This window comes from Mytilus californianus, unplaced genomic scaffold (genome assembly GCF_021869535.1).
Source record: "Mytilus californianus isolate M0D057914Y unplaced genomic scaffold, xbMytCali1.0.p SCAF_6, whole genome shotgun sequence".
NCBI classification, from domain to species: Eukaryota; Metazoa; Mollusca; class Bivalvia; order Mytilida; family Mytilidae; genus Mytilus; species Mytilus californianus.
Genome location: NW_026262712.1, coordinates 110,530,643 through 110,668,904, shown reverse-complemented (window position 1 = coordinate 110,668,904; position 138,262 = coordinate 110,530,643). Strand labels below are relative to the sequence as shown.

General features: G+C 32.7%; 3 protein-coding genes and 2 long non-coding RNA genes across 17 annotated transcripts; 1 reads left to right on the top strand and 4 right to left on the bottom strand.

Moving 5' to 3' along the window:
* Positions 1-39,128: 39,128 nt before the first annotated feature.
* Positions 39,129-57,012, top strand: LOC127704639 (17-beta-hydroxysteroid dehydrogenase 14-like). Its single transcript, XM_052208777.1, has 9 exons — positions 39,129-39,272; positions 45,020-45,058; positions 45,654-45,751; positions 47,071-47,137; positions 48,357-48,448; positions 49,525-49,629; positions 55,708-55,775; positions 56,190-56,286; positions 56,666-57,012. The coding sequence occupies exons 1-9, from the start codon at positions 39,185-39,187 to the stop codon at positions 56,828-56,830; spliced, it is 819 nt and encodes a 272-aa protein (XP_052064737.1). The 5' UTR covers positions 39,129-39,184; the 3' UTR covers positions 56,831-57,012.
* A 7,213-nt stretch (positions 57,013-64,225) lies between these two features.
* On the bottom strand, positions 64,226-68,773 carry LOC127704645 (MIF-like protein mif-2). Its single transcript, XM_052208786.1, has 3 exons — positions 67,913-68,773; positions 64,819-64,991; positions 64,226-64,482 (listed from the first exon to the last, which is right to left on the bottom strand). The coding sequence occupies exons 1-3, from the start codon at positions 68,018-68,020 to the stop codon at positions 64,389-64,391; spliced, it is 375 nt and encodes a 124-aa protein (XP_052064746.1). The 5' UTR covers positions 68,021-68,773; the 3' UTR covers positions 64,226-64,388.
* Positions 68,774-75,191: 6,418 nt separating this feature from the next.
* LOC127704643 (synapse differentiation-inducing gene protein 1-like) lies at positions 75,192-127,633 on the bottom strand. Of its 13 annotated transcripts, none has more exons than XR_007983435.1 (4): positions 110,275-110,384; positions 88,855-88,958; positions 80,443-80,535; positions 75,192-77,588 (listed from the first exon to the last, which is right to left on the bottom strand). XR_007983435.1 is itself a non-coding variant. In XM_052208784.1 (4 exons), exons 1-4 carry the CDS (start codon positions 127,558-127,560, stop codon positions 77,445-77,447), a joined length of 345 nt encoding a protein of 114 aa, XP_052064744.1. In that variant the 5' UTR covers positions 127,561-127,633; the 3' UTR covers positions 75,192-77,444. The 13 variants fall into 13 exon arrangements, 6 of the variants coding, with proteins under 6 accessions (XP_052064744.1, XP_052064742.1, XP_052064743.1 ...); XR_007983437.1 differs by lacking the exon at positions 110,275-110,384 and adding an exon at positions 96,392-99,743 and having other exon boundaries at positions 80,443-80,501; XR_007983433.1 differs by lacking the exon at positions 110,275-110,384 and adding an exon at positions 96,392-99,741.
* LOC127704646 (uncharacterized) lies at positions 103,135-111,163 on the bottom strand. Its single transcript, XR_007983438.1, has 3 exons — positions 110,670-111,163; positions 105,493-105,585; positions 103,135-103,599 (listed from the first exon to the last, which is right to left on the bottom strand). It is a non-coding gene; the product is annotated as an uncharacterized LOC127704646 (long non-coding RNA).
* On the bottom strand, positions 112,910-118,215 carry LOC127704647 (uncharacterized). Its single transcript, XR_007983440.1, has 4 exons — positions 118,029-118,215; positions 116,270-116,382; positions 113,904-114,008; positions 112,910-113,339 (listed from the first exon to the last, which is right to left on the bottom strand). It is a non-coding gene; the product is annotated as an uncharacterized LOC127704647 (long non-coding RNA).
* Positions 127,634-138,262: the final 10,629 nt, after the last annotated feature.

Below are 138,262 nucleotides of genomic sequence, written 5' to 3'. Positions count from 1 at the left end.
GAACATGTATGATCATAATAGAATGATACTCTCTTATCCGCTTCTTCAAAATAATTTTCATGAAAAACTCAAAATTACAACTTTTGTATGTTTCAAGTCACCTTTAAGTCATAAAAACTGTGTAATTGCATTAACCAAGATTGCAACTCGATCAGGCAAAGTTGATCTTTGATGAACAAGATTTGAATGATTAGCCCATACAAACTCCTTATTTTTATACCTCTAAACTTTTGAAATCAAGCTTACCTGCTGACATTGTTCCAGGTGCGTGTGGCGCGGAAGAATCGGTTTCCTTTGTTGTTTACTTCATATGAGTTATGAATACTCTCCAAGAGAAAAAAGAGTGCAGTTTAATGGAATATGACGACAGATGAATAATCTTTAGAGTAGTTCCTTCAAGTATTTATAACTACATGTCTTTGGTTTTATCAATTTATTGGCTAGGTTGGTCAATTTTCTTAAGAGTAGAAGTACTCATAAAATAACAAAAAGAGAGGCGAAAGATACTAAAGGGACATTCAAACTCATAAGTCGAAAATAAACTGACAACGTCATGGCTAAAAAAGAAAAGGACAAACAAACAAACAAACAAACAACAGTACACAAAACACAATATAGAAAACTAAAGACTGAGCAACCCGAATCCCGTCAAAAACTGGGGATGAACTCAGGTGCTGGAAGGGTAATTAGATCCTGCTACACATGTGGCACCCGTCGTGTTGTTCATTATCTAACATGATTATGATGATTAAGCAGACACTTTATTGTGCAGCTCAATTCACCACTCAGTTCACAATTTGTGTCCTCAATTTATTTATATCTTTATCTTTATATATATAATAAATAGATATATAAATGATATTTTAAATACTTTACCTATTACATTTGATCTACGCTACATACAATTATTTTGTAAATTGTGTCTGAAAGATGAATGATTAAAGAATAATTATATTATAGGATATATCTATTTTGTTCTTAAAAAGAACAAACAAAATATAAAATTTGTATAAATAACTATATTCAAGTGGGTACTATATTTTACTTGTAAAATCAGTGCAATTACCATCTATAATCCACAATGATTTAGGATACAATTATCAATGGTTGTCTTGGCACAATAAGTAACATTTTAAACTCTAAAACCTTAGCAAACTAAAATAAAATATATGTGTTCATTCTCAATTAAAAATATAAGGTATTTGTATATTTGAATATAGGAAGTGTATATTTTCTGCAAGGAGGAATGAACCCCCGTTTTTATAAAATAAGTAACTTGGTTTTTTGTCGTTAGAAAAGGTACTTTTTCAAAGCCTCTTTCTGGAAATTGGGAAATTATAAATTCAATTAGTACATCACACTATCTTTTGAAAATCCTCTTTCCACCACTTTCAAATTATCAATGAAAAATGTTATTGCAAAAAACAGTTCAGATTCTTTAATTGAAATATAAAAAGAATTCGCCTCGAACTGAAAAGTTCTCAATCTTTTGACAATAGAATAACACATTTATAGTAAGAATAAGGAAATGAAAATTACCTTATGCCATCCAACAACTATTCATATTCAGTATCATATAATTGTTTTCAAAATCAATAAGTACCCCCTTAAAAGAGTTAAATAGTATGCCCATGTTTAAACGTAAAAAATGTCCCCAAAACAACCGTGTGAGATAAAGATTTTAGTTTAATTACCTCTATCTATTGGTAAAAGGGCGGTTGATAAACTTTATTACAATAATATTTATTTGTTATTTTCTTCTATTTAAAAAAAATGTATATTTAATACTTGAAACTGTAAACATTATTGAGATAAAATATGAAATTGCTATTTTAAAGAAATTATACGAATGAAGGGACTCGCTGTTATTGCCTAACCATTACCTCTTTTTATCCCGGATTGAAAAATGCTTATCTTTCTAGAATTGCAGTAAACGCGTCTGTATGCAATAAAGATATATCGATGTTTTTTTTTTTGTCCACACCATACCTAAAAATTATTTTAAACTATTAAACTACTCTTTCCATATAAAGTTTTTGTTCTATTGTTGATATTTAAACATCTTTGAATGTTAAAATACATTTTTTTTAAATTAATACAAACATGTACATACAAATACTGACAGTGCACATTCCCATTTTTTTTTCTCCCCCTCTTTTTTATTATTCAATTTTATTTATAATTTCAATAGATTAAAATGAATTTGTGGTACTAGCATTGCATAGTTCGCATTATTGCGAATTTTAGTTTAAACAATATTTTATTCGGATAAATCAATACATAGTATGCAATTCTGATACATGAAATAAATAGGATTCAGAAACAAGCAAAAATTGCTTTTATTAATCTGTCTCCTAGTAAGCAAATAAATTTCTTATATGGTCATAATAATGTAAGTATGCATGGCATGTTCTGAAATAGTTTGTAAGAAAACAAATGTAAGATATTGAAGTTTCATACTGAATAAACGTGGTAAATAGTATGGAGTGTTGTGTGCAGAATGAAATGCTTAGGTTTTATAAATGATCGAGCATTTGCATCAAGGATTGAATCGTTTGGTTTTTATTATATATTTCTGTACTAGAATAAATAAAAGGCTGTTTTGCTCGTCCGAGAGTACGGTTGAACCAAATAGCAAGATATTAATGTCAAATTGAACTAGGAATCTGAAATTGAAGACAGAAGTTCCTGGCTTAAATTGGTATATAGTGGACAGGATAATAGGAAATGAGAATTTGTTTCCAAGTCACCACAACAACAGTTTGGAGAGTCTACTAAATTCCGAAGAAATAGATGAGAATTTAATGAACTCGCGTTCATCCTTAAGCGAGCTTGAAGAACTTGTCCAAATCGATTTCCTACATAATAATAAGGAGGGACTTTACTATTTTGAGTACTAATTTGTTTCTTAAAAACTGAAAGAAATTCACATTTTCTAACGTTTAAATGTAGTTTATTCCATAACTTGGTTGTAGCTGGGAAAAAATACTCTGAGTTTAAACGGGTCCATGTATTATATTGGATAACATTATTACATTGTCTTGTATAATGGTTATATCTACTTCCCACTGAATCGGGCATAGCGCCTCTAACATAATCTGGTGTTTTGTTATTCAAAATTTTATGAAAAAAGACTAATAAAATAAAATTGAGAATGGAAATGGGGAATGTGTCAAAGAGACAACAACCCGACCATAGAACAGACAACATGAGAAGGTCACCAACAGGTCTTCAATGCAGCGAGAAATTCCCGCACCCGGAGGCGTCCTTCAGCTGGCCCCTAAACAAATATATATACTAGTTCAGTGATAATGAACGCTTTCATCTTCTTTCGGACATTTTTTCCCATTATAATTATGAATTTCTTTATGTATGAAATATGAGTTTTGTCCCTCTTAAATCTAGGAACCAAGATGACTTCACAGTTTTGTCAGTCATTAGGATTAAATGAATGGTTATTTGAAAGATAAGTGTAGATAAAATTAATCCTTTAACGAGTTAAACTATAATATATTAGTTGTGTGGTCAACAGATACATACCGTCCTGATGTCAATTAATTTCTAATCCTTGACAGAGCAGAAACAAAGTTGTATATGTTATCAAATCTCAAACTAATTTACTTAAGAGTGAAATCCTCATAAGACAGTTCATTCCTTGGTTGAGCTCTATCTTCTTTTTGTTCTTACGAAAATTAACAGTTTCTAAATCTTTTCCTTAAGATATATGATGTTTACATTTAATACGGAACCTGGATCCCGTGTTATTTTTAAATATTAGAATTTTAGAAAAGCTTGACTCCGCCCCGATTTTCTGGAATTTGCGTATTATTTTACACATACTCCACGACATTGTTTTTAGCCGCTACTTTATGGTTGTAGTAGATTTTATTATCGGTAGATGTTGCTATGCGATGTTACATGTACCTGACACCAAGGCTGGGATTATGAATATGAAATTAAATTTATGAACTGTGAGAATAGATTCAGGGCTGTCATATATGACAAATTATCTACCCGACATTTAGTAGTATAATTTGAAATTTACAATGAATTGCATTATTACATTGTGTCTCCCTAAAACAAAGGTTACTTTCGGTTAGTTTATCAACTCAATAAATGTTTATAGAATATGTTGTTTACAATAAATAAAAATTTACGGTTATAGAAAAAAGTCGATAAATGGGAAAATTTATCTTACATAGAAGTGTTATCATGTCAATGTCACATCTGCAAAAAGTTCAGGTTTTTGCAATTAAACTGGAAAAAGTGTAGTTAGTACAGATATTCATATTGTCATACAAAAGCAGTAATAAGGTATCAATTTGATGACAAAAAAAAAAATAGAAGCAATTAAGATTTCATTCCAAATCGATAACTATGAAACATCTTCTGGAAGTGTTATTGCATCTGGAAATTTTGAGATAATGACACTATTTCTGTTTAACCCAAACTAATTTCACTTTTAAGAACAAGAGAAAAGATAAAATAAATATCTATTACTTCTTTGTAAATCAGATGTAGTCGTCTCATCGCTATCGCCCCTCAGATATGAAAAGCCTACATCTAAAACTTTGCATATGCAAATATTTCTAAACTGTTGTTATCGATATCCTCGTGTGTATTAAGTTCTTGTCGTGCCTGATATCCTAGTGTAAGTTCTTGTCGTGCCTGATATCCTAGTGTAAGTTCTTGTTGTTCCTGTGAGCATGCGTTGACTCAAACTACTCCTGATTGAGTTTACCGGGTTTGTGTTTTTGCTCTATGATTAATGAATGATTAAGTGTTTTTTCTGAAAAGCCTGATTTTCATTTTTTATAATTTCATTGTGACTTAGGTTGTTCTGCTAGAGAATTTTCTATGTTGGTCATTTAGTCTTGACTTTTAATAATAGGTTTACAATGAAAAAAATTATGATTTTTAACGTTAACTTATATAACAGAGGTGAGTTTTATTTTAAGTTTGTTTCTTATGGGTTCTAAGGCATGCAACTAAACAATTGCCACTATATGCTGCTGCAGTACGCTTAACACAAAAAATTAATTTGTAGAATATCTAGAACGTAAAATTAAAAATAAAGGTTTGGCAGTCCGCCTACTTAACCTCAATTCGCACGACATAATTATTCTTTAAAAAAACACAGCAATCTATAATTAATTTGTGCATTTCTACAGTTCAGACGTGGCCTTATTCTGTGATATTAGGTCCTGATACGATGAGTACTGGTGATTTTTGACAAGACGTTAATCTTCTTGGAATCAAACGAATTGGCATATAATTTTATTCAATATGGGGCCTGTTTATCGAAGCTGACAGTGTCCTAAGATATATCGTAGCACATAATTATGACAATGTTGGGACCGACTTATGGCATGTCTGAGCATCCACATTGAAGCTATCTTAGAATTATCTTAGCTGTGATGTCCTAACCGCTGTCCTAAGTTTTGGCGTAAAAGAAAGAAAAATTAAAATTAGATGATTTATATCATAAATATACATCACATTTAATAATAATAATAATAATAATAATAATAATTTTAGAATTAGAATTATTGTATAGCAAATTAATTACCTAAACACTAGAAGAGTTATTACATGAATATTGATGAATATTATTTCTCGAAGGGTATATGTTGCACTCGTGCATTATAACTATAGATCCGAGACAATATTCACCAATATGCATATAATAACTCTATGTTATTAGAAGAATTCTGATAAAGTTAATCAAAATGATTTATATAACAATAATACATTTAAAATTTATCAAATGAGTTAAATTGGAAATGTCACAGTTTCATACTTTAAAGAGTTCAAAGGCAAAACTCGTGCAACTATTTTATTACGCCAATAAGATGTACGAGTGCATTTGAGCGAAAGGAGGTTATTCAATTCTAACTTTACGGATGCCGAATTACAGACTCCTTTGGATGAAGTTGAAAACCATAAATTACTTTTAAGTAATCTTACTTATGGTGTTACTGAAGTTGGTTCTTAGCAGTCTACAGTGAGATGAAATTATGTATGATTTGTTTGCCAGTCATCCGATTTTGAGATAATTCGAGTTAACTGTACTCTATTACTTTGATATTAAATATTATCTCTGGGGCAAAGTAGAGCAAATATCTATTTCTGTATATAATTATGCAAAGGGATATAAGCCAGTTTTGCTTAGATTTTTATATAGTATCCGCCAATTTCTTTGCAAAATAAAAATGCAATATTTTCCCGCATTACGTCCTTACTATACAGGCTTCACAGCTGAAGGAATGGACGACGTATCATCAATCTATGATGCTGACATATTTGGTTCTATATCATAAAATGGTTATTGCAATAATATTGGCAATCTTGTTCAATATGAAATACTTCTCGGGACAATATTCCTCAATATCAGTGAAATAACCCTATAGTTTTTTTTTATATATAGAAGTGTTATTGTATTACATTGTACGGTATATTGTCGGTATTATATTGACATATGACAGAATAAGTTTTCAGGAAAAAAGGAAACAGAAATTATGGTTGAATCGGATAATTGAAAAAAAAACAACAAATAAATACTTTCAAAACCACGTTTTGTCTTCATTAAGGTGATTATTGCGACAAACAGTGACGTATCTCTATGCAGACATTACGGAACGTTGCACAGACAAAAGGCATTTATAACCACACAAATATATTAGTTTCACAAATCTTAAGACTTTTAAATACAAATATATATATAAAAATTATATATTATTATGTTGAAATGAATATTAAATTTTGTTTTTATTTTGTTTTTCGGCTGGTTTGTCTTTTGATTTTTTTGTTTTTTTTTCCTCATTTTATATATATGTTTTTGTATTCTAAAAGGCGAGCCGGGAAGATGAATGATTATCATATTACGCTTCATTCATGATAGATCAGGGAAAAGAATTATCTTTAATATCTTTAATTGTAGGATTGTGCAGCTCCAAATAATTACGAAATAGTTTTTTAGGATGTATAAATACACATCCACGTTCATTTTCTATATAGAGATTACTCTATCTATATATTACATTATACATATTTATTAACAGATTAACTCCTAACTATCCTACTGCCTGTCGATACTTTTATTTTGGCATTGCACAAGTCATGTCTTCTTTGACTGTCCATGACGTTTAAACACTAAATCCCTGGGATGTGTTTTAGTTGATTTTAGTCTCTGATGCATGATTTTTTATTATTAATTGTTTTTGGCTTTTAACTAGCTTTCAGTAAAAGAGGGACGAAAGATATCAGAGGGATAGTCAAACTCATAGATCGAAAACAAACTGACAACGCCATGGCCAAAAATAAAAAGACAAACAGACAAATAATAGTACAGATGACACAAGATAGAAAACTAAAGACTAAGCAACACGAACCCCACCAAAAACTGGGGGTGATCTCAGGTGCTCCGGAAGGGTAAGCAGATCCTGCCCCACATGTGGCACCCGTCGTGTTGCTTATGTTGCAGTAACTGCGAGTACTCTCAAATCGTACTTTTGTGTTAATTTGACCTGTTGATACAATTTGTAATGTATTTTTGTTATTTAATGTTTACTTATTCAGTGTTATATCTAGTCTCACTATTTTCAATATATATCACCTTTGATAAGTGTTTAGTACTAGGAACAACAAAATTATTTATTTTGTAAAAATTATTTCCGTACTCCATGTATACCTTACAACAAAATTATTTTTATTTACCTGTGTACGTTATTTTATTTGGCGGCATTTTGTCCTAGGTTATGGTTGTCTTTCTGATATTGTTTTACATCTAACCCCCTTGTTTTATTAATTTTGCATTTACATTGTGTCATAGATCAAATTTATTCGTTCAGTGTATGTTCACTTGTTTTTGTTAATAACTTTGTCTTTTGATTGAGTTAAGCAATTTCAATTGATATTTTATAGTGTGTCTTTCTCTGTTGTGATGTTACACTATTGTTTCAGGTAGGGTGAAGGTTTGCGCCTATTTAAACGTTCAAACCCGCTGCATTTGTTTGCACCTGTCCTAAGTCAGGAACCTGATGTTCAGTGGTTGTCGTTTGTTGATGTGGTTCATAAGTGTTTCTCGTTTCTCGTTTTTTTTATAGATTAGACCGTTGGTTTTCCTGTTTGAATGGTTTTACACTAGTCATTTTGGGAGCCCTTTATAGCTTGCTGTTCGGTGTAAGCCAAGGCTCCGTGTTGAAGGCCGTACTTTGACCTATAATGGTTTACTTTTACAAATTGTGACTTGGATGGAGAGTTGTCTCATAGGCACTCATACCACATCTTCTATTTATAAACATTTTGCACCGCAACAATAGAACGATGTATTAGATCGAAGGACAGTATATTTTGAAGTGTACACCACTATTGATCCAGGAACTGTTTACCTTTCCGACGGAGCACTTGAGTTCACTCACAGGGTTTTTTTTGTTGTTGTTGTGTCGGTGTTGCTCAGCTTTTATTTACTGTTTTGTATTTTATAAGTGTTACCATTGAATTGTCTGTCTTTCGTCAAAATATAGTTTGAACTTTTAATCTATTGGAGGTGTAATGTTTGGTATTTTAGTCTTGTAAAAAGGGTCTATATATAAGTTTAAATTGAACTTCGAACTAGCTTTTAATAATTGAGACAACCCTTTAAGATGATACTTTTTTGTCTTTTGTCAACCTCACTTTCTACTAATATTTTGCAGATGTTTTCTAATTGTTTAATAATTGCCAGATGTTGGATAGGGAGTGGTGAGATCATTTAACCTGCCACATTCTGTGTGTGCCAATCCAAAGCCTGTATACATATAGTCTCGTTATTGCCGTTTGTTGCTGTCTGTCACGATGTTTAACGAGACGTTTTAATTGAGGCAACTAACCATCAAAGACCAAATGACAACTACAGGTCATCCTACGGCCTTCATATATAATGCAACATAGATGTATGTTGTGATTGTTGCGTTGCTGTACATTATCGTATATCTTGCATCTCCTTTTGTGTATATCATTATTTGTGTTTGTCTTATTTTTTTGTCCGCCTAAAACAATATTTTGTAAATCTTAGATACTGGATGTTAAACTGCATAATTTTATTTTAGTTTGTGAAAAATATGCCACTATAAGAAATATGTAAATTAAAATTTATGATTGCAACAGACCATACGGTTTCAAATTTGTACAACTATTTTCTGTCCATAATGTAAAAGAATTGAATGATTTAGGAAATTATATATATCTTGCTGGAAAAATCCGTAAGTGTTGACTGTATTTATATATTCTCTGTCGTTGTGATGTCATATTGTTTGTACATTAATTACTATCTGGACACTGATGCTGTGAATATTTGTTTAAAAAAAACAATACACATTATAAATGTCATGCGTCCGAAGCGCTTTTCTGGATTAACCTTCATCAGGAACGCTCAAAGTCGAATATTTGAAAGCCAAGGATGTATAAGAACCAAAACAGTTGAAGAACTATATAACCAAAAAGGACATAAAATAGCCAAATTCATCTACGGTCAACTTTGCCTGAGGGAGTTGAAACCTTAGTTTCTTTATAATTTAAAAATTTATAAACGGACAATTTAAGAAAGGTTTGTTGTAAATCATGCCAGCATCGAAGTACTGACTACTGAGCTGATGATACCCTCGGGGACTGATAGTCCACCAGCAGAGGTATCGACCCAGTGATGTAAAAGATGAAAATAACACGTTATAAATTTCGTGCATCCAAGGCGAATTTCTGGATTTACAAAATGTATATATTCTATGAGCTGTATTGTTTACGAATAAAGTTATCATAACTATTTAATTAATTATCTCATTTTCACAACTGCTTTCAAGTTGTAAAATCCCTTTTTTCAAAGCTAGAACTTGCTATTGTTTTTATTCACAACAATTTTCTAGGGGAAGCTGTTTTCTGCTGAATGTTTTTTGTTCATATTGTGCTGCTTTTCCTATTTACTAAAGGGACATTCACACTCATAAGTCGAAAATAAACTGACAACACCATGGCTAAAAAGAAAAAAAGACCAAAATACAAACAACAGTATACAAAACACACCATAAAAAAACTAAAGACTGAGCACCACGAACCCCACCAAAAAATAGGGGTGATATCATGTTCTCCAGAAGGGTACGCAGATCCTACTCCAAATGTAGCACCCGTCGTATTCCTCATGCAATTGCAAACCCGATGATGAGTCTAACTCGGTAGGTCACATTGGAGGAAAAGAGGACGGGATTGTGGTGACGACAATTGGATGATTTCAACTTCAAAACTTGGAACTCTTGGTATAACTTCTTCCTTGTGAGCAGCAACCTCTATCAAAGAAATTATGATAGGAACTGCAAGCTTTGGAATATGGTATCAACCGGGAGATACCAGTATATACTCCATATGCAGGTGCTGCTGGTAGGTTGGTACATCGAAATGGAAAGTTTAGAGCATGTTTTACCACACATTGCGATTTCTATATTTATTTCTTTAAAAAGCATAGTTTACCATGTAAAATGTAAGTTTTGGGAAAAGTCCATGGCCTTGTAACTCCAAAGCATTTTCAGAGAGGACAATATAATTACGAAGTAATCTTGTTGATTTCAACAAATATAAAATATGTGTATATAAAACTAGCATATCAATCTAATATTTTCATATTTTGGAAATATCGCTGCTTCATCGATATGTGCCATTTCAAGTATTAAAATTTGATTTGATATGAGCAATTTTGAAACTGAAATAATGTCCTTCATCCGGGACGAAGTTTGGCAATTGGGAAACATCACTATAGTAGATTTTGCCCGATCTGTCGAACATTTGAGCAAGACATCGGTCTAGCGGATCAGAATCTTTTGGCAGCCAAACACAGTTTTCACTAGTGACGATCTAGCGGATAAGGATAAAGTTTAACCCCTACGTAAATAAACTCATCATAGATACCAGGTAACAATTGTGTACACCAGACGCGCGTGTTTCGTCTACAAAAGACTCGTCAGTGACGCTTGAATAAAAAAAATTAAAAAGACCCAATAAAGTACGAAGTTGAAGAGCATTTAGGACCCAAAATTCTGAAAGGTTTCACCAAATACAGCTAAGGTAATCTATACCTGGAGTAGAAAATCCTTAGCATTTCGAAAAATTCAAAGTTTAAAATGTGTACTGTATTATACAATACTTTTATAATTTCTAAGATATAAAGCATTAATAAGAAACAAAAATTCAACTGCATGCAAATTTTAGTGGTGTATTTGTTTTAATTGGGTTTTTTCAGTACTAACAATCCTTGTGTCTGTCAAAATTAAAATTGACTGCAGAACAAGAATAATAGTTAACGTCAATTACACCGAGAGAAAGAGTTCGCAGATTAAGAGTCTTAAGTATTGTTCGACCCGGAATTGTAATCGACATTTTTCTTGTCTTCAGGCAGACGAGAGTTTATCGTGTTATTCAAGTATTCAGATTTTTACTTATGGCCAGATACCGCTTTTATCATTTACATCTATAGTAAATGTTCTAAAGTAAGTACGTCCAACAGTTATAACTGTAATACGTTGATTTCAATTCGTTCCGTTGGTTAATAAAATCTCACATTTGATTTTGTCAGTTTTTATGGACTTCCCTCTTTTTGAATTGACCATGGAGTTTATTTTTGTTATACCTTTTTTTATAAGATTGATATATTACTTTGCAGAACAACTCTAGAGATAGTTTCACGACTTACAAAAAAAAACGGTATTTGCAGGAGAAGCTTATCCTGTCGAATCATGCGAATACCTCTTGTTTGTATTTTGATTTGTATACCGATAGTTAATTTAAGAGTGATGAACATCGGTAAAGTACTGTGGCCTGTTATTTGTCAAATGACGATTCTGTTGCACCACGATTATTGTTAACATATAATGAATGAAATGCTTCATCTCATGTCATGATTTACGATCAGAAGGGCATCTAGAACAAATAAAATCTTGGCAAGATTAAGGCTAACAGTTTTATTGGTAGAGAATGACAATGTATTGTAAACTCTATGTTTCAACATGTCAGATATGCAATAGATACAAAAAACCTCTGAAGAGAGCCAAACCGGAATTGGGTAGGTACCACTCTGGTGTTCCTTTTGAACGCATTAATATGGATATACATGGACCGTTGCCCGTCACTAAACAAAATAATAAGTATGTCCTAGTTATAATAGATCAGTTTACCAAGTAGTTGGAATGTTGTCCCTTGCCGAATCAGAATGCTGAAATAGCAGCCAAAGCTTTAATGGATAGCACTATTTCCAGATTTGGTTGTCCAATGGAATTGCATACGGATCAAGTGAAAAAATGTAGATGGAAAGGTCATTAGACAACTGTGTGATCTACTTGAAGTTTCCAAAACAAGAACATCGGCATATCATCCTGCCTTCAAAGGTCAAGTAGAGAGATACAATAGAGTTATCACTCAAATAATCCGTTGCTTCCTGAAGAAAACTCAAAACAAATGTGATATACATCTACAACAGTTAGCATGTGCTATCAGAGCAACAGAGAATCGACAAACTGGTTTTACACCAAATGGCATGGTTTTTGGACGAGAGGTCAATCAACCTATATGTTTTAGGGCAGATAAAATAATGTTTCCCGGATCAAGATATTTGTGAGTATGTCCTGAGGATGCCAGGGATAATCTTAAATCTGCACAGAAACGCCAAAAACAAGATTATTATTTAAATCTAAACTTCATAAAATATTGTGTGGGGGACATTGCATTAAAATCGGATACATCCAGGAAAGTTGGGATATCTCCGAAGTTATCTCCAAGTGGTGAAGTTGAAATCAACCCTACGTAAATTTTACGGACGCCATCACGAGTTGGTTGACCGTTATGGAATATCCGTTTCACAGATGACAGCGGATATGTACCAATTGTCGTAACTACAATCCCGTCCCCTTTCCCCGAATGTGACCTACCGAATTATACTTATTACCAGGTTTGTACTAACATGAGCAACACGACGGGTGCCACATGTAGAGCAGGATCTGCTTGCCCTTCCGGAGCACCTGAGATCACCCCCAGTTTTTGATGGGGTTCGTGCTGCTCAGTCTTTAGTTCTCTATGTTGTGTTTTGTGTACTGTTGTTTGTCTGTTTGTCTTTTTCTTTTTTTAGCCATGGCGTTGTCAGTTCATTTTCTACTTATGAGTTTGAATGTCCCTTTGGTATCATTCGTCTCTCTTTTAAAAGCTCCATGGAAGGTCCGTATGTAGTTGTTCAAGTTAAGCCTCCTGTGCTGCTAAAGATTAAAGACAGGAAAAGAGAGGAAGTTGTACATTGTAATAGACTCCAACTGTGCATTGACAAAGAAATGCCTTTATGGTTACAGAGACTTAGAAAAAGGAAAGGTCGAGAATAAAATGGAACAAAACATCAACATGGATCTTGAAGATTTATATCTTGATATCTTACTTAATCATGAAAATAAAAATGATTTAGACTCTTCATTAGAACCTCTGACTATCGGTTTTCATGATTAAAATTCCTTCTTTTTGTCAGATTATCTAACAACCCATTAAAACAACGAACTTATTCTTAAAGATCTTCATTAGTTGATGTCCTTCAGAATTTAGACACAACATTTATATATGACTTGAGTCCAAATTTCTGATACACTAGATAATAGGTCCAGTCGGGGACAAACTGGTCGGAAAAAAAAGCAAATGCTGTCCTATCTTATAAGATTGTGTACAGTAGATTTCTGATATATTGTATACAGGATTATCATGTACATATTTGCATGTTTTATTGATTTATCTTAAGTATGGAAGATGAACTTGATTATGGTCCATGTGATGGTGATATTCCAGATAGATTAGAGGAAGATACCAAGATCAAAGGTAAAAGAAGGATGTCCGGTTTGTGCATGTAGGTTTACTAACGTAAGAAGTCATGCATATCACAAACATTTGTCCTGGTACACTAATGCACTAACTGCATGTTGGACTTGTCATAAACAATTTGTTCACAGAAAACTGTTGGAAAACCATTGCCTTGAACTTCATAATTGTAATATTTTTGTACATTTCACGATGAACAACAGTCTGTATGGACAGAACTTATGAATGATCTTCTTTTGGAACTCTGTCAACGCTATGACAAAAATTTACTAGACCATCTTGTAGACTATGTACGTACAGAAGATGCCTTTAAACAGTGCCATTCATATTTCTTCCACTGGACAGACATACCTTTACTAAAATTCTACAACAGCAAAACAGATTTGATGTAGATGTCATTCATGCTTTTTTTCCTCCATCCGCGGTATATTCTTTGATACATTGAAAAATATTGGCCTTATTAATAAAAAGGACTGAAGATGTAGCAAATCTCATTTCCTATTAAAATAAAGTCTCCTTATATCAATGTATCATTCAAAGTGTTGGTATGGTTACTGACGCTCATCTCTATTTAGACAAACTGAAACAAAAAGCCATATTTTCTGGCTAATGATCTATAAGCGGAATGATGGTGAGTCAATCTATCCAATACGACATTTAGAAGCAAACTATGCATTTCCAAGCCGTTGGCCAGTAGAAAAAGAGACGGAAGAAATCAGGAAGGATAGAATAATAAGTACCACTGCTGGAATACACCCACGTATAGTGAAAGGAGAAGAAAATGCGTACTATTAGCTCATGGATTGCAGATCTAGAAATGATGAATTGCGTAGATAAAATGGTGGCAGCTGAGGAATGTGGGTTAGAATCAAACATCAAAGAATTGAAGAAGCAGGTATATGTTTTTGAATAAGAACTGAAGATAGCAAAGAGGCAAAATCTACCTGTAGTCATACACTGCAGAGGAGATAAGATGCTGAACGGTATTCCTTATCTATATAAATAAGATGATGTGGTATGAGTGCCAATGAGAAAACTATCCATCCAAGTCACAATGTGTAAAAAGTAAACAACTATAGGTCAAAGTACGGCCTTCAACACGGAGCCTTGGCTCACACTAAACAGCAAGTTATAAAGGGCCCCAAAAAAGACTAGTGTAAAACAATTCAAACAAGAAAACCAACGGTCTATAGATATAAAAAGATGTGGTATGAGTGTCAATGAGAGAACTCTCCATCGCAGTCACAATTTGTCAAAGTAAACCATTATAGGTCAAAGTACGGCATTCAACACGGAGCCTTGGCTCACACCGAACAACAAGCTACAAAGGGCTAGTGTAAGTGTAAAACCATTCAAACAGGAAAAGCAACAGTCTAATATATATAAAAAACGAGAAACAAGAAACACTTATGAACCCAATAACAATCGACAACCACTGAACATCAGGTTCATGACTAAGGACAGGTGCAAACAAACGCAGCGGCTTTAAACGTTTTAATAGGCGCCAACCTTTACCCTGCCTGAAACAATAGTGTAACATCACAACATAGAAAGACACACTATAAAATATCAATTAAAATGGCTTAACCCAATCAAAAGACATATTAACAAAAACAAGTGAACATACACTGAACGAATACATTTGATCTATGACACAATGTAAATACAAAATTAAAAAAAACAAGGGGGTTAGATGTAAAACAATATCAGATTGACAACCATAATCTATATAAAAAAACGAGAAACGTGAAACACCTATGAACCACGTTTAAACGTTTTAACAGGCGCCAACCTTCACCCTAACCTGAAACAGTGGTATAACATTACAACATAAAAAGACACACAATAAAATATCAATTGAAATGGCTTAACCTGATCAAAAAGACAATACACAAAAACAAGTATATATACACTGAACGAATAATTTTGATCAATGACACAATATAGATAAAAAAGATGTTTCAATGTCAAAAAGACAACTTTAACCTAGGACAAAATGGCGTTAAATAAAGTAACGTACACAGGTAAATTTAAATATAATAATTTTGTTGTTAGAAATACAGAAACATTTTTTTTACAAAATAAATTTGTTATTCACAGTACGAGTACAGAAGTGACATTGTTTTCGTCATACTAAATACTTATCAAAGGTGGTACATATTAAAAATAGTAAGACGAGATATAACACAAAATAAGTAAACATTGAACAACAGAAATGCATTACAAATTGTGTCAACTAATCTTCTAGAGGAGGCACTTTCAATTCATTTGCATTGCTTTAATGGGGACATCGAAGTATATAGGCAATGCATAACCATGTTCCCAAAATGGAAATTCGGCATTTCCCGATTCTTGCTTATGGATAACAAATATCCATCCTACAGAGTAACTTTTTGTAAATTGGACTTCGAGGATTTAGTTCCGGAGACTGATTCGTCGTATCTCCATCCTCAAGGATACTCTGAGGCATTTCCAGAAACTGTTAAAGGATATAATGTGGAAGCTTGCATTTATGTTTGACATTCCATCTGAAGACATAGATAGGGTAAGAACTAGAAGTGCAGCACTGGCTCGAGTAAAGCCTACAAGTGGAGATTTGAATAAATGTTTTAACTTAATTTCTGATTACTTCTTCGATATAAACTTTATGTATTTCTTTTCAGTGATGTTTGGTGACGGATTTTATTATCATATTGTTATAATTATTTGCATGGATGGTTGACATTTTCACAAGACAGGGAGGAATGTAGTAAATGTCCGGAAAGATAATACCATTACCAGATTTGATACCGGAACTTAAGCAATTACCTGTTCAGTGTTGCGCAACTTTGCATATTACTTCTTGAGCTCAGCTGATCCTGCTGTTTTGGATTCCAGTCCTGAGATGATCTGAGATTCCTGCTATTCCCTTGTATTATATACGAAAATTGTAACAGCTATATAGAAAGGTATATCTAATTATTGCACCAATACAACAGTAATATAAATCATTTTAGATTGTATCGAAAAAATATATTCTAAAACAAACTTAGATATTGCTTTCCTGAAAAGTATTAATAAAATCAAAATTGTTTTAGCTTTTTCTTCTTGTTCTTGTTTTGTTTTTGTTCTTGTTCTTCATCTGGAATAATTTCCGGAATGAGGAGTTTTAAAAGTTTATGTCGCACACATAACAGTTTCTACTATAGATATGTATATACACTGAAATCCCCTGTCCACGGATTAAAATCTAAAAAAGAACTTAGGCTTGATACAATAAAATGCGGGACACCTCTGCTCCTACCTTATCACATATGTACAAAACAGTTCATATCACAATGTTCTGTATACGTATTCGTTTTATTTGCAGTTAATATGACGAACTTATGCTTTCTGTAAAAAACAAGTTCTCTTGGTATGCAGCTTATAGCATATATCATTAGACATTTTTTGAATTTTACAATAGAGAATGGAAATGGAGAATGTGTCAAAGAGACAACAAACTGACCAAAGAGCAGAAAACAGCCGAAGGCCACCAATATGTCTTCAACACAGCGAGAAAATCCCGCACCCGGAGGCGGGCTTCAGCTGGCCCCTAAACCAAAAATATGTACTAGTTCAATGAAAATGGACGTCACACTAAACTCCACTAAATATATAAATGAACTAAAATTAAAAAAAACATACAAGACTAACAAAGGCGAGAGGCTCCTGACTTGGGACAGGCGCAAAAAATGCGGCGGGGTTAAACATGTTTTGTGAGATCTCAACCCTCCTCCTATACCTCTAGCCAATGTAGAATAAACAAACACACAGCAATACGCACAGTAAAAATCAGTTTTAAAAGAAGTCCGAGTCCAATGTCAGAATAGGTAACAAAAGAAACTAAGCAAAATGACAATGATACATGAATTAACAAAGGACTACTAGCAAATACTGACATGCCAGCTCTAGACTTCAATTAAAGATTATGTCTTCATCATACGAAAATCAAGCACAATCCCTAGCTCCCGTTAGGGGTTTAGTATCATACCATCATAAAATATATCAGAAGAACATTACATGTATCATGCCAAAATGTGTTTATTTCCGATGCAAAGACCCTAGATTGTCTAGATCCCTTTGATTTTGAAACTCGGTCAGTAAAAACGTACTGTCAATAATCAATTTCACTATATCTGACTGTTTAGTAAAATTTGCTGTCAATCCTGAAAAACCTTTACTCTAAGTATAAGAATAAATAAGTTAGTAAAGTTGTTAAGGTGTATATGATAGAGGTAAACTACGAGCAAGTCTTAGGATTTTAATGTGCATCCTTCGATTAGTCATAAGTATGATAAAGGAGGGACGAAAGATACCAGAGGGACAGTCAAACTAATAGATCGAAAACAAACTGACAACGCCATGGCCAAAAATAAAAAGACAAACAGACAAATAATAGTACAGATGACACAACATAGAAAACTAAAGACTAAGCAACACGAACCCCACCAAAAACTGGGGGTGATCTCAGGTGCTCCGGAAGGGTAAAGGAGAAACAGACATTTGCTGAGTCGAGCAAGTTTAATGTTCAATGTGTATTCTGGGTATATTCTATTGATGAAGAAAGAGTCACAAGTGAGACAAAGGACAAAATGACAGTTGCTGAATCTATCAAGTTTTAGATTTTAAATATGACTGTATATACCGCACGAGGATAAAAGCTTATGTGAAGGGTTACTGCCAGTCACCCAACGTCAAATCGTTGCACTACGAAAAGTGTATACGCAAGTTAATGTAGTCCCAACAAAAATGATAGATCTAAATATCTAAAAGGAAAACTATTTGAGCATATATGTGCGGTAAAATAAAAAAGTGCTATGTTTTTTTTATTATCCTCTTTGTAATACGTTGAAAATTACTGTTTATTGGAAATATTTAAATACCATTTACAGTCGTAGCAGACAAAATGATAGGTGACTGTAGGTCACATTTACATAGCACTAATTGCAACTTTTAAAATGTTGTAGATCTGTTCACGTAGGGTATCATGAATTTGCAATTATTTATATGAGGGACACGGAGGAAATTGAAAAACAAGCCATGAAGCATGGTTTTCAAAAGTATCTTATGATTAAGACATGTCTTACAATGGTTTAAGGACATATCATAAGATATGTATTTGAAGGCGTCTCAAGTCATGATATTCATAACTTTGATCGTACACTTAAGACACCTCGGGACATTACTTATGATGGTCTTATGATTGTCATAAATGTTACGACATCACACATTTTCTTATTTGCTCATGCAACATGCAGAATGAGATCTAGGATTGTGAAAAAGGGGGCCCGAACTAGGCATCGTTTGGAGTGATATATGCTAAAAGTCTATACATAAACTATATGTGTAGCTTCATAGGGGGCGAGGCCCTGACCTCTCTTTTAACATCCGTTTCTGCATGCAGCCTCTCTTGCTCTCTTTTTGGCACTGTTTATTCTGTCGCTTAATCTACTAAATAGTAAAAATTTATTTCTTCTTCACTTCGTCATTTAAAATTTGAATGTCCTGCAACGTACAATTTGGAATCCTTTTCTTTGTAATGATTATTTTTAATAAATATTTATGATATTTTTTCTTTGTATAGTAGTTCATTGACGTATTTGCACAGGCATTCTATGTATACCAATTATTAAAAGCATTCTTAATTAGATAACACTTCATTATAATAATACATGAACACGAAGTTCTAACCATTAAATTTAAACAAATTATCAACTCAGATTTTAACTCCTATTCATATATAATTTTTATGTTCATCGCGTTCATTATACTGGAAAAAATATGAAATATTCGTATAAGATAAGAATAGTATTAGTTATAATTTTCATAGTAACATATTTTCACTTTTGACTATCATTAAAGCATCATAGGTATGACTATCTTTTGACAGCTATGATTTACATTCTATGACATATCATATGATAGTCATAAGATGGTCATAAAATTTACCTCAAGACAAATCGAAATCAAGCTCGTGGACTGTTAAAAAAAATCAACAAAATCAAATGTGTGTACTTATTTATTTCGGGACAATAGGTATTTGTTTACTGTACAGCAACCGAATTTGGAATCCAGAAAAAATCTACAGTGGCATATTTTTAAGTTAACTAAATCAACAGGTGAACTGAGTTCAAAGGTTTTTTTTAGTTTCCTTTTCCTTCATTGAAAGTTGCAGTGTTTTTTACCTTTTTTTAGGGTAATCCATGATGTAAAAGAGTGGCGTCGTGTAAAAGGACTTTTAAATTGAATTCGATATAACTTCTGACCGTTTTACTCCACATTACAGATCTTTTTCTAACCCGTAGTAGTTTCATTGAAAAGGGGGACACGTATGTTTTCAGGTGTGAAAGTCATTGGTGGCGTCATTATTCTTTCACATGTTTCAGGTAGATAATTATTCATGACAAGAAGTTTCTTTCGTTGCAATTTTGAAAACATCCCATGGAGCAAATTACACAGATGCTACTCAGACTTTGTTAAAAGTCACCAGTGTGTGAGCAGAAAGTTGATGAACGCACTGGGGGTATGTCAAAGAAAGTCTCGTCCTTTTTCTAAAAATGTTCATCGGAAGATACCAAGACATTGTTAATAAATATTCCGTATCAACCACAAATAATACACGATGGTTTTGAAATATAGATTCTAGGTACTGGCGTTGTTTATCATCTTATTAATAATAACGTGTAATAGTATTCTTTTATTTGTCTTTGTAAATTAGTACTTTTACATTTTAATCTATTTTTGGTAATATCCATTTGACGTGACTCGGTACTTATACATCCCGTCATTGTGTTATTGTGCTATGGTAACTTTTTGTATTCTTGTCTTCCGTTTTTGCTTATGTGCTTTGTCAATATGCCTTTTTGTTTTTCTTTGTTGACATATAAATTATGTTTGAAATTTGATTAAGGTTATAACACAATGTTGACTGCTGTACTCCTATTTGTGACATTTGTAACTATTTTGTCTGTTTGTTTTGTTCATACATCGTTTTCAATATAATACAATTTTATGCGAATGTCATACACGTGAGAGGTTTAGCTAGCTATAGAACCAGGTTTAATCCACCGTTTTCTATATAAGAAATGCCTGTATCAAGTCTGACAGGAATATGATAGTTGTTTTTTGTTCGTTTGATGTGTTCGAACTTTTGATTTTGACATCTGCTAAGGGCCTTCCTTTTAGAATTTTTCCCGGACTTTTGCTATTTTACTTTTTCGTACATGGCAGGGGTCTTAGCGACACGCACATGCAAGTCATACATTAATTTGTTGAATATCTAACTACTAATGGGTGTCATAGGAGGTCCACGAAGGTTTTGATTGAACTGATGATGATGATGATGATGATGATGATGATGATGATGATGATGATGATGGAAGTTTTAAACTACCTTGACTGGCTATACAGCTCTCCCACGGTCGGAAGATTGAACTGTTCGTGTCATGACTAGTATGGTTAGGTGTCAGATCTTTTATATTTTTAATTAATAATTATAATTAGGTTTTATTTTTCTGCCAATCTAATTTTCTATAATTTTACATCAATATGTTTTAACTACATTTGCATTTGTATAATTATATTATATCAAAGCTCTTGTATAGCCCGATTCAAACAACTGTTCTGTTCTGAGCTGTATAATGGTAAACATGTCGGGTTAACATGTACCACCGGAATTACTTCCAGGCACATTGATGAAGCAACCAGATAACAGCATCACAGTACCAACATCTTCATAAATGTGGAACATGTTTACTTTTGTAACATCGGTCCAGGTATAATGCAGTTGACACTAAATACTATAAAACTTTCTTCATTGTATAAAATGCAGATGTCTTTCTGCTCGTCAAATGACAGTTTACTGATTATAGTTCTGTACCATTTCTGAAGGGCCTGTAGGTCACCTTGCTATTGATATGTACCATAATTCTGAGGTGCATGTAGGTAGCCCTGTTATAGATCTGTACCATGATTATCTGCGGTGCCTGTAGGTCACCCTGTTATTGATCTGTAACATAATTATCTGCGGTGACTGTAGGTCACCCTGCTATTGATCTGTACCATTATAATCTGCGGTGCCTGTAGGTCACCCTGCTATTGATCTGTACCATTATAATCTGCGGTGCCTGTAGGTCACCCTGCTATTGATATGTACCATTATAATCTGCGGTGCATGTAGGTAACCCTGCTATTGATCTGTCCCATAATCATCTGCGGTGCCTGTAGGACACTCTGCTATTGATCTGTATCATAATCATCTGCGGTGCCTGTAGGTCACCCTGCTATTGATCAGTATTATAATTATGTGAGGTGCATGTAGTTCACCCTGTTGTTGATCTGTACCATAATCATCTGCGGTGCCTGTAGGCCATCCTAGTATTGATCTGTACCATATCATTTCAAATGTGCCCATAGGTGGCCCTTGTATTGATCTGTACTATATCATATAAAAAGTGCAAGAGGTCACATTGATATTGATCTGTATCATACCCTTTCAAAAGTGCATATAGGTTTCCTTATTTTTGATCGATACCATTTCCTATCAAAAGTGTTGTCCTTTGTAACATCGGTCTAGGTATAATGCAGTTGGCACTAAATACTATATAAAAGAGGAGCGAAAGATACCAGAGAGACAGTCAAACTCATAAATCGAAAATAAACTGACAACGCCATGGCTAAAAAAAAAAGACAAACAGACAAATAATAGTACAGAAAACACAACATAGAAAACTAAAGACTAAGCAACACGAACCCAACCAAAAACTGGGGATGATTTCATGTGCTTCGAAAGGGTAAGCAGATCCTGCTCCACATGTGGCACCCCTCGTGTTGCTCATTTTATTACAAACTCGGTTTATAGTCTTATTCGGTAGGTCACAATCGTGATAAGGGAACGGGATTGTAGTTACGACATAAGGAACATATCCGATATCATCTGTGAAACAGATATTCCATAAATGTCAACCAACTCGTAATGGCGTCCGTAAAATTTACGAAGGGATGACTTCAACTTCACCATTTGGAACTCTTGGTTTAATAGCTTCCTTTAATAGCTTCCTTTGTCCATTGCATAAAATACATTAAAATGCAGATGTCTTTCAGCTCGTCAAATGACAGTTTACTGATTATCGTTATGTACCATAATTTTCTGAAGGGCCTGTAGGTCACCTTGCTATTGATCTGAGTACCATAATTTTCTGAAGTGCATGTAGGTCACCCTGTACTTGATATGTACCATAATTATTCGAGGTGCGTTTAGGGCACGCTGCTTACAGCTATTGATCTGTACCATAGTTATCTGAGGTGCCTGTAGGACACCCTGCTATTGATCTGTACCATAATTATCTGCAGTACCTGTAGGTTTCCCTGTAATTGATATGAACTATAATCATCTGCGGTGCCTGTGAGTCACCCTGCTATTGATCTGTCCCATAATCATCTGAGGTGCCTGTAGGTCGCCCTACTATTGATCTGTACCATTATAATCTGCGGTGTCTGTAGGTCACCATGCTATTGATCCGTACTATAATCATCTGCTGTGCCTGAAGTTACCCTGCTATTGATCTGTACTATAATTATATGAGGTGCATGTAGTTCACCCTGTTGTTGATCTGTACCAAAATCATCTGCGGTGCCTGTAGGTCACCCTGATATTGATATGTACCATATTATTTCAAATGTGCCCATAGGTGGCCCTTGTATTGATCTGTACCATATCATATGAAAAGTGCAAGAGGTCACATTGCTATTGATCTGTATCATACCCTTTCAAAAGCGCATGTAGGTCACCTTGTTTTTGATCTGTACCATTTCCAAAGAAAAGTGCTTGTATGTAATCTTATTTTAGTCTCTCCCATATCATATCAAAGTTACTGAAGATTATATGTCTGTTCATTTTTACCATATTCTATTTAATTATCAAAATTGCATGTAGGTCACCCTGTAATTGATATGTACCATAATTATTCGAGGTGCGTGTAGGGCACGCTGCTATTGATCTGTACCATAGTTATCTTAGGTGCCTGTAGGTCACCCTGCTATTGATCTGTACCATAATCATCTGCGGTGTTTGTAGGTCACCCTGATATTGATCTGTACCATATTATTTCAAATGTGCCTATTGGTCAGCTTGCTATTGATCTGTACCATATCATATCAAAGGTGCAAGAGGTCACATTGCTATTGGTCTGTATCATATCCTTTCAAAAGCGCATGTAGGTCACCTTGTTTTTGATCTGTACCATTTCCAATGAAAAGTGCTTGTAGATAATCTTATTTTAGTCTCTCTCATATCCTATCAAAGTTGCTGAAGATTATATGTCTGTTAAATTTTACCATACTAATAGTATCCTATTTAATTATCAAAATTGCCTGTAGGCCACCCTGTTATTGATCTGTACCATATTATATCCTAGGTGCCTGTATATCACACTGCTTTTGATCTTTGCCAATAATTTCAACGGTACTTGTACCTCACCCTGTTGTTTACCGTGTCATATTATAAATGCATGTATGTCCCCTCGTTATTTCCATATCACATTATATGTGCCTGTAGGTCACCCTGTTAATTACAAAATCTTATCACAGGTGCCTGTAGGTCACCATGTTATTTACAAAATGTCATCACAGGTGCCTGTAGGTCACGCTGTTATTTATATTATCTTATCACATGTGTCTGTATGTCACCCTGTTATTTTACATATCCTATCATAGGTGCCTATAGGTCACCATGTCATTTCAATATCATATTATAGTTCTGTTATTTTCTTTTTCCTATCATAGGTGCATGTAAGACACCATGGTATTTATCCATATTGTATTATAGGATTCAACCTTCATGCACCTATGATACAGATCTATATTGGGATTGGATCTGAAGGCTCCTGTAATATGCAAAAGTGTAGATAAATATCAGTGTAACCTGCAGTCACATATGATAGGCTATGTTAGAGATAAAAGTTGTGTGACCTGCAGACACCGAGTATAGGCTATGTAACATTTACATAGCAATCATGTGACCTGCAGGCTCCTATGATGGGCCCTGGTAAGGATCTATGAGAATAAGACCTGCATGCACCTATGATACAGATCTATGTGACGTGACCTGCAGTCTCATATGATGTGCTCTGGTACAGATACATATCAGTGTGACCTGCAGGTAGTTACAAAAGGCTAATGTTACATAGGAATAAAAGTATGACCTGAAGGCAATGATGGTACAGATAATTTTTAGTTTAACCTGCAAGCACCTATGCTAGGATATGGAACATAAAAAAGCGGTGAAATCTACATGCACCTATAATAAACCTGCAAGCACTATAAAAGGATACAGTACACAAATCAGTGGTGTGACTTACATGCACCCAAGATTGGATATAGTACATACAAAAGACTGTGTGACCTACAGGGACTTATGATATATGGCAGTCATCTATGGTGGAATATGATAAAAAAAGCTTAATGACCTACAGGAACCTATGATAGGCTATAGTGCAGATAAAAAGTCGTGTGACCTACAAGAACCTATGATAGGCTATAGTGCAGATAAAAAGTCGTGTGACCTACAGGAACCTATGATAACTGGCAGTCATCTATGATGGAATATGATAGAAAAAGCTGTGTGACCTACATGCACCTATGATAGGTTATGGTATAAATAAATAGCAGTGTGACCTGCAGGCTACTATGAAAGGCTTAGGTACACATATATGGTGATGTAACCTGTAGGCACTTATGATTGGCTATGCATGGTGCAGATCTATAGTGAAGTGACCTACAAGCACCTATTATAGACCCATGATTGGCTATGGTGCAGATCTGTGGTTATGTGACCTAAAGGCACATATGTTAGGCTACCGTATAGCGGGTTATTTTCGTGTTTAAAATTTCGCGATTTTCAATGAATAAGGTATATGAAATATTTTCGCGGGTATTATTTTGGCGGATTCAAAACTTTTATCAATACAATTGCATGTACACTTTTAAATAGGCGGAATTTATTTTGGCGATTTTGTTCTATCCGCGAAAACAAGTGAAAATTTACACCCCGTGAAAATAACCCGCTATACGGTATGGTACAGATAAAATGTATGGCCTGCAGGCACCTATGAATGGCTATATGCAGTCTATGGTGGTTTGACCTGCATGCAACTATGATAGACTATGGTACAGATCTAAAGAAATGTGACCTGCAGGCACCTAAGAAAGACTATAAACAGATAGATATCAGTATGAACTGCAGGCATCTATGATAGTCTATGGTACACATAAAAAGTTGTATGACCTGCAGTCACCTATAGACTATGGTACAGATGAAACGCTATGGGATCTGCCAACACCTATGATAGCATTTGGTGCAGATATATGTGATGTGACCAGCAGGCACCTATGATAGGATACGATACAGTTAAATAGCAGTGTGACCTACAGGAACATATGATAGGCTATAGTGCAGATAAAATGTCGTGTGACCTACAGGAACCTATGATAGACTATAGGGCAGATAAAAAGTCGTGTGACCTACAGGAACCCATGATAGGCTATAGTGCAGATAAAAAGTCGTGTGACCTACAGGAACCTATGATAGGCTATAGTGCAGATAAAAAATCGTGTGACCTACAGGAACCTATGATAGGCTTAAGTGCAAATAAAAAGTCGTGTGACCTACAGGAACCTTTGATAGGCTATGGTGCAAATAAAAAGTCGTATGACCTACTGGAAACTATGATAGGCAATAGTGCAGATAAAAAGTCGTGTGACTTACAGGAACCTATGATAGGCTATAGTGCAGATAAAAAGTTGTATGACCCACAGGAACCTATGATAGGCTAAAGTGCAGATAAAATGTCGTGTGACCTACAGGAACCTATGATAGGCTATAGTGCAGATGAACAGTCGTATGACCTACAGGAACCTGTGATAGGTTATAGTGCAGATAAACAATCGTATGACCTACAGGAACCTATAATAGGCTATAGTGCAGATAAAAAGTCTTGTGACATACAGGAACCTATGATAGGCTATAGTGCAGATAAAAAGTCGTGTGACCTACAGGAACCTATGATAGGCTATAGTGCAGATAAAAAGTCGTGTGACCTACAGGAACCTATGATAGCCTATAGTGCAGATAAAAAGTCGTGTGACCTATAGGAACCTATGATAGGCAATAGTGCAAATAAAAAGTCGTGTGACATACAGGAACCTATGATAGGCTTTAGTGCAAATAAAAAGTCGTATGACCTACAGGAACCTATGATAGGCTATAGTGCAGATGAACAGTCGTATGACCTACAGGAACCTATGATAGGCTATAGTGCAGATCTGTAGTGAAGAGACCGACAGGCACCTATTATAGACTATGGTGCAGATCTAGGGTGATGTGACCTGCATGTACCTATTATAGTCTTTGGTACAGATAAATAAGCAACGTGACATGCAGTCACCCATGCTAGACTATAGTGAAGATGTATGGTGATGTGACCTTCAGGCACCTCTGATCGGCTAAGGTACAGTTAAAAAGCTGTAAAACCTGCAGACACCCATTATAGGCTTTGATCTATGGTGATGTGACCTGCATGCATTTATGGTACTAATGCATAGCAGTTTGACCCTCAGGCTCCTGTGATAGGCGAGTACTCTCAGATCTGTACTTAGTGTATTTTTGTTATTCGCATGAACAAGTAACCATCAACGTCCACTTTGTGTTTTGTAAGATGTTTTTCTATTTCTATTTATTTGATGTGACCTGCCTTTTTCAACTGTTTTTATAGTTTGTTATTATGTTTACTGTTACACCACGATACCATGTTATGAGAGGGTTGGCGCCTTCAAGTAGTTTAACCCCGCCACATTCTGTAAGTGCCTGTCCCAATTCAGGAACCGGTAATTCAGTGGTTGTCATTTGTCAGTTGCAAGAAGGAAAGGTAACTTCTAATTTACATTCTGCAGAGGATATGCCTAAAGAAGTATAGACTATATTATTTTCATACTTTGAACGACAATATTATTTTATATCTCTACCTGTGTGACGTTTACTTTCTGACGTCAAACGCGCGATTCTACGTTAGAGTCAGTGTTAATCTGGCCATTCGCTCCTAGTACTTAAGATCTTTCAATCGTTAATTGGTGGATTTGACATACTTAAATAAAATTCAAATACAAGGGAGCAATGAACGAGGTTGTTAAATTTGATGTGTGCCTTTTTGTGCTTCTTTGTTAAATGTTTGTTTGTTTTATTGTGATTAAGATACTTGTGGTACTTGTACATTCTGTCATTATTGTTTATTACAATTATTCTCGTATTATTATCTTTCATTTTTGCTAATGTGCTTTGTCTATATATGCCTTTTTATGTTTCTTTGTTACATATATGACGTAGCTCTGTACTTATACATCCCGTCATCGTGTTATTGTACTATGGTAAATTTGTGTATTCTTGTCTTTAATTTATGCTAATGTGATCGGTCTATATGCCATTTTGTGCTTCTTTGTTACATATTTTTAGTGATTAAGATTTTAACACAATGTTGACTGCTGTATTTTTGACATTTTTACCTATTTTGTCTGTTTGTTTTGTTTACGCATCGTTGGCAACATAATGGAATTATATGCGACTGTCATACAAGTGAGAGGTTTAGCTAGCTATAAAACCAGGTTCAATCCACCATTTTCTACGTAAGAAAATGTCTGTACCAAGTCAGGAATATGACAGTTGTTATCCATTCGTTTGATATGTTTGAGCATTTGATTTTGCAATTTGATTAGGGACTTTCCGTTTTTGGAATTTTCCTCGGAGTTCAGTATTTTTGTGATTTTACTTTTTGTTGCTGTGTATCATATTTGTTTTTCGTTTATTATTTTGTACTTAAATTAGGCCGTCTATTGTGGAGAGTTGTCTCATTGGCAATCATACCACATCTTCCTTTTATATATATGGTGCAAATCTAAAGTGATGTGCCCTGCAGGCACCTACCATACAGATATATAAATCAAAGTGTGACATGCGGGCATATATAATAGGCTATGGTACAGATAATAAGCAGTCTGACCTGCAGACTCAAATGATAAGCTATGTTACAGATCTTAAGTGATGTGATCTGCAGGCACCTATTGTCCAGATACATTTTTGGTGAGAACTGCAGGCACATTTGATACATATAAAATATGGTGTGAACTGCAGGCACCTATAAAATTGTGTATGATCATACGCGTAGATATATGCAGCACTACTTTATTTATAAGTGGTGACTGGCAGTAACCGTTCTCATAAGCTTTTATCCTCGTGCATACCTCCCGGAATTAGACGAAAAGAACCAATTAGGTCCAACCTACCAAAAGATTAGTGGTATTTCTTTTAGGGCAGCGTTCATGAGATATATAGCATAATTTGGATAGTGTTGTCATTCGACATTTCGAACTTCACAAAGCAATCAACATGTCAGGTCGTGGTAAAGGAGGAAAAGGTCTAGGAAAAGGAGGCGCCAAGCGTCACAGGAAAGTGTTGCGTGATAATATCCAAGGTATCACCAAACCAGCAATCCATCGTCTGGCAAGAAGAGGTGGTGTCAAACGTATCTCTGGTCTTATCTACGAGGAAACACGTGGTGTCTTGAAAGTCTTTTTGGAAAATGTCATCCGTGATGATGTCACATACACTGAGCACGCAAAGAGGAAGACTGTCATCGCCATGGATGTTGTCTACGCCCTGAAACGTCAAGGACGTACCCTTTACGGATTCGGAGGTTAAACAGCCAGCTGAAAAATACAAATACAACGGCCCTTTTAAGGGCCACCAACATCTTTCAAAAAGAATCTGACTTTGTTGTACAATTAGTTGAATGAAGAATAAAACCATAAAACTAGCTCACCCCCTCATTTCTCTGTCTTTTATTTTTTATTTTTCTGTTGTTTTTCATTTTTTTGTAAACAGTTTACAGATGTCTACTTTTTTTTATTATATATAACAATAGTTGATGTCAAAAATTCATGCATAGATAAAAAAAAAAACAGTACACGTTGTTTCTCTTGGTAACATAGCCCTCGACGGGGCTATGTGATTCCCGTATGTACATTGAGTCGACGGGATTGAATCTTAGATGCAACTTTTCCCTTCTCTCTTTTTTGTAACGCTGTAAGATAAAAGGGGGATGGTTGATAATTAAAAAAAACAACTTAAGGTTAACCCTGTAACATTTCATTTTCCTAAACTTGAGTGTGTCTCACATCAGTGAGGAACGTTGTCGTTAGTTATCGTATGTCACATCGTAATGTCCCCCTCCCTTATTTAGAGAATTGTTCGTTAATAGCAGATCTTTGATTGTTTCTGTTGAATCTATATATATCTTTCATGAAATCGAGACAATTAAGAGCGAGACATATTGTGTATGGGTGGCACCTGTCTATTTGTCGAAGACTTTATATATGCATCAAGATGTTTATTTTTTTTTTCTGTCGTCGGGCTGCTGTTCCATTGAAGTATAATCCCCATCTGATTCTCTTTCTATTTCACACTTAATTTTTCCGTGTACACTGCTGGCTGAAAAATATGATAGCACTTATAAGACATAATGTTAGGACACTTGTCTTTTGTTGAAGTCTACATTTCTCCCTCTAGATGTCTTTCGGTTATTTCTGTAGTTCGGTTGCTGTCTCATTGACGTATACCTAACATCTCCTTTTATTCGTACATCACTTAATTTTCCGTGTGCACAGATGGCTGAAAAAAAATATTATCATATAAATCTGATAGCACTGCCAGTTTTGTTTTGAATCAAATATAGCGGATTTATTTGGATTTGAATGTTTTCTACTTAACGTCTAGTAGCAAATATTTCACGGATATTGAAGCCATTATGTCAGTAAATCCAATCACAAAGCTAAGGCACATCTGACGAAAATACAAATCACAGATTACAAAGCCATACATTAATTGTTATTAAGAAATTGTCTCAACAGTCTAATTTATTTCCTCGTTTTTGGCTTAGTTTACCAATTGATAAAGGTAGTTCTTCATGTTGCTTTTTAGTAATTGCGGTTGCATGGTGTTTTATTTACTTTAGTTTATTAAAGAATGATATGCTGTCCTACACTCTAATATCAGCTACTGTACTTCAGAGAAAATGCCTAACAGCAACGCCATAAACAGTATAGGAGGACATATCTGAGGGTCTGGATACGGGGTCTTTCAATTCTGTATTCTTTAATATTTTCATGCAGCTATTTTTCTTTATTCTATATAAATTTAGCCCATTATTCTCTATTCTTTATATCTCAACACCCCTTCATTCTTTATTCTATAATTTTTTGGCCTATTTTTCTCTATTCTTTATTTTTTTAGCCATTTATTCTGCACTTTTAATTTGCCCATTATTCTCTATTTTGTAAACCCTATCCAGACCCCTCATATCTGTGTGCAATGCAATGCAATAATTAAAATACATAACCTTGTCCTACCGTCAAAGAATTGTATGAAACATTGGCGGAAGATTTTTCATGATTAAGAGATATATAATAATAAGATGTGGTCTGATTGCCAATGAGACAACTCTCCACCAGAGACCAACTGACATAGAAGTTAACAACTATAGGTCGCCGTACAAGCTTCAATAATGAGCAAAACCAATACCGCATAGTCAGCTATAAAATGCCCCGAAGTGACAAATGCAAAACAATTCAAACGAGAAAAACTAACGGCCTGATTTATGTACAAAACAATGAACGAAAAACAAATATGATATACATGCAGCAACAAACGACAACCGCTGAATTACAGGCTCCTGACTTGGGACAGGCACACCACCTTTTCTTGGCCCTCATTCCTATCCAGGTTAATTTTGTTTACTTCCAAACATTTTATGGGGGGCGGGATCAATATACCGTTATTTAAACATCAGACCGTACTGGTTCCTACTAACATACTTCACTATAATGCCGTCATAATCAAAACTCCACCCCTTGCACGTGAAAAGTTGTGCATATTTGAACTGACAATCTAATAAAGTAAAATCAGCGAATCTCATGCTGTTCAATTGTGTGTTGTTGGATTGCTGTTTTATTGATGTATTATACCTTGCATCTTCTTTTATTCATATTCTATGTTTTATGTGTCAAAAATTTGTTACCTAAATACTAAACATTGAAAATGTTATCTCATTTTATAGCTGATGTTTATCATTAAAAAAAAATCTATTTCACGGCACCCCCCCCTTTTCTAAAAGCAATAGCAAAACACAAAACAATGCAAAAAGCAAAAGCAAAACAAAAATGTTTTCCATACTTAATACGAAACAAAATAAGCTACATCTTTCAGAGGTTAGAATACGATGTAAAGGGTTTGAAACCGTTATATAGTACACAATTTGCAAAATTTCCTCAGAGAAGGTATTGACAAAAATCTGGATCGTTTATATACGTATTATATACGTTTGTAAGGTTTTTGGCATTTTTCGTATTTTTTGAAGTTGTGATCTGCACAGATTAAAATTAAATAGTCCCAAAAAATTTTAAACAACGACTCAATCATAAAATGAGTCTTTATCATGGTTTTTTCCTGATAACAAACAGAAATTTTGCAAAACTTTGAGATATTTTCGTATTATCATACCTTTTTCATCAAATAATTTTTACATCTAAGTTTGCAACGCAAGATTTGTAATCTAACCGCAGTCTAGTAATTACAGTCTAGTTCTGTTGGTAACATAGCCCTCGACGGGGCGGAGTGAAACCCTTACGTACATTGAGTCGACGGGATTGAATCTTAGATGCCACTTCTCCCTTCTCTCTTCTTGTAACGTTGTAAGATAAAAGGGGGATGGTTGATAATTAAAAAAAAACCAACTTAAGTTTAAACCTGTAACATTTCATTTTCCTAAACTTGAGTGTGTCCCACATCAGTGAGGAACGTTGTCGTTAGTTATAGTATGTCATATCGTAATGTCCCCCCCTTATTTAGAGAATTGTGTGTTAATAGCAGATCTTTGATTGTTTCTGTTGAATTTATATATATCTTTCATGAAATCGAGACAATTAAGAGCGAGACATATTGTGTATGTGTGGTCACCTGTCTATTTGTCGAAGACTTTATATATGCATCAAGATGTTTATTTTTTTTCTGTCGTCAGGCTGCTGTTCCATTGAAGTATAAACCTCATCTGATTCTCCTTCTATTTCACACTTAATGTTTCCGTGTATACTGCTGGCTGAACAAAGAATACAAATCTGATAGCACTTATAAGACATAATGTTAGGACACTTGTCTTTTGTTGAAGTCTACACATCTCCCTCTAGATGTCTTTCGGTTATTTCTGTAGTTCGGTTGCTGTCTCACTGACGTATACCTAACATCTCCTTTTATTCGTACATCACTTAATTTTCCGTGTGCACAGATGGCTGAAAAAAAATATTATCATATAAATCTGATAGCACTGCCAGTTTTGTTTTGAATCAAATATAGCGGATTTATTTGGATTTGAATGTTTTCTACTTAACGTCTAGTAGCAAATATTTCACGGATATTAAAGCCATTATGTCAGTAAATCCAATCACAAAGCTAAGGCACATCTGACGAAAATACAAACCACAGATTACAAAGCCATACATTAATTGTTATTAAGAAATTGTCTCAACAGTCTAATTTATTTCCTCGTTTTTGGCTTAGTTTACCAATTGATGAAGGTAGTTCTTCATGTTGCTGTTTAGTAATTGCGGTTGCATGGTGTTTTATTTACTTTAGTTTATTAAAGAATGATATGCTGTCCTACACTCTAATATCAGCTACTGTACTTCAGAGAAAATGCCTAACAGCAACGCCATAAACAGTATAGGAGGACATATCTGAGGGTCTGGATACGGGGTCTTTCAATTCTGTATTCTTTAATATTTTCATTCAGCTATTTTTCTCTATTCTATATAAATTTAGCCCATTATTCTCTATTCTTTATATCTCAACACCCCTTCATTCTTTATTCTTTAATTTTTTGGCTTATTTTTCTCTATTCTTTATTTTTTTAGCCATTTATTCTGCACTTTTAATTCGCCCATTATTCTCTATTCTGTAAACCCTATCCAGACCCCTCATATCTGTGTGCAATACAATGCAATGATTAAAATACATAACCTTGTCATACCGTCAAAGAATTGTATGAAACATTGGCGGAAGTTTTTTCATGATTAAGAGATATATAATAATAAGATGCGGCCTGATTTATGTACAAAACAATGAACGAAAAACAAATATGATGTACATGCAGCAACAAACGACAACCGCTGAATTACAGGCTCCTGACTTGGGACAGGCACACCACCTTTTCTTGGCCCTCATTCTTATCCAGGTTAGTTATGTTTACTTCCAAACATTTTATGGGGGCGGGATCAATATACCGTTATTTAAACATCAGACCGTACTGGTTACCAAAAATTGGGATATACCAAGCCAGGTACTTCATATCTGAGAAACAGGCAAAATATGCACTCAATTTTAGAATTCATTTATACATTTTTGTATTATTCAGAATTGTCAGTCAATATGTGTTCTAGAAGGATCACCAGTCCTTCACCTTTCATTTGATACCTTAGTAACTGAAATATGTTCTAAATGGTTTTATATTTACACCTATCCGTAGGAACTATTTTGTTTTAAATATGTACTACTTTCTTGTACGTTCTTTTGTCACCGGGTCTAAATTCTGAGTGGTTTTATACCTTCTGGTATATAGTCAAGTTAAGCGCAAAATAAAAGAATTTACACACAAACCATATTGGGAAATTAGCACATACATCCTTGCACGCTCTATGTAAGTCTTACTATATTTTTTGAGACATATTCAAATAAACGAAAACTAAATGAAGAGGAAAAAAAGGGAAAAAAACCACTTCTTCTTTAGTGATTATATGTTTTTATATCAACAATAGTCAGACTCTTTTTGAAAGATTTCGTGGCTCTAACAAGAGGAGCTGTTTTCAATATGCAATTTTCTTTGTTCTGTAATAATCTGTCTGGGTGTAATCAATTTAACTGCCTCTTCGGCAGTGTTAACAGTTGATTCTGCCTCTTACACTGCAGTGTTAGCCGTGTTTCTCCACAGTTCCGTTTCATCTGGTACCATAGCGATGTCAACTTCGACTTACGACTTTCACCCCTCACTGAATGGTTATGCCAGTGTGACTCTGACTTCGACTTAAAACAGACTTTAACAGTTTTAATCCTTTACGATGAAACTACGCTGTTTCTTCGTCTGTTGTCGATATTATACTTTGATATAAAATGTACATCAACTCAGATTGACGGTATTGCACAACACTGTAACTCGTCTGTTTACGTACGTAGGCCTGCGCTGAAGATAGTCCCGCTCCAAGATCCTATTTTATTTGGCTAACATACTTCACTAATCTATAATGCCGTCATAATCAAACCTCCACCTCATGCACGTGAAAAGTGGTGTATATTTGAACTGAAAATCTAATAAAGTAAAAAACAGCGAATCTCATGCTGTTCAATTGTGTGTTGTTGGATTGCTGTTTTATTGATGTATTACACCTATCCGTAGGAACTATTTTGTTTTCAATATGTACTACTTTCTTGTACGCTCTTTTTTCACCGGGTCCAAATTCTGAGTCGTTCTTTACCTTCTGGATAAGCGCAAAATTCCATATGTTTAGCATTGAAACAACAAAAGTGTACACAATCCTTAAGCGTGCAAGTCTGATTCAAAACAACGTTCATATTTATATCAAATTAACTATTTGATAACATCAACTGAAGCAAATTCATTTGATATTCTATTTTTTTGGCGAATTTATTCGTAATATCGACTTCTAGTATTTTGAAGCACATTTGTAACTTAGTTCTTTTTATATTTTTTGTTGGCAAAATATACTGTGATGCATTTTCACATGCATTGCCTACCAGCTTCCTGTTTACTGAAAACATGTACTTACATACCATTATAGATGATAGTCGTGTATGAAATTAATATCACGTTTTCTCATGAACTAACGATTAGAACAAACTGAAATTCGACTGTCATACAAGTGAGAGGTTTAGCTATAAAACCAGGTTTAATGCACCATTTTCTACATGACGAAATGCCTGTAAAAAGTCATATAAACAAAGTAACGGACTGATCAAAATTAGCTTGTTTTAAAAAAATAAGGCACCTCAGAGAAAGTTCACCGCATTTCAATTTCGAAGCCATGGTGGAAAATTTCATTCGAATCTGTTCAAAAGAATCTAAAGATGAACCAATTATAAACAAATTTTCGTAATTTAGAAAAACACAGGTAATTAAAAATAGGCATGTACTTGAAGATTATGGAGACTTTATTTGTCAAACATTTCAGTTCGCGGTCATATTCCGGAACGTAGTAACTTTATGGCAATATTGAATTCAAAGGCAGAGGGTGACGTGATACTCACCGAACACTGAGCTAATACTAATAGTGGGTCAAAATATAGCCCACCTGATATACAAAATGAAATAATAAATATTATTGGAAATCAAATTCGCACAACCATAGTTGAGAGGTGCAACAGTAATAGATATTTTGTTCTTACAGCAGACGAAACTACGGATAAATCTATCTGTGTGTCTTCGCTACCTGGAGAGAGATCATATTAGCAATGAAATATATATAAAGAAGACTTCCTTGATTTTTTGCAGCAACCAGCACTTCAGGTGAGAATTTAGCAGAACTGTTGCTTTAAACTCTTGAAAGCGCAGATGGAATATGATGGAGCAGCCAACATGTCCGGAAAATATAGCGGTGTTCAGGCAAGAGTTCTAGGAGCTGTTCCGGAGGCAATATATGATGGAGCAGCCAACATGTCCGGAAAATATAACGGTGTTCAGGCAAGAGTTCTATCCGCTGTTCCGGGGGCAATATATGATGGAGCAGCCAGCATGTCCGGAAAGTATAACGGTGTTCAAGTAAGAGTTCTAGGAGCGGTTCCGGGGGCAATATATGATGGAGCAGCCAGCATGTCCGGAGAGTATAACGGTGTTCAGGCAAGAGTTATAGTAGCTGTTCCGGGGGGGGGGGGGGGGCAATATATGATGGAGCAGCCAACATGCCCGGAAAATATAACGGTGTTCAGGCAAGAGTTCTATGAGCTATTCCGGGGGCAATATATGATGGAGCAGCCAACATGCCCGGAAAATATAACGGTGTTCAGGCAAGAGTTCTATGAGCTATTCCGGGGGCAATATATGATGGAGCAGCCAACATGCCCGGAAAATATAACGGTGTTCAGGCAAGAGTTCTAGGAGCTGTTCCGGGGGCAATATATGTTCATTGCAAATCACAATGTCTGAACTTAGCTATAGTTCATAGTTGTAAGGATGTCTGTTCGTAATGTCATGTCAACCGTACAGGAAGTTGCTTTTTCATTCGACTACTCAACAAAAGAAAACATTGGACAAACGACAAAAGTTGCGAACCCTTTTTGAAACGAGATGGACTAGCCGCGTATGCAGACGTTTTATACACCTTTGAGACGTCCTTCCCAGTCGTGGTGCATGCACTAGAACGATTTCAAAACAAAGGCTTCAATTATGAGGTTTGAATTTGTTATAATTTTATCTTTAGTGGTACGTATCAGAGCATATTCTGAAAAGCACCGTTCAATTATCTATCTTTCTTCAAGGCATTGAATGCGACCTTCTTGAAACTATTAGAGAATGTAAAACTGTCATCTAGATGTTACGAGCAGAACGACTGGACGAGTCAGTCTGGGACGAACTGTACCAGACTGCATTAGATTTGGCTGAACCTTTCGATATCGACGAAAACATGCCGAGACGATGCGGTAGACAAACGAACCGTGCCAACCACCCCGCCGAGACACATAAACAGTACTGGCAAATTCCATTGTATTATTCATTTTTGGACCACATGCTTGATCATGGAACTTCAGTCAAGACTCTTAAAATCTGAGAATCGCTTTTATACACAACATTTGCTGCCTCGTCATGTAGGAAAAATCACCAACGCTCAAACCTCTAATTATCATTAGACGAGTTTAAGAAAGAAGTTGCTCGATGGCGTACCCGCTGGGAAATAACACCCCGTGATGAAATTCCAACAACTCTTTGTAAGCCACTTGATGCCTTAATCAATGTTCTCTATCCGTCTATAGATACAATAATGTGCATTTTGTTGACAATGCCATTTGCCAGCGCTACTGCTGAAAGGTCATTCAGCGTTCTTAGGCGGTTGAAAACATACGTGCAGTCAACCATGAAGAATGGTAGGTTGTCACCACTCGGACTCATACATGCATATCCATCGCGATTTTGAGGTGAATTTGGACAAAGCTTTGGAAATCTTAGTGTCTGCCAAATCACTGGCGAAGGGCAGATTTTGGTCAATGAATTTATTTACCAAATCAATAAAACCATGTCTGAATAAGTGTCTGATTTAAGTCTGAAATGCCTCCAAAATGAACCATGAGCCGACCGTGCAAGGGCTGTATAACCAGTCAAAGTCGTTAAAAACTTCCATTTGAATGCACCATTTTGCGTCTAGTGAAGAAAAAATTCTGGGGACCCCCCCCCCCTTTTTCTCTATTTGGGCGTGCACATTACATAAACCCAGTTACGCCCCTGAATTCGTATGAATAAGACTGAGCAAGCATACATAAAATAAAAAAAATAGTTAAAACATGAAAGAAAATTAATCCAAAAAACTAAGTAAAAAAAAAAACCCACAAAAAGCCCAGTATAGAAAAAGGGATTCCCCAAGCTGCACTGCATGATATTATGATAGTATTAACTCTGGTTTGTCAATATTGGTTGAATTCTTTAAGGATTTGTTGCTGTTTTGTTGGATTTTATGCCACATCTCCTTCTCCATTTGCATGGGCGTGCACATTACATAAACCCCAAGATACATCCCTGAATTCGTATGAATAAGACTGAGCACTGAAGCACACAAAACATTAAAAAAAATAGTTAAAACATTAAAGAAAAAAAAAAAAAAAAATTAAAGTGAAAAAAAAACACAAAAGGTATAGAAAAAGGGATTCCCCAAGCTGCACTGCATGATATGATCTTATTAACTCTGGCCAGTTTGTCAATTGGTTGATTTTTTTAAGGATTTGTTGCTGTTTCGTTGGATTTTATGCCACATCTCCTTTTATAATACAGGCTATACCTTATATGAAAATTCTGTAATCAAAAAGTGTATAATTGCATTTGCAGGAAAAATAATGACAAAACTTTTATATGACAAAATAGGACGTTGTTGATCAATATTCACAGGGTAGTCAACTTTACCTAACGTTTGTGTCATGTGACTGATAAAAATGGCAGACGCCCAGCGATACAAAGATAAAGTTGCAGTAATAACAGGCGGTTCAAAGGGTATCGGGAAGGGTTGCGTAGAAATTTTTGGTAGGAATCTTTTATCTGTTGTCATTACTCGCAGTTGAAGTAACTGTCATTTCAAAAATGATACATACATGATACAGGGGGAAAATTGAACCGACAACATATGTTATCACCACCTTCCGTCTCAGACTGTTCATATGTTTACCTTCAGAGCATGACCACCCAAAGTGGTAGTTGTCAATAAAAATACGGTGGGAAGATCTTAGGTAATTCAACCACCATTGGTGACCAAGCCTTCGGGTGTATCCAGAGAATGCCTCTCATCAGTCACATCCAATACATCATTGTGTTAGGTATCGGGTCCGTTCCCGCCCAATACACGTTCGCACCCTACACGTTCGCACCCCACACGTTCGCCCCCTAGGTCCGTTCGCACCCTACACGTTCGCACCTTTTTTTTTTATTAAAAAACCTGATAAATTTTTAGATGTTTTGTAGATTTTTATATCAAAATATTTTTATTTTTATAAATAAAAATTCGGGAATTTTTAAATGAAATATTGTTTTAAATTGATTTGATGATTAATTATTAAATGTTAATTATGTATGATTACTGTTAATTGGTATTTATACACAGCCTAATTTGGTGTTATTGTTGAGTGTTTAAAAATCATGATTGTTGTCATGGTTGTTTTAACTTGCTGTGATGTAAATACTGCATGTATTTAGCTTGGAATGAGTAAAACTTTGAAGATTTTAAATAAAAAACATGAAAGATAATTGTTTTTAACAGCTTGGCTCCTTTGATCCCATGTGTGTCAGAATCCCACTTCATTCATAAACAATGAAAAAAAATATTTATAGCAATACACTATCCAAAACATGATTACGAATTATTCAACACATATAAAAAACGTTTTCATAATCCCAATTCCTTTTGAAACAATAAAAAAGAAATATTTAAAGCAATACACTAACCAAAACATGATTAAGATTTTATTAACACATGCAAAAAACGTTGTCAGAATCTCACTTTATTTAGAAACAATGAAAACAAATATTTATAACAATACACTAACCAAAACATGATTAAAAATTATTCAATACAAAAATAAAATACTGGTCGTCAGAATCTTACTTTATTTAAAAACAATGAAAAAAAATGTTTATAGCAATATATTTACCATGACACAAAAAAAAACCTTGTCAGAATCTCACTTTATTTAGAAACAATGAAAAAATATATATTTATAGCAATACACTTACCAAAACTCGTTTACAAATTATTAAACACAAAACCAATAAAAATTGGGCGCGAACGTGTAGGGTGTGAACGGACTCTGGGTGCGAACGTGTAGGGTGCAAAAGTGAAAGGGGGCGAACGTGATTGGGCGCGAACGGACCCGGATTCATTGTGTTATATAACAGTGTCACATGGCTAAGTTATATGAAGACTAACATGAGGATACCCAAATTGCACCTATTTTGACAGTTTTTTGCGTGAACCCCTGAGGATTCACCCATATATATTAATTGATGCTGTAGTCTTTCGGAATACCGGAAATGTCTACTGACTTTTTGGAATACATCTGTTCTTTTCTATGGCGTAATAGGTAATGAATTGATTTAATGAATATGTATTAGCGTCCAACAGTTGCTATAGAGATAAGTGTTCATCGAGACTGATTGATAGCCTACATCAATAGCTAATTAAATTAGAGTCGCATATGTTAAGGTTTCTGAAATACAAGCTGTGTTCACATTGGAGATCAAGTAGATTTTAAGCGAAAAAAGTGACGGTCAATGGATTGGGCGTTCTTACGATTTTTCAAACTGAGCCATTTTAGCAAAATTAAAAAAGAGTAAGTCCATTTAAGCAGCAATTAAAGTTCTACGTCCAGGAAGGATGGGAACAATCAAGGTGTTTCTAAAATTGTTCCTATTTTGATTAAAATAACGAAAACGGAATTATTATAGTCACATATAATTTAACTTGTAAAATATTGGAAAAAAAATACAAATTTAAACAAAAACAATTTAAAGAAAAGAAAAACAAACTGAACCTTAAAGAATCGTTGAGTTGTGTAAAGTGCAGATATAAGATGCTACAACAAAATTTTTATTTTTTAATATATTTTAGCGGTATGTTGAATGACAATTCTGAAGAAAAAAAATTAAGTGTTTGGGCTTGGTGTTTGTGATGTCGTGTAACAGAAAAAAGGATTATGCATATGCAATAGCAGTGGTGAAATACTAGTACAGAGTCAGAAATAAAATAACGAATTTCCTTAAAGAGACTGAGTGATGATAGATACAGTCAGAGATAAGATAATGAATTTTTATTTATAGTAATTAAGGCTCAACATTTTTATCAAACTAAAACATAAATAAGAAAACAAAAGCAATAACTATAATAAATGACAACGCTATGAAATCAGGTAGTTAGTTTTCTCGTATGAGTTGTTTAATGTTGTCATTTCGGGGACTTTTATAGCTTACTATGCGGTATGGGTTTTGCTCATATTGTTGAAGGCCGTACGGTGACATATAGCTGTTAACTTCTATGTCACTTGGTCTCTAGTGGAGAGTTGTCTCATTGGCAAACATACTACATCTTCCTTTTTTTACTTCAAGAAACCATACTTAATCTTATTTAAAAATACAAGTTAACTCTGGAAATTATGAGGAAATTTAAAGGCACCTTTTATGTGTGTTAAATGCAGAAATTACACGTCACATCGAAACTGTTCATAGATGAATATGCGTTTGAGTCCTTAAATTAATTCTAAAGATATGAAAAGATTTACAGACACTGAGTGATTTTCTTTGGAGTTGAGGTGATAACTCACTTTTTATTTAAAACTTATGGTCAATGAAATAAAACAAATTGAGGTTTGATATATTCCTCGATGTTTGGCATTGAAAACTATCATAAATTACTACCGGTATGTGGTTTGCGAGGATAGATTAGCAATTGTCCAAAGACTTAAAATAACAGGAAGGTGAGTATCATCTATTCATGATTCTTTTATGAAATAAGAGAAGCGTATGTTAATTTTCTTTAGAAAAATGTGTGAGTTTTCCAAAGGGCACATGTGTCGACTTCCCTCTCCAAAACATATAGTTATAAATGGCAAAGCGAATTCATTTGTTTTCGGTATGTGAAACAACCCACCTCCTCCTCAAAATAAAATCAGATTAAAAATTGAAGCAGCTGGTGCACAACTTCATGTCCCACCTAAAGAAGAATCCGTGCAAGTTTTTGGGAATTCCGTCAATTTGTTTTCAAGGAGTCGAGCCAATATGTAGTCATAAGCGAATTTAGAGGGTCTAGTTGACAGAGGTCTAGAGCGTGTTTGGCGACAACTTCGTAAAAATTATTTTTCTTAAAACCAATATCCGTATAAAACGAAATGTTTGAGCAAACTGATTCAAGTATAAAGTTGAGGTTTCAAATTGTTTCTACTCTAAAAGTCTGTTTTGAGTTTGTTGCCTGGGGTATAAATAAATTGAGATCAAGCATATCTCGAATATGATAGCCAATGACCAAACCATATAAACCAGTGTAATTGATAACTAATATGAATATAGCTTAGGGTTTTGAACTATTTTCAAACTGGCTACAAACAATCATGATTCATTTCATAAACTTCTTCAAAACAAAGACTGTTTTCACATTTACATTTCGACTTTAGCCAGGAAGCTACCTCTAATTGCCAAAATAGCACCTCAGAATGGAACAAACAGTGGTTGCTTCTTATTTAGCATGTTGTACAATCTAATCTAAATATAGAGATGTGTTTTCGTTATCCTCGTATGCTTATATGTACGAGCATGCGAGTTAAGATAGATCTGAATTTTAATCAGATTGCATGTTGTAATGTTATCTATTGGAAGAGAGAAGAGATATTATTTCTTTAACAAGAAAATAATACCCCACATAGAAAAGCAGCTTCATTAAGAACCCATATCAGTTTTTCTACATTTTATATTAAAAAAGGTAAAATTATGATTCCTTATGTACTAATTATCTGATCGTTCATGCCAAACAGGCATTTATAGGTTCATGATTGCATTTCTTTTTTTAAAGAAAGCAACTTGTTCACCTATGTTTTCTTATGATCCAGACAAAAGTTTCCATTCTGGGTTTATTTTGTAGATGTATCCTTATTAACTATATTGTTCCACCAATTTAATTTTAAATCCATATTGAATCATAGAAAAATGGGTTTGAATAAACCTCCAAACGATCCATGATTCTGTAATGATGAGTTCCAAATTGCATCCATGCTTAAATTCACATCCTTAAAAATTGTATAACAGATGTTTTGTTTTATTTCTTCAAATATTTAAAACCATTTGACATTAATTAGTCCATGCTTACTACTCATTTTTTAAGAAATGGATGCTTAGTTTAATGCAACATATTTTATTTGCTAATTTTTAAAAGATGACTTTTTATGAACATCGCATGGCGATGTTTCCATAGATTTTACTTTTTCCAGTGAACACTTAATCTTTTAATATATACTGTGAAAGTTTTGTGCATATCTACATATATATAACTAGCTATGTTGAAAGATGTGCATAATGTCAAATCATTGTAAGATTTCCACTGCTTTTTTTGCTAAATAGGTGCAATTTTGGTACTGTGACGTTATGTTTAATGTATTTGGTATGCCTTTAAAAAAATTAAAGATTCAGGTTTTTCTTATTAAAAGGGAATATTTCATATTTGTGACAAATTGTTATAAATGTACAATCTGACTGATTTATTTGAAAAAAAAGGAATGTGTGTGTTACTGTAATATTAAACCTCAAGAAATCTGCATGTCATCATACACTCTGAAAAATAAATACAAGGAGATGAAAATAAGGTTAAAACAAAACATATTAGTGTTAATCACTCAAAAAATCTTGCAATGAAAGTCAACAAATATAAAAGAAAGCACTGCTTAATGTTTTGTTATTTACAAAAAATGATTTAGGAGGACATAGTTTTTTCCCTGTTTTTGGACACAAAATACCACAAAACAAAGACTTAATTTCTTATTTACATGATTTAAGAATCAGATAATCTGAAATTTTATTACAAAATATTAATGCACCTATCAAAAGTTACTTTGGAACTATCAGAAATAACACCAGAGAAGTCCCAGACATGTTGAAAATTCTTGTTAACTAAACTCCAAATTAAGTCGCAGTGCAAAACAAATGAATTCATAACTTGATGCTATTTTTGTTAAAACTGATCTGATTTTGATAAAATCATATTGTAATAACCCCTGTTACAGCCTATGGTGTTAATAAGGAGTCTTTAAATTTATGTAAAAATAAATGGGTGAAAATATTACATGTTTATAACAGTTGTAATAAAGAATGTGTATTTATCATGTTTATAATATGCTGGTATTTATTTTATCCAGGATTTATATTAATATTTTATGAGACATCTAAATTTTACTACATAGGAACACACACCTTCATGACTTTTATAGTTTTTAAAATTATTTGTTTAAAGCATTTTGTTTAGAAATAAAAAAATATGTAGAATAACATCAGTGAGACAGCAACACAACAGATGTCGTTTGGTAATTTGTGTCATTTGATGACTTTCCCTTTGACAGTTATCCCCCCTCCCCCAAAAAATACCCACAAGAAAACAAAAATTAAAAAATTAAACAAACCCCCCTACAAACAAAAACAAAAACAACTAAATAAAAAAAAAATTCTTTTGATTAACACACAAATGACCAGAAGACATCATTTATGAATAGTAAATCTTTTCTGCATTTTTGTTTATATTTCAGTAAAAAATGGTGCCAAAGTGGTGTTCTGTTCAAGAGGAGGTATATATTCCTAAAATTATCATTTTATCGCAATGTTGTCTATATGTGGAACTTAGCTGATTTGTTTACCTAATGTCCAGTAGCAGCTATTACAATAATTGGTGCACCCTGTATCTGACTTTTTTTTCTAAAATAAAGTCCAGTGGCAGATATGACAATAATTGGTGCACCCTTTATCTGACATTTATCATTTTAAATCTCAACATTTTTTTATGGTTGATCATAGAATTAAAGAAGTTAAATCATATTTGTTTGTGTTAATCTTCCGCATAAAGTATCAGTAAGAATTGTAATGAGAAATGGTCTCCCCAAAGGTTATAGGGCCTAATAGAGAGTGATTGTCCTCTAAAATGACATTCTTGAAAGAAGAATTTACCAAAGGCAGATAATAGTGCAGAACAAAGGAAATGTTTAATATTAATGCTAGAAAGAGGAAATGGTTGTAATGATTTAGTTAATGTATATTTGCATCCACATTTTTTATTTGTTGTAATATTATTTAGACATATGAAATTTAGATCGAAACCAAATTTTTTAAAGTTTATTTGATAAAATAACAATTATTTTGAGAAATCTATTTTTATTTCTAAACTAGAGAAAGAAGGAAAGGAAGTTGAATCGGAGATGAATTCTTTAGGTCCTGGAGAAGCTTATTTTGTACAATGTGATGTTACTAAAGAATCAGATATAAAGGTTAGTCAATGATGTTGGGTTATATTGATTTTTTTTTACTGAAAAATGAAAACTATTTCCTATAAGTATAAAACTAATTTTCTGCCATGTAGTATTTACATAATTTATATTATAAAAATTTATATTCATTTCAATAACTAAGTTTTTTGTTTGTTTCTTATTGAACAAAAAAGCAAAATAAAAAAACAACTACCCTTAAAAAAAGGGAGATCAAAACAAAATAAAACGATAACAAAAGCTAGCATAATACTAAAAACAAAACACATCCACTAATTTTTTTTCTATATCCCAACCACCCCTTAAAAATTCAAATAAAAATATAATATATAAAATTTGAAAAAAATATGTACAGAATAAAATGAGTGTATTGATTAGCATTGCTCTGTTAAAAACAAAAACACCCTCAACAATTGCAAAATCCTAAGTTAATGGTACACACAAACATAAAACATTATTTTTGTATAAAAAAGACAATGTGGTATGATTGCCAATGAGACAACTCTCCACACGAGACCAAATGACACAGAAATTAACAGCTGTATGGCCTTCAACAATGAGCAAAGCCCATACCGCATAGTCAGCTATAAAAGGCCCAGAAATCACAAATGTAAAACAATTCAATTGAGAAAACTAACGGCCTAATTAATGTACAAAACAATAAACGAAAAACAAATATGTAACACAGCAACAAACGACAACTACTGAATTACAGGCTCCTGACTTGAGACAGGCACATACACACATGTGCCTGTCCCAAGTCAGTGGTTGTCATTGGTTCATGCCTGTCATATTTGTTTTTCGTAAATTGTTTTGTTATAAATTAGGCCGTTAGTTTTCTCAATTAAATTCTTTCATAATTTTCATGTCAGGGCCTTTTACAGCTGACTATATGGTATGGTTTTTTCTTTCTCATTGTTAAAGGTTGTATGGTTGCCTATAATTGCTAACATCCACTTTATTTGAACTTTGGTGGTTAGTTGTCTCATTGGCAATCATACCACATCTCCTTATTTTTATACTTTAAATAATAACATATTGACTATGTTTATTTATATTTTACACTCACCAATGCACATTATTCCCACACATATTGACTATGTTTATTTATATTTTACACTCACCAATGCACACTATTCCCACTTTACTTTCACATTCTATGAAAAACCTATTTGCAACAGTAAAATAGTTTTTTATAGTTGGCAAGTAGTCCACTACAAAAAGAGTCGATTTACTTTAATAGAAGCACCAAAAGTTTGGAGCATTCATTGTAAATTTGAGACAAAATATTTGTTTAAATGTACACAATGTTGTATTTATAGAATGTGATAGACCAAACAGTTAACAGATACGGAAGAATTGACTGTCTCATTAATAATGCTGGACAGCGTAAGTAACCTATAACAAATCTTAACAATGCTGGACATCGTAAGTAACCTATAACAAAGGTCTAAACAATGCTGGACAGCGTAAGTAACCTATAACAAAGGTCTTAACAATGCTGGACAGCGTAAGTAACCTATAACAAAGGTCTTAACAATGCTGGACAGCGTAAGTAACCTATAACAAAGGTCTAAACAATGCTGGACAGCGTAAGTAACCTATAACAAAGGTCTTAACAATGCTGGACAGCGTAAGTAACCTATAACAAAGGTCTAAACAATGCTGGACAGCATAAGTAACCTATAACAAATCTTAACAATGCTGGACAGCGTAAGTAACATATAACAAAGGTCTAAACAAATGCTGGACAGTGTAAGTAACCTATAACAAAGGTCTTAACAATTCTGGTCAGCGTAAGTAACCTATAACAAAGGTCTTAACAATGCTGGACAGTGTAAGTAACCTATAACAAAGGTCTTAACAATGCTGGACAGCATAAGTAACCTATAACAAAGGTCATGAATAATTTATGGTTATTTTATCTTGTGACAAATTTACTTTCTAGAAAATCAGTTAACATGGTTAAAAAACTTAATTAATTTCATTAATAGAAAAAAGGATATGGGGTATCCATTCATGACACAAAATCAGTACATGCACAGCAAAAAACACAAAAATTAAAGGAACAATGCTGTTATTGCTGTTCTTCATCTGAAAGTCACAGTGATGCCTTCAATATGAAGCAAAAAACTCTCACTTCACTGCAATTTTAAGACATTCCCTAGCACTGTTTTGAGGGGAATTCTTTGCAAACTGATGATCATGCCACAACTGTGAATTGAAGAACAAAGGCATGGAGTAATAGCAATAAAATAAATCTGGCAAAGAAATCAAACATTTACTTTCATAATTTAGCCCGACAATCACACTGAAGAGTGCAAAAACAATACAAACATTTAGACAACCATAGGGCACATCGAGATATATATTAGATAACTTGGCAGAAAAAAAACATGTGCATAGGGCAAATAAGTAAGCATGAAATACAAATTTTCTCTGATAGATACGAGGCATAATCCATTAAGCATATTACTAATGCATGCCTATAGTGAAAACAATGCAATAAATGCTTTTTGAAGTCAACACTACAATTGAAATTGAATGCTTGATCTTTCAGCATGACATTTTTCTGTGTCTCAAATAAAATGTCAACTTTTACCTTCAGATCCACCTCACATGCCTATAGATGATTTTAGTGCAGATGATTTCAGGAAACTTCTTAATACAAATGTTGTTAACTATTTCCTATTTTCAAAGGTAATTATTTATATGAAGTTGGGAATATGTATAAAAATAAGGAGGTGTGGTATGATTGCCAATGAGACAACTATCCACCAATGTTCAAATGAAGTGGCTGTAAGCAATTATAGACAACCTTACGGTTTGCTATAATATTATTGCAGCACATTTGCTAGTTATTGCCCTGACTACACAAAAAGGGCTAAAAGGGAGGGAAAACTTGAACAAATTCAATATAGTTTTAAAAAAAATTAAAAATGCTTCACGTTGAAAAGCATGCATATCCTCCAAGTTTCTGTTTCTTAATTTTTACAGGTTCATTAAACCTCTATAATTAGCTCTATGCATTGACTATATATTCCTTCAGCACAGTACATTGATATGTATCTTTTCATTTTTTATGAGGCACATGTTTTCGACAGGGCTTTATGTTTTCTTCCCTTTTTTTCAAAGGGGGGATTCCTATTGCCATGTAGTACTAATTTTCTTCTATATTGCCATCTGGACATGCTTTTTACTTACCGGTATATGATAATAGCAGGAAAATCAGAAAAATGATCTACTTATCAGTTGTACTTGAACGGAACTAATTTACTATTTAAAACCCCATTTGCAACAGTGAGAAAGTTCATTTATATTTGCAAGAAGTCAACTACAAGGCAGTTATTCCTCAATTTTACTTTGATAGTAGCGCCAATAGTGCTTTTTTTTATTCAAATATGTTAATACAAAATTTTGTAGTTGTCTGTAGGTCTCTTTGATTAATTGGATTTTAACATCAGTGACGAAATCACATAAAACCAATTTACTTAAAAATTCTCAGTTCAATTAAGATTTTTTCTAGAGTTTTTATTAACAATTCTTATGGTATTGAAATATACATAACTCAGAAGAAACAGCTTGCTGCATGTGACTTTGCACAAGTTCCAACTTCTGGTAAGCAAAATATTTTTAATCACCTAATTTATTTTAAAACAGCTCTTGATACTCTATAAAGAGTAAAATTGACATATTGCAAGAAAATTCACTCAGATGATCACATGCATATGACATGTTTGGAATTGTTTGTGAAATATTTTTATAATGATTTTCAGTTTGCATTACCACACTTAAGAAAAACAGAAGGGAATATTATCAATGATTCTAGTTTGGTTGCACAGATAGGACAACAAGGAGCTGTAACTTATGTGGCTACAAAGGTGAGAAATGACGATTAATTGTATAATAATAATTCCAGGTAAATTAAATCTACTAATGCTGTTTGTTCATACCAAATTTGAATTTGAAAGTTAAGCAATTTTATGTGATTAAAAAGACTATTTACTAAATACCTGCTGTAAAATGTTTTTAACAGTAATATCATGTGTTAATCTTTCAATATTCTATACAATGGATGAGCAGTAGGAGTTTATTTTGCAGGCAATTTCCCTTTTTTACTATTCTCATTAAAAAATAATACACAAATACAAATGCAATATACTTTGTTGGCATGCTACTTCCCTATGTAATACTCCCCAGTTATCTGATAAATGGAATAAAGGTATACTTTACTTTGCAGGCATTTAGCTATGTTTTTTTTCCCCGCAATATTATGTGTAAAAGAACAAACAGAGGATAGTAAACACTATTTCACATATAGGTTGATATTTTTTTGGTTTTTTAATATGATTGCCCCTAAGTATTTTCTTACTTTAAACTTGTTTAAACAATGTCTTTGTCATAAGTTGTCATTTATGCAGATATGACAAAACAATTACGTTCCGCAAACAATTGTGAAAGATATCTATTTTTACCTCCTCCTCAGGATATTTTGCCTCTTGGAATGTTTTAATTTTGAAAATATTGGGAGGCTCCAGCCATTTTCAGTCAGGTTAAAAACTAAGACATCTAATGTCCTAATATTTGTACGTAGATTGTACATTCCATATTCTCCTTCATTTCTTTTTTTATTTGGAATCATACACATGTAAAACTTTGTTATGATTAGATAAAGAAGATATAAAATAAATACTCATTATAGATGACCAGAAAACATTTGGTTCATAAGTTATTTTTATGTAGAAAACATCAATGAATGGTTATGATGAACTGAAAAATTGACCATGGTTAATGCTTTGACAAGTATCAGAGAAGTCTAATGATGTTTGAAGAACAGATGTGGAAAAGTATAATCTGGGTATACTTGATTGATTGATTGAATTTTGGTATTTAACAGCACTTTCAACACTATTGGCTATTATTTGGCTGCTAGTTTATTTTGAAGGAGGAAGTTGGAGTACCCCAAAAGAACCAGGGACCTTCTGCAGGAAAACTGACAATACTAGTCAATTAAGATTGGAGTCAAACTCATCTGCCATGTGCATGGTTAGAACTCCCAACCTAAGTGTTGACAGGCTAGTGATACAGTAGATAAACTACTTAAACCACTCGGCCACCAAGGCTCCTACACAACCTCAGTGTTGACAGGCTAGTGATACTGTAGATAAACTACTTAGACCACTCGGCCACCAAGGCTCCTACACAACCTCAGTGATGACAGGCTAGTGATACAGTAGATAAACTACTTAGACCACACAGCCACCAAGGCTCCTACACAACCTCAGTGTTGACAGACTAGTGATACAGAAGATAAACTACTTAGACCACTCGGCCACTAAGGCTCCTACACAACCTCAGTGTTGACAGGCTAGTGATACAGTAGATAAACTACTTAGACCACTCGGCCACCAAGGCTGGGTTCAAACTCAGAACCACAGTGTTGACAGGCTAGTGATACAGTAGATAAACTACTTAGACCACTCAGCCACCAAGGCTTCTACACAACCTCAGTGTTGACAGGCTAGTGATACAGTAGATAAACTACTTAGACCACTCGGCCACCAAGGCTGGGTTCAAACTCACAAACTCAGTGTTGACAGACTAGTGATACAGTAGATAAACTACTTAGACCACTCGGCCACCAAGGCTGGGTTCAAACTCACAACCTCAGTGTTGACAGGCTAGTGATACAGTAGATAAACTACTTAGACCACTCGGCCACCAAGGCTGGGTTCAAACTCAGAACCACAGTGTTGACAGGCTAGTGATACAGTAGATAAACTACTTAGACCACTCGGCCACCAAGGCTGGGTTCAAACTCACAAACTCAGTGTTGACAGGCTAGTGATACAGTAGATAAACTAATTAGACCACTCGGCCACCAAGGTTCCTACACAACCTCAGTGTTGACAGGCTAGTGATACAGTAGATAAACTACTTAGACCACTCGGCCACCAAGGTTCCTACACAACCTCAGTGTTGACAGACTAGTGATACAGTAGATAAACTACTTAGACCACTGGGCCACCAAGCTGGGTTCAAACTCACAACCTCAGTGTTGACAGGCTAGTGATACAGTAGATAAACTACTTAGACTACTCAGCCACCGAGGCTTGGTTCCAACTCACAACCTCAGTGTTGACAGGCTAGTGATACAGTAGATAAACTACTTAGACCACTCGGCCACCAAGGCTGGGTTCAAACTCACAAACTCAGTGTTGACAGGCTAGTGATACAGTAGATAAACTACTTAGACCACTGGGCCACCAAGGCTGGGTTCAAACTCACAACCTCAGTGATGACAGGCTATTGATACAGTAGATAAACTACTTAGACCACTCGGCCACCAAGGCTGGGTTCAAACTCACAACCTCAGTGTTGACAGGCTAGTGATACAGTAGATAAACTACTTAGACCACTCGGCCAAACAATTGTGAAAGATATCTATTTTTACCTCCTCCTCAGGATATTTTGCCTCTTGGAATGTTTTAATTTTGAAAATATTGGGAGGCTCCAGCCATTTTCAGTCAGGTTAAAAACTAAGACATCTAATGTCCTAATATTTGTACGTAGATTGTACATTCCATATTCTCCTTCATTTCTTTTTTTATTTGGAATCATACACATGTAAAACTTTGTTATGATTAGATAAAGAAGATATAAAATAAATACTCATTATAGATGACCAGAAAACATTTGGTTCATAAGTTATTTTTATGTAGAAAACATCAATGAATGGTTATGATGAACTGAAAAATTGACCATGGTTAATGCTTTGACAAGTATCAGAGAAGTCTAATGATGTTTGAAGAACAGATGTGGAAAAGTATAATCTGGGTATACTTGATTGATTGATTGAATTTTGGTATTTAACAGCACTTTCAACACTATTGGCTATTATTTGGCTGCTAGTTTATTTTGAAGGAGGAAGTTGGAGTACCCCAAAAGAACCAGGGACCTTCTGCAGGAAAACTGACAATACTAGTCAATTAAGATTGGAGTCAAACTCATCTGCCATGTGCATGGTTAGAACTCCCAACCTAAGTGTTGACAGGCTAGTGATACAGTAGATAAACTACTTAAACCACTCGGCCACCAAGGCTCCTACACAACCTCAGTGTTGACAGGCTAGTGATACTGTAGATAAACTACTTAGACCACTCGGCCACCAAGGCTCCTACACAACCTCAGTGATGACAGGCTAGTGATACAGTAGATAAACTACTTAGACCACACAGCCACCAAGGCTCCTACACAACCTCAGTGTTGACAGACTAGTGATACAGAAGATAAACTACTTAGACCACTCGGCCACTAAGGCTCCTACACAACCTCAGTGTTGACAGGCTAGTGATACAGTAGATAAACTACTTAGACCACTCGGCCACCAAGGCTGGGTTCAAACTCAGAACCACAGTGTTGACAGGCTAGTGATACAGTAGATAAACTACTTAGACCACTCAGCCACCAAGGCTTCTACACAACCTCAGTGTTGACAGGCTAGTGATACAGTAGATAAACTACTTAGACCACTCGGCCACCAAGGCTGGGTTCAAACTCACAAACTCAGTGTTGACAGACTAGTGATACAGTAGATAAACTACTTAGACCACTCGGCCACCAAGGCTGGGTTCAAACTCACAACCTCAGTGTTGACAGGCTAGTGATACAGTAGATAAACTACTTAGACCACTCGGCCACCAAGGCTGGGTTCAAACTCAGAACCACAGTGTTGACAGGCTAGTGATACAGTAGATAAACTACTTAGACCACTCGGCCACCAAGGCTGGGTTCAAACTCACAAACTCAGTGTTGACAGGCTAGTGATACAGTAGATAAACTAATTAGACCACTCGGCCACCAAGGTTCCTACACAACCTCAGTGTTGACAGGCTAGTGATACAGTAGATAAACTACTTAGACCACTCGGCCACCAAGGTTCCTACACAACCTCAGTGTTGACAGACTAGTGATACAGTAGATAAACTACTTAGACCACTGGGCCACCAAGCTGGGTTCAAACTCACAACCTCAGTGTTGACAGGCTAGTGATACAGTAGATAAACTACTTAGACTACTCAGCCACCGAGGCTTGGTTCCAACTCACAACCTCAGTGTTGACAGGCTAGTGATACAGTAGATAAACTACTTAGACCACTCGGCCACCAAGGCTGGGTTCAAACTCACAAACTCAGTGTTGACAGGCTAGTGATACAGTAGATAAACTACTTAGACCACTGGGCCACCAAGGCTGGGTTCAAACTCACAACCTCAGTGATGACAGGCTATTGATACAGTAGATAAACTACTTAGACCACTCGGCCACCAAGGCTGGGTTCAAACTCACAACCTCAGTGTTGACAGGCTAGTGATACAGTAGATAAACTACTTAGACCACTCGGCCACCAAGGCTGGGTTCAAACTCACAAACTCAGTGTTGACAGGCTAGTGATACAGTAGATAAACTAATTAGACCACTCGGCCACCAAGGTTCCTACACAACCTCAGTGTTGACAGGCTAGTGATACAGTAGATAAACTACTTAGACCACTCGGCCACCAAGGTTCCTACACAACCTCAGTGTTGACAGACTAGTGATACAGTAGATAAACTACTTAGACCACTGGGCCACCAAGCTGGGTTCAAACTCACAACCTCAGTGTTGACAGGCTAGTGATACAGTAGATAAACTACTTAGACTACTCAGCCACCGAGGCTTGGTTCCAACTCACAACCTCAGTGTTGACAGGCTAGTGATACAGTAGATAAACTACTTAGACCACTCGGCCACCAAGGCTGGGTTCAAACTCACAAACTCAGTGTTGACAGGCTAGTGATACAGTAGATAAACTACTTAGACCACTGGGCCACCAAGGCTGGGTTCAAACTCACAACCTCAGTGATGACAGGCTATTGATACAGTAGATAAACTACTTAGACCACTCGGCCACCAAGGCTGGGTTCAAACTCACAACCTCAGTGTTGACAGGCTAGTGATACAGTAGATAAACTACTTAGACCACTCGGCCACCAAGGCTGGGTTCAAACTCACAACCTCAGTGTTGACAGGCTAGTGATACAGTAGATAAACTACTTAGACCACTCGGCCACCAAGGCTGGGTTCAAACTCAGAACCACAGTGTTGACAGGGTAGTGATACAGTAGATAAACTACTTAGACCACTCAGCCACCAAGGCTCCTACACAACCTCAGTGTTGACAGGCTAGTGATACAGTAGATAAACTACTTAGACCACTCGGCCACCAAGGCTCCTACACAACCTCAGTGTTGACAGGTTAGTGATACAGTAGATAAACTACTTAGACCACTCGGCCACCAAGGCTGGGTTCAAACTCACAACCTCAGTGTTGACAGGCTAGTGATACAGTAGATAAACTACTTAGACCACTCGGCCACCAAGGCTGGGTTCAAACTCACAACCTCAGTGTTGACAGGCTAGTGATACAGTAGATAAACTAATTAGACCACTCGGCCACCAAGGTTCCTACACAACCTCAGTGTTGACAGGCTAATGATACAGTAGATAAACTACTTAGACCACTCGGCCACCAAGGCTGGGTTCAAACTCAGAACCACAGTGTTGACGGGCTAGTGATACAGTAGATAAACTACTTAGACTACTCGGCCACCGAGCCTGGGTTCCAACTCACAACGTCAGTGTTGACAGGCTAGTGATACAGTAGATAAACTACTTAGACCACTGGGCCACCAAGGCTGGGTTCAAACTCACAACCACAGTGTTGACAGGCTAGTGATACAGTAGATAAACTAATTAGACCACTCGGCCACCAAGGCTGGGTTCAAACTCACAACCTCAGTGTTGACAGGCTAGTGATACAGTAGATAAACTAATTAGACCACTCGGCCACCAAGGCTCCTATCTAGGTATATATTGATATTGATTCCTAACTATCAATAATTATGTTTACAAATTGTAGGGAGCTATAACAGCAATGACCAAAGCTCTGGCAATAGATGAGGCAAAGTACAATGTTCGAGTAAACTCGTGAGTACAGAATGATAAATTAAATGAAAGATTTGGATAAAAGACATTTACATTAAGCCTGCATTGATGTTTTACCACTGTCATTGCTCAGTTTAAATTGTCTTTTTTGTTTGAAAATATTTTAAAAAAAAAACTTATTTAAGGAAGAATTATAAAAATATCACTTCTAAAGAGCAAGGGTAATAGTCATTAGTTGCATGGATAATAGTCACTAGGGTATAGGTCCTTTTATGTGTTATGTGATTTTTCATGATTGAATGTGTTGTAGATAAAAATCGTTCCATTTAAAAAAAATATTTGTGAAAGATATGATAATCATTTTGGCAAATATAAAACAACACGGAAGAAAATGATGATACTATCACATGTGGGAAACATTGATGAAAGGCTTCAAAATCATTAATAAATTTTCAGTGTTTCTCCTGGAAATGTTTGGACACCTATGTGGGAGGCTGGAGCTAATTCATTTAGTGACCCAGAGGCTGCCAAAAAAGCAGGTGCAGATGCTCAGGTAAATTTAAACAGCTGCTATAGAAAGCTTATAAAAATAAGGAGATGTGGTATGATTGCCAATGAGACAACTATCCGACAGTCCAAATGAAGCTGATTAAGTAATTTAGTTAATTTTGGGGATTTCATCTAAAACAATACTGTAAGGACTTAGACAATATTACAGCTACCTATATACAAGGAAAATTCACAATTGGAAAAGGAGGGAGCTTCAAATGATTGATTTTAAATGGAAAAATCGAAAAGATAACAAAATTATGAAAAACAGTTGAGGATAAAATGAAAACAATTTATATGGAAGAAAGAATTAACATTAATGACAGACAATTTAATGGTGATCTCAAGATTTTGTTTTAGTTCCTTAACCTCTTGTTTTTCAGTTGATTGGTCGATATGGTACATTAGAAGAAAGTGGTTTAGCATTCCTATATCTGGCAGCTGATGCAACTTTCTGTACAGGAATAGATCTCAACTTATCAGGAGGGGCAGAATTAAATTATGCAAATAAGAATCAAAAACTGGAAAAGAAGTCTACATATGACTAGAATGTAAAGATATTTGATTTCACAAATTGTTGTCAAGGAGCAGGAGTTGGGAGTGATTTATACAAGAAAAAGATGGGTGTTGGTATATAATGAATGAACTAGTATATATGTAATTGAAAGAATAATTGGAAAGAGGGAATGTCAATTGATGATTAATAATAAGAGTGGAAGTAATTTATGCATCCCTAATTTAGATAATGCACATTATTTGACAAAGATAGGTGTTGGTTTATAAAAAAAATATTAATGAGTTTATATTTTGTTGAAAGAATAATTGGAAAGAGGTATTTTTATTTAATTGATGATTTATAAGAATAATTGAAAAGAGGTATTTTTAATTGATGATTTATAATAATAATTGGAAAGAGGTATTTCTAATTGATAATTTATAATGAGAGTGACCAGTATGTAGGCATCTCACATTAAACCAGATTCATTATTTGCATGGAGTGGGTATTGATTGTAATTAAAAATAATGTTAAAGGGGCATTAGCTATGAGATATATAAAAAAATTTAAATATGTTTTTTTTTTGTTCAATCACTTATGAAAGTGAAACAGTGAAATAATGATTTGCTTTTAGCAGTCAGTTTAGTTCAATTTTGTGAAAATAAGATAAGAAACATTGCTGATGAATTATTCACTTGCAAGTGAATAATTCGACCTCATTGAATCCGTATTCATGTGACATTCAATTTAACCCCTTAGCTAGAGATTGGTTACGCATGTATTAGTCGTGTTAAGCCATTAAAAGGAAAAGAAATATCAACATTGAAAGTGAAACAAAGGTGAACTATTTTGTTGACCGATTCAATCCACAAATAAATATTCTTAAACAGGTGAAAACGATGATTAACTTATTTTTTTAACCTATAACATGAAATCAAACAGACATGAATTTTACAGCTAATATAAAAAGAAGAAGATGTGGTATGATTGCCAATGAGACAATTCTCCACAAGAGACCAAATGACATAGAGATTAACAACTATAGGTCACCGTATGGCCTTCAACAATGAGCAAAACCCATACCGCATAGTCAGCTATAAAAAGTCCCATAATGACAAATGAGAAAACTAACAGCCTAATTTATGTACAAAATGTACAAAATAATGAATGCAAAACAAATATGATACACAGAAACAAATAAAAACCACTGAATAACAGGCTCCTGACTTGGGACAGGCACATACAGAATGTGGCGGGGTTAAACATGTTAGCGGGCGCCCAACCCTCTCCCTAATCTGGGACAGTGGTGTTACAGTACAACATAAGAACAATCTATAAAAATCAGTTGAAAAAGGCTTTACTCATCAGATAGATACAAATAGAAATACTCTAACAAAAACACAGAGTGGACAAGGCAAGGTACTTATACATCCCCACAACAAAAAGACACTAAGTACAGATTTGAGAGTACTCACAGTTACTGACAGCTAGTTCAAAGCCAATAACAACTAATAGCAAAAATCATGCATCTAAAAATGTCCCTTTAAGACAAGAATTTATAAATGAATAAGTATCTATATAAAGTTAAAGATTGTGTAGAAAGAGGTGGTTTAAATTGATATTATTTGAGTCTGAAAGAATAATTTATCGTAAATGAAAATGCTAGCACCAAATGTTTTTATACTGCAGCAGGTTACATGTAGTTATTTGTTTTTTTTTTCATAAAATTATACAGGTTGTAAATATGTCGGGTTTACAAATGAAATCAATATGTTGACTTTTTTTCCTGCATTTTTTTAAGCATTTTGGTTGTTCTTATTGAAAAAATTGGCACTTCATTTTTATTTATATTCAGATTTCTCCACATTTCATTAGGGTATGAATGAAATAAAACTTTATGAATTTGGTGTGTCGAAAGGCCTTTCCTAGATTTACCTACATCCAGAACACCCCAAAGTTTGAAAGCCAAGGATACCTGAATATGTGCAGAATTATATGACTGAAAGTGTTCTTAAAAGAGTATCACATAAGGTCAATTATGTAATAAGGGAGTTTGGAACTAAGTCTTTAAATAGTTTCTATAAGATTACATGCCATTTTATATATATATATTTCTAGCAAATGTATCTCGGTATTTATTGATATTGAAATGTATTCACAATCTAGCATTTATATGTATTATACAGATAGCATTTATTTACTTTTACATTTTCCAGTGCTTCTTTTAAATATTAATATATATATATATAGTTTTCAAAATAGTAGTTCTCATACTCAAACCAAATACATAAGGGTACAACATATTAAATGTACATAATGGTTGGGATCATTGCAGCATAAAAACTATAATATACATATTTAGTCATTTCTTTTTATATTCATTATGCATACTTAAAATCTGAAAGATATTTAATGTTCAGATATTATTTTTGAATCACTTCTACTTGAATTGTAATAGTGAATTAATATTTAAGTATGAATTTGGACAGTTGCTCTTTGAAACTATCTTTGAGTTTAGTGTACTTGCAATTATTTTTATATTTCAAACAACTTTTTGTTTATTTTATATAAGAGTGTTAGTATATTAATGGTTATACTCATGTAAGTCTTGAGAAGAAGTAAGTAAGAAAGTATTTTCACATTAAGATATACTTGATATTCATATGCTTAGTTTTATTTTGAAAGTGAGGAATTATATAATCAACAAAAATCCATCAACAAAATGTATTTAAGGAATGACTGTAATATTTTTTCTGTCTATGAAGAAATAACATCAAAAATGTGGTGCACACTGAATAACCCGTGTTGCGAGTTATTTTAAAGTGTGCAACACATTTTTTATGTTATTTCGAATAGACAGAAAAAATATTACAGTCATTTCTTATAATTTAATCTAAATTCCATTTTAAACCTGAGTAAACCATGAAAAAACGTTGATGACGTCACGGTCACATGACAGAATTATGTCTATGAGCTGATAAACAAAACAATGTCAGCCAATCAGTAGACGCCTTACATCCAAAATTAAATTATTTGAAATTAGAATCATGTTCATACACTTCATTTTTACTATGATTGATAGTTGTCTCATTGACAATCATACCACAGCTCCTTATTTTTATATGAACTGTAAAGTGGTTTAGTTTAAATTTAGTTGATTGAATATAGTTTAAATGTCTTGATTTCAAAGGCCAAACCTGTTTTCAAAGATTTGTATTCAGATTTTGCTTAAACATCAAATTTATCTGAGGGAATTTTTTTCTCTTTTATTTAATTGAGAAATTCGAGAAAATAGGGCCTTCTCAAAATTTCCCTACTATACACTATTTTATTTGATAAAATATCTGATTTAGCAGTGAATTTGAAATCCATATTTTCTATACCATATGTCTAGCAAAAGTGAACACTATATGTGAGAGAAAATGACTATAATTTATTGAACCAAATGTCTTACACAAATATTCATTGTCTGTATTGTTCTACTGTAAGCAAAACCTTATTGGAATGTGAATATCATTTATTTGAACTCATACTGAATATCTACTATTAAGTATTTTATTTGAATGGTTTATACATGTTAATAATTACTGCTACTTGTGATGTGCAATAATATAAAATCAAATGTAGATTTATACAATAAATTAATAAAATTGCTTAATGATTGCAAGCAGTTTATTTGTTTTAATACAATTAGTTACTCTGTTTCAAAACAATAGTTGCTATTCCCCGAATGTGACCTACCGAATTAGACTTATCACCGGGCATGTACTAACATGAGCAACACAATTGGTGCCACATATGGAGCAAGATCCGCTTACCCTTTCAGGGCACATGAGATCACCCCCAGTTTTATGTGGGGTTCGTGCTGCTCAGTCTTTAGTTTTCTATGTTGTGTTTTGTGTACATTTTGTCTGTTGGTCGTTTTCTTTTTTAGCCATGACGTTGTTAGTTTATTTTCGACTTATGAGTTTGATTGTCCCTTTGGTATTTTTCACTTCTCATTTGCTATGTTTTGTTCGTAATTCATATAATTTCTGCAAACTGTTAAGCTATAATCAGTGCCTATTAAGTCACTGGATATTCATTATGGTATGGAAGTTAGAAGAACCAGGCCGTACACAACTCATAAGTTCAAGAAGGACAGATAGCACTGTAACCAAAAGAAAAGTGATGAAAAGACAGAAAGATCCACAAAAGTCTAAGGTAGGGAAATCTTAAAGAACTTAATGGTATAATGAGTCATAATTTTTAGAGAAGGGCAGAAAAAAAAATGATGTACGTTCAGATAAAAAACCTAACACTGGGGTAGATGCAGGTGCCCAGAAAGGGTACACAATTAAAACTTCACTAGTGGTACTTGTCATGTTGCTTATGACAAATAAATAAATGTCAATTGACATCTACATTAGATTTAATATGCAATTTTAAAATGGGTTTGATGAGATTCATTAATGATATAGAGTCAAGACTACTTACTTCCTTCTGGGTGTTTATATTGTTCTTGTTAAAAAATGTTCATCTATTCTGAGGGATCTAGCTGCATTGTTAAGGTCATCTTCCAATAGTAAATTATCAACCTTGACCGGGATGGGACAGGAATTGAGACCTTTTGTCAAGACTTTAGTTTCAGTCTCTGACAAAGTAACAAGATAGGCTGACTACAGAATCTGTTCCAATTTTTGTCGAGCCTGCGACTTTTGTCGCAGAAAGCTCGACATAGGGATAGTGATCCGGCGGCGGCGGCGGCGTTAGCTAACTTCTTAAAAGCTTTATATTTTAGAAGCTAGAAGACCTGGATGCTTCATACTTTGTATATAGATGCCTTATGTTACGAAGTTTCCGTCTGTCATATGTCCATTGTCCTTGACCTCATTTTCATGGTTCAGTGACTACTTGAAAAAAAAGTCAACATTTTTTGTAATGTTAATTTCTTTCTTATTATGAGTAATAGGATAACTATATTTAGTATGTGCGTACCTTGCAAGGTCCTCATGCCCGTCAGACAATTTTCATTTGTCCTCGACCTCATTTCATGGATCAGTGAACAAGGTTAAGTTTTCGTGGTCAAGTCCATATATCAGATACTATAAGCAGTAGGTCTACTATATTTGGTATATGGAATGATTGAAAGGTGTACATGTCCAACTGGTAGGTGTCATCTGACCTTGACCTCATTTTCATGGTTCAGTGGTCAAAGTTAAGTTTTTGAGTTTTGGTCTTTTTTTCTAATACTATATGCAATAGGTCAACTATATTGAGTATGTGCGTACCTTGCAAGGTCCTCATGCCCGTCAGACAATTTTCATTTGTCCTCGACCTCATTTCATGGATCAGTGAACAAGGTTAAGTTTTCGTGGTCAAGTCCATATATCAGATACTATAAGCAGTAGGTCTACTATATTTGGTATATGGAATGATTGAAAGGTGTACATGTCCAACTGGTAGGTGTCATCTGACCTTGATCTCATTTTCATGGTTCAGTGGTCAAAGTTAAGTTTTTGAGTTTTGGTCTTTTTTTCTAATACTATATGCAATAGGTCAACTATATTGAGTATGTGCGTACCTTGCAAGGTCCTCATGCCCGTCAGACAATTTTCATTTGTCCTCGACCTCATTTCATGGATCAGTGAACAAGGTTAAGTTTTCGTGGTCAAGTCCATATATCAGATACTATAAGCAGTAGGGCTACTATATTTGGTATATGGAATGATTGTAAGCTGTACATGTCCAACTGGTAGGTGTCATCTGACCTTGACCTCATTTTCATGGTTCAGTGGTCAAAGTTAAGTTTTTGAGTTTTGGTCTTTTTTTCTAATACTATATGCAATAGGTCAACTATATTGAGTATGTGCGTACCTTGCAAGGTCCTCATGCCCGTCAGACAATTTTCATTTGTTTTCGACCTCATTTCATGGATCAGTGAACAAGGTTAAGTTTTCGTGGTCAAATCCATATATCGGATACTATAAGCAGTAGGGCTACTATATTTGGTATATGGAATGATTGTAAGGTGTACATGTCCAACTGGTAGGTGTCATCTGACCTTGACCTCATTTTCATGGTTCAGTGGTCAAAGTTAAGTTTTTGAGTTTTGGTCTTTTTTTCTAATACTATATGCAATAGGTCAACTATATTGAGTATGTGCGTACCTTGCAAGGTCCTCATGCCCGTCAGACAATTTTCATTTGTCCTCGACCTCATTTCATGGATCAGTGAACAAGGTTAAGTTTTCGTGGTCAAGTCCATATATCAGATACTATAAGCAGTAGGGCTACTATATTTGGTATATGGAATGATTGTAAGGTGTACATGTCCAACTGGTAGGTGTCATCTGACCTTGACCTCATTTTCATGGTTCAGTGGTCAAAGTTAAGTTTTTGAGTTTTGGTCTTTTTTTCTAATACTATATGCAATAGGTCAACTATATTGAGTATGTGCGTACCTTGCAAGGTCCTCATGCCCGTCAGACAATTTTCATTTGTTTTCGACCTCATTTCATGGATCAGTGAACAAGGTTAAGTTTTCGTGGTCAAGTCCATATATCAGATACTATAAGCAGTAGGGCTACTATATTTGGTATATGGAATGATTGTAAGGTTTACATGTCCAACTGGTAGGTGTCATCTGACCTTGACCTCATTTTCATGGTTCAGTGGTCAAAGTTAAGTTTTTGAGTTTTGGTCTTTTTTTCTAATACTATATGCAATAGGTCAACTATATTTGGTGTATGGAAATAATTTTTGATGTACATGTCAGTCTCGCAGGTTTTATTTGACCTTGACCTCATTTCCACGGTTCATTTCTCAGTGTTTAGTTTTTGTGTTTTGGTCTGTTTTTCTTCAACTATAAGCAATAGATCAACTATATTTGTTGTATGGAAGGATTGTAAGGTGTATATGTCTGTCTGGCAGGTATCATCTGACCTTGACCTCATTTTCATGGTTCATTGGTCAATATTTAGTTTTCTTGGTTAAGACTGTTTCTTAGAAACTATAAGCAATAGGTCAACTATGTTTGGTTTATTGAATGATTGGAAGGTGTACATGTATTTCTCGTTTGGTTTATCTGACCTTGACCTCATTTTCTGGGATCATGTTAAGTTTATGTGTTACTTGTAGTAAAGCTTTATATTTAGGACTATCAACATAAAATCAATGGTTAGTAAAGAAGGCGAGACATTTCATTGTGTGCACTCTTGTATTTTCTTTCTCCTGCATCTACAATTACAGGATTTTTTTTTATCAACTGTGCCAATACAAAGAAGAGTTTAGGTGATCTATTCCTTTGTATAAGTGTCTTAAAGTGTGCAATATCGTTCATTATATTAAATATACATTTTATTCTATTTATCAGCATATGCACTGTACCTTGCTATAGTAACACCTAAATGCGCTATATATACTGCAAAACCAGATTTGTGTTGAATTATTTCCAAATAATACAAGAATGAATATCTATATTTCTTTATTTTTTCCTATAACAACTTATGTTGCAGTTGAATTCAAATCTATATGAACTGACTGAAATAATTATTTCATGTTATGGTTTGTCATGAGAACTTCAAATAGTGCCTTAGATGAACTGATTTGAAAGTATTATTGCACAATTCCTCATGGGGAATAATATTTTGAGTTTTTGTAGTCAGGTGCTCGTCTCCAGAAACCATAGTCATGTCCACTAGCATCATGGTAATGAATGACAATTCTGAAAAACAAAAATATTACTCTGAAGAAAACGAAGCTAGTTAGAGAAAATAATACTAGCATCACCAATTACAGTGAGTTTTAGAAAATTTATGGACAGGAAACAAAATTTAATGATAAATACGGTACCAAAATCACATGATTTATACAAATCGTTTGTTTGAAAAGCGTAAACCCAATTGCAGAAAGGGCAGTACAGTCCCATTCCTTACTATTAGGTATTTATCGTTTTTGAAAAACTACAATTACATATATGGCATTAACTAATGTTAGTATTCTTTTCACTTGATGTTTTTGATGAATTGAACTTTCATTACAAGTCTTAATACAACCTTACCTATTCTTCGGAATATTTGTGTTCTCTGTTAGAAAATCCATAAACTGTTTCGTGTATTCAGGGTTATTGGTTTCGTTAAATTTACCAACTGTATTCATATCTAAAAACATCATAGGACCACGACTGCCGTTATGGTACATCCTATCTCCACACGTCAATTTTATATAAACTACCTGAAATAAACATTCCAAATACATCATTTTATTTTGTCTATAGTGACTGAAATCGCAATGATGTGACTGTCTTAAAAATCATTAGTGTTTACTTTATATTGCTAACTGAAATATCACTGATATTTTTACTGTCTGTAACCTTACCTTCGTTGAATTATTTGAAACACTAAGGTTTTTCTACATCCAGGCATAGATTGCCCCAGCCGTAAATTGAAAATTTCGGAATGTTCTATCTTTAATTCTCCCCAACTTTATATCTGATTATGTCTTCCTACTGTTATGATTCGAGCGCAACTGATTGGGCTGATGTACACGAAAGCACGCCTGGATCACCAAAATATAAGCCTGGTATCTTTGATATCTTTGTACGACCACTGGGTCGATGCCACGGTTGGTAGACGTTTGGTCACCGAGGGTATCACCAGCATATAAGTCAGCACTTTTATTTTGACATACAATATTATTATTTTCTGTAAATTTACCAATTAAACAAATGTGGAATTACACGGGTTTTCTACCACTAGGCATGAATTACTGTAGCCAAATTTGGCACAACATTTTGCTTTGAGCTTTCCTAATGATAGTAAATCAAGAAAAACACTTCGGACACATGAAATTTACAAAGTGCTATTTCATTTTTTTTATATCTATAAATTTTCTAAATCTTTATGTTGTCAATTTATTATTTCTTTTGTATACGATTACTATAAATATCTAAATTTCTTGGATGCCAGATGTCTTATAATCGTAGATATATGAGGAAATACGTTTCATAGTAATTTGTTAAAATTTCATTTAAAATAAATATTGAGTACAGATTAAGAAGTTAAACCAACATTTAAATAAAGATTATGTACATTTGCTTCTTTAATGTTTAACGCAAAAATGTTAAGATTTGAATTCATTATTGAATATAGTTTATCAATATGGCCACGTGTAACTTTAATGAATCTAATGTTAATAACCTTAAAGTCCGTTATGCAATATTTGTAAAATCATATCGATTACATACAACATTTAATTGATTATCAAAATATTAAAAAAAAAACAGTGCACTATAATGGTCATTCATTTGATTGCTAATAAAAAAAAATGAAATAAAGAAAAAATAATGTATCAAATAACGAACAAACCATGAGTACTTTATAGAAATATCTTTCGTCCCTCTTTTATAGAAATAACCTTTTTTGTTGGGTATTTATTTTACAATTTTCGTCAATTGATGACCATTGCTGACATTTTGATGTAAGACCATACGACCTGTCCTCAAAATCAAAAAGGCACATTATCCAATTTAGATTCAATAAGTTGGGATTTATGACCTAAAAGTTTTTTCCGGAAACAAAATTTTCCCGACATATCAGTCTTTTCATAAACATTGTAACCTTGAAATTTGACTTTCTAAATCAAATGCAATAGAGTCTTCTTTCCAAGAAATTGTTTAGTTAACGTTTATGAGGATGAGACATATGGTAGAAAAATATCACCCAGAAAGCCAAATTTTTTTCACAATTTCAGTCTATTAATTGCTACCTTAACCTTGATCTTTATTCTAGTGACATGAAACCAATAAGGGTTTTCAAAACTCGAAGTTGTGTTAAATAGGTTAATATAACTTATACTGATTTTTCTTTCTAAAATATATTTGCAGTAAAAAATAGCAAAAATACCAAACTCCAAGGAAAATTCAAAACGGAAAGTCATTTATCAAATGGCAAAATCAAAAGCTCAAACACATCAAACGAATGGAAAACAACTGTCATATTCCTGACTTGGTACAGGCATTTCCTGAAGTAGAAAATAGTGAATGAAACCTGGTTTTATAGCTAGCTAAACCTCTCACTTGTATGACAGTCGCATAAGTAAAGGTATCTTCAAAGTTTTTAAATGAATAGCCTATATGTCAGTCGATTATTGATAGATCCCGATCTGGAAACAATATAAAATGCTACATATCCTGTCATATATCTTTATCTATTTCACCATAAAGATGCTTATGCTGCTCATATTTCATATCAAATTTTGTAAAACCACTTATGCGTCAACCTCAGACGTGCACTATATTGAACAGTTGTCTTTGAATTTCCAATCATCATGACAATTACCTTTGATAAGCTTTTTATAAAGTTGCAATTTTTCTCAATAACATTAACGGTATCAATTTACTGCACCAGATGCGCATTTCGACAATTAATGTCTCTTCAGTGATGCTCTAGGTTTAAATATTTGAAAATCCAAAACCTGTTCTCTGAACATGAAGAGCTTATAAACCAATAAGGACAAAGAGTAAAGGCAAAGCCATGCAATGCATCAGAGCTTCGCACAAGGGAAAGATATTCCTTAATTTAAAATACTTTCCAAAATTTTGTAATAGAAAGTTTTGATAAACCAATGTTCGTATTTGTATGCTATTACCGAAGTACTGGCCACTGGGCTGGTGATACCCTCGGGGACTAACAGTCCCTCAGCAGAGGTATCGACGCAGTGGTAGAATAATAAAGGCAACAATAGTATACCGGTCTTCAAAAGTCATAAATCGATTGAGAGAAAACAAATCCGGGATACAAACTAAAACCGAGGGAAACACATCAACTATAAGAAGAAAACAAAGGAACAACAGGAACACTGAAGTGCAACAAAAACAAACGCCAACATACATATAAACGAACTATTTGATAACAACTGCCATATTCCTGACTTGGTACAGGATATTTTAAGAACAAATGGTGGGTTGAACCTGGTTGTATGGCTAGCCAAACCTCCCGCTTATAAGACTATGTTAAAAAAAATCGCTAAAATGACAAAACTACGTGAAAAATATATTAACGGTAACAATTTTACTGCACCAAATGCTCATTTCGATAATAAATGTCTCTCCAGTGATGCTCGATTACAAAGGGACATTTTAACAACCCACTTACCTCGGTAGGAACATCCATAACTGAAGCGACCTTCTTTATTAACTTTTCTTCAAAATCCAAAGGGATATCATCATTTTTTAGGTTTGTGTGAATATATAAATTTGGCATATTTAATTACAGGCACTGAAATATAGAAACACTGTTTGATTAATTCAAACATATTCTTTATAGTGGCGAAACTTCTATAAAGAAATAGATTACTTGTAGTATAGCATCATACCTGCATGAATAAAAGCCCTGTTCATTGAAAATTTTCTATAATTTCTATGTATTGTGTGCGATTTTGTCCCATGTACATTTAATCCATATCCTTTTATTTTCTATGTAATTTCTGTCATACTCAGTATTAACATTCAAGAACAATATAGTTGAATAATTTAGTAGCAGTCTTTACAGTGTTGACATGGCATACATGGTTTATATATACTTTCAGATTTTTTAAAGATGTACATGTTTAGCTTCACCATAAGCAATTAGTTCTTTTCTGTAATATGGAAATACATTGTGGGGAATATTCCCAAAGTCTCTTAGTTTAATGACAAGTTTTATAAGATGATGATAAGCTGTGTAAAATCGTTTAGACTTTCACAAATATCAAAGATATTTATTATACTTCGCGTAAAAATGCAATATTTTGATTGGCTTATACGAGGGTGTTAATTTACTCTATTCTATGGTAAATACTCTATTACCCTTCACGGAGACGCTTGATCAAGTGTGCGCTTTATTTAATACGGATGGTTGTTATGTACAAGACGTCATAGTTTATTACTTTGAATTTGAAATTTAATCGACAGTAATAACAGAACATTCAGTGTAATAAATTAAATAACACATATCTGAGAGGGTGATAGAGCAGATTGTTACCCCTCGAAAAGGCATTGTCAACCTTGGCTTCGCCTCAGTTGACAATGTTTTCTCGGGGTAACAAATCTGTTCTATCACCCTCTTAGCTATGTGTTATGTATATAACGTACGATAGTGACAAGTGTGCGTTTCCGTAGAAATTTAAGTAAACATTCAGTTTACAAATATACTGGTTAATGTAATATAATACACCCCTAATTTGTTTGGTGCAGCCAAGTTTATTTTAGATAAGAACAATTATCACAATATATGAATATTATCAAACTGTTATGTAATAATGTTAAACTACAGTATTGTTTTTATTCATAACTACAGTGATGTTCGTATATATAAAACACAGTACTAACGCTTTACCTGTGGTCTGTCAAGGTTGAGGTGAGACTATGGTATGCAGTACAATATATCAACAAGCTCATTTCCTTGCAATTTGGTTCTAAAACTACTCGGTTTTGCATATTTTGCACAACCTTGCTTTGTTCCACATTTTATTCTTGATCGGTATATTTTCATTGTCCGTCATAATTCATCACGTCAGCATTGCTATTAAATTTCTAACGTTTTATGAAAATATTTATTAATAAACTTTTGAACGTAAGAGGATTGTATTATTAACAGGTCGGGAACACTACCTTATATGGATATTCATAAATTAGCATATTAATGTCCTCGCAAATATAATTGTTTATTTACGTGTGAAGCTTTTTTTTACCTGGGTTTCTGACCAATCCAATAAATGGGTAACAATGCATGATGGACTAATACGTGTTTACGATCAACCGAGAACACGCTTTATTTTCTGAAATACAACACATTTTTTCAGGTATTGCGGGATAAACAATTTAGCTTAGTTTTTCAACTTTTGTATCTACATTTATAGTTCGTGATATAAAGTATTCGTTTCATGCTCAGATTAACGAATAGTTGTTTCTATGCGACGAAATGAGTGCCCAAAATATAGCGATTAATATTATTGATGATTAAACGAAGATTTCAGATATTCGTCCACAAGACAGCAACGAAACAACAGTGAAAAACATAATTACCCATTAGATGAACTTTCATTCAGATTGTTAAAAAAAGGGGATCCTGGAATTTTCAGTGGGTTTGCTAAAAAGGGGATGACTTAGAGTGTGACAAATATCGGTTGGGGTCACTACAATATTCCAGCTTTTCACATATTAATTGATGTAATGATATTGTACCTACTTTTTTTTAATTAAAGAAGTCATTTAAATCGAGGAAGGGTATGTATTTATTACGTTGTCTGTAAGAAACAAACACAAATACCTTTCAGAAAGATTGGTTTTCTATTATCTTGAAAAGAGATATTTATTATAGAACTCCATATAGTACTTTAAGCCTAAACCAAATAGGAGTTACACAATGGCCTTATATGATAACAAATCTTAGAAAGATTCATTAAGTCATAATTAGTGGTTTAGGAGGAGGTGTAGACACAATATGGATACACCATATAAAGCAATGGCAACGTTCATGTTTAGGAAATAGAAACCCCAAAAATAGTTTTGACCAAAAACATAACATGAAGTGCAAAATGGCATTGTATGGTAAGGAATATGAGGTTTCATTTCATTATGATAAGTGGTTAAGGAGTTCGAATGGAGTTATGGATACAAAAGTGAAACATATCATACCGAAAATATTGGCAACAAGCGGACTTCTTATGTTATATATTTTACATTTAATACATTGGCTGAAAAAAAATTTATTATGAGATTCCCAGACACTATATTAATTGACAGTGTTCCCACTAATTCCACTTTTTTTTAAGTGGTAGCAAACTCGTAGTAGCCCACAATGCATAGTAGTTTATTGAGTCGATTGGTCAGGTTTTCAAGGCCATTTTTACCTTCTGTTTGGGAAATAATACAATGCAAATATATACTGACGTCAGAAAATATAGAGTTCCTGTCCTGATTAAAAACAATATACTATGGTAGATTCCAGAAACAAGTAAATCCGTCAAAAAAGAAAATGTTCAAATCAAGCTGAGTTAACGATAGAATCTGGGATTTTTATAATATATTATGCCCCTGATAGAATATACGTAATAATTTGGAGAATAATAAGCTTTTTTTTACATTAAATTTTGTTTTCTCTCAAAAACGTCCTAAATATTTTTGATTAAAATGACATCTTATCGCTCCAGTAGAAATCAATTAGTCTCAATATGTTGCTTGAAAAGGTGTCAAAAAACAAAATAATCGTTACGTCGTGACAGCGTCATGGTCATGGTCCAAAATCGTATTCTTTCCTGTTTTTCATACACATCTCATACTCAAATTATTTCGACACCAATCCAGTAACCCCAAACTGCAATGAAATATCATTTTAAAATAAAATGCTGTGGTCGGCTCTTCCAGAAATTGTAATTTTAAGTACAAACAAATCTGATTTTTTGCAGTTATTTTACATACATTCTATACATTAATAAACTAACTATTTTCACACATTCTCAATTGACTTAAAGATAATAATAAAAAAAAAAGATGATGGAGAAATGATTAGTAATCAAAAAGATATTATCAAAGAGGTTAATTTTTTTTATCAAGAGTTGTACTCAAAAAGAAATGTTGTTACTGATAAGATTAAAAATTTTGATAATGATTTTGATAAATACAATGTTCACAAACTAACAAATGAGGAGTCAGATAAACTATAGAGGGTCCAATCTGTCTACATGAGGCATCAAATGTTTTAAAAAGCAATGAAAAATGATAAAAGTCTAGGATCATCAGGTTAAAGCTGAATTTTTCAAAGTTTTCTGGGGGAAAATTGGTCAGTTTGTAGTAAGATCTATAAATTATGGTTTCAAAAAAGGTCAACTGTCTGTTACGCAAAGACAAGGTATAATCACATGTCTAACTAAAGGAGATCAACCTCGACAGTTTCTAACTGGAGGCCAAATTATTCTCCTAAATATTTCTTACAGAATTGCATCAGGGGTGATTGCTAATCGATTTAAACAAGTTTTGGGAAATTTAATTGATCCTGATCAAACTGGTTTTGTTCTAGGCCGATTTATAGGAGAAAACACAAGATGTTATATGATTTGGTGTAAATTGTAGAAGAAAAAAAAACATACCAGGACTTCTCCTAGTTGTCGACTTTGAAAAAGCTTTCGATTCATTATTATGGGATTATCTACAAGAAGTATTAAGATTTTTCAATTTTGAAATATCCATCCGAAATTGGGTTGGAGTTTTCTACTCTAAAATACAGTCAGCTGTAAACCAAGGGGGTAATATTTCAGCCAATATTTACATCTCATATATCCCAGTGAACTTGAAATTAAGGATACTACTGATACTAGAAGGACTGCTTCATACCTTGATCTTTTCCTCAATATTGACACAGATGGACGACTTCACACGAAAATCTATGATAAACGGGACGATTTCAACTTCCCAATTATCAATTTCCCATTTCTCAGCAGTAACATACCCTCTGCCCCTTCGTATGGTGTTTACATATCTCAATTGATACGTTATTCTCGTGCTTGTTCACACTATACGGACTTCATATACAGGAATGTGCTCCTTGCACAGAAACTGCTCCAACAAAGTTATGAGGAGGACAGATTAAAAATGACACTCCTTAAATTTTACGGACACCATCACGAATTGGTTAGTCCATACGATGTGTCTTTGTCCAAACTAACTAAGGACATTTTTACCACGTGTTAGATTGTGGTTTGTCATTACGTCGTCTGATGTTTTAATTACCGAACGTAACTTATTCCCGACTGTGACTTTTGCTGAGTGTGAAACCGCATTGCTATAAGACGTGTCACGGTACCTTTCTATCCAAAATTCATGTATTTAATTTTAATGTTATATTTGTTATTCTCGTCGGATTTTGTCAAATGTCTTAACGTCTTTTCTGTTATACTCCTGTGTTATGGTAAAGATAATTAATCACCCCCTTCATTTATTAGATTTTAGTTTGGTTCAACGAAATTTATACGATATATTTGGTTTACAGTTTGATTCAGAAGAAACACCGACATAACTAGATAATACAATTAATTATCTAACTACTACCACAATTTGATATTAATAAGTATTCTAATTTTCATTGTTATTAATAAATGTAATGTCAGTATTACAAATCTAATCTTGAATCAATCCTAATCCTATCTTATTTTTTAGAAATATTTTTACAAATTCAAATGTGACGTCAATTTGTGTGTTTTTTTTAGAATTTCAAATGTGACGTCACTTTGTGCGTTGATGCTTTGGCTAACTCGGCTGTGTATTTTTATTTATATGTTGGATTAAGTTGTTTTATGTAATGTATCCGTTTTTATTCTGTAGTTAGTCCCCACTTCGGTTTTATCATGTATATCTATTATATAGTCATTTTATAAAATTTACTGTTTGCAAAATTATAAATTATTCTAAATAATAAGGATGTTCTTGTCCCAGGCAGGAAACCCTGGCCGTGTTAGGCGCAATTTTTGGAAGTTTTGGTCCTCGGTGCTCTTCGGCTTTGTACTTGTTTTGGCTTTCAAGCTTTTTTCATCTGAGCGTCACTGGATGGTCTTGTGTGGACGAGACGCACGTCTGGCGTATTGAATTTTAAGCCTAGTACCTTTTGTTAGCTATCATTCGTGTGTTTCTTTGTCCTATATGTTCTCCCATTTATTTGTATTGTGGTCCTGTCATGTGATGTTATCGTTTTGGTGTTGTGTTTGACGTTGCCATTAAAGCGGGAGGTTTGGCATGCCATAAAACTAGGTTCAACCCACCATTTTTTTCTTAAAATGTCCTGTACCAAGTCAGGAAAATGGCCATTGAATATTATAGTTCGTTTCTGTGTGTGTTACATTTTAATGTTGTGTTTTTGTTGTGTCGTTGTTCTTCTCTTATATTTGATGCGTTTCCCTCAGTTTTAGTTTGTAACCCGGATTTGTTTTTATCTCTATCGATTTATGAGTTTCGAACAGCGGTATACTACTGTTGCCTTTATTTATCAGATTTTTGTCATATAGAACGGGTTTGTAGACAAGGTGATCCCTTTTTTCCTTATTTGTTTATACTGTGGGCTGAAATACTAGCTTTTTAGATTCGCAACAATAAGAAAATAGGAGGCTTAAAATATGTTTGTATTGAAAACAAATTGTCTACATTTGCTGATGATATTGCTATTATCTTAGATGGACCAGGAGAATCTCTAATGGAAAGCATGAAAGACCTGAATTATTTTCGGGAAATGTCACAGTTAAAAAATACTACAGTAAAATCCAGGTTGTATGGATTGGTAGTACGAAATACAGTCAGAATGTACTTTGTACTAGCTAAAACTTATCATGGGGTAAAAGTAATTTATCGTACCTTGGAATAGACTTTGATGTAGATTTATTCAAGATGATACGATTAAATTATGATAAAACATATTGGAGATTGAATCTCTTTTAAAACATTGGAGCAAGAGAAACTTAACCCCAATAGGGCGTATTACGGTAGTTAAAACATTGGCATTGCCAAAGCTAATCCATCTGTTTTCATCATTGCCAAATCCAGACAACACAATTATTCAAAAACCTGATAACTTGTTTTTTAGTTTTGTGTGGCAAGTTTTGAAGGGGTCTAAAAATGATTAGTTTGAAACCTTTCATAAATTCACTGAAATCTACATGAGTTAGAAGGTTGATTAATAATGAAAAATTACAAGAAATTATTGCTTTCCACGGGATTAATTTTGAGTTACTAGAAAAATACAGGTGTCAAAAACATAGAAAATAGTATGACTGTATGCACAAATCATTTTTGAAAAGATGTTTTTAGTTCCTGGAAAGAAATTATTGCTTTAAATATTGAATATTTTTTGAATTTGCCTTTATGGTTTAATGAGAATATTGAAATAGAAAACGATGTTGTATTTTACTAAGACTGGTATGACACATTGTAAAAAAAATATTAGATTAAGCTGGAGAATTTGTTTCCCTGACAAAATTTCAGGAGATTTATCACATACGTACAGACGTTCTGAAATATTGTGTCTTAACAAAATGTGTTAAACATCTCCAATATAGGAATTGTTACCCAAGCATTCCTAACAATATCAAGAATTTTTTAAACACAAAAAAGTTTATAAAGATATGAACCTCATACTGAGGAAAAATCTTACTCAACCTACAAATAAAAAGAAAATTATGGAAAAGTTTGGTGTCACTGATGATGAAATGGAAATAATTTATATAAACTTCCATTTAAAATTACAACAAATAGTAGATCACAGTGGTTCAAATACAGGATAAACCACTTAGTTTTGACTACCAATTATTTCATGGAAAAGATAGAACTTGTACAAAGCCCCCTTTGTACTTTTTGTAATATACAACCATCAACCATTATACACATATTGTGGGAATGTGAAAAAGTACATATTCTGGTGGAAAATTTTAATACATGGACTTCATCTACAGCACACATAACACTTAATTATAATTATAAGACTTTTGTATTTGGTATTTTTTATGTTAGAAACTGAATTGTACAAAATAAGATAATGCTTTGTATTAAATAATATAGCTATTCAAGTAGAAGCTTGAAAAAAGTCCTATCACTACAGGCACTCACACACAAGATAAATGATCTGTACTTTACTGAAAAAAAACTTTAGCTATTTATAAACAAAAACAAGAACGGTTTGAGAGAGAATGGAGTAGCTGCCACGTTATGTGTATATTATGAAGATCAATAACACAAATACATGAGCCTTTTTTTTTTTGGTAATGAAACCTATACAAGTGGCTTTTTACTTTCATCTGCCTTGAATCAAGTACCATAAATGCAGTGACATATAGAGCAAACCACGGATGACCAATTATTCTTTTTTTCCCTACAAATTTCATACTTGTTTTGCATTCTTCCACAATTTTTTTCTTTTAATTTCTTATTTCAGATTTTTTTTTATCTTCAAAATTCAACTATAAAAATAAAACAAAACACACACGAATTAGTTTGCAGCAAAAAACTCAAAATGTTCTTAAGGCTATTGTAATTATAAGAGCTGTTAAAATCAACTTAATTATAATTATCTGACATTGTATTATTTGCACTGTAAAAGGATAATTTATATACCTTTCAAGTTTGTATATTATCATGATTATACATTATTTGTTTTGAAAAATAAATTAAAAAAAATAAATTAATACTAAAAAAACCCAGACGTACAGTCTTCAAAAATGAGAAGAACCCATAAGGCATAGATAGCTATAAAAGGCATTTGCATGCCATATGTGAAATAATTGACACAGGAAACCCAAAAAGCCTGATTTATGCCTAAACAATAAACGAAAAACATGCATGGCAGTCAGCAATCATCGACAATAAACGAATTGAAGGCTACTGAACAGTCGCATAACGCATGTGGCGGGGTAAAATATGTTTGTGAGCGCTCAATCCTCCCCAACCCAGAGACAGTGTTGTAACAGCACAACAGCAGATGAAAAAAAATCATGAAAATCATTTGGAAAAGGCTTAACTCATCACATCGGCTCTTGAACATAAAAAATCCTAACAAAAAGACATAATAATAATAACCACAATGTATAATTCCAAGAGTACTCGCAGACGAATTCAACGCGAATTTAAACTAATAAATAAACGATGTTTTCCCAGACTAAATTAGCAATTAAATTAACCCTGTAGAATAGATAGAACTAATTTGATATCTCAAAAGCATTTTTAGCAAAACATCTTTTCATATTAGAAAGAGCTATTACGAAAAAATCATAATCACAACAGCTGTTTTAAACAACATTTAAATAACAAAGATGTTGTTTGGAACATTTAAATCAACTAAACACGGACATAACTGTAGCTTAATGAGAACATTGTAATTTGCATTATAAATCGCAAAATGTTTAATACATATAGTTCATGCAAAACGTGCCTGTCAGAAGCAATATTGTACTAATATACTTTCAGACAATTCATAAAATGTGCTGAAATGAAAAAAATAAATTTGAGTTTTATCAGTAAAACAAATCAAAACAAGTTTTATCATAAAACACCAGGAGACAGGTTTAGAACCATTGTGCAATATTGAACGGAAACTCCATCCCGCTACTGAATTCCACTAGTTTTCTAAGAAAAACATGAGCAACAGTGTATAAATCTAACAAAAATGCAGTTTGAGGGAAAAAAGTGCATATACTAAAGTTTATACAGTAGTTCGAACATAATGACTTATCATAATTCGTTTTTGAAAAACCTCGTTGTTTCTTTTGGTATCCATCTTGCTAACATGCTTTTAGGATAAAAGGTTATCAGATTTTTCGTTTATGTAGGTGTTTCAGCATAATGTCACCTTTGTTCTACTTAGAAATACATTATGCAAAAACGCATTAAAGGTACCAGGCTTTAAATCCGGTACACTAGACACCGTTTGGTCTATATAAAACACATCCTAGACACACTTTTTGATATTTAAGATGTATGTCATACGGGAGCTGTATAACAAACACTAAATATAAAAAGCTGACACCATCAGGTAAACTTTTGCTTGATAAACTGTATGTTATATAGTAAACAAAACATGAACATATATATAAAAATGAATCAAAGCTATAGTCTTAGGTTATATATATAAAATAAAACCAATGCTATAATGAAATAAGTTGCTGATAGATAACTTATTGTCCGATTTGATTGATGTAAAGTAATCCGGTCAACCATAAAGATGATCCAATCAGAGTCGCTGCAACTATCAACCATAAAGCTATGTTGTTCTTCTTCTTAGCTTTTTCATGATCTCCACTATCCCAAGATTTGATTCCCTACAAATAATTGTTTGCTTTAATTTTTAAAGTAACTTTTATATTTATTATCACCTCACCTTTAACTTAAATAAAGGCAACAGTTATTTCCGGTGTTCAAAAGTCATAAATCGATGAGAGAAAACAAATCCGGGTTTCAAACTAAAACCGAGGGAAACACATCAACTAAAAGAGGAAAACAAAGGAACAAGAGGAACACTGAAGTGCAACAAAACAAACGTCAACATACATAGAACTATTTGATAACAACTGCCATATTCCTGACTTGGTACAGGACATTTTAAGAAAAAATGGTGGGTTTAACCTGGTTTTATGGCTAGCCAAACCTCCCGCTTACATGGCAATGTTTAAACATATATCGCTAAAATGACAACACTTCGTGACAGAAATACAGCACAAACACTCAACGCAGAGAAACGCACAAACAAATAATATAATAGTCAACACAACATGCAAACCGCAGAACAACAGCGAACATCTTCCATCAACGACAGACACCATTGGACATCACAAACAGTGACGCACGTACGTAACGAACATGCAATCTCGAACTTTATTATTTTCACAATACCAGTCCAAACAATTTTCATGACAATGATGGCATGAAATGCTTATTTATAATTATTTGGACTACAAACGATAAGATATATTACATTATCCAACCAAAACCATAACAGAAACATAAAAATAAATACATGAATGTTGGATGTACAAAATACCGAGACACGTCGTATAGCAATGTAAATTCACACTCGGTATAACAGTCATATTTGGGAATAGGCCACGTTCGATACTTAGCAGACAGACGACATAGATGTTAAACCACAATCTAAGAAGTGGTAAAAATGTCATTAGTTAATTTAGACACAGACACATTGTAAAAATTAACCTATTCGCGATGGTGTCCATAAAATTTACGGAGTTTCATTTCAAATCTATCCTCCTCATAACTCTGTTGGAGCAGTTTCTGCGTAAGGAGCACACTCCTGTATATGAAGTCAGTATAGTGTGAACATGCACGAGCATAACGTATCAATTGAGATATGTAAACACCATACGACAGACCAAGGGTATGTTACTGCTGAAATTGATAAATGGGAAGTTGAAATCATCCCGTTTGTCATAGATTTTAGTGTGAAGTCGTCTATCTGTGTCAATATTGAGGAAAATATCAAGATATGAAGCAGCCATTCTTGTATCAGTAGTATCCTTAATTTCAAGTTCACTGGGATATATGAGATGCATGTACTGACTGAAATATGGGTTATTCAGTGATAGGACATCATCAATATATCTGAAAGTAAAATTAGAGAATTTTGCAAGATGCTTTTTCTTTTTGTCATTTACAAGGTTCGGAATAAATTCTGCTTCATACGAGAACAAAAACAAGTCGACCAAAAGGGGTGCACAATTAGTACGCGTTTGAATACCGACTGTCTGTTGAAATATCAATCCTCCAAACTCAACAAATATATTGTCGATTAAAAAGTCCAGCATTTTAATAATATCATCTTCACTGTATTTTCGGATAGAATCAGTGTGGTTCTTCACAAAATAAGAATTATTATAACCCAAAACAAGAAATTTATATCTACGATTCCCATTTTTAAAGAAAAAGCTCTGTTTAATGAGATGGTGAAGTCGATCTTTCAATTGAGCATGGGGAATAGTAGTGTAAAGCGTAGAAAAATCAAAGGTCTTAATGTTGCTGCAAAATTGCAGTGATTGTGACCTAAGATTTAGCAGTAGATCTTTACAATTTTTGAGAATCCACATCTGATTGACACCACTGGTTGAATATATCTCATCACAATATTTTTGAAGGCCATCTTTTACTGTAGAAAGAATAGTAGTCAACACTTTAGAAAGATGTTTAGTCGAACATCTTGATGATCCAGCTATGTATCGTTCTTTATACGGAGTTTTGTGAAGTTTTGGTATCCAGTATAATGACGGTAGATTTTCTTCGTTTTCTTTGATGTTAATATCAAATGAAAGAAGGACAGATTTGTGATTTTGTAAAAATTCATTCTTTGTAAATGATGTTAAAGAATATGTAGGATTACCAGTTGTGCTGTTTATTCCAAGCTGTTTTGTGAGACATTGCAAATAATGGTTTTTACATACGAAGACAATATTATTGGAAGCTTTATCTGTTGGAACAACGACATATTTGTCATGCAAAGAGGATAAAGCATCCACAACCTCCGAGTTCTTGAAGGAGTAGAAACCCTAGTGCTCATAGTACATCGTAGTTTCTGAATGCGCTATTGAATGCATGATCGAATAGCTTTGATCCATTCAGACAAAGTGTCCAGTTTTGGTTCGTCTGGTTCGCGCTTTACATTAAAACATACACACGCCATCTCATTCAATTAAAAATATTATTTTCCTTTCTATATTTTTAAGTGCATGTCTTTCAATGTACAATAAAATGTTCCACACGAATGAACATCTATTGTCGATTAATTGTTAAAGTGCTGTACTTTATAACTGCACCAACGAACTGTACAGTGACCAAGTGCAATTAAAATTGGAAAACGCCCAAAAAGAAAACAAAGTATGTTTATATTGTTGTTTTTCTGATTTTAATGTAAATGAGGGAATATTACTATAAATAAAAAGTTTTATTGTAGGAAAAGAGTGATTATTATTATGTGAACAACATGTATTTAAATTATAATACCATACCTTAGTCCATATTGTGATAAAGTATTTTAGATATGTTTAATTTCGTAAGGAAAACTGGAATATCTTTCAAACTATGTCATATCTTAACTCATATAATCATGATCGTCATTTTTGAACAAAGTTTAATATACACTTAATCTATGATACAGAATGATATACTTACACTGTCTGCAGCCCACATGGCACACAGTCCAAACGGTAGACAGCACAAAATAGCAAGACCTGAAGGACATATATAATCACAGGGCTCCGATTCCTGTCGTGTAAATAAAGGCACAGTTAATTTTAATTTTAATGGGAAGTAATTAAGTTTCACATTGTTAAGATAGTCTTTTATTGACGAAATTTGAACAAGAGTTATTTCCCTCTTGTCGCTATGTTGGAGGTTGCGTGCAATAATTCCTTTATTTATCAGCAAAGTTCATTTGTTATACTGACCGCTATATATAAAAGTTTTTTTTAACAATTTAAACTTCTTAAAGTCTAGCTAATTCATCACTACGATCTAGTAAGGATATTTAATCAGATTTATTACACCCCATGTTTCATTTTCTACATTTAAAAATGCCTGTACCAAGTCAGGAATATGACAGTTGTTGTCCATTCGTTTGATGTGTTTTGTCATTTGATTTTGCCATGTGATTAGGGACTTTCCGATTGAATTTTCCTCGGAGTTCAGTATTTTTGTGATTTTACTTTTTGGTTAGTCAAATAAGAAACTCTACCATTTACACCTCCAAAATATTGAACACAGAAATAGCTTGAACTCAAATTACAATATAACGAAACAGATCAATTGATTTGGAGATTATATGTTAAAGATCGAGATTATCTAGAACAAATATATACTTTTGTTGAATTAGTTTTCCCTTTTGAGATCTTAACAAAAACTCATCTTAGATGTCTTTTTTAGTGATATATTCGCAATATTATAATTTATTTAAAAACTATGCTCAATGTGGTTTAGCGAAAATTGAAATTCATGTAAGCAGTATCTTTTTACCATAACACTTTAGTTATAAATCAGTTAAATTTGCCAACCTTTATTAAGCAGTTTTTTTAAGTTTCTGGTATACTATTGTTTTAATATCTCTGTATTATGCGTGTTTTGTTGCGAATGGAAATTAAATACATACAAAGTAATTGTTGACCGTCTTAATATAAAGAAAATTTTAAAAAGTGTTCCCGAAAGTTATTTTTGATAGGTATCTCCTATTTTGTAGGAAATTCAATTTCAGATTTTCAGAAAAGCTTAACAACTTCACTAGATACCTTTTTACTGCAGAGCGAAATAACTTAAAATTCTTGGAAAAGCAACAATGTTGTCCCCAGTTTCATTGAAAAACGACAAAAGAGTTCTTTTGTATATGATTTGATGGGGAAATCAAATTTCAGATTTGAAGTCCTGATATGAAAAGTCATCACAAACAAAACCACATTAAACGCCAAACGTTCATCTTTGCCTTGATATTTATCCCCCGAAACTGTACGGGTAACCTCAAATATAATTGAAAGGAGATTTAAGATAAAACAAAAAATCGGTGAATTGACAGTAAATGGGTTATGTCGCAGTTACGGGTAAAAGTTAACTCCAACTGAAAATTACGCCGTATATAGATGATTTGGATACGTATAATGTAAGAAAGAGAAACAATTGTCTAAAATATTAAGTGCGGTGACAAATTAAATTGTTTTATGTGTTTTGCGAGCTTAAGGGGGCTCGCGGGTTCAAATTTTCGCGCCAACTGCGCAGGAAGTTGCGCATCGATATCGCAAGTCATACCTATTGTCGTTATGGCCAATGATAATTAAATTTGAATATTATAAATAATCTATTTCATTTAAATATACAACAAAATAATGTTGTAATTGAAAACTGTAATTCGAGAATTTTATAAAATTTATTATTGCTATTTTCATTGTTGCAAATGCACTTCCGTTTTGTGGTAATGACATGTTCTTGCCGGCTAGAGAAGATAAGCACAAGATAAATCACAATAATCGAACACGTGGGCTGCTTTTCATGAATACTTAAACGCAGATCGAAAATATTAGAACACGATCCCCATTTTAGTAGCTTATGAAGCAGTTTCACAGTTGTTTTACACTAGAAAAGGACCCGCAAAATGTATATAATATTTTATAAACAAACAATGAATAATGTAAGTAATTTTTCTTTAAGTTTCTAGCGATCCATCATTTATTGAAGATTCTTCGCCAGATAATTTACATTATCTGCGAATAATCCCATCACAAGAGTAATTCACGACCATAAAATCATTTGAAAGTAAATTTTTCTTAACGGAAATGGGAAAAAAAACCAAAAACAGGGACAAAAATTAATGTGTATTATAAATTATATAAAACTGAGAATGGATACGGGGAAATATGTCAGGACAACAATCCGACGACCAAATAGCAGAAAATGACCCAAAGCCACCATGGGTATGAATCTATGATGGGTATTCAACACAACAAGAAAATCCAGCTCCCGGAGGCAGGATCCAGCTAGCCCATAAACAATAATGCATTGTCCAGGGAAAATGGACGTCAAACTTAACGGCAAAACATATAAATGAACCAAAAAACAAAATACATACAAGACTAAAAAAGACCAGAATTTCCCGACTTGGGACAGGGTGAGGTACAAACAATATTTCAGCGAGCTTAAACATGTTTTGTCAGATGTTAACCCTCCACTATACCTCTACCCAATGTGGAATAAGCAAACACACAGCAATACCCACACTAAAATGAGTGATGCTCATTGTACAATGTACTTGTGATAAATGTTATGACACATTATTTACAGACCACTTAGGGTCCAGGAGTCGTTTTCACATTAAACTTACAACTAAGATCGATAGTACAATGTAAGTCATAAACAATTCATATACGATCAATGTTAGTTGTGAGGTTTTTTTTGAAATCTACTCCTGGTATGTTGACTAAATCACCATTTATTTGCGGCTTGGCAGGTGTGTTATATATAAAAAAGAAGATGTTGTATGATTGCCAATGAGACAATTCTCCACAAGAGACCAAATGACACAGAAATTAACAACTATAGCTATAGGTCACCCTCCTTCAACAATGAGCAAAGCCCATACCACATAGTCAGCTGTAAAAGGCCCCGAAATGACAAATGTAAAACAATTCAAACGAGAAAACTAACGGCCTAATCTATGTACCAAAAATGAACTAAAAACAAATATGTGACACATCAACAAACTACAACCACTGAAATACAGGCTCCTGACTTGGGACAGACACATACATACAGAATGTTGTCTACATCAGACACCATAAGTAAATTTATACTAATGACCATTTGATTTTTCGGAAAAAAAGGCAGGAGTTTCTTTCTTTGGTAAACAGAATTTTTATTCACTCTGTTGTTAGTTTAGATTATCAGTCCCCTACCAAAGAAGTCGAAGGGGATGTCCATCTGTCAGTTCGGCAAATCAGTTTTCCACACTTTTTTCTTCATGATTGAAGATATTGATTTGATATTTGGTGTATTGTTTTATCATAAGTTACTGATCAAGTTTGAATTATGTTCCGGTCTGGTGTTTTTATGCAAGAGTTATGGTCCATTGACTTCGAAAATTTCGCTCAAATAATCAGTTTTCTGCACTTTTTTCGTCATGCTTGAAGGTATTGATTTGAAAATTGGAACATAGTTTTATCGTGACAAGTAACATATCAAGATTGAATTTTGTTCCGGTCTGATCATTTTGTGCAGGGTTATGGTCCTTTGACTAAGAAAATTCACTTAAATAATCAGTTTTCAAGACTTTTTTGTCATGTTTGGATATATTGAACTGATATTTGTTATACAGTTTACTCCATGACAAGTTATGGATCAAATAAGAATTTTGTTCCAATAGGCAATACAATGAATTTTAACCGGTAGGGGACTATGTATTGTCATACAATACTCGCAGAATGCTTGTTTGAGTATGAGTTGTTTTGCTCTGATTCCTGTTGTTACATACTTGTTTCCCCCAAAATGTGTTTGTCACTAATTCCTGATTGTACTGTGCATACTTCTACTTGGTAATCTGGCTGGAATTTTTAAAGAAATTGATAAAAAATACAAAACAAATATGAACTCTTTAAACATTGTATGTACATTTTTCGGTTGTGCACTGTTTCACGGGGAAAAATCCCCCAAAAAACTAACAGTTTTTCTCAGCTGTATAAATGTAGTATATTTAGGGTCCACCCCTGTAGATTATTCATGTAAAACTTGGCACATATCAACTGTGATTATTTAATAATAACATGGATAAGGTGAGGTGCATATTAAATTATATATTTTAAACAATTTACTGCTGTATTAAAATTTTGTTCTCTTTGCAAAATTTTATGTCAAATGTCTTAATTAATATAACAGTATGTGTTTTGTTAGAACAGTACACTTTTAATGGACAGAATTAAAAAGTTAGATTAATTCAAATCAGGCTATGCTTATAGATTAGTTGGAACTGAAAAAGGGGGTACATGTAATAGTTCTTATAATTATTATCACAGTGGCAAAATGTAAAAGGTTATTCGTGTTATTTCGTTGATTCGATACTAGTACTTTTATAATTTCTTTATTATATACAAATGAATGTACATTTTTTGTACATTTTAACATATGGGAAGTGAACGTCCATATTTTGAGTTAGAGCTGGTAGATATTCTATTCTATTTAATAAATATTTTTGCCTAAAAGTAGAACATTATATAAAAAAAAAAGATGTGGTATGATATCCAATAAAACAAAAGAACAAATGACACAGAAATTAACAACAATAGGTCACTGTACCACAACGTGCCCAACAATGAGCAAAGCCCATACCACATTGTCAGCTATAAAAGGCCTGTAAAAATCTTATTGAGAAATTGCAAGTCTAGTGTGTTTATTTTTTATATTTTCATTTACCAGGTATTGTCTGAAAGAAAAGCAGTTAACAAAATGTTATACTGATATATCCATTTTAATCATTTACCTTAGGTAGTTTATTTTCTACATTTATTAATTTAACAATTTTAACAACATGTACACATATCAATTTTGTGGTTTAAAAAATTTAATATTGGAAAAATGTGCTTTTTTAATGCCCTAATATATTATGTAGCATGTATTTAAAGCAATTGGAGAATCATTCAATGTATCAAGGATTCAAGATTTATTACAATTATTCAAAATTTAAATTAATATATGCCTGTACCTGAAAAATAAGATTATCAAAAGAAGGTGGCTTTACATGCATGACATAAAAATGTATTTTTATATGACCGCAAAAAATTTGTGCGGTCGTATATTGGTATCACGTCGTCGTCGTCGTCCAAAGACACTTGGTTTCCGGACAATAACTTTAGTATTAGTTAATGGAAATCTATGAAATTTAAACACAATGTTTATAATCACAAAAGAAAGGTTGGGATTGATTTTTGGGGTTATGGTTCTAACAGTTTAGGATTTAGGGGCCAAAAAAGGGGCCCAAATAAGCATTTTTCTAGTTTTCAGACAATAACTGGTGGAACGGTGTATGGATCTCTCTGAAATTGTACAACAAGTTTCCATACCACAAAGGGATGGTTAGGATTGGCTCTCGTGTGTAATGGCTCAAATGGGGGGGGGGGGGATGGATGGCGGAAAAGGGGGGGGGGGGGGGTTAAAACGAAATTGTGTGGGGGACAATTTTTTTTTCTCGTTACAGATTTCAGAAATTAAAAAGAAATTCTTCAAATATTATTTTTGTTTGGGGTCAATTCGCAACAGCATAGTGTATTGCACAAAAGCAAAAACAAAGGGGGGAGGGGGGGTAAATCTTTTTTGGGAAAGGGGGGGGGGGGGGCGCTTGGCAACAGCATAGTGTATTGCACAAAAGCAAAAAATTGAATATAAATTTAAATCATATAACCAATTCTAATTCTTTGATTACAGTTATTCTGTGTCAGAAACCTATTATGTGTCAAACATTTAATTTCAATCCAAATTCAGACCTGTATCAAGCACGATTATTGTGTCTATTTTTGCCCCAACTGTTCAGGGTTTGACCTCTGCGGTCGTATCCAGCTGCGCTCGGCGAAGCAATTTATTTTCTACCAATTTAAAATATTTAAGGTTTCCTAATTCTCTCACATGAGTATAAAATGTTCTTGGCCATGTATAATTGAATTAAAGAAAACGACGTGCAAAGGCTGTATAGCCAGTCAAGGTCGTTATAAACCCCCATCATCATCATAATTGAAAAAAGTTATTTGGTCAATTTAGGCCATTACGCATATTTACACATAAAAATTAATACAGAAGCTATAGTAGTATATGAAATGAAAAAGGTACACTTATCAAAATAATTTACTGTTGAGAACTCTATAAATCTCAAAAACACTGTTGTAGCATACAAAACATGTGTGCACTTAAAATTCTTGTAAGAGGGAGGAGAAAACGGGGGGGGGGGGGGGGGGGGGGGGATGACAGGTATTTGCATAACCTGATTATACAGAACAGGATTTAAAAAATTGGCACACTGTGAAAAGAAAGCCATCAGGTTATATGAATAGATTAAACCTGTAAAGTTGGCCTGCTACTAATCAAACCATGCTTTTCAACACTTTTAAATTAGTTAATTTTTTTTTTGAATTTATTGAATCTGAATAAGTAATTTATGGGATCTGAAATATGATCATAAATGAGTACTTTTGTCACAATACTACATGTGGTTATTTATATTTATTTGAAAACAAATTGATTTTATTATGCCCTGCCACAAATGTGGATGGATTATATAGATACTAGTATACCCTTGTCAGTCCATAAGTATGTACATCCCTTTCCAGTTAAGTTTTGCATTTACCTCAATTTCTCAGTAACTAATGGTAATATATCAATGATATTTTTCTCCACAGACATCTTGCATACTAGTAGTACAATACATTACTTCAGTCACTATGACCTACATGTATTGCTTTTGTGTCTTTGGTTAAGTCTTGTGTTTAGGTTCATTTCAGAGAAACCTATTGTGATATATCACCACCACAGTATTCTGTTATGGTACCACTCAGGTCATCAACAATTTGATTACTGTGACGTACATTTAATGGCAGGACATCCTGTGTCTTATAGAAATGTTTTATGTTATGTAATTTCAAAAGCATAAAACGGAAAAATTGACAAATATTAAAAAGGATTAAATGGCGAATGTATCAGGTTCAACTATCTCATTTATTAATTTTTATACATAAACAAGTACTAGAAAATGATAGAAGAATTTGTCTATGTCAAACTTAGATATAAATGGATCCTCTAATAATTATATTATACAACAAACATAGAAGTTGTCCTGTGTGTTATATTTGTCAGCATTGTGTAAAATAATTTCAAGTATATATAAAAAGATGGGATATACGGGGCATGATTGCCACTGAGAAAACTTGCCACCAGAGACCAATAGATACAGAAATTAAGAACAATATGTCCCCGTATGGCCTTCAACAATGAGCCAACTCCATACCGTTTAGCAAGATATAAAACCAAATGACAAATGTAAGGCATTTCAAACATGTCAAAAGAACCTGATTTATGTACAAAACACAAAAAAAAAAAATACCTTCTTGCAAAGTTTCATCAAAATGTGAATACTAATGGTGGAGATCCCTTGGGTGGGATATTTATTGCAGATAAGGGATTGTCTCGTAGACTTAAAAATCAGTGTAAGTCAGGTGTCTGAGTGAGTCTAGGTTTTATAAAAAAGGCAGAGTCTCCAATTTGTATTACAATCAAGCAAGAGATACTTAAATTATCAACTGAAACCAGTGGTATTAAGCAAGACAACGGACAGACAAACTAAGAACTATTTGCCCCAGGGATTCCACAGTTCATATAAATATGCAGGTTTTAAAAACAAACACACCCCTGTTATAATAGATACTGCCTGCTCATTTTTCAAATTGTATGGTCTTGAATTTGAACTGAAAATTAGAAAAAAATCCCCAAAATGAGTGATTTTCCATTTTGACTGCTGATTGCCATGACAACCAATATGCAAATCAACTGCACTTGTTTGAAATGTTATATATATATATAATATATGGTCTTACAAGTATAGAAGGTATAACAAGTTTTTATAACCACGTCTGTTTATATATGGTCCCAAAATTAGAAAAATCTGTCAAAGACAGAGTTATCTTCCTTTTTGAAAAAAATCCCATTATTTTTTATGATGTAAATTTTTTGTTTTAACTAGACGGAGACTTGTTGATTGTATTTTTGATTAATTAAAAAGACTATTGAAGCAACAAAAAAAAGAACACAAATATAAAAAAATCTTATATTAGGTTTCATGAGAGATTCTTCAATAAAACTAGCTTTGCAATCATGTCCCTATCATTTCTATAGTAATCTTGAACGAGAGCCAATAAACTTTAACCCTTCAAAAATTCTTAACTAGACGGTGAACCCATTTTTTTATTTTACTTTTCCCCATTAAGCACATGATAAGACTCATTTATTATTTTTTTTTAGCAAAATCCTATATTACATATTTATACCACCCAGCCACCTTAGATACAAGCTTACCTCTAAATCTTCCTCAAAACAAACATGGCTACCGAAATTGATCAAGTACTGTTGTTGTAGCTCATCTACGTTCACTAGAATCTCTTTGCTGATATTTAACTGAGCTGTAAAACAACAGATACCTCAGCATTATAACTCGGAATACAGAATTCTTTACTTTTTTTTAATACATGCTTTATGATCGGCAGAGATCCAAAAAATAAAAATATTTGTTTTTGGCTAGCTGAGGATAAAACTAATGTTGCTGAAAATATTATTTTGTGCAGAACACTGATGCCAACAACATATTTCGACAGACTACTGGTATTCCAACGGAAACTGATGATGTACTGCCCTACTTGTCTTCGTACTAATATGCAATAGGATTAAAAAAATGTACTTCCCAAAGACAAAAAAAAAGTTCCTGAAAAGTTCTTTAATTGCACTTTCAAGTATATTCTCTTGTCACAATAATCCGAATTACCACGAGTGTTTGTATCTCATCTATCCAAATGAACTTGAGATAATGGATACTACAAAAACTAGATGGTATGCTTTATATCTTAATCTTTCAATAATATCGACACAAATGAACGACTTCAAACTATTTGAACTTTTAAAACGTAAATTTTAGGCTTATTTGGACAAGTAAATGCAATTATATGCTTTCTACCTAATGATTTTCTATCTATATGTTGCATCTCTGCCAATCATAAGTCATGCCATACTCGTACATGTTCAATTATTAGGGACAGAGTTTAATATTTGGAAGAACAATTGAAATGGACACTTCATAAGTTTTATAGTGCCCATCACAAATTTGTTCACGAATACGATGTGTCAGTCAATGAATCAGTCGCGGTCTAAGTTCTTTAGTTATAAGAATAGTCGACATATCTGTTGATTTAACGGTTTTGTCCTATTCCCGATTATAATATTCCTAAATGTATGAGATTTAACATCAGTTAACTCGGTTATCTCAAATTGAGACATATCACATCAATGTTGAACGGTGTATTCACAGGTGCATCAATAAATGATGCATTTTGTTTTACAAAGAAGTTACCTATTGTAATTGTGACTATTATAGAAATTAATGCAATCTTGGTACTTTTTTCATCTTTTGGGAATAAAAGAAACAGATAGTTTGATTCACTAAATTGTCATTATCTGAAACAAGAAAGATAAATTGTCTGGGAGGTTATTTAAAAAAAAAAGGATACATGTAGTATTACATTGTTCCGACTTTAGGTTGGCCTTTCGTGTACCCAAGGAAGGTGAAGGAAGTCAACTTAGGAGAGATATGATTGGATGTAAGGGTATAATATATGTTTTTTTTTAATTTATATATAAATAACTGCAGTGTGTATATTTACTATATAAATTTTTAAAAACATTAAAATATTTTCTTGAGAAATATTCGAAAAGGCTTTAAAATGTTCATAAATTTGATCTAAAATGACGGTGGGCATGGATACCATAAACAAGCTCCGTTCGAAGATAGTTATGGTACCATTTGACTTCAATTTATAAAACAGAATAATAAAGTACTAATTAATATAACACATAACTGTTTTGTCCAGGTTTTTATTATAAACAGTGGCAAATTAAGAAAATGTTAGTGTTGTCGCCTATGGAAGAATAAATACTACCGTTTTCCTTGATAATGATCTGACGATGAGATAATAAAGGATTCATTATGTCCGCTTATATTTGTAGCTGTCTGTTAGGAAATATTGTAGGAAAAGATAAACAATACACAAGTGGGTGTCAGACCTGCCTTTTCTTTTAAATTTACATGGTGACCAAATATATCTGTGTGACCAGGTGGTATAAGGCATAGATGAATTGAATGCAGAACGTTCAAATACTTTATTATGTATTATAAAGAAGGCAACGACAGATCTTATTATGCTGGCTACGGCTCATAGTGTTGTTTCTGGTGTTACTTATTCTGCATTCAATATAGTTAAAAATTACAGTATATATAGTCAAAAGGTGAACTGTCAAACTGGCCAGAACCAGATAAAACAACTATTAAGAAAAGTAATTTGTCCAATAGCCAGTGGTGAGTAAATATCAAAGATCCTAGATAGAGTATTTGGATTCATTGAACCATATAATACAAATATATGTTCAATATAGTAAGATCATTATAATATAGAGTAAATAGATATAAACGAAGTACAAAGTTGGGAATAATATCAAATAGATAATTTGTATATAAATGAACTTGTCCACATACTCCCCAGCTAAGTATTAATCGTCTCGATAATGCAAATATTTATATCCACATACTCCCCAGCTCACATCCTGTCGACGACGCCATATGTGACCAGGTGGAATAAGGCATAGATGAATTGAATGCAGAACGTTCAAATACTTTATTATATACTATAAAGAAGGCAACGACAGATCTGAAATATACAGATAATGACAAATAAATATAACTTTACAAATAAATGCATATGAATATATCATTTTGTAACAAATAATGTATATTATGTTTAATTACACTATTGCAAATAAATAATAATGCAAAACTAGTTAAATGACAACTCTGAATGTAAACAATTTGTTAATTAATGCTAATGAAAACTGTTCACTAAAGTAAGTTGACCATACGTCTCAATAAAATACTATACAACATTGAAAGTTTATTACAGGTAAAAAAGAAAATATAAAGTTTGAAATACAATTAGCAAAGTAAATGAAACTAAATAAAATATTTAAGACAAAAACTTTTAACCATAGATTAATTTGAAAAACCCTTAAACTATAAATACCTTATAATGCTGGCTACGGCTCATAGTGTTGTTTCTGGTGTTACTTATTCTGCATTGACAATATAGTTAAAAATTACAGTATATATAGTCAAAAGGTGAACTGTCAAACTGGCCAGAACCAGATAAAACAACTATTAAGAAAAGTAATTTGTCCAATAGCCAGTGGTGAGTAAATATCAAAGATCCTAGATAGAGTATTTGGATTCATTGAACCATACAATACAAATATATGTTCAATATAGTAAGATCATTATAATATAGAGTAAATAGATATAAACGAAGTACAAAGTTGGGAATAATATCAAATAGATAATTTGTATATAAATGAACTTGTCCACATATGGAAAGAGGGGAAAAGTATGTGTAAATTATATTAAGAACATCCGTTGTTCGACCTGCTAGTCAAATGCGTTTTGTTAAAATATAGTTTTTCACTTTTGGTTTTTTAGAAAATGTTGTTTGTGCTGTATTTAGACCCCTCTACCAAGCAAGTTTATTGCTTTTTGTTTGGTATAAAATTAATAATTAAGATCCATTTTGCTACATCTGGTGATCCGTTTATTTGTCAATCACCATGACAGTCAACAGGGTTTAAGAACATCCGTTGTTCGACCTGCTAGTCAAATGCATTTTGTTGAAATATACTTTTTCACCTTTTTGGTCTTTTGGAAAATGTTTTTTGTGCTGTATTTAGACCCCTCTAAAATTTGTTTTGCATGCACACGTATAAAAATTGCGGTTTTTATCCAACACAAACAAATGTTTGAACGTTGTTTTCAATTTATACTACTTAATTATATTATGTATATACTACAGTATTGGTTATTATCCAAGTTATATTTCTACATTCTATCACTTGCGATAAACAAAACTGCTCTGTTCATTTGTGAATTTTTAAAGGATCTCTTTGACATTAAACAAACAATATCTGTAGAAAATTTGAATAATTTAACCTTCAAAATTAAACAAATTATATAAAACCAATCTTTCTATTCTTTGAGATTACACAAACTCTCGAGTTTGAATAACCTCATATCTTTTCTACCATGCAGTACAAACTACTATAATTTCATTTCTAAATACTATTCTCAAAGCCAGACAATGAACATGTGCTGAAATTGTTTCGTTTTTGCTATGTTACATCATTACATCTGATCGTAGCTTAATGTCAGTTAGTATTTCATAGCGAATCAGAATATAAAGCACATCTAAATTAGCAAGTAAGTAGAAATATAGATGACCTTTAATGTGGATCATGATCTGCTTACCCTTTCGAAGCACACGAGGCCAACACCGGTTTTTACATGGGTTTAGTGTTTAGTTTTTTATGTTGTAATTTTGCGCTAGTTTGTTATCGACTTATTAGTTTGAATATCCCTTTGACATATTTCTCTCTTACACATGTGTGAAGTCTACATACAGCAAACAATAAAGAGTATTTGACAGCAGATGTGGGGTAAACATCATTGATACAACAATTTTAATGAAAACAATAGTTAAAAGAAGTATACTAGTAGAAGGCGACATACAGTTTTTTTTAACAAAAGAAAGATTTGATACAATATGTCAAGTTCTAAATTGTCCCCTGTCTATTCAAGTTGTGACTTACAGAAACAATCAAATATCTTCTATTGACTCCGAATTCATAAATAATGAAAAACATTAAGATATCACACGACAACTGATGAAGTTCCTAACGTGGGACAGGATTCTATGAATTTGTGACTTGGTTTATCTAGTTCGTATAGTTCCCAGCTCTCTGCCATTTTTAATCTCAATCGGAAGAAAACGAAACATACATTGAGGAATTAACAACAAATAACCTGAAATCGCTAAAAATAATCTTGCATTTTAGTCCATTGTTCGACATTTGCAATAATAAATGCACGTTTACATCTCTGAATGTAAGAATATGAAGAATTAGAGAAAAACAATATTTTAGATTTTTCTGACAAAATATATAAAATCAATTACTTATTTTACAATAACATACAATAAACATATATTTATTTACCCATAGTGCGAAATCCAAATGTTTACGATATAGTATCTATACCAAAGACAGAATTATTACACATATGCGTTATTTCTATCTGATCTGGTTTTTTTTATATCTTTAATACATACAAAAAAGGAAGGTCTTTTGAAACCCGAGATAATACCTGTTGTTTACGTGTTTACTTTGCATAGCTGTATTACAAAGTGCGCAGTATATAAGGAGCAGATGTTTGGGTATATATAAGGGATACAGTAACCCAACAATATGATGAAATTAAGATCATATTTTTTCTTAACAACAATATCTTATTTGTTTTGTTTTCAAAACATCTAAATACGTTGGTCAGGTCTGTTTAAGTGGTAAAGTTGGCGGTAGGGAATGAAAAATCCTATCACATACCTGTAATTTGATTGAGTTTGTCCATTCTTTTGAAATTACTTTCGTGCGATTTTGCTGTACGACATCGATCTTGTGTTTAAATTTATGGTCTAACGATATATTGTTGATAATGTAACTCAATTATGGTCTATATCTTATTGCTATGGTCAAGTGGACTGGCGAGGTTTTTGTCATAAGGGGATTGTTTTTTTTTTGGATTAAACAGACAGCGAAAATAAGAAGTTTTTAAGCTTGCAATTTAAAGTAGAAACTAAAGTATTTAAGTCAAATGTATATTGCATTTCAGAAGGCGTTATAGTCTAGATTATCCGAATTTTAAGCGTTTCGTCACATATTTAATAATTTGTATCAAAATACTACTCGGGCTTATAATTGATGCCTCGAAAAAAAATTATTACAAGTCATATAGTGATATTGATTATGCATCGTTTATGAATTATATCTCTAGTTTTACATATCAAATGATAAAAGTTCATTTTTTGAAGCTTCTATAACATGTATATTAGCGATGTTACAACTGAAGCTTCATTCACATGAGTAAAGAGTTATAATGACGACTGTCAGAGACATGATGAGAGTATTACTAAACATAGCTTTTCTCAAAAAACCAATTCATACAGTAATTGCTTCTTTGAAGTCGTTTGCACAGATACTTGATGTTACAAAAACTTAAAGACACCGGCTTATGAATCGGTATACATATACTTGACGATTTAGTGGAAGAAATGTATTGTAGTTATAAGAATAGTCGACATACCTGTTAGTTTAAGGGCTTTGTCTTATTCCCGATTATAACATTCCTAAATGTATGAAATTTAACATCAGTAAACTCGGTTGTCTCAAATTGAGATATATGACATCAATGTTGAACGCTGTATTCACAAGCACATCAATTAATGATGCATTTTGTTTTACAAATAAGTTCCTTATTGTAATTGTGACTATTATAGAAATTAATGCAATCCTGGTATTTTTTTCATAGTTTGGGAATACAAGAAACAGAAAATTTGATTCACTGAATTGTCATATTATGCTACTCATCGTGTTCTAAATGCTAGTCAAAATCGTCGATTAGACGCATTATGTGATGCTATGACAATTGGAATATATCCGTGTCCATATGTGACACAGATATTCCAAAACTGTAAACAAAATAAAAGTGTCGTAAGTGAAAGTTTCCAAGATTGACATTCTTCAGGAGAGGAGCAGAATGTACGTAAGAGATAATCAAACTCATAATTCGAAACGAAAATGACAACGCAATGGCAAAAAAACGAAAGACAACCAAAAGACAAGAATAATTTAACCTTTAAAATTAAACAAATTATATAAAACCAATCTTTCTATTCTTTGAGATTACCCAAACCCTCGAGTTTGAATAATCTCATATCTTTTCTTCCATGCAGTACAAACTACTATAATTTCATTTCTAAATACTATTCTCAAAGCCAGACAATGAACATGTGCTGAAATTTTTTCGTTTTTGCTATGTTACATTATTACATCTGATCGTAGCTTAATGTCAGTTAGTATTTCATAGCGAATCAGAATATAAAGCACATCTAAATTAGCAAGTAAGTAGAAATATAGATGACCTTTAATGTGGATCATGATCTGCTTAACCTTTCGAAGCACACGAGGCCAACACCGGTTTTTACATGGGTTTAGTGTTTAGTTTTTTATGTTGTAATTTTGCGCCAGTTTGTTATCGACTTATTAGCTTGAATATCCCTTTGACATATTTCTCTCTTACACATGTGTGAAGTCTACATACAGCAAACAATAAAGAGTTTTTGACAGCAGATGTGGGGTAAACATCAATGATACAACAATTTTAATGAAAACAATAGTTAAAAGAAGTATACTAGTAGAAGGCGACATACAGTTTTTTTTAACAAAAGAAAGATTTGATACAATATGTCAAGTTCTAAATTGTCCCCTGTCTATTCAAGTTGTGACTTAGATTTACAGAAACAATCAAATATCTTCTATTGACTCCAAATTCATAAATAATGAAATACATTAAGATATCACAAGACAACTGATGAAGTTCCTAACGTGGGACAGGGTTCTATGAATTTGTGACTAGGTTTATCTAGTTCTTTTAGTTCCCAGCTCTCTGCCATTTTAAATCTCAATCGGAAGAAAACGAAACATACATTGAGGAATTAACAACAAATAACCTGAAATCGCTAAAAATAATCTTGCATTTTAGTCCATTGTTCGACATTTGCAATAATAGATGCACATTTACATCTCTGAATGTAGGTATATGAAGAATTAGAGAACAACAATATTTTAGATTTTTCTGACAAAATATATGAAATCAATTACTTATTTTACAATAACATACAATAAACATATATTTATTTACCCATAGTGCGAAATCCAAATGTTTACGATATAATATGTATACCAAAGACAGAATTATTACACATATGCGTTATTTCTATCTGATCTGTTTTTTTATGTCTTTAAAACATACAAAGAAGGAAGTTCTTTTGAAACCCGAGATAATACCTGTTGTTTACGTGTTTACTTTGCATAGCTGTATTACAAAGTGCGCAGTATATAAGGAGCAGATGTTTGGGTATATATAAGGGATACAGTAACCCAACAATATGATGAAATTAAGATCATATTTTTTCTTAAAAACAATATCTTATTTGTTTTGTATTCAAAACATCTAAATACGTTGGTTAGGTCTGTTTATGTGGTAAAGTTGGCGGTAGGGAATGAAAAATCCTATCACATACCTGTAATTTGATTGTGTTTGTCCATTCTTTTAAAATTACTTTCGTGCGAATTTGCTGTACGACATCGATCTTGTGTTTAAATTTATGGTCTAACGATATATTGTTGATAATGTAACTCAATTATGGTCTATATCTTATTGCTATGGTCAAGTGGACTGGCGAGGTTTTTGTCATAAGGGGATTGTCTTTCTTTGGATTAAACAGACAGCGAAAAAAATAAGTTTTTAAGCTTGCAATTTAAAGTAGAAACTAAAGTATTTAAGTTAAATGTATATCGCATTTCAGAAGGCGTTATAGTCTAGATTACCCGAATTTTAAGCGTTTCGTCACATATTTTATAATTTGTATCAAAATACTACTCGGGCTTATAACTGATGCCTCGAAAAAAAATTATTACAAGTCATAAAGTCATATTGATAATGCATTGTTTATGAATTATATCTCTAGTTTTACATATCAAATGATAAAAGTTCATTTTTTGAAGCTTCTATAACATGGATATTAGCGATGTTACAACTGAAGCTTCATTCACATGAGTAAAGAGTTATAATGACGACTGTCAGAGACATGATGAGAGTATTACTAAACATAGCCTTTCTCAAAAACCCAATTCATACAGTAATTGCTTCTTTGAAGACGTTTGTACAGATACTTGATGTTACAAAAACTTAAAGACACCGGCTTATGAATCGGTATACATATACTTGACGATTTAGTGGAAGAAAAGTATTGTAGGATCTGTCAATTTTTATACGTTTATATAGATATACAAAACAATGCATAGTATAATTAAAAAAGAGTTTTGAAAAAAAGCATAAAATCGAATACAAGGACACAAGAAACATCTTTACAATCAAACCAGGTGACCATTATTCAAAATATTTGACAAATAAATTTAGTATCCTGTTTGTTGATATTGAAATAAAAACCTTTTAAAACTTGTTTACTTTTGCACTGCATGTGCACTTTAATACTGATAAAGTGTAACTGAGAAAGCATTCGGGTATGACAAACAAAATAATACATTTAACGATTGAGATAAAAAAAGTGTATGATTGGGATTTCAAGCATTTAATTCCACCCTTTCAACATATGACGCGCCTCTTTGGTCCTTGTATTCGTATCTTAATGTTATTGTACTTGATGGCACACCTTCAAAAGTATGAGTTAACTTTATTTAATAAGTGATGTTTTTATCATTAATTTACCATTACAAATTTTAAAATATATTTAAAAATATATACTTTCATTTTTAAAGGATAGTTATCAATTTTTATGTATTACTGCTCTTTTAGTGTTTAATCGTTATTTTTGTTTGTTTGAGGAAATTACGAAAACAAAGCTGATCATGAATGTTGTTGAAATATATTTTTATGTATTACTGCTCTTTTAGTGTTTAATCGTTATTTCTGTTTGTTTGAGGAAATTACGAAAACAAAACTGATCATGAATGTTGTTGAAATATATTTGTATTCTCGGATTTTAATTTTACCTTAAACAATTTATAATCTAAAAAAAATCATTTTACAATATATAATACCTTGAACACAGAAAAAAAAAATAAATATGCAACACAAACCACACCAAAAAAACCGGCAACGATACCGGGTGCTCTGGAATGGTACTCTTATCCTGTTCCATTTGTGCTACTCATCGTGTTCTATCTATATGTTGCATCTTTGCCAATCATAAGTCATGCCATACTCGTACATGTTCAATTTTTAGGGACTTCTAACAAAGTTTAATATTTGGAAGAACAATTGAAATGGACACGTCATAAGTTTTATAGTGCCCATCACAAATTGGTTCACGAATACGATGTGTCAGTCAATAAATCAGTCGCAGTCTAAGTTCCTTAGTTATAAGAATAGTCGACATATCTGTTAATTTAAGGGCTTTGTCTTATTCCCGATTATAACATTCCTAAATGTATGAGATTTAACATCAGTAAACTCGGTTGTCTCAAATTGAGATATATGACATCAATGTTGAACGCTGTATTCACAAGCACATCAATTAATGATGCATTTTGTTTTACAAATAAGTTCCTTATTGTAATTGTGACTATTATAGAAATTAATGCAATCCTGGTATTTTTTTTCATCGTTTGGGAATACAAGAAACAGAAAATTTGATTCACTGAATTGTCATATTATGCTACTCATCGTGTTCTAAATGCAAGTGAAAATCGTCGATTAGACGCATTATGTGATGCTATGACAATTGGAATATATCCGTGTCCATATGTGACACAGATATTCCAAAACTGTAAACAAAATAAAAGTGTCGTAAGTGAAAGTTTCCAAGATTGACATTCTTCAGGAGAGGAGCAGAATGTACGCAAGAGATAATCAAACTCATAATTCGAAACGAAAATGACAACTCAATGGCAAATAACGAAAGACAACCAAAAGACAAACAACTGTCTGCATTTATATAAATATCTCCCGATTGATATAGAATTCCAGAGCTTGCGTTTCCTATTGTAATTTCCTTGATAGAGGGTTGCTGCTTACAAGAAAGTCATTAAACTAAGAGTTTCAAGTAGTGAAGTTGAAATTACCCCTAAGAAATATTACAATCGCCATCACGAGTTGGTTGATCATTACGTAATATCTGTTTTACAGATGACGACGGATATGTTCCAATTGTCGTAACCACAATCCCGCCCTTCTTTTTCCCGAATGTGGACTGTCGAATTAGACTAATAACCGAGTGTGTACTCATATGAGCAACAGAACGGGTGTCACATGTGATACAGGATCTGCTAATCCGTCTGGAGCACATGAGACCATCCCCAGTTTTTAGTGGGGTTCGTGTTGCTCAGTCGTTAGCTTTCTATGTTATGTTTTGTATACTGTTGTTTGTCTTTTAGTCTTTTTCTTCTTTTGCCATGGCGTTGTCAGTTTATTTTTGATTTTTGAGTTTGAATGTCCCTCTCTTTTCTCATATATTGTAAAACGTTATTTGATAATATCAAATACTTGAAATGTGTCATTTTGAAAGGAAAAAGGCGACGCCCTATGATAAAACTAATTTTGATATTAACTTATTCGAAACAATATGGGTTTTGTACGCCAGATAAAGATTGCCATATCACTATTTAGCACAATTTTTTTAATTTTCGGTTTGTGATGCTCTTCCACTTTTAATTCTATTTGATATATCAATTGATTTGATTCATGAATCATTGATAAGTCTCATGTAATTTAGACGAAAGGAGTGTCTTGAGTACAACGATTTAAGCCTAGTATCTTTGATGCAACTGCTGTAGGAGTTTCATCCCCAAGGGTATCACTAGCCAAATAGTCACCACTTGTGTTGACATAAACTATCATTATTGTGTTTATTTTCTGTAAATTTACGATTTTTATGAAATGTTGAATTATTTTAAAAACAACTGTTTTTAACGATAAGATTCCCACTCTTTCAAACTCGATCAATGAAATACAAAAGGTAATCGAAAATGTACAATGAAATTAGTTCAGAACAACAAACTCGCAGGTACAAGCAAAATAAAAAGACATGATAAAAAGTATCAAATGATGTCAACTTTGCCTGATGACTTGAATTCTTAAGTTCTAAATTTAAGCTCTACTATGTTTTAATTAATGTAAATCGTAATATTAAAAGAGAAACGAAAGAGGCCAAATGGATAATCTCATAGTCGAAAACGGACTGACAATATCATGGCAAAAAACAACCAAGACAAACAACAGTATACAAAACACAACATAAAAAACAAGATACTGCGGAACACGAACCCAACCAAAAACCTAGGAGATCTCAGGTGTTCCAGATGAGTAAGCAGATCCTGCCCCACATGTGTCACCCGTCGTGTTGCTCATGTAAGTACAAACCCGTTTGAGGGTCCAATTCGGGGAAAAGAGGACGGTATTGAGGTTACGATAATTTGAACATATTCGTTGTCATCAACAGATATTCCATTACGGCCAATAAACTCATGATGGCGTCCGTAAATTCGCGAAACGATGATTTCAAGTACACCAATTGGAGGTTTTGGTTAAGTTCCCATGTATATACACATAGATTGCGAAAACCTTGGAGTTAATTACATTTCTTTTTCCCTTGTCTTGTAATTTGAAAATATGTCGCTCTGACGATAAAACAGGCAGGTAGGAAATATATTTTAAAGCAGCTATAATTACAATAGGTTACTCTGTTTTGGGTTAATTTAACGTAAGTGAGAAAAAAATTAAGTATTAAACACAATAAACACAGTGAGTAAAAATGGATATCCGATATCAAAACAAAGATAGTAAACGTCAATAATACTTTAAAGCGAGCCACGGATCATTATTTTGCTTCTTGTCGGGCTCGTTTCGACTTGCAAATAGTGCATTAATGTTTTGTTTCGTTGGCTCAAACATAGCTGTATGTACCGTACATACAATCACTCAGTATTTGATCACAGATAAATATCTATGTGTAGAAGCAAAACAAAAAAAAAGTATTTTGAACAGCCTTAATTGTCATTCAAGACCGTTCTACACACATCTACACACACAGACAAAAAAAAAATATGCAACACAAACCACACCAAAAAACCGGCAACGATACCGGGTGCTCTGGAATGGTACTCTTATCCTGTTCCATTTGTGCTACTCATCGTGTTCTATCTATATGTTGCATCTTTGCCAATCATAAGTCATGCCATACTCGTACATGTTCAATTTTTAGGGACTTCTAACAAAGTTTAATATTTGGAAGAACAATTGAAATGGACACGTCATAAGTTTTATAGTGCCCATCACAAATTGGTTCACGAATACGATGTGTCAGTCAATAAATCAGTCGCAGTCTAAGTTCCTTAGTTATAAGAATAGTCGACATATCTGTTAGTTTTAGGGCTTTGTCTTATTCCCGATCAAACTCGGTTGTCTCAAATTGAGATATATGACATCAATGTTGAACGCTGTATTCACAAGCACATCAATTAATGATGCATTTTGTTTTACAAATAAGTTCCTTATTGTAATTGTGACTATTATAGAAATTAATGCAATCCTGGTATTTTTTTTTATCGTTTGGGAATACAAGAAACAGAAAATTTGATTCACTGAATTGTCATATTATGCTACTCATCGTGTTCTAAATGCAAGTGAAAATCGTCGATTAGACGCATTATGTGATGCTATGACAATTGGAATATATCCGTGTCCATATGTGACACAGATATTCCAAAACTGTAAACAAAATAAAAGTGTCGTAAGTGAAAGTTTCCAAGATTGACATTCTTCAGGAGAGGAGCTGAATGTACGTAAGAGATAATCAAACTCATAATTCGAAACGAAAATGACAACTCAATGGCAAAAAAACGAAAGACAACCAAAAGACAAACAACTGTCTGCATTTATATAAATATCTCCCGATTGATATAGAATTCCAGAGCTTGCGTTTCCTATTGTAATTTCCTTGATAGAGGGTTGCTGCTTACAAGAAAGTCATTAAACTAAGAGTTTCAAGTAGTGAAGTTGAAATTACCCCTAAGAAATATTACAATCGCCATCACGAGTTGGTTGATCATTACGTAATATCTGTTTTACAGATGACGACGGATATGTTCCAATTGTCGTAACCACAATCCCGCCCTTCTTTTTCCCGAATGTGGACTGTCGAATTAGACTAATTACCGAGTGTGTACTCATATGAGCAACATAACGGGTGTCACATGTGATACAGGATCTGCTAATCCGTCTGGAGCACATGAGACCATCCCCAGTTTTTAATGGGTTTCGTGTTGCTCAGTCGTTAGCTTTCTATGTTATGTTTTGTATACTGTTGTTTGTCTTTTAGTCTTTTTCTTCTTTTGCCATGGCGTTGTCAGTTTATTTTTGATTTTTGAGTTTGAATGTCCCTCTCTTTTCTGATATATTGTAAAACGTTATATGATAATATTAAATAATTCAAATTTAAATTGATAATTTAAAAGTAAGCGTAAGGAAATTAAAAACGTACTTGAGATTCAGCAACATTAAATACATAAAGTTAGATACACAACATGTTAGTTAATGATTTCCTGTTCACATTTTAAAAGGAAGGTAAAATATAAGGTTGTAAACAAATGTCTAGTTGAACTCATACGTTACCATTCCACTCGCTTTCAAAGACACTTCTGTTTGAAATTGGCTAGGAGGGAACACGGACTCGCGAAAATACCAATCTGATACTTATAGATTGTGCATCTTTAACATAGTTAATGCAATTTGCAGAATATTTTAAAAGAGTCGCCAAACCCGTCAATCAATCAATTCTACTTCAAAAGGAGTAAAATGATGTGTGTCTTAAAACTATATGTGAATGAAGGAGCACTAGAACCCAGCAAAAATGAAGAAAAAAATAATATAACGATGTGATGTAATTGAAAAAGCACTTATAAATGTCTACATGTTAAAAACTAATTTAATTTTTACACTCATTATAGATAATAAACAATAAAAACTTTATCTACGGTACGATGCTTATAAATAAGTATATTTAAAGAGCGTTAGTTAAACGTATTATACTTTTAAAAAAATGATTATGTTTAGATCTTCATCGTGTTGCTTATTAGGAGATATAGTATTATCAAACATGAATATGAAACAAAATGCATAAACTAAAGTGTTCAAAACAAAAACAAAATACTAATATTATAAAGGTTGCTGTTATCTCCACCAGATGGTCTAAATTATGTTAGATGCATCGCTACTATAATGAAGGCACCAATAACTCCAAAAATATAAGATGCAATAATCAAACCAATAGCCGTATGATTCTTCTCTCTAGCGTCTTCATAATTTCCGCTTTTCCTGTCATTGTTTGCCTATAAATAATTGTTTACTTCAATTAAATTTCATATTAATTATCATTATACCTTTACCTTATTCTACCTTGACCCTTTGCATACAAGGACTATTTCGCCTTTTGATGATTTTCATTGATGAAGTAATGGAGCTTCTTCTAATGAAAACTTAAACGAAATTAGCCTTATTGCTACAATATTCGTTCCGCAGCAATTACACTCGCAGCTGCAAATGCAAACTTAATCACATAATTGGGGCAATATTCCAGAACATGCGTTTTCTATCATAAAGTATCTAATAGAAGGCTACTGCCATCATGGAACCAAAAGGTGTTCATGGAATAGCGAAATCATTTAAAACATACTCACGCAATCTCATTCAATGAAAAATAGTATTTTCCCTTCTATATTTTTAAGTGGATGTCTTTCAATTTGCAATGAAATGTTCCAAGCGAATGAATATTTATTGTCGATTAATTGTCAAAGTGATGTACTTTATAACTGCACCAACGAATTGTATAATGACCAGGTGCAATTAAAATAGGAAAACGCCCAAAAAGAAAACAAAGTATGTATATATTGTTGTTTTTCTGAATGTAATGTAAATGAAGGAATATAACTATAAATCAGTAGTTAGGCCCAAATTTAAGTTCTGATTCTCCAAAGCAGTTCTTACAATACATATATGAAAAACCAAAAAAACAAAAAACAAAAAAAGATGTGCATAAATTTTATGTTTTATTGTGGGAAAAGAGTTATTATTATTATGTGAACAACATGTATTTAAATTATGATAACAAACCTTAGTCCATATTATAATAAAGTATTTTCTGAAGTAATGATTTAGTTTTATATAACTAAAAGGAAAGGATTGTCTAGTTTTATGCGTTAATATAATTGTTAAATTTAAAATTTTGTGTCTATTACAAATATTTGTTAAGTTCACTCGTAAATGTCATATGTTGGGCGACTTACATGTTGAAATATGGCAAAGACACTAACATACTGTTTAGGTCGTATGTTGTTCTTCGGATATCCTTTGCAATAGCGGAGTTTGGGAACTATTTATTGACATATTCCTTACATATCTTTTATCTTTTTAAGAGCTATGAAAGCATAGGGGTAAATATAACATTGAAAGCGATCTAATGTGATCTTTTCTTAGATAGATTATTGATTAAAATGAATGTCAAAATATTACTATTTAAAGGTTATCCTCGGAAAATGAAAAAAAAAAAAAAAAAAAAAAAACATACCCTAAGTTATTGTAAAACATATAATCAAATACATTAGCTGAGAAACTACAACATTCATTATGGTCTATGCCCAAACATTGTCTCCTAAAAGGATGCAATCCTCGAGGGTAGCTGTTCTAAAGTAAAGCTATGATTATTTCCAGGTCTTCATTTTTCACGGAATGACAATGGATAGCTGCTTGACTGCTGCTGTAAAGATGCTAATGCGCCAAGACTAATTGTGTTTCGTCCAACTTATTCAACTTTTCATAAATATATATATATATATATATTTTTAATGTATTTCTTTTCTTTTCCTATGCCGTTCGTCGTCTTTCGTCTATTTGACATAATAAATTGATTTAATTGATGAAGACCTATAGCAAGGAAAGAATTTGAAACTTTGATAAAGATAACGAAAGGCAATAGTAGTATACCGCTGTTCAATAGTTATTATTCGATTAAGCAAAAACAAATCGGGTAACAAACTTAAACCGAGGGAAACACATCATCTATGCAGAAAGTATTATTAATAACTAGAGATATGTCTAAATTCTTAAGAAAAACAGGGGATATCTTTCAAACTATGTCATATCTTAACTCACATAATCATAATCGTCATTATTTTTAAACAAAGTTTAATATACACTTAGTTTATGATACAGAATTATATACTTACACTGTCTGCAGCCCACATGGCACACAGTCCAAACGGTAGACAACACAAAATAGCAAGACCTGAAGGATATATATAATCACAGGGTTCGGATTCCTGTCGTGTAAATAAAGGCATTGTTAATTTTAATGGGAAGTAATAAAGTTTCACATTGTCAAGATAGTCTTTAATTGACGAAATTTGAACAAGAGTTAATTCCCTCTTGTCGCTATGTTGGAGGTTGCGTGCAATAATTCCTGTATTTATCAGCCAAGTTCAATTGTTAAACTGACCACTATATATAATTTTTTTTTAACAATTTGAACTTCTTAAAGCCTAGTTTAATTCATCACTACGATCTAGTAAGGATCTCTAATCAGATTTATGTATACCCCATGTTTCAATTTGGTTAGTCAAATAAGAAACTCTACCCTTTACACCTCCAAAATGGTGACCAGAGAAATAGCTTGAACTCAAATTACATCATATCGAAATAAATTATTGTTTTTGTGATTATATGTTAAAGATCGAGATAATTTGAAAAAATATATACTTTTGTTGAATTATTTTTCTCATTTGAGATTTTATACAAGTCATCTTAGATGTCATTTCAGTGATTTATTAGCAATATTATAATTTATTTAAAATCTATGCTCAATGTGGTTTAGCGAAAAATTGAAATGCATGTGAGCAGATTTTTTCATCATAACACTTTAGTGCGCTTTCGCTTATACGCAAAGATCAGTTAAATTTGCCAACCTTTATTAAGCAGTTTTTCAAGTTTCTTGTATACTATTGTTTTAATATTTCAGTATTATGCGGGTTTTGTTGTGAGTTGGAATTAACTACATATAAAGTATTTGTTGACATGCTTAATATATAGAAAATTTTAAGAATTGCTCCCGAAAGTGTTATATTTGATAGGTATCTCCTATTTTGTAGGAAATTCAATTTCAGACTTTCAGAAAAGATTAACAACTTCACTAGATAAATTTTTAATGCAGAGCGAAATAATTTAAATTCTTGCAAAAAACAACAATATTGTCCCCAGTTTCATTGAAAAACGACAAAAGAGTTCTTTTGTATATGATTCGATGGGGAAATGAAATTTCAGATTTGAAGTCCTGATATGAAAAATCATCACAAACAAAACCATATTAAACGCCGAACGTTCATCTTTGCCTTGATATTTATCCCCCAAAACTGTACGGGTAACCTCATATATAATTGAAGGAGATTTGAGATAAAAATAACAAAAACGATGACAGTAAATAGGATATGTCACAGTTTTGGTAAAATTTAACTCCAACTGAAAATTACGCCATATATAGATGATTTTGATACGTTTAATGTAAAAAAGAGAAACAACTGTCTAAAATATTAAGTGAGGTGACAAATTAAATGCCGGCGTTAAGATTTAATGTACTGACCCTCTTCCTCTTTTTTCATCAAAATTTGCTTAATACCGTACACACATCGCATATCCATCTACTTGGAAAATATCTATATTTATATAGGGATAATGAAAACATATACGTAGCCAATGCAGGAAGTGCATTTCCATATACCTTTTATAGAAACTTAACATTAATTTATTGTTTAATAAATCATGATAATTATATTATACAGAATATCTGATACGAAACGGAAATCTTTCTCAGAAGTACTGGTTATCAATGTAGCTATTTTTGATCGAAATATGGAGAAATTATCAATTTTATAACAGGGAAAGGAATGTATAAAACAAAACCAAAATTGTACTTATATAAAATATGAGTAATTCACCAAAAAAACATGGCTACCGAAATTAATCGAGGACTGTCGTTGTAGCTCATCTACTTTTAGTTTACTACAATCTCTTTGCTAATATTTAACTGAGTTGTAAACAACAGATACCTCAGCATTCTGACTCGGAATAAAGCATTCTTTACTTTTTATTAATAAATGCCGTATGATTAGCAGAGATCCAAAAAATAATTATATTTGTTCTCGACTAGCTGAGGATAAAACTAATGTTGTTGATTAGGAAAAATATTATTTTGTGCAGAACAACACTGATGCCAACAACATATTTCGTCACACTGCCGGTATTCCAAAGAAAACTGATGATGAACTGCCCTACTTGTCTTTGTACTAGTATGCAATAGGATTAAAACATTATCTTCCCAAAGACAAAAAAAAAGGTTCCTGAAAAGTTCTTTAATTGCACTTTCAAGTACATTCTCTTGTCACAATAACCCGAATTTCCACGAGTGTTTGTATCTCATCTATCCTATTGAACTTGAGATCATGGATACTACAAAAACTAGATGGTATGATTTATATCTTAATCTGTTCCATAATATTGACACAAATGAACGACTTCAAACTACATTTTATAGTGCCCATCACAAATTGGTTCACGAATACGATGTGTCAGTCAATGAATCAGTCGCGGTCTAAGTTCCTTAGTTATAGGAATATTCGACATATTTGTTAATTTAACGGCTTTGTCTTATTCCCGATTACAACATTCCTAAATGTATGAGATTTAACATCAGTAAACTCGGTTGTCTCAAATTGAGATATATGATATCAATGTTGAACGCTGTATTCACAAGCGCATCAATTAATGATGCATTTTGTTTTACAAATAAGTTCCTTATTGTAATTGTGACTATTATAGAAGTTAATGAAATCTTGGTATTTTTATCATCGTTTGGAAATACATGAATCAGAAAATTTGATTCACTAAATTGTCATTATCTGAAACAGGAAAGATAAATTGTAAATGTCTGGGAGGTTAGGTTTAAAAAAAAAAGGATACATGCAGTATTACATTTTTCTGCCTTAGGTTGGCCTTTCGTGTACCCAAGGAAAGTGAAGGAAGTTGATTTAGGAGAGCTGTAATTGGATTTAAGAGTATAATATGTTTTGTTTGATTTATCTATGAATAACTGCAGTATGTATATTTACAATATAAATTTTGAAAAACATTGAAATATGTTCTTGAGAAATATTCGAAAAGGTTCAAAATTTTCATAAATTTGATTTAAAATGACGATGGGCATGGATACCATAAACGAGCTCCGTTCGAAGATGGTTACGATACCATTTGACTTACTAATATCACACATTACTGTTTTGTCCAGGTATTTATTATAAAAAGTAGCAGTTATAAATGTGAAAGCTCTTAAAATTTACATGGTGACCAAATATTTCTGGAAAGAGGGGAAAAGTATATGTTAATTATATTATGAACAAGTCTAAATTGAAAACAACGTTCAAACCTATGATTGCGTTGGATAAATACCGCAATTTTTATACGTGTGCATGCAAAACAAATTTTATCTGCTCTTTGGTCGGGTTGTTGTCTCTTTGGCATATTCCCCATTTCCATTCTCAATTTTATTCTTGGTAGAGGGGTCTAAATACAGCACAAACAACATTTCCCAAAAGACCAAAAAAGTGAAAAGGTATATTTAAAAAAAACGCATTTGACTAGCTGGTCGAACAACGGATGTTCTTAAGCCCTGCTGACTACCATTGGCGATTGTCAAATCAACGGAACACCAGATGTAACAAAATTGATCTTATGTTGATACTTCAGTATTGGTTTATATCTAAGTTATATTTCTACATTCTATCAATTGCGATTAACAAAACTGCTCTGTTCATATGTGAATTTTAAAAGCATCTCTTTGACATTAAACAAACAATATTTGTAGAAAATTTGAATAATTTAACGTTCAAAATTAAACGAATTATATAAAACCAATCTTTCTATTCTTTGAGATAACCAAAACCCTCGAGTTTGAATATTCTCATATCGTTTCTACCATCCAGTACAACAAAACAAATTACTATAATTTCATTTTTAAATACCATCCTTAAAGCCAGACAATGAACATGTGCTGAAATTGCCTCGTTTTTGCTATGTTACATTATTACATTCGATCGTAATTTTAATGTCAGTTAGAATTTCATAGCGAAACAGAATATTAAAGCACATCTAAATTAGCAAGTGTATAGTAATATAGATGACCTTTAATGTGGAGTATGATCTGCTTACCCCTCCAAAGCACACGAGACCAACCCCGGTTTTTACATGGGCTCAGTGTCTAGTTTTTTATGTTGTCTTTTTTCGATTTTTGCTAAGGTATTTTCAGTTTGTTATCGAGTTTGAATATCCCTTTGGCATCTTTCTCTCTTACACATTTGTGAGGTTTACATACAGCAAGCAATAAAGAGTGTTTGACAGCAGATGTGGGGTAAACATCAATGATACAACAATTTAATGAAAAAAATAGAAGAAGTATACTAGGAGAAGGCGACATACAGTTTTTTTTACAAAAGAAAGTTTTTATACAATATGTCAAGTTCTAAATTATCCCCTGTCTATGCAAGTTGTGACTTGGATTTACAGAAACAAATATCTTCCAATAACTCCCAATTCTCTAAATAATGAAATACATTAAGATACCACAAGAGAACTGTTGAAGTTCCTAACGCTGGACATGTTTCTATGAATTTGTGACTTGGTTTATCTATTTCTTTTAGTTCTCAGCTCTCCGCCATTTTAAATTTCAATCGGAAGATAAACAAAACATACATAGAGGAATTAAAAACAAATAAACTGAAACCGCTAAAAATGATCTTGCATTTTAGTCCATTGTTCGACATTCACAATAATAAATGCACGTTTACATCTGTGAATGTAAGGATATGAAGAATTAGTGAAAATCAATATTTTAGATTTTTCTGACAAAATATATGAAATCAATTACTTATTTTACAATAACATACAATAAACATATATTTATTTACCCAGAGTGCGAAATCCAAATGTTTACGATATAATATCTATATCAAAGTCAGAATTATTACACATATGCGTTATTTCTATCTACTTAGTAATCTGTTTTTTTTTATTTCTTTAATACACACAAATAAGGAAGTTCTTTTGAAATCCGAGATATTACCTGTCTGTTGTTTACGTGTTTACTTTGCATAGCTGTATTACAAAGTGCGCAGTATATAAGGAGCAGATGTTTGGGTATATATAAGTGATACAGTAACCCAACAATATGATGAAATTAAGATCAAATTTCTTCTTAACAACAATATCTTATTTGTTTTGTATTCAAAACGTCTAAATACGTTGGTCAGGTCTGTTTATGTGGTAAAGTTGACGGTAGGGAATGAAAAATCCTATCACATACCTGTAATTTGATTGTGTTTGTCCATTCTTTTAAAATTACCTTCGTGCGATTTTGCTGTTCGACGTCGATCTTGTTTAAATATATGATCTAACGATACGTTGTCGATAATTTAGCCCAATTATGGTCTATATTGTTTTGCTATGGTCAAGTGGAGTGGCGACGTTTTTGCCATAAGGGAATTATCTTTCTTTGGATTAAACAGACAGCGAAAAAAAAAGTTTTTAAGCTTGCAAATTAAAGTAGAAAATAAAGTATTTAAGTCAAATGTATATCGCATTTCAGAAGGCGTTATAGTCTAGATTACCCGAACTTTAAATTGTGTTTTGTGTACTATTGTTTATCTGTTTGTCTTTTTCTTTTTTAGCCATGGCGTTGTCAGTTTATTTTCGATTTATGAGTTTGAATGTCCCTCTGGTATCTTTCGCCCCTCTTTTAACCGTTCCGTCACATATTTAATAATTTGTGTTAAAATACTACTCGGGATTATAATTGATGACTCGAAAAATTATTACACGTTATATAATCATATAAATTTTGCATCGATTATGAATTATATCTTTAATTTTACATATCACATGATAAAAGTTCTCTTTTTGAAGCTTCATTTCTATAACATGGAAATTAGCAAGAACAAATGGTTAAATGCAAACGATGTTACAACTGAAACCTCATTCACACGAGTCAAGAGTCACAATGACGACTGTCAGAGACATGATGAGAGTATTACTAAACATAGTATTTCTCAAAAACACAATTCATACAGTAATTGCTTATTAGAAGACGTTTGTATAGATATTTTATGTTAAAATTACTAAACGAGACCGTCTTATAATTTGGTATGCTTGACGATTTAGTGCAGGAAATGTATTGTAGGATAATTCAAGTGTGTATAGTTTATATAGATATACAAACAAATGTATTGTATAATATAAAAACGAGTTTTGAAAAAAGCATAAAATCGAATACAAGGACACAAAAACCATTTTAACCACCAAACCAGGTGACCATTATTCAAAATATTCGACTAATAAATTTGATATCCTGTTTGTTGATATTGAAATACAAAACCTTTTAAAACTTGTTTAATTTTGCACTGCATGTGCACTTTAATACTGATAACTTTAAGCATAACTGTGAAAGCATTCGGATATGACAAACAAAATAATACATTTAACGATTGAGATAAAAAGATGTATGATTGAGATTTCATTCATCTAATTTTAACCTCTTCAACATTTGACGCGGTGCCTCTTCGGTCCTTGTCTTTATTTGTATCTTAATGTTATTGTACTTGAAGGCACACCTTCAAATGTAGGAGTTAACTTTAATAAGTGTTCATGTTTTTATCATTAATTTACAATTACAATTTTTAAAATATATTTAAAAATATATACTTTCATTTTTAAAGGATAGTTATCAATTTCTACGTATTACTGCTCTTTTAGCGTTTAATCGTTATTTGTCTCGTTTGAGGAAATTACGAAAACAAAACCGAAAATGAATGTTGTTGAAATATATTTGTATTCTCGGATTTCTATTTTACCTAAAAAAATTTATAATCACAAAATAAATCATTTAGCAATATACAATACATGAAATACAGAAACAAAAAAAATATGCAACACAAACCCCACCAAAAAAAAAACGGGAATAATACCAGGTGCTCTGGAATGGTACTGTAATCCTGTTCCATTTGTGCCACTCATCGTGTTCTTAATGCAAGTCAAAATCGTCGATTAGTCGCATTATGTGATGCTATGACAATTGGAATATATCCGTGGCCATTTGTGACACATATATTCCCTAACGGTAAACCAAATAATAATGCCGTAAGTGAAGGTTTCCAAGATTGACACTCTTCAAGAGAGAAGTTGTCTAGTTGAACTCATAAGTTTATATATAACACATGCAAAATAGAATAACAACTAAATGAAGTAAGGTAGGTTGAGTGGACAGGGTAATAACCCTCTGATATGCATGAATCACATACCACTGGCTTTCAAAGACACTTCTGTTTGTAATTGCCCAGCAGGGAACACGGACTTGCAAAAATATCAATCTGATACTTATATAGTGTTCTATCTTTATCATAGTTTATGCAATTTGACGAGTATTTTAAAAAGAGTCGCCAAACCTTTCAATCAATCAAGTCTACTTCAAATGGAGTAAAATGATGTTCGTCTTGAATGGAGGAGCACTAGAACCCAGCAAAATCAAGAAAAATTAATATAACGATGTGGTATAACTGAAAAAGCATTTATTTAAAAAATTAATTTAATTTTGACGCTCCATTATAGATAATAAGTAATGAAAACTTCATCTACGGTACGATGCTTATAAAATAAGTATTACTAAAGAGCGTTATTTTAACTTTTAAAAACGTAATCATATTGAGATCTTCATCGTGTTGCTTATTAGGAGATATAGTATTATTAAACATGATTATAAAACAAAATGCATAAACTAAAGTGTTCAAAACAAAAACAAAATACTAATATTATATAAGTTGCTGTTATCTCCACCAGATGGTCCAAATTATGTAAGATGCATCGCTAGCATTATAAAGGCACCAATAACTCCAAAAATATAAGATGCAATAATCAAACGAATAGCCGTATGATTCTTTTCTCTAGCGTCTTCATAATTTCCGCTTTTCCTGTCATTGTTTGCCTATAAAAAAATGTTTACTTCAATTAGCTTTCATATTTATTATCATCATACCTTTACCTTATTCTACCTTGACCCTTTGCATACAAGGACTATTTCACCTTTTGATTATTTTCATTAATGAAGTGATGGGGCTTCTAATGAAAAATTAAAAGAAGTAAGCCTTATTGTTAAAATATTCGTTCCACAGCAACATTCCAGTCACACCTTCAAATGCAGTCTTCATCGCATAATTGAAGCGATATTCCAGGACTTGCGTTTCCTATAATAAAGTTTATGATAGAGGGTCACTGCCGACATGGAACCAAATATATTTAATGGAATAGGCGAAATCATCTCATATGTTGATGTTCAAAGGGAAAAGTGAGACAAAAGAGAAGGTGAATTTAATGATTCGATCAAAGTAATTTCAATTACAACAGAAACATTTTTAACATGCAAAGAACACGGAAATATCTATTTACAAATTACCTACTTTTATTCACATAATTAAGAGTATTCTTTTTATGATCTTAACTTTTACATTCCTACACATAGAGATGGGTTTGTATTAAATAGAACACTTACACTGTTTGCAGCGAATGTAGCACACAGTCCAAACGGAAAACAACAGAAAACTGCAACAATTGCCAGATATATATAATCAGTGTATGCTTGTTTCTTTTGGTCCATCTAAATAAAAGCAATTTTGATCTTAATTGTAATTATAAGGAGATTTTGGGCTATCAGTTTAGTCATTATTGAATATGATTCTGGATGAATTTGCTAAACAATTTATGTACACACCTTTATCAGGAATTATATTTTTTTCTATCGGTTGTCGTGGCAGGATAGATCTTTCTTCAATTGTCTTTATGAGTGGCCTGAGTAGTTTATTGATTTAATAGGTTTAACTCAAGTATAAAAGGGTTTTTGGTTCTACCTATGCACTCCGATTTCAACCACCAAGAAAAGCTGGCCGCCATGGTATAGTCAAGTGTACTGCAGGTGGTGTTAAAAACCAACATCCGTCATCGGATTTAAATGTCATACTTAACCACCGATCATTCAGATTGCGTGTGGGGTCTGTGAGTCAAATTTTATGTTAATTGTTCGATTCTAAAAATCTTGAAAACAATAGTTTACTTCAGAACGGAACTATAAAAAGTAGTTTGTTTCAGAAGTGAAGTTAAACAATTTGTTCATGACCTTTGAAAATAAAAAGAAATGAGAGCAACATTTAATTTATTAATTTTAAAAATATGGTTGCCCTCTCAAAGAAGGTTATGTCTCTATTACATACTAAGTGTGGGGAAATAACGATATTTTTCGCATACTCAACATATTTATGTTACTACATGCAAGTTTTCCTCTAAAAAGTTTGTTAACCGTCTACATCTACAGAAATTGGTCAAATGCATTCTGTGTGATACAGTGTATCTTTCAGAATTCACATTTTGCTATAGAACATTTTGCTTTTCTAAAAGAGAAACGAGATATACTAAAGGGATATTCAAACTCATCAGCAGAAAACAAACTGACAATTCCATGTCAAAAAACGAAAAATGACGAAAATACAAACAACAGTACACAAACCACAACAAAGAAAACTAAAGACTGACAAACACAAACCTCATAAAAAACCGGGGGAGATCTCAGGTGCTCTAGAAGGGTAGGCAGATCTTGCTCCACATGTAACAAGCACCAATGGCTCTTTTCACAAAAAATCTTACGACTAAAATCGATCGTAAGTTATACTGAAATATTCATGACTTACAAGTATTTTTTATCATAAGAATTTGTGTGAAAATTCTTAAGTCGATCTTAGCAACAATAATTTTATTTCAATATCAAGAGCAATTCTTTTGTTAAATGACTTTTTTTATTTATTTCATGTTGATTGTTCATACAATAAAAATCTCTTTTCAAACACCGTTATTTTTACCAATATTGTAAAACTGCTGTGGGATGGGTTTGAAGTAGTACTAAAAAGAATCCATTGACGGACAGAGATATACACCATATATAGATATGCATATGTTCAATGATGAAAGAAGGAAGTTAAAAATCTGAAATATGGTTTTGAGTAAGGGAGTTGTAGGTCTTAGTAGGAATATTTTTTTGAGTTAGGTGACACATAAGCTGATGGATTTACGTTCTTTACTCTTCCATTTCCTCTTTTTCAAAAGGATGCCCTCAAAAAATAAAATAACAAAAATACCGACTTCCAAGGAAAATTTAAAACAGAAAGTCATTTATCAAATGGCAAAGTCAAAAGCTCAAACACATCAAACGAATGGAAAACAACTGTCATATTCCTGACCTAGTACAGGCATTTCCTTATGTAGAAAATGGTTGGTTAAACCTGGTTTTACAGCTAGCTAAACCTCTCACTTGCATGACAGTCATATAAAATTCCATGATATTGACAACAATAGATTGTTAAATATACAATATTATTCTAATCTATCCAATAATAATCTTAAATGGAATTACTGATAAAAAAAAAATGTCCGATCTAGTACAGTACATTATAATGCCTTATATTCAGGAAATTAACAAAAACAGTGTAGTTAGTGCAAAACTTCATTATAATAATTATCTGTAAATGTCAGACTTAAGGCTCAAACTGTATAGGAATTGTGAAAATGATACGGGAAAAGTTTAGTGTGAAACTCAATCACTAAATAGTTTTCATATATCGTATGTGTCTAAAATAGAAAAAAAATATTCTCACAGATATATTGTTGGAAGGGTGTATGGGTGTATAAGGAGATGTAGAAATAAATGTAAAGGAACTTACTCTATGAGTTTAATACAAGTTAATGTCATTTTCTCAAATACTCTGAATGATGTTAATCCAAAGATGCCACATTTCTTGACTTATAGGAAAGACATACTGTTTCACGTGGTGTTTTTTTTTTTTTGCGAACTTCAATAAATGTTGCCCTTACCCTGCATGTTTGTAATTCTTCTGCAAAGCATCCATTGCTACCGGAAGTGATCCAATCCTGCCTTTGTAGTTCACCTACGTCTACTAAAATCTCATTGCCGGTATTAAGCTTAGCTGTAGAATAACATGTAATTCATGATGAAGCAAACAACTAATCTTTGATTTGGTCCAGCTGAACACGTTACTATGTAATCCATTAATTTCAATTTCTTCCTTATAAGCAGCAATAATGTAGAATATACGGTAGTGGGGATCTTAGTAGATATTAAGATGAAAAATCTAAAAAGCTAGAAATTGGAGAATATAGTAAAGATAAAGGGCCATTAATTTGTTACATTACCCTTATAGCAATAATTTACTAATGAATTACATTACATGTGAAGACCTGATCATTGAGATATTCCAATCGTTCAAGTTGAAACTTCTGATCAAAATGAAAAGTAAAATCACAAAAATACTGATAGATTGTTTGACCTTGATGCTGCAGAAGATTTCAGAGCTCAGTTGAAATCTAAAACAATAGACGTCATCATGGTAAAAAGGAAGGACGAAAGCAAAAAATACAAATAACAGTCGACGAAACATTAATAAAAAAAAAGATGAAGAGACTAGGATACTACGTTGCACAAAAGGATACATTTCCATTGTTTTATCGAGAAAAAAACTCAGTTTGCCTTTAGGCTAGTTGACACATTTTCATACAACTTATATCATTTCTCGTGAAAACCTGTTAGTGCACCATACTGTGCTCTACTCATGCTTACTTTTCGCTATTATTTCGTTCTTAAAAAGGCTATCGTTTTTACAAACACCTTGGTATGGTTTGAAAACTGTAAATGGTACGGGTACCCCAAACACCGTAAAATATCGATATCTCTTGTATTAAATCCATCAACGACATGCGATTCTTGTAAACATTATCAAAATAAAAAGAAACCAATACTGTTTTATGCTCGCATAGAATTATATTATTTATGTGATGAGAACATCGTATTAATCTTAAATTGGTACAGATTATACTCCATCTATGAAAGTATTCAGTTTTCACCACTGCCAAAATTTTTAATCAGATGAAATTCTTATTTCAGTATAGATAGGCATACCAAAATAAATCAGTGATTTGCTCTACCTTGTTTAGCATAATCTTAATTTTCATTGTGATGACAAATATGTAACAACGTGCTTTTTCGATTTTCAGTATATTTAAACAAAATATCTAACCTCGAAAATGGCAAAAGGCTTTTATGTGCATTTAAAAATAGAAGATTGTATTCATTTCAAAATTGTGCTTAAACCATTATTGCACTGCAATGTTAGTCACCTAGTTTAAATTTTTTAATCACGAAATATAGTGCTGCGGACATGGTGCAGCTATAAAAAAATACATTTTGACCAAGGCTTGACAGTTAAAATATAAAACAGTTGAGATTAAAAAAAAAATATGGATTTTTACTAGCTTTTCTATACCATTCTTCTCGATTAACTTGAATAAGAATATGTATAAGAATATAGATAAAAATACAAATACAAATAAGAATACAAATAAAAATAAGAATAAGAATGAAAAATATAGGATTATAAAATAAATAGATACAAATTCATTTAACTGATAACAATCAATAGTCAAAATTATGAAAAGGCTGATTTTATTTTCTTTCAAACGCTATATGTGCTAACTAATGAATTAGTTTAAAACAAAATAATGAGATCAATTAATTAATTATATTAGCATATTGTATATAATAGATTTTTTTATTTACCCATAGTGTTTAGTCCAAACGTTGACGATATTATATTTATATCAAAGTGATGAGTTAATTCAAAATGTACATCTGCGTTCTTTCAATCTGCATATGTTTTGATGATTTTCTTTAATACATTCAAATGCGGAAGTCTTTTTATAACCTTTTAAAGATACACGTATGTTTTATTCTTGTTTACTATGCTCACCTGAAGATCAAAAAGAATGCTTCAAGTTCATATTCTATTTGTAATTTAAAAGACGAAATTGGTCAACTTTATTACAGCAAATAAAATTATATAAATATGAATAAATTCCTGGATGAAAACGACGATATTTTTCAAAATTTGATATCAAACACACCATCATCTCGTTGAAATTGGCTTTCAGAATATACAGTATGAAAATAAAAGTCATTGCCAAAACTAAAAGTTTTACTTAAAGATAAGAATTAAAGCAAACAAAAGTTTGCTTTTACAGAGACTTGGAAATTGTATGCAAAAAATCAACATTACTGTGGATTCATTATTATTCGTTAGATACCAATTTTCGTGGATTTCGTGGTTACAGGTGAACCACGAAATTAAATGATCAACGAATAACAACTTTTCTATAGGCTTGTATGCAGACTTCGGCAAAACCACGAAATTAAATATCCACGAACATGTAAGTTTTCTTTAATCCACGAAAATAAATGAATCCACAGTATATAAATATTAAAGTGGAAATTGTTACATGGTATATTGCCATGTAAACAAATATTCGAAAGCTGGAAATAGTTGATACTCTTTTATAAAATAAATACAATGTTGAAGAAAAATTTTGAACACATCGTTATCACCTGCAAATATTTTGAAATATTTTGGGAAAATATTAGATAAATTCTTGATAAACTAAAACTTGGATATCATATTATAAGCTTAGAAAACTTAATATTTGGTAATAAAAGAAGAGATGAAAAAAAAGAACTACTGTAAATTCAAAATTTTTTGCGAGGTTTTAATTAAAGCGAATAATGCGACTGAGTGAGTATCGCAATAATTAGAACTCGCATTCTGATATCTGATTCATATATCTTAATGCAGATTTTCCTGTTATCACGATAATTCATCTCGCATTTTTGTCCACTCTTTGAAAAATCGCAACAATAAATGCACATAGTAATTTCTGAATTTACAGTGTTATAAAATATGTTTGTGTATAGTATTATTTAGTATAAAAAGAGCATGCTATTTATCAAATAGAAAAACACAGAAGTTAATGTTTCCTATACTTAAATATGAATTTCTGATTGACCTTTACAACGCAATGGAACATGAAGTAAGCTAAATGCTACAAAAACTGTCAATTATTTTAAAAATATCTTTTTCTATTTAACTGAAACTTTAATACCATTAACTGTTTAGGCGCATGAAGTTTCAGAGACGCGATAAAAATTAGAATTTCAAGACAAACTGTGCTAATAATAACACGAAAAAAAAATGTTTGTAATTTGTAATTCTTTTTGATTTGTTTGGTTGCTTGATTTAAGTCAAACTAAATTGTTATATACTCACAAAATGTAAAATCAAATCCTAATTACAACATGTTTGTATAATACTATTTTAAAGACGATTTAAGAGTAACATTATGTAACACAGAAAAGCACTGGTATGTATCCGCAAAATCGTAAATTGTACTATTCAGAAATATTTAGCAATGGGTTAGCCTATTATTTATAGTATTAATGGCTTCTATGGAAAGCTGAAGTATTTATTCTTCCATAGGCGACAATACTAACATTTTCTAAATTTACCATTTTTTATAATAAAAACCTGGACAAAATGGTTATGTGTGATATTAGTACTTTATTATTCTGTTTTAGAAATTAAAGTCAAATAGTATCATGACCATCTTCGAACGGAGCTTGTTTATGGTATCCATGACAACCGTCATTTTACATCAAATTAATAAAAAAATTTGGAAGTCTTTTCGAATTATTCTCAAGCAAATATTTCAATGTGTTTCAAAATTGATATTGTGAAGATAAGATTTATTTTATTAATATACACACTGCAGTTATTCGTAAATGAATAAAAAAATATGAATTGCCCTTACATCCAATCACAGCGCTCCTAAGTTAACTTCCTTCACCTGACTAGAGTACACAAAAGGCCAACCTAAAGCCGAGAAAATGTAATGCTACTGTATTCACTCTAAAGCTATATTCTTAAAGTTAAAGGTAACATTCATTCAGGAATCGATATCAATTGTACACAAGTACAGTTTTAAAATATGCGTAATTAAAACTATGAAATAAAACAAATGCTAAAAGGGTCGTACATGTTAATACCCTTCCAAGAATAACTCATGCAAGCGTTTTTGCTTATTTCCAATGGGGGTCCTTAAAGTGTATAGCGCTTCAATTAAAAGAAATCAGGAAATTAAGAGGAGTCACAAATAAATATGCAATTCACTTATTTTTCATATGTTGCTTGACTGCAGCTTTGAATGCGTCCTGGTCATGTATTGATTTTATATTATTAAGAAGCGCAATCAAATCTTTTATACTTAACAGATTTGTACACAGTTTTCCTAAAATAAAAATAACAATCAAGTAAAAAAACAACAATAAAACAATATCATTCGTATGCATATTATATTGCAAAGACAAATAATAACTGTGATGTATATGAAATTTTGTTGAAGTATGATATTGATCTTCCAACAATTGTATTTAATACATTGATTTTTTTTATTTGAAGACATAAACAATTATTGATATAAAACATATTTACATTTCTGCAAACATCTGTAAATATGTGTATGTGTGTATGTTAGACTGAGAGATACATGTAGCAAACATGAATGCAAGTAGTTCACATTTCTTTAAACTAAAACTCGTTGAAAACAAACTGAGAAGGAAAATATTACAAAAAAGTGAAATATGATTATTCTTTATTAAAATTAACTGTGATATGTAAACGTCTTACGATAAACGCTTTAAGATGGAGCAGCCAAACAATTACTGCTGAGAAATGTGAACTTCACAATTAGAACATTTGTCATATACATGTATTCGAGTTAGAAGTTGTCTATCTGTTTCAATCTCTAGGAAAAGATAAAAGAGGGACGAAAGATATTAATGGAACAGTCAAACTCATAGATCGAAAATAAACTGACAACGCCATGGCCAAAAATAAAAAGACAAACAGACAAATAATAGTACAGATGACACAACATAGAAAACTAAAGACTAAGCAACACGAACCCCACCAAAAACTGGGGGTGATCTCAGGTGCTCCGGAAGGGTAAGCAGATCCTGCTCCACATGTGGCACCCGTCGTGTTGCTTATGTTATTACAAATCCGGTACGTAGTCTAATTCGGTAGGTCACATTCGTGAAAAGGGAAGGGTATTGAAGTTACGACATAAGGAACATATCCGTTATCATCTGTGAAACGGTTATTCCATAACGGTCAACCAACTCGTGATGGCGTCCGTAAAATTTACGACGGGATGACTTCAACTTCACCATTTGGAACTCTTGGTTTAATAGCTTCCTTGTGAGCAGCAATCCTCTATCAAAGAAATCATGATAGGAAATACAAGCCCGGGAATATCGTATCAATTGGGAGATATATACTCCGTATGCTGGCGCTGCTGGAATGTTGCTACATCGAAATGGAAAGTTCACAATTGGGAAGCTGAAATCATCTCTTTTGTCGTAAAGTTTTGTTTTCAACCGACCCTCATTGTCAATTTCTAGATGTAAGTCAAGATATGAGGCAGACTTAACTGTATCTGTAGTATCCTTTATCTCTAGTTCGATGGGATAGATTCGTTCAACATAGTCACCAAATTTTTTAAAGATAAAGATATGAAACAATTCTTCTAATTTTGGTAGTATCCTTAAACTCAAGTTCCCTTGGGTATATGAGATGCAAACAGGCCAAGATGACCTTATATGAATTTCGACATTTTTTCGGTCCATTTATGTCCTATAGTTCTTCATATGTTTTGGTCTTATACAACGTTACTAATGTAGGTAAGTTCAAAAAAGCACTTCCGTCGCACGAAATTAATCAGTGTTTTTTATTCACTCACTGAAATGTGGGTCATTGAGCGACATACCATCATCAATACACTTGAAAATGAGATTAAAGAGCTTTTTCAAATGCTATCAATTCAGCGTTTCGTCTCGAAACTTTTCTGAATATATAAATAGGGGGCTTACATCATCAATAAATTATCATTGTTTACTTAAGTATTATTACAAATAAAAGTCGGTGTGTTGAATAAGTGAATCAAGGAAAAAACGAACAACCCAAAATAAAGATAAATTAATAAAAGTGAAGTGATGTTTATTGGGAAGTGCAAAATTGGATAATTTAAAAATGAATAAACTAGACAGCAAGTTCAATACCCATCAAAGATACCAGACCTATAACTTAGTTCTACAGACGAACGTTACTTTGATTTGTTATACTATCAAAAACTTGTTCACATTTAAGTTTTATGTTGCTTATATAGAAATTTAATTAGGAGATATAGTAAATTAAACATAAACATATATATGAAAATGGAAAAAGCTATAATCTTAGGTCATATCTAGAAAACAAAAAATAGTATAATTCAAAAAGTTGCTGTCAGGTAACATATGATGTGATTTATTTGAGTCGAGTTATTACTACTATAAAAGCAACAGCCGATCCAGACAGAAACGCTGCAACTATCAACCATAAAGCTATATTGTTCTTCACCTTAGCTTTTTCATAATCTCCTCTTGCCCAGGATTTGAGTGCCTACAAATAATTGTTTCTTTAATTATTAAAGTAACTTTTATATTTATTATCACCTGACCTGTAACTTAAAACATACTCACGCCATCTCATTAAATGAAAAATTAATGTTTTCCCTTCTATTTTTTTTTAAAGTATATGTCTTTCCGTTTCATATTAGATGTTTCACACTAATAAATGTTCATTTTAGATAAATTTTATTGTGATAACTTTTATGACTGCACCAATGAACTTTGCAATTACCTGGAGCAATTAGTTCATGAAAACATCCAAAAGAAAAAAAAAACTATTTTCTATTTTTAATGTAAATGTGGGAATACTACTATAAATAATAATTAAACCAAAATATGAGTTCTGATTATCCAAAGTTATCTATGTTATTTTTATATTGTTTAAATACTTTTAAAACTATGGCATATTTTTATTCATATAATCATGATCCTCATTCTTTTTAAACAAATTTTAACATACACTTTACTTGGAACAGAATGATATACTTACACTGTTTGCAGCCCACAAGGCACACATTCCCAACGGTAGACAACACAAAATAGCAAAAGCTGAAGGACACATATAGTCACAGGGTGCTGATTCCTGTTTTGTTAATAAAAGCACAGTTAACTTTAATGGGAAGTCATTAAGTTTCACATAGTTAAGATAGTCTAGATTGACGAAATTTGAACACGAGTTATTTCCCTTTTGTCGCTATGTTGGAGGTCTACGTGCAATAATTCCTTTATTTATCAGCCAAGTTAAATTGCTATACTGACCGCTATATATAATTTAGAAAAGGTTGATCTGGTAGGGATTTTTTCATCAGAATTATGTGTATCACATGTTTTAATTTGGTAAGGCAAATCAGAAACTCGACATTAACACCTCCAAAATTGTGACAAAATTATAGTTTAAACTCAAATTACATCATATCAAACCATATATATTGTTTTGGTGATTATATGTTGAATATCGAAATAATGAGTTTGAAAAAATATATAATTTTGTTGAATTATTTTTCCCTTTTGATATTTTATCAATGTCATTTTCAGTGATATATTAGCAAAATTATAATATATTTAAAATTTTTGCTCAATGTGGTTTAGCATAAAATTGAAATGCATGTGAGCAGTATTTTTTCATCTTATTACTTGCGTGCGCTTTCGTATTATGAGCATAGGTCAATAAAATTTCCCAACCTTTGTTAAGACGTTTTACAAGTTTATTGTTTACTATCATTTCAATATTTCTATATTATGCGGCTTTTGTTGTGAATTGAAATTAACTACATTCAGAGTATCTGTTTACCTTCCTTGTTTGTAAATCTTCACCAAAACGAACATGGCAATTGATTGATGATTGTCGTTGTAGCTCATCGACGTTTACTTGAATCTCTTTGCTGGTATTTAACTGAGCTGGAAAACAACAGATACCTCAGCATTTTGACTCGGGATAAAACACTCTTCACTTTTTTTTAATAAATGCCATGTGGTTTGCAGAGATGCAAAATATAACAGTATTTGATTTGACCTAGCTGAGGATAAAACTTATGTTGTTGATCAAGAAAATATTATTTTGTGCAGAACAACATTGACGCCAACAACATATTTCGACAGACTGCCGGTATTCCAAATTTTACTGATGATGTACTGGCCTACTTGTCTTTATACTAATATGCAGTAGGATTTAAAAAAAACCTTTACATGAAAAGCTTCTTGAAAAATTATTTAATTGCACTTTCATGTTTATGTCTTATTGTCACAATTACCCGAATTTTCATGAGTGTTTGCATTTCATCTATCCCAGTGAACTTGGGATCACGGGTACTACATAAACTAGATGGTTTGCTTTATATCTTTATCTTTTCCATAATATTGACACAAATGAACGACTTCAAACTAGAATCTATTACAAACGTGATTATTTGAACTTTTCAATTGTCCACTTTCCATTTCCTAGCAGTAACACACACTCTTGACTTATCGTGTAGTTTTTACATATCTCAATTAAAACGTTGACATACAATATCATTGGGCTTATTTGGACAAGTAAATTCAATTATATGCTTTCTATCTTTAAGTTTTCTATCTATATGTTGCAGCTCTGCCAACCATACGGCATGCTAAACTCGTACATGTTCAGTTGTTAGGAACTTCCAACATAGTTTAATATTTGAAAGAATGATTGATATCGACACTTCATTAGTTTAATGATAACCATCACGAATTGGTCATGGAGACGATGTGGCTGTCAGTGAATCAGTTGCAGTCTCAGTTCGTTAGTTATAAGAATAGGCGACATATCTGTTTATATACCGGTTTTGTTCTATTCCCGATTATAACATTCTTAAATTTATAAGATTTAACATCAGTAAACTCGGTTGCCTATAATTTATATATATTACATCAATGTTTAACGCTGTATTTGAAAGCGCATCAATTAAATGATGCATTGTTTTTTACAAATAAGTTCCATATTTTATATTTCAGTTGTGACTATTATAGAAATTAATGCAAACTTGGTATTTTGTTTCATTCCCTTTAGAATAAAAAGGAATAGAAAAATTTGATTTACTACATTATCAATATCTGAACCAGGAAAGATAACCTGTAGTTTTCTGGGAGGTTAGTATTTTGCAAAAGGATAAATAGGATTTTTTTAAACAAGTGTATTATTGATAATACACTGACGGTGAGATAATAAAGGCATCATTGTGTCCCCGTGTATATGCTTCTGTTTGTTAGGAAATGTTGTGACAAAAGATAAACAATACAAAATTGGGTGTCAAACCTGCCTTTTTCTCTTAAAATTCATATACATGTAGTGACCAAATATTTCTATTAAGAGGGGATAAGAATGTGTTAATTATATTATGTATAAACTCCAGTATTGGTTTTTTTTTAAGTTATTTTTCAATATTCTATTAATTTCGTTAAGCAAAACTGCTCTGTTCATTTGTGAATTTTAAAAACAACTCTTTGACATAAAACAAACAATACATATACAAAATTTAAATGATTTAACGTTCAAAAATTCTATTCCTTGAGATTACCCAAACCCTCGAGTTTGAATATTTTCAGATCGTTTCTACCATGCAGTACAACAAAACAAACTACTATAATTTCATTTCTAAATACTATTCTCAAAACTAGACAGTGAACATGAACATGTGCTGAAATTGCTTCGATTTTGCATTATTACATCCGATCATAATTTTAATTATAGAATAACTAATCGAAGAATTCAAATAGAGAAAAATATTCAACGAGTGACCGAACAACAAATTAATTCACAAATGCGCGTAGCGCATGAGTTAGTTATCAGTGTTGGTCGGTCACGAGTTGAATATTTTTCGATATTTGAATTCTTTAATTAGTTATTCTTTTTATTACATTGGCAAATGGCTTTTTTTATGAAATTAATTTAGAAAATGTAAGGAACTATATTTTTTCCCTACGCATTCACAATTTGTTTTGATCCGACGTTATCGACGTCTTGACAACGCTTATTGTTGTATGACGTCAGAGAGTGAAATAACCACGTTTATTTCGCATGTGAAATTATCGGTTTTTATTTAACTGGGAAATAAATATAAATCATTGCAATTAATGTAATATTGTCAGTTAGCATTTCATGGCGAAGCAAAACATTAAAGCACATCTAAATTACCAAGTAAATAGAAATATTGATGATCTTTATTGTGGACATTGATCTGCTTACCTTTCCGAAGCACACGAGACCATCACCTGTTTTACTTGGGTTCACGTTGCTCGGTGTTTAGTTTTGTATGTTGCCTGTTGTGTACTTTTTCGTCGATTTTTGATTTTTGCTAAGGTATTGTCAGTTTGTTTTCGACATATGAGTTTGAATATCCCTTAGGTATCTTTCTCTTTTACACATGTGTGAAGTTAACATACAGCAAACAATAGAGAGCATTTGACTGCAGATGTGGGAAAACATCAATGAAACAACAGTTCAATGACAAAAATAGGTAAAAGAAATATAGAGGGTAACATACAATTATTAACAAAAGATGGTTTTGATACAATATGTCAAGTTATAAATTGTCCCCTGTCTATTTAAGTTGTGACTTAATTTTACAGAAACATTAAAATATTTTTCATCGACTCCCAATTATCAAAATTATAAAATACATCAAGATATCACAAGACAACTGCTGAAGTTCGTAACTTGGGACAGACTTCTATTAATTTAATCTAGTTCTTTTAGTTCTAAACTATGCGCCATATTTAAACTTAATCGGTAGATTAACAAAACATATATTGAACAGTTAATAACAAATAACCTGAAATCACAACAAGAAATCTTAGATATAAGAAGATGTGGTATGAGTTCCAATGAGACAACTCTCCATCGAAGTCACAATTTGTAAAAGTAAACCATTATAAGTCAAAGTACGGCCTTCAACACGGAGCCTTGGCTCACACCAAACAGCAAGCTATAAAGGGCCCCAAAATGACTAGTGTAAAACCGTTCAAAAAGGAAAACCGACGGTCTAATCTATATAAAAAACTAGAAACGAGAAACACTTATGAACCACATCAACAAACGATAACCACTGAACATCAGGTTCCTGACTTAGGATGCATGTTAGTCAATTGTCGAACATTCGCAATATTAGATGCACGTTTACATATCTGAATTTTAGTATATGATAAATTAGTGAAAAACAATATTTTTAGTTTTGCAAAAAATATATGAAATCAATTACTTATGTAACAATAACATGCAATATAATAATATCTATTTACCCATAGTGCGATTTCCCAATTTTTTTTCTCGATATAATGACTATAGCAAAGTCAGAATTAATACCCATATGCGTTCTTTCGATCTACATCTGTTTTTATTTCTTTAATACATACAGATGCGGAAGTTCTTTTGAAACTCGTAATAATTGCCTGTCGATTTTTCACTAGCTTACTTTGCTCACCTGTGTTCGAAGTACAATGTATATCAAACCAGATGTTTGGGTATATATCAGTGACACAGTAACCAAACAATATGATGAACTTAAGATCGCATTTCTGCTTAACAACAATCATTAATTGTTTTGTTGTCAAAACATCTAAATTCAGTGGTAAGGTCTGTTTGTGAGGTAAAATTGACGGAAAAGACTGAACAATCCTATCTCATACCTGTAATTAGAATGTGTGTGTCCATTCCTTGAAATTTACTTGCGTGCGACTTTGATGTACCAGGTCGATCTTTTGTTTAAATTCATAACCTGGCTATATAGATCCAAAAAATACTGTCGATAATGTAGCATAGTTATGGTATATATCTTAATATCTTAATGCTACCATCAAGTTGACTATTGATGTTTTTGTCATAAGGGAATTGTTTTTTATTTTTATTAAGCAGACAGCGAAAAAAAAAAGTTTTGAAACTTGCAAATTTAAGTCGAAAATAATGTATTAAAGTTAAACGTGTATCGCATTTCAGAAGGCATAATAGTTCAAATTATCCAAACAGTTAATGTCCCGTCACATTTTAAATAACTCGTATCAAAATATTACTCGGGCTATCAAGCCTCTTGAAATTAAAAACAATGATGACTGGAAAATTATAATAATAATTGTATCAATAATGCAACGTGTATCTCTAGTTATACATGTACATAGCACATCATAGAAGTACTCTTTTTGGAGCTTCATTTCAAGGAGGTGGATATGGGCTGGAAACTGGGTTCAAGGCAAGCGATGTTGCTATTGATGGTCCAGTCACACGAGTAAAGAGTCACGACGAGAGCTGTCAAAGACATAATAAGAGTATTACTTAGTTAAAACATTGTCTTTTTAAAAACCAAATTCTGACAGTTTTGCTTGTTTGAAGACGTTTGTACATATGATTAGTGTTAACATTATATCAAAAACCTCATCAAAGACACCCTGCTTATAGTTTTGTATGTCAGACGATTTGGTGGAGGAAATATATTGTAACATCTGTCACGTGTTTAAACGTTTAAATAGATATACAAATCAATATACAGTATGATATAATATCAATATATATATATATATTGATTTGAACAAGTCTAAATTGAAAACAACGTTCAAACCTATAATTGCGTTGGATAAAAACCGCAATTTTTATACGTGTGCATGCAAAACAAATTTCTTGTTAGGGGGGTCTAAATACAGCACAAACAACATTTTCCAAAAGACCCAAAAAGAGAAAAAGTATATTTTAACAAAACGCAGGTCGAACAACAAATGTTCTTAAACCCTGCTGACTGCCATTGGCGATTGCCAAATAAATGGATCACCGATGTAATAAATGGATTTAAATTATAAATTTAATACTAAACAGAAAACAATAAACTTGCATAAAAGATGATATACCGCAAACAAAAGGTGCAAAGGTTTTTGTACACCATATCCGGATTTCAACAATTAATGTCTCTTCAGTGATGTTAGGAATCGAAACGGTATTTGGAAAGCCATACAATTTACCTCAATTTAGGATAGAGTCTTGCATTTTGAGGAGTCAAAATAGGATGAACGGATCATATAAACCCGAAGGCAAATATAATACAAGCCCACACGAAACTTTATACTATATACAGTTAGCATAGTTACAAACGATTTTTCAAAATTGCACAAAATCGAATACAAGGACATAAGAAACATCGTAACTACCAAACCAGGTGACCATTATTTGAAATATTCGATTGATAAATACTATATCCTGTTTGTTGATATCAAAAAAATATTTTAAACTTGATCACTTTTGAACTGCATGTGCACTTTCATTTCTGATAATGTGTAACCGTGAAATCATTCGTGTATGACAAATCGAAAGAATATGTTAAATGTTCGAGATTAACAGGTGTATTTTTAAGATCTGGAAAGCCATACATACTCTGATCTTGCTCCAATAGAAACTAGTTTTAACTCCGTCATATGTATATGTGCGTGTCCTAAGTAGTGATGAACCTCAATAGTCGTTGCCTGTAGTTGTATCTTAACGTCATTGCCATTTAGTGAATTTGGTCATTGATGGCACATCTTTAATAGTCTGTTAAAATTATCAAATAAGTGTTCATGTTTTCATTATTAATTAACAATTATCTATTACAAACATAATAGTAGAGTTTTATATAATTATTGCTGAACGATTGTGTGACCGTTTTCAATTTCTATCATAGCATTAGTTAATTTAATTTGTCATCAAACGCGACAGTTTATTTGGTCCTTAAAATATGATGGATAAAACGCTAAGATGTTGTTGTTAAATAGTTATGCATTTTCATGTATTATTATTCATTTAAGGTATAGTTATTTTTGTTTTTGTTTTTAGAAAATTACGAAAAAAGCTGCAGACGAATGTTTTTGAAATATATTTGGTGTATTCTCGGATTTCAATATTACCTTTAGAGAAGACAGATAATCATATGTCGAAGTAAAACAGACAATTTATAATGACAAAAAAGACATTCAGCAATATACAATAAACTATACAGAGAAAACTGAAAACTGTGCAACTCGAACACCACCAAATAACCGGAGATGATACCAGGTGCTATGAAAGGTTACTCTGATCTTGCTCCAATAGTGACTCGTGTCGTGTTCTCTCAAAACAAGTCAAAACTCGGCGATAAGTCGCATCCTTCGATTTCAGACTAAGAAGTTGTTACAATGATTGTGGCTTTGACAATTGGAACATATCCGTGGTTATATGTGACACAGATATTTCATAACGGTCAATCAAATAATAACGGCGTCAGTGAAAGTTTCCAAGATCGACATTCTTCAACAGATCTAGAAGGCAGGAAATACCAAATGGATAGTAAGACTCGTAAGTCGAAAGCTTACTGTGAACACAATGGCAAAGTACCAAAAAACTACCAAAAGAAAAACAACAATCTACAACACAGAACATTGAAAACCAAAGACTAAGCAATACGAACCCCATAAAAACCGGGTGTGATCGCATGTGCCCCTAAAAGTAAACAGATCATGCTCCCCATGTAGCCTCCGTCGTGTTGACCATAATCTTACGAACTCTTTGACAATTCCAATTTAGTAGGTTTCATTCCAGGATATAAATTCATCATAGATAACAGGATAAAAATGTTCATTTACAAACATGACAAAAGAATCATCAGTGACGCTCGAATAAAAAAAGTTAAAAAGGCAAACAAACTAAGAAGTGGAAGACGACGGAATTGTGTAAAGACAATTGGAAGATATCCGTCGTCATCTGTGAAACAGATACTCCATAATAACTCGCGATGGCGTCTGTAAAATTTCTGAAGGGACGACTTCAACTACACCACTTGAAACGTTTGGTTTAATAGCCTACTTGTAAGCAGCAACCCTCTATCAAGGAAATTACTATAGAAAACGTGGCTCTTGATTATCATATCAATCGGAAGATATATATATATATATAAACAAGCACTACTTCTGTGTACGTCAATATGTTAAGCAGACGTAACTGTATCTTTGGTATATTTATTTTAAGTTTGATCGGACAAATGCGTTCAACGTTGTTTCCAAACTTTGAATTATTTAGTGAAACATGTGAAATGACATCATTTTTTTGGCGAAACGTCAAAGTTAAAGTTAAAGTTAAAGCTAAATTTCATTCTTCATTAGAAGCTCCTGTATAAATCGTGAAATAAAGATTATTTATTTATTTATTTTATTTATTTATTTATAAAAGTAGAAGTATAAATAAGTCGGAAAGAAGAAAATTACAGTTGAATCCCATTGGAATGTCGATTTTCTATTTAAAAACACGTCTTCAAAAGGTAAGAAATATGTTGTCAATAATAAAATCCAACTTTTGTTTGAATCAGAATGGTTTTATTTAAAGTATGATTAATCCCATCCTACAACAAGATTTTGAACATATATGTATAATTTTACAAATGACCAGATAAACATTTCTATTTGAAATTAGTCCATGCCTCAATTATAATATGCTTTATAGTCATTGTTTAGGACAAACAGCACATCTTTAAAAAAAAAATCTACGCTAGTACACATTATCATATGTGTTTCTGGTGCAATGTTTTTTGAATTTCTATTACCAAGTATAGTTCGATATATTATAACACATGCTATGATGATATTAAATGATTTGAATGTGTCTTTTTGAAGGGAAAAGGCGACACTGCTTGATAAAACTAATTTTTATGTTGAATTATTTGAAACACTAAGGTTTTCTATCCAAAATAGATTGCCATAATATTATTTCGCACAATATTTCGAATTTTCGGTTCGTAATGCTTTGTTGTCACAACCATAGGGCCGATGTCACTGCTGATGGACGTTTCATCCTCGAGAGTATCACCAACCCAGTAGTGAAAACTTTTGTGTTGACATAAAATATCATTAATATGTTTATTCATTGTACATTTTCTGTTTAGAAATTGCTGAATTTATCGAAACACTCAGGTTTTTCTACTCCAGGTATACATTGCCTGGTATCGTTGATAGCTTTCTTTATATAAATTTTATCAGAATGCAAATGACTTCATTTAATATGCGACCCAAAGAATACAGATTTTGTTTCTAATAAATAATGAAATTCACTTTTAATATGCAATATGCATGGTGATATTTTGGGTATTGATTGACATAATAAATTATATATTATATATATTTTTTTTATGTTTATTATTGAAATAAATCGTGCCTTCAAACTCCATTAGCTCATAAACGATAGTGAATGTATGTGATTAATCTGAATTAAACAGATAAACCCGTTGTGATGGAATAAAATCTTGATATTTGCTTAAAAAACATCAAAGACAAAATCTACAGATGTATTGCCAAATAGGAGCATTTTTGACAAAACTTTAAACGAACGATCAATGCCGAATGTAGATAGTGGCATAATGCTTAAAACAAGGAAAGCTATGTAACCAACGTTTGAGTCAGCAAGAATATCCCAATCCAACGAAGGTAATTATAAATCAAAGTGATGCAGGGTCAACGTCAATCAAATGACAAATTTCCGACACCAAAAATCCTGAAATCAAAAACATCCGTAAGGTCCAAATACGGCCTTTAAATATAGACAACAGTACATCAAGCATCAAACCGCCCGAATTCCAGAAGTTTGTTAATATATGTCATCAAATTACAAAACCCTGTACCCTGAAAACACCCCTAATAAATTAAAAAAAACCTTAGATAGCAACATACAGTTGGGAAATTTGTTTCAAAAATTTACCCTCATAAATTTTACCATCCCCTTTTTCTTGCTTTCTTACAAACTAGGCTTTATGTTTGTGTCATATATGTGCATATGTGTGTAATCGGTATCGTCCATAGATGTGATATCCATTAGTTGAAATGGTTAAAGATCATTTCTTTTTGATGTATTCTTGGCAACAACCTGCATGTATTTGCTATAAGATATTGTAAAATTGGGGTTAAAGATGTCACATATTTCCTCAAAATTTGGCCAAAAATAGGATTTCAATCCCTTGGAGTGATACCTTTTCTGAAACTGTTTACACACAACTATCAAAAGATTTAAAAAATTATCTGTCTTTCATCTCATTTTGTTTTTGTAAAATTGCTCCAAAAAGTTCGTGTGAAAAAAAGTGTTTGTAAACTTTAATTTTTATGGCCGGTCTGGCTATAAAAATACGGAAGTCAAACAAAAAAGAGTCCATAAAACATGTAAACAATAATCTTGATGTTCTTATAAACCCACTTTGAAGGCTAAAGTAGTCATCAGCTGTCTAAAAATGAATTTTATTTCACAATCACTTTCATATTTGTAAAATCCTACAAATTTCCGACACCAAAATGCGAAACTACACTCCAAACTGTGTATTGCTACCTTAAGGAACCACTGACGAGAGGTCACTAATTAAGGACAAACACATACACACGTGTCGGGATGAAACAGGTTTTTTTTAGTCTGATTCCACTGGTTTTTTTTCAAACTCGATCGATGAAATGCAAAAAAAAAAAAAGAAAAAATGAAAATGTATAGTCAAATCGAGTTCTCAAAAATTCAATTTGCTCTGCCATTCTGTAATGATTGACAACAAAAACGCAGGTACAAGCAAAATGAAAAAAAAAAATAAAGAAATAAGAAAAAGTATCAAAAGATGTTACCTTTACCTGAAGGAGTTGTATTCTAAATCTAAACTAAATTATTTGTTCATAAATGTAAATCGTAATGTTAAGTTGCCTAGTATATACATATTGATTGCTGAAGCCATGGAGTTAATTACATATGTTACTCCCTTGTCTAGTGATGTGAAAATCTGTCGCTCTAACGATATAGCTGGTATTACACGCCTGAAATACCCTTTAACCAATGTGGCAACAAAATAATGATAATGATAATCGAAAGGTATCTTATATCTATTTATAATTCGATAAAAAAAAAATCCAACGAGTGAGAGTGTACTAGGGTGAATGTAAAACATTAAAAGGATGACAGGAGACGCGAGATTTCCCAGGCAAGTGAAAGCATTAGTGGCTTCAGGTTAGATAAGTGTAAAGAAATCATTCCCTTTATAAAACCTCACTCATAAATTTTAAAGAGTCTGATGTAAAGAAATTTAACAAAACTCTCGATGTTTAGTTGGATTGACTTGAGTTTTAATAGGGATGATTTGTAGGTACACTTGAGAAACAATGACTTTATTGGCAGTTAGCTGTTGTTGAAATTACAAAGGCGAAGGTGACCTGAAACAATCTATAATGCAGTAATCACCTTATCTTGATTTCACATTATGCGCTTAGGGACTTTCCTTTTTGAATTTTCCTCGGAGTTCAGTATTTTTGTGGTTTTATTTATACCGAGGAATGGTTAGAAAATGGAGACAACAGTAGTTTCTTGGCGAAACAGTAAAATGCATTGCATAGGAAAAGGAAGATAAAAATCCTTTCAGTATTAATCATTGTAGATGTGTTCCAGTATTGCAGTTTCTCGTTTATGTTGATCTTAACACATATCAAAATCCACTAGACAATAAAAATGGACGTGCTACCATGAATAATTGCAATACAGAATATAGACCATGTTCAGATGATTAAAATACAATTCGTCATTTAAGGACAATAATTAATATTAGCATTCAATTAATACTTTTACTGATGTGTCATTTTTTGTAGATCTTGTATCGATTAAATGTCTCAACAGATTACTTTTCTGTTTATATCTTCTTTGTTTTATCGGCTGTTACGGTATCAGAATCTTCTTTTGTTTCACTTTCTTCAGTCTTGTCTTTTTACGGTATATGCCCTAGAAAAATTTTTTCTACTACACGTTGCCAATTTCAAATTTCATATTAAATTAAATATATCCTGTCGACGACGCCATCTGTAAAAGTATTTTGTAGACAAAACGCGCGTCTTGCGCAAATACAAAATTTCAATCCTGGTATCTATGATGAGTTTATCAATAACCATTGGGTCAATGCCACTGCTGATGGAGTTTTTATTCCCCGAGGGTATCACTAGCCCAGTCGTCAGCACTTCTGTGTTGACCTGAATTATCATTGATATGGTCATAATTATAAATTAACTGTTTACAAAACTTTGAATTTTTGAAATACTAAGGCTTTTTCACCTCAGGAATACATTACCTTAGCTGTATTTGGCAAAACTTTCAGGAATTTTTGGTCCTATGCTCTTCAACTTTGTACTTTATTTGGCCTTTTTAATTTTTTTTATTCGAGCGTCACTGATGAGTCTTTTGTAGACGAAACGCGCGTCTGGCGCAAATACAAAATTTTAATCCTGGTATCTATGATGAGTTTATTTATTAGTCTGAAAGTCATTAGTGTTTGAATATTACATCTTTATGTCGTTTTCGTTATTTGAAGAATTGAGTGTAGTTTGCATATACTTGATTTTTTCTGTTAAATGTATTCACAACTTTTAAAGACTCTGTCCGATTTAGGGCTTGAATCATTGTATAGACACCTGTCTATTGTTTAAGACTGTATGTTGCCCTTAAGATTATCTTTTTGGTTATTTTTGTCATTGGATTGCTTTTAAATTGACTTCTACTCAACATTTCCTTTTATTCATTTGATATAGTAATTATAGTAATATTTGAATTAGGTTACGATATTTCCCGTTAATTAAACGTAAATTGGAAAATATCATGTAGGAAACATAAAAAGCAAGGATAGTTGAAATCAAATCCGAAATAAAACATCAGATTAGTGGAATGAAAGTGAAATTCATTAATACACTCAAATGCTGGCTATGGCTCATTATGTTCCTTCTTATCTAACTTTTTTCAGTTTGAACATAGAAAATCTACTGTTGCCTATATTTGGACAGGCTCATAAATATTTGACATGACTCATTTTGTATGTTTTGGCGATCCCAGTCCTTCCGTTTAATCTTTATTAGTAGACCAATAAAAGGTTCATAAAAGAACATAAATTTAGTATATATTATCCGTCAGTTTTCGGAATTATTGCATTTATATAATCTAAATATGCATCAACCGTGTTATTTTAAGTGTCCATTAACAAATCTAGTCATGATATTTGCATTAATTAAATGAAGGGTATTCTGCACAAGATGAAAATTTCGACAATAAATGTCTCTTTATGGATGCTCGAGGCTTTAATATTTGAAAATTCAAAACGTTTTAATATAATGAAGCCTTATAAACCAAAAAGGACAAAAAATATAGCAAAAGGACAACGAATGAGAGCTTTACTAATTAATATTACTAAATTTAGAATAATTTCCAAAAATTTGTTACAGCAAATTTTAATAACAATAATGAATGTTATCGTTAGCTCAAATATAACGGTATCGTATGTACTGTCAACTCGTATTTGGGAACAGATGAATATCTATGAGTAGGACCAAATATCACACAAAGTATTTTGAACAGCCTTATATGTCATAAAAGACCTCTCTACACACATAGTTTTGATAATTTCTAAGCTAGCGTAGAAAAAAATAAAAACGTACCTGGGATTCAGCAACATTCAATTCATATAGTTAGATATACAACATCGTAGTTAATGATTTCCGCTCAAATTTAGAAAGGAATGTAAAATATAAGGTTATAAACCAATATCGTGTTAAACTCATAATTTCGATATAAAACAGACACATTAGGAAAGAACTTGTGTTGTCAAATGCTACGCATGAAAAACATATACGATTTCAAAGACACTTCTAGTTGTAATTGAACAGCATGGAACACGGACTCGTGACAATATCAGTCTGACAAGTATAGATTGTTCTATCTTTAACATAGTTAACGAAATTTTGTGCATATTTAAGTAAAATCGTTAAACTGTCAATCAATCAATGCTTTTTAAACTCGAGTAAAACGATGTGTGTCTTAAACGGTTATATGATTGAACGAACACCAGAACAACGCAGAATAAAGAAAAAATAAATATAACGATGTTTTATAAATTAAAAGCACTAACAAAGTCCTACTTTTGAAAATTAATGTATATGACAAGTTTACTACATTGCACGATTATATACATGTATATATAAACAATAAAAACTTCTAGATACGAGACTTATAAACTATTATCAAAGAAGAGCGTTAATTTAACTTGTTATACTTTAAAAAATGATCATATTTAGATATTCTTCCTGTTGCTTACAAAAGTATGCAAATCAGAAGATATAGTATAATTAAACATGGGCATACAGTTAGATGCAGATCAAGCAGCACATACACTAAACGCACGTTAACGCCACCTGCACATATTTCATTTGTCTACTTCTATTTTCGCGTTTACTATAATTACGTAATCGCGGTCGAAAAGAATATATCTAATATGTCTACCAGGTAAAACGCGCGTTACTTTGGATCCGTTTATTTGATAGTTTACTACAAATTTCGCACGTTTAATTGTTCACGCGCACTTGAAAGTAAATGTGCGTTCAATCTTTGTAGTATCTATTCGTGTAAATTATAAATAATTTACATTTGTTCATTTATTTATTTTGTTAACGTGAAATTCAACAGAATAATTCACGTATAATTCCATTACAATTCAAAAGTGCGTTGATACAATTGTCGTGAAATTTTATCTTCAATTGCAAATTATTATGTTGCAAAAAATAGATGAATATCGTTACAAAAACATGTTTGGAAAACTATGTCATGTTAAATACATGTACTGCAAAACTGTATTTTCTTGCAAAATACTATTCTATACAGCATCATGAGTAATTAGTCAACATTCTGTACGGCAGATTTAACTAGAATATTCATAAAGTATTATAGATCTGAAAGTCTTCTTTTTGAACAATGCAATCTTAGAAAATAAAATCCATGCTCTCGAACGAAAATAAAAATTTGATATGTTTTACAGTTCCGAGTAAACGTTGCGTTTAAACGAAGTGCACGTGATTGAAAGCCGCGCTAACCTTTTCCGCCCGTTTACATATTATGCTTGACCTGCTTCAAGCTGTATGTATGAAGCAAAATGCATAAACTAAAGTGTTCAAAACAAAAATCAAAATACTAATATCAT

Excerpts from the sequence above, each read along its gene's own strand:
- LOC127704645 (XM_052208786.1), bottom strand. The coding sequence starts at position 68,020 with ATGCCAAATTTATATATTCACACAAACCTAAAAAATGATGATATCCCT. Across the intron at positions 64,992-67,912 it reads TTATGGATGTTCCTACCGAG|GTAGTTTATATAAAATTGAC; the intron begins GTAAGTGGGTTG and ends TGTTTATTTCAG. Across the intron at positions 64,483-64,818 it reads ACAAATATTCCGAAGAATAG|AATTGTCATTCATTACCATG; the intron begins GTAAGGTTGTAT and ends TTTGTTTTTCAG.
- LOC127704643 (XM_052208780.1), bottom strand. The coding sequence starts at position 91,186 with ATGCCTTATTCCACCTGGTCACATATGGCGTCGTCGACAGGATGTGAG. Across the intron at positions 88,959-91,131 it reads GACAGGATGTGAGCTGGGGA|CTCAGTTAAATATCAGCAAA; the intron begins GTATGTGGATAT and ends GTTGTTTTACAG. Across the intron at positions 77,589-80,442 it reads CCATGTGGGCTGCAGACAGT|GGAATCAAATCTTGGGATAG; the intron begins GTAAGTATATCA and ends AATTATTTGTAG.
- LOC127704639 (XM_052208777.1), top strand. The coding sequence starts at position 39,185 with ATGGCAGACGCCCAGCGATACAAAGATAAAGTTGCAGTAATAACAGGC. Across the intron at positions 55,776-56,189 it reads TACAATGTTCGAGTAAACTC|TGTTTCTCCTGGAAATGTTT; the intron begins GTGAGTACAGAA and ends ATAAATTTTCAG. Across the intron at positions 56,287-56,665 it reads AAGCAGGTGCAGATGCTCAG|TTGATTGGTCGATATGGTAC; the intron begins GTAAATTTAAAC and ends CTTGTTTTTCAG.